At 36.5% G+C, this 130,000-nt stretch overlaps 2 protein-coding genes across 2 annotated transcripts; both read left to right on the plus strand.

The window, feature by feature from the left end:
- Positions 1 to 12,939: 12,939 nt before the first annotated feature.
- On the plus strand, positions 12,940 to 98,092 carry LOC148956746 (uncharacterized). The gene is made up of 5 exons (XM_089091880.1): positions 12,940 to 13,049; positions 16,645 to 16,782; positions 57,471 to 57,572; positions 64,190 to 64,410; positions 98,012 to 98,092. The coding sequence occupies exons 3-5, from the start codon at positions 57,524 to 57,526 to the stop codon at positions 98,090 to 98,092; spliced, it is 351 nt and encodes a 116-aa protein (XP_088948006.1). The 5' UTR covers positions 12,940 to 13,049; positions 16,645 to 16,782; positions 57,471 to 57,523.
- Positions 21,795 to 27,499, plus strand: LOC148956747 (uncharacterized). The gene is made up of 2 exons (XM_089091872.1): positions 21,795 to 22,115; positions 27,407 to 27,499. Exons 1-2 carry the CDS (start codon positions 21,795 to 21,797, stop codon positions 27,497 to 27,499), a joined length of 414 nt encoding a protein of 137 aa, XP_088947998.1.
- Positions 98,093 to 130,000: the final 31,908 nt, after the last annotated feature.

The following is a 130,000-nucleotide window of genomic DNA, read 5'->3' on the forward strand; positions in this document are numbered from 1 at the left end:
TTTTCATTAAAATTCTTTCCCTTGTAGGCGATGTTTCCCCCCTCTTTAAAAAATAGGGTAAATTTTCTCAGGCTCGTAGCCTTTGATGAGTAGACTAAACTTAATAAAATTTATATAATTAGAATCAGCATTATAAACACATTCTTTTGATACATTTATTGACATCAAAATTTCGTTTTTAAAAGTTTCGATTACTATTGAGCCGTATCGCTTGTTTTTGTTATTGTTTTTTTATTACGTATATGTTATTACGTATATGAGGGGGTTCTCCCCCTATTCAATACCACGCTCTTTACGTTAATAGTAAAAAAAAATTTTTATTCACAAACCCCTGAATCACAAAGGCCGTTTAATTAGAATAGATAGCTGTTTTGATAGCGCGAAAAAAAACTGTAGCGTAAAGAGCGAGGTATTGACTTGGGGGAGAACCCCCTCACATACGTTATAATTTCTGTTTGTTTTAAGTTCTAATGTTGCTTCTTACTTTCAGTTGAAAAAACTTGTTTTTTTTATTTAATTTCTGATCGTTTTATAAATAATGCTTGGAAATCCGGCACCCCCTTCATAGAAATGTCCCTTACCTCAAAGAAACATCCTCCACGGAAAGATTCTCCAGAGTAACCCCCTCCTCTAGCCCCCCTCCTTCCAGAAAAAAAATACTTCCTGAAAATATCTGTATACTTCCAAATAACCAATAAATAATGCTGGCAAGTCCGGCACCCCCTTCATAGCAATTTCCCTTCCCCCATGAAAACTTCCTTCATGGAAAGATCCTCCAGCATAACCCCCGACCCCCCCCTCCGATACCAGAAAAAAACCTCCTGAAAACTTCTGTATACTTCCCAATAACCAATACTATATGTTAACATTGGGTAAAGTTCATAACTTTTAGCCCTCCCCCTGGGGACATCGGGGGAGTAAGTCATCTTAAAAGACATATTTATCATATTTTCGACCATGCTGAACAAAATGGCTATCTCAAAATTTTGATTGGGTGATTTTGGGGAAAAAAATGAGCGTGGGAGGGGGCCTAATTGCCCTCCATTTTTTTGGTTACTTAAAAAGGCCACTAGAAATTTTAATTTCCGTTCCATTGAGCCCTCCCACGATATTCTAAGGACCACTGAGTCGATACGATCACCCTTGGGGGAAAAAAACAAACAAACAAAAAAATAAATAAACAGGCATCCATCATCTTTCTTCTGGCAAAAAATGCAAAGTTCCACATTTTTGCCGATAGGAACTTGAAACTTCTACAGTAGGGTTCTCTGATACGCTGAATATGATGGTGTGATTTTCATTAAGGTTATATAACTTTTAGGGGGTCTTTCCCCCATTTTTTGAAAATCAGCCAAATTTTCTCAGGCGCGTAACTTTTGATAGGTAGCACTAAACTTGATGAAAATTATATATTTGAAATCAACATTGAAATGTGATTCTTTTGATGTTTCTATTGGTATCAAAAACCCGTTTTCTAGAGTTTTGGTTACCATTGAGTCGGGTTGCTCCTTACTTACAGTTTGTTACCACGAACTGTTTGATAGGAGTGGCAACAAATTCAAAGTCATGCAGAAAATCAAATCATCATTTTCAAATGATATTTACAGGCTGAAATTTAAATGAATTATCTAATAAAAAATTTACCCCTGGAAGACGGGTTAGATGAAAAAAAAAATTCATCTAAAAGTTACATAAAACTAGATTCACCATGTCCTTAACATAAATCTAAAGTTTAATTGTTATAGAAAGCCATGTTTTGTAGGCAACCTCCAACATACACAAACCAAGGAGCTTAGGGTGTTTCTTTGCTTGAGCTCAGTTAGTAGGCTATTAGACTCCTTTTGACCAGAATAGTATGGCCTCGAAAATATAGCCGTTAGTAGCAAAAGTCTTACATGTAATTTCGTTGAACATTTCGTGTTATAAATTTTGATGCTGATGGGTAGAGTTTTGCTATACAGCGTATTTAAACTATTTTGGAGAGAGTGAATAGACCTAAAATAAGAAAAGAAAAATATTTATATAGACCTTCTAGTCTAAAACCTTCAAATTCATTAAATGTCTTCATGATAAAATCTACACGGCTTTACTATTTGTTATTAATATAATAACTGTAAAGCGATATGAATAGCTTTAAAGGTGCCTGTAGTTTACCGTTTGCTGCTTATATTTTGAGACTATTATGCTTAGATATAAAAAAAACTATAATTAAATTTCAAAAAAGCAAATTTTGTGTCTTGCGAATAAACCCACTGAGGTTAAAAGCACAACCCTTCCCCTCAATCGAACAAAGATCTATCAGCCCTCCTTCATAATAGCCGTCGTACAATTACGTATAAGTGTATATAATATTATCAAGCCTGAAATGATTAAGCTGGATAAGAATTTAAAGTTTATTACGTTCAAAATTTATTTTAAAATAAGTTTTAAAATGAATTTAAAATTCTAATAAATTAAAAAATAAATCTAAAATTCTAAGAAATTAAAAATAAATTTAATAAATTAAAAAAATAAATTAAAAATATATATATATATATATAAAATATATATTTAAATTTAAAAAATAAATTAAAAAATATAAATTAAAAAAAATAAATTTATAAGAAATAAATAAATAAATTCAAAAAATAAATCAAAAAAACTTAAATTATTTTAAAATAAATAACTATAAAAAAGTTATAATTACGTTCAAAATTTATTTCGTATCAGCTTCGTTTTCCTTCCGGAACAACAATACCATCGCTAGGCATCACTGTATCTGAAGTTGGAAAGCTCATTATATAACTTGTCGTAAATTTCAAATTGACGGGCTATCTCAGAAATTACAATCAATAGCCTTTTCTACCTCTTGTGGTTGAAATTGTCGTTTTGTGCTTCAAAATGCTATAAAATATCATTCTGCACTTGGAAGGGGGCTAGGGGACTGAAGCACCCTCCAGAGGCATCGTGTCGAAACAAATTATACTAATCTAAGAGAACATTATCACCAGAGCCAACGCTAAAGCCTTGCCTATATTAAAGCCCATAAGGCTTTAATGTTTTAATCTTTTTCCAGAGGAACTTCATGCGGAAGGGGTGGTCGTATAAATTTTGGAGGGGGTTCTTTCAATTGGAAATCGGAAGCTCTAGTCGCCTTATTAAGAGTCAAGAGTGATCGGAGGGCAACTATCCCCCCCACCTTTTCCCCCAAATAATATCTTAAAAAGTTTTTAAGATATTGATTTTGTTCAAAGTAGTCCAAAGATCAAATAACAATAACTCTAGGGTTGACAAATTTCCCAGACCTCGGTGGTAGGTGCTGTAAGTTATGCCCAGGGGCATATAAGGTTTTTATGGGGAGTTTTTAAAATAGCTCAAAGATCAGATAAGCATGATCAAATCCCCCCCCCCCGCTAAAAAGAAATTTTTTTACAAAATGTTATTTTAAAAGCTAAGGGAGATGATCCCTGGTCCTCCATCAATGGCCCGATCCCCCCACCTAAAAAAACAACAACAAACGACTCAATAACGATATTTTGTTCTAAGACTTATGAGAGCTGACCCCTGGCCCTCCTTGGACAGACTCCCCCCTCCACCCTGAAAAAATATTAATGATATTTTATTTGAAAATTATAGGAAAAAATATTAGCGATATTTCGTTCCAAACTTATGGAAGCTGACCTCTGGCCCACCATGGCCCAACCCCTGCCTCCCCCAAGAAAACAATATCAACGAGATTTCATTCAAAACCTGTAGGAGCTGACCCCTGGCCCTCCATAGGCTGACTCCCCCCAAATAAAAGAATTATTAACGATGTTTTATTCCAAAACACCTGGGAGGTGACCCCTGGCCTTCCATGGCCCGAACCCTCCCCTGAAAAAATTATTGACGATATCTTATTAAAAAATTTATAGGGGCCGACCCCTGGACTTCTATGCCGCCTCCCTCAAAAAATAATTGACGATATTTTATTCCAAAACTTTTGGAAGCTCCAAAACCCTGGTATTCCGTGGCCTTACTCTCCCCCCGAAAAATAAATCGGGATGATATTTTATTCCAAAACTTATGGTAGCTGATCCCTGGCCCTCCATGGCCCAACCGTCCCCCCATCAGAAAAATATTAACGATATTTTATTCTAAAACTTATGGGACCTCATCCCTGGCCCTCCATCGTCCAATCCTGCCCCCCCCTCCCCTAAAAAATATTAACGATACTTTATTCCAAAACTTATGGGAGCTGACCTGTGGCCCTCCATGGCCCCATAACCGAAATAAACAACAATAATTAGCGATATTTTACTCTAAAAGTTATGGGAGCTCATCTCTGTCCCTCCATTGTCAAATCCTTCCCCCAAAAAAGTTATTAACGATATTTTATTCCAAAATATGTGTCAGCTGACCACTGGCCCTATGAAGCCCGATCCCCCGCCTAGAAAAAAGTATTAACGGTATTTTATTCCGAAAACTATAAAAACTGACCTCTGGTTCTCCACGGCCCAACCAATGGCTCACCTTTGGAATACTGGTAGAATATACCACAATTCACTCTTTTTTCGCTATTAAATAAAAAAAAACTAGTTTTTTTTAACTGAAAGTAAGGAACGACGTTTAAACTTAAAACGAACAGAAATTATTGCGTATATGAAAGGGGCTGTCCCCGCCTCAACGCCTCGCGCTTTACGCTAAAGTTTTTTATTGTTTAAAAAAATAAGAGTTGTGAGAAAGTCAAACTTTAACGTAAAGAGCGAGGCGTTGAGGAGAGGACAGCCCCTTTCATATCCGGAATAATTTCTGTTCGTTTTAAGTTTTAACATCGTTCCTTACTTTCAGTTAAAAAAACTTTTTCTTTTATTTAATTTTCGAACGTTTTTGAATTGATACAGGTTTAGATTTTGGCTCACCGTACATGAATAATTAAAACAAAATTTGCATACTAATTTTTATTTTATTTGGTTAAATGGCTTTCTCGACACTTGTTTAATTTTATTTACGAACGTTTTTATTAGTAATAAATATACGTAACTTACGAATTAACTTACGTAACGAACTTCTATATTCATATATTTTTAATACGTATATTAAGGGGCTCGCCTACTAGTCAATGCCTCGCTCTTTAAGCTAAAGTTTGAAATTCGTTCCAATTCTGTAAAAATGACCCCTTAATCACAAAGGCCGTTAATTAGAATAAATAGCTCTTATGAAAGTACAAAAAAATCTTTGGCTTAAAGAGCGAGGTATTTACTAGGGGGTGAACCCAATCATACACGTAATATTTTCTGTTCGTTTTAAGATTTGATGTTACTCCTTATTTTCAGTTGGAAAATTCGTTTTTTTTATATTTAATTTTTGATGTTTTTTTTTAATAATGCTGGAAAATCTGGCGCCCCCTTCATAGCAATGTCCCTTCCCCCATGAAAACTTCCTTCATGGAAAGATCCTCCCACATAACCCCCAACCCACCCACCCCCTACTACCAGAAAAAATCCTCCCTGAAAACGTCTGTATACTTCCTAATAACCAATACTATATTTTAACATTGGGCAAAGTTCATAACTTTCAGCCCTCCCCCCGGGGACTTTGGGGGATTAAATCATCCTAAAGGACATATTTATCATATTTTCAACCATGTTGAACAAAATGGCTATCTCAAAATTTTGATCAGGTGACTTCGGGAAAAAAATGAGCGTGGGAGGGGGCCTAGTTGCCCTCTATTTTTTCAGGTAACTTAAAAAGGGTACTAGAACTTTAATTTCCGTTCCAATGAGCCCTCCCACGATATTCTACGACCACTGGGTAGATAAGATCACCCCTTGGGGAAAGAAAAAAAAACAACAAAAAAAACAAATAAACACGCATCCGTGATCTTTCTTCTGGCAAAAAATGCAAAATTCCACATTTTTGTAGATAGGAGCTTGAAACCTCTACAGTAGGGTTCTCTGATGCGCTGAATATGATGGTGCGATTCTTAGCAAGGTTCTATAACTTTTAGGGGGTCTTTCCCCTTTTTTCAAAAATCAGCCAAATTTTCTCAGGCGCGTAACTTTTGATGGGCAGAACTAAACTTGATGAAAGTTATATATTTGAAATCAGCATTAAAATCTGATTCTTTTGATGGTATCTATTGGTATCAAAAATATGTTTTCTAGAGTTTCGGTTCCCATTGAGCCGGGTCGCTCCTTACTTACAGTTAGTTACCACGAATTGTTTGATTTTTATTTGTAATACTTTCTCTGTGGCTGCTCAGTTACACATATGGGAGGGGGATTTTTTACGGTGGGATTGATTCGTGGGAGTTTTCTAGGGGGATTCACATGGGGAATTTTTCAAGAGGTGGGAATTTGACGAAGGTTTTTTTTACGGGATAGATTTTCCGGGGAGAGTTGTCTGTGGGCAATACGTCTAGCACGACAAGATAGTTTGGAAAATTTGGTATTGCACAGGCGCAACAACTGTTAAAAAAAAGGTCCCTATATGTGTCTTGAATAGCCTTGGAAAGAACAAATAAAATTAAAGTTAATATTTGACATATAAGAACGTTAAGTGCTAAAAGCGAGTCATTTCAATGTTTCATAATTCTCTCACACAAAGCCACGCTTAAAATTAGGTTAAAAATGCTTACTTTGCACTAAATGCTAAATCAATTTTGGCAATATATAAATAGATCCATTAATAGTAAAATCCAAGTGACCCTCACCCTTCTAAATAAATAAAATAAGTTAAAGAATCACAATTAAAGACAGATCTGTTATATTTTTCCAATCCGTTTTTCTCGGCTCATTCAATTACTGTAAATATACAATTTTGTCTGTTTTTAGCATGCACGATAGTTTGATCATGGGTGCGTTCAATAAGACTAAGAGTATTAACCTTTTATTAAATGGACGGTATGTTACTGGAATACTATCATGTAGTTTTAAATATTCAAATATCAGAATATATAAACAAAATTTATTTTGGAATAGGGAATTTTGAAAAAGTTGAAACTTTGGTAATCAAAACGAATAGAAATGAATTTAAAAATATTTACCAAAAAATAAGTTCTTCAAAGAAAAGTAAAGGCCATATTAAACTTAAGATAAGAAGAAATAAAAACCTAAAATAATTTAAACTAAAAACGACTAGAAATTACTATTACAGAATAAATGAAACCCAAAACGAACAGAAATTAAATAAATGATCACAAGAAAAAACATACAACAGGTACTAATATATATGAATAAATAAATCTTAAATTATCCTTTTATTCGTTTATCCTTTAATAGTGATTTTCGGTCGTTTGAGTTTGAACTATTGTAGATTTTATTTTTTGTCTTCTGATCTTAAGTTTATTATGGCCTTTACTTTTCATTGAGAAACTTCTTTTTCGGAAAGTTTTTTTTTTATTAATCTTTATAAAGAGTTTCTGCTTTTGACACCGTATTTGAATAACTATTGCAATTTTAAGACTTTTTTCTTTTTTTTCTCTTGACAGATCCGTTTTAAATCCGTAGAATCAGTAACCCCCAGCCCTATTCTCCAGAAATAGGAAAAATAAAAGTTTCCTTTTAAATTCATTTTGTAGTATTAATAAGTCTTGACTTAGTCACAGGTGGAATAGAAGGTAAACACTTCTTAGGAATTCATCCATTTCCCCTACCTTCTAGAAAAAATCCTCTCTCAGTACGGTTACACAAAAATCAATATGGTTCCAACTTTCAAGGTCATTTAGTTTTAAATTACATGATATTTTTCCGTCAAGTGAATACATCTTTTGTTCTTTTAAATGGTCTCAGCCAAGACATATGTGTTTTCTCTTCTCTATTAGCTTGAAAATCCTATGTTCTAGATCGCTACTTAAATATAGCTGAATCCCCCCCCCCCTCTGCAACGACAGTTCTTATGTTGTCAAAAAATAAAAATTTAAACATTGTGCAAAATCTAGCGTTTTAGTATATACTAATTTTCTCTTTTGAATTTTTTGGCAAGATAAATATAGAAGAAATCAAATTTGTTGCTTTTAATTTCGTATTTGAATAGTAGGCTACCGCAACTTTAAAAAGTTTTTTTCCCTTGATAAATCATGAGAAATCAACAAGACCCTTCTTAAGAAGTAGTAGACTTCAAGATTTTTTTTAATATTTATGTACACTATGGCATGTATGGACGGAGAAAAAATATATTAATAAGAATTAAAATTTTTATGAACTAAGGTGTAGAAATTTGTCGTACAAGTCCTTTTTATTGCCAATGTCTTTTTGAACTGATGAATCCTCATTAATTTTTTTTTTCAGTGATCTTAGTTGTGAGGGTGTTTTTATTATTATTGTTATTTTGTTTGATATTATAAAAAATAGGAGCATTCAGATGAAAGTAAGGATTGTTTTCAGTGAAGGGCAAACTTTTTTCTTATCTTTAGTGGCCCTTATCCTAAAAGCCTTTCCTTAAAAAACCCTTTGGTTCATCTACATTTAATGCATTTTATTATTGATGCTCTTTTTCACCAAGTTGAATTAAAAATTATGCAATAAGACTATTACTGCTATTACTTTTTAGTGGCCCATTAAATAATAAAAAAAAAACAAGTTTTTTCTACTCAAAGAAAGGAGCAATATTAAAACTTAAACTGAATTAAAAAAGCTTCTTATTGTTCTAATTGAACGACCCCTGTGCTTCAGAAGGCGTTTTTGAAGAATTGTTAAAAAAAGTCAAACTTTAGCGTAAAGAGCGAGGTATTGAGGAGGGAGTGGCCCCCTCGTTATAAGGTAATTTCTGTTCGTTTTAAGTTTTAATGTTACTCCTTACTTTCAGTTGCAAAAACTTGTTTTCTTAATTTAATTTCTAATCCTTTTTTAAATAATGTTGGTAAACCGGAATCGCCAACCACGGAAAATTGTCCCCCAAGGAAAGACCCCTTAGACAAATCAATACCGGTGAAAATTTACCCTGGATAATTCCCATTAACATTTCCATATGTAAAATTGAGTCGGCAAACAGAAAGCAAGACAAATAAAAACAATTTCGTATACAAATTCTAGACAATTTCCCCAAGCGTAAAGTTTCCCCTGAAAAGTATATCCTCCAGAAACTTTCTTCGCCATGAAAAAATGTTCCAGTGCAAAATACCTTTGCAGGAAACTCACCCCTCCCCCAACCAATAAATGTATGCATACTTCCCAATAACAAATACCATACGTAAACAATGGTAAAATTTTGCAGCTTAAAGACCTTTCCCATGATGCTCTGGGGGTTCATGTTATCTCCAAAGGCATAGCTATTGGATCTTTCAAATGTGCTGAGCATATCGATTTTCTCAAAATATTGACTGGGTGACTTGGAGGGAATAAAGGGTGTAAGAGGGGCTACCCTCCAATATTTTTGGTCACTTAAAAAGGGCAAAAGAACTTTCAATTTCTTTCTGAATAAGCTCTCTCTCGATATTTTAGGACCATGGTTTCGATACGATCCCCTGGCAAAAAACAAACAAATAAACACGCATCCTTGATATTTCTTCCAGGAAAAAATTACAACAAAATTCAATATTTTTGCAGTTGGGAGCTTGAAACTTCTTTAGGAGGGTTCTTTCACATGCTGAATCTGATGGTGTAATTCTCATTAAGATTACTTTACTTTTAGGGGTTTTTCCTTCTTTTTCGAAAATCAGGCAAATATCTTATTGTTCGAAAGTCTTAGGAACTGTTTGAAAGTCTTAAACTTCTTTAAAAATGCTTCGCATTCAAGTTCGACGGTCTTTATGTTTGAGAAGTTTTCCTTAAAGCATTGAACAAAGTCAATACTTAGGGTATATAATGAGAGAAAGTTGAGAAACGGGCCCCGTTTTCTAGGGCTATAATGAAAGAAAGGTTAAGATGGCTAGAGCACGTTCTACAGACGAAGAATAACTTAGTGCCGAAGATTGTCCTTTCGGTCAATCGTCTAGGGCAAAAAAGAAAGCAGGTCGTCTGTGGTTGGGGTGGGTGGGGGGGTGTCATAAAGAAAAATTTAAGGGAAATGAGAACTTTCTGGGAGGTTGTAAAGAGGGAGGCTGAATATATCGGGATGGAGGAGGAGCGGGAGTAGCTGTGGTGACCTCAGTTGGCTTCGTACTTCGGAAAGTTGTTAGTAGTAGCAGAAGCCCACTCATATACGGATCATTTCTCTTCGTTTTAAGTTTTAGTGTTACCTCTTTACAGTGACAGCCTACCCCTTTTAGTTGATTAAATGAAAAAAAAACGAGTTTGTTTTAACTGAAAGTAAGGAGCGACATTAAAACTTAAAACGAACAGAAATTATTCCGTATATGAAAGGGGCTGTCCCCTCTTCAAAGCCTTGCTCTTTACGCTAAAGTTTGACTCTGTCTCAGAACTTTATTTTTTAAAACAATAAAAACTTTGGCGGAAAGAGCAAGTCGTTGAGGAAGGGACAGCCCCTTTCATATACGGAATAATTTCTGTTCGTTTAAGTTTTAATTTCGCTCCTTACTTTCCGTTAAAAAAACTTGTTTTTTCTTTAGTTTCCGGACGTTTTTAAATTAAGGAAGCTTTAATTTTGGCTAGCCGGACATTAATAATTAAAACGAAATGCGCGTATTAATTTTCCTTTTTTTGGCTAAATGGCTTTCTCGAAATTTTGTTGTGACGTAACTTACGAATTAACTTACGTAACGAATTTCTATATTCGTATATTTTTATTACGTATATTAGGGAGTTCGCCCCCTATTCAATACCTCGCTCTTTATGCTAAAGTTCGAATTTTGTTCGAATCACAAACCCCTGAATCACAAAAGCCGGTTAATTAGAATAGATAGCTCTTTTGAAAGTACTAAAAAAACTTTAGCGTAAAGGGCGAGGTATTGACTAGGGGTGAACCCCCTCATATACGTAATAATTTCTGTTCTTTTTAAGTTTTAATGTTGATCCTTGCTTTCATTTGAAAAAAAACTTGTTTTTTTATTTAATTTCTGATCGTTTTTTAAATAATGCTGGTAAATTCGGCGCCCCTTTCATAGAAATATCCATTCCCCCACGGAAACATCCTTGATGGAAAGATCCTTCCTCGTAACCTCTACTCCCATCCCGACCCCCCACCATAAAGAATTCCTCCTGAAACGCCTTTATACTTCCCAATAACCAATACTATATGTAAACAATGGACAAAGTTTATAGCTTGCAGCCCTTCCCCCGGGAACAGTGGAGGATTAAGTTATCCTCAAAGACATATTAATTAGATTTTATACTATTCTGAACAAAATAGCTATCTAAAAATTTTGATTGGATGATTTTGGGGAAAAAGGGGCATGAGAGGAGGCCTAGTTGCCCTCTAATTTTTTTGGTCACTTAAAAGGGCACTAGAATTTTCAGTTTCCGTTCGAATGAGCCATCTCCCGATATTCTAGGACTACTGGATCAATACAAGCACCCCTGAAAAAAAAACCAAAAGAACACAAGTCCGAGATCGTTCTTCTGGCAAAAAATACAAAATTCCACATTTTTGCATATAGGAGCTTGAAACCTCTCTAGTGGTGTTCTCTGATATGCTGAATCTGATGGTGTGATTTCCATTAGAGTTCTATGTTTCCCCCTTTTTTCGAGAATAAGGCAAATTTTCTCAGGTGCTTAACTTTTGATGAGTAACTTTTGATTAGTAAGCCTAAACTTGACGGAACTTATGTATTTGAAATCAACATAAAGAATCCGATTCTTTTGATGGATCTATCGGTATCAAAATTCCGTTTTTAGAGTTTTGGTTACTATTGAGCCGAGTCGCTCCTTACTTACAGTTCGTTACCACGAACTGTTTGAAAAAGCCTGTTTTTCTATGTTTAGTTACTACGTATTTTTCAATCATGTCAGGGAATACCTTTTTCTTCCCCTTATATAAAATGGCCTATAATAAAAGCAGAAACATCCCTCTTCATGAAAACTTTTCCCCGTGGTAAATTTCCACCTACCCCAAAATATTCCCTATATTCAAATAAAAACACTATACGTAGACAATAGTCAAATTAGTAGTTTACAGCCCGTTTTCCAGGGACTATAAGGGGGTCACGTAATCCCCAATAGTACATTTATTGAACCTTTCAACTATGCTGAATCAAATAGCTATCTCAGAATTTCAATAAAATGTTTTTTGGGAAAAAGGAGTGGAGGGGACTAGTTGCCATTCACTATTTCTTGTCACTTGAAGAAGCCACAAGAACTTTCAATTTCCGATTGAATGAGACTTCCCCTGATGTTCGTTTACCATTGGTTCAATATGATCACCCCTGGAAAATAAATAAAAACGCATACTAGGTCTTTCTTCTTCAAGTGGCAAGATTAAATTTCACATTTCTAGATAAGAGCTTGAAACCTCCACAGTAGAGTTCTTTAAAATGCTTAAACTACTGGTATTGTTTTCATTAAGATTGCTTGACCCCTTTTTGGAAGAGATCTTTTTTTTTTTTAAATCAGGCTAATTTTTTCAGGTTCGTAACTTTTGATGAGTAATATTATACTTAATGAATTGTATATATATGGAGTCAGTATAAAAACAATCCTTTTTATGGATCTAATGTTACCAAAATTCCAGTTTTTACAGTTTCTATTACAATGGGGCCAAGTTGCTCATTACTTTCAGTTCGTTACCCGAACTGTTTTATATTTTACCATACTCTATTCTTTAATGGACTCTACTTTCAGAAGTGTGCTTCAAGATTTTTAGAATAGAATGGAATAGAGTTAATTCAATTAAATGGCAAAAAGCTAGCATTAAGATGATGAATGCAAATACCTGTTCAAATTATTAAAAAGCATGCACAAGAACAAGTACAGAAAAATGGCTTATAATAAAAGCTAAAAAAGGAGTAAAAATGTGAAAAAACAAGAGGCCAATAGACGGGTCATTCCTTTTAAAGTGAATAATATAATCTTTCCCAGTCCTTAAAGAAGAACCGTTCTACTTTTTGCTATAAAGAATTTTGTTCCTCATAGTCAACAGAACACGGTAAAGCTCTAGCTCTTCACAAAAAAAAACTCTTTCTATTCCTTTTTCTGCTGATCCTCATCTAAGAAAATGCTCATTTACTCTAAGCGGATACAGATGTTCACACAAAGGTAATATTCACTTGTCATAACAATTAAGTTACCAACAGAATCGATTGTTGTTACTTTGTAGAAACTATCATGTATATTGTTGTTTTATATTATTTCTAAAGCAACAGCAATAGTTATGGAAGATACAACTGTGTTCGACCATAATATCAGTTAAAGTTTTTACCTGATGCAATTCACAAACTTTGCATATCGCGTTTTTTTTTGTGTAAATCAAGGGTAAAATAAATACTGCAGCAGGAAGTGTAGATGAGGGGTAGGGCCATGAATGGAGGCCCAGGGGTCAAGTCCCATGATTATTTAAATAAAATATCGTTAATAAGTTATTTATTTTGTTTGGGGGGAGGGTTTTGGAGATGGAGGTAGGACCAAGGGTCAGCTTCTGAGATTTTTGGAATGAAATATCTTTCATAAGTGTTTTTTTGGGGGGGGGGGAGGTTGGGGTTGGGCCATAAAGCGAGGGCCAGGGGTTAGTTACCATGATTTTTGGAGTAGAACATGGTTAATATTTTATCGGGAGTGGGAGGGGTCGGGCCATGGAGACCGGGGGTCAGTTTCCATGATTTTTAGTATACAAATTTTAATGTTTTTTTTTTTGGGGGGGGGGGGGTCGGGCCAGGTAAGGAGGACTAGGGGCCAAAACGATTTCTGGAGTAAAATACCGTTAATAATTGTTTGTGGTTTTTTTGTGGTTGTGTTAATTTAAAAAAATTCACTAGGGACCAAAACCCCGATTTCTTGAGTAAAATACCGTTAATAATTGTTTGTGGTTTTTGTGTGGTTGTGTTAATTTAAAAAAATTCATCCAATATGATGAACTATATCGCTCCTTTATGGAAGTAATTCTTGGTCTGATCTGATCTGTTATCGATCTGATCTGGTCTGTTCTCGGTCAGGTCTGATCAGTTCCTTGTGTGATAAGACATTGTCCAACAGGAAAAAGTATTTGACTTTTTCTTAATTGGAATAGTAAGAGACGACCTGGCTACAACCTATGATTAATCTTTAACATGCAGTATCGTTGATAAGCTGTTTTTCTTAGGGGGGAGGGGGTCAGGCCATGAAGGGAAGACCAGGAGCTAACTTCCATAGTTTATCATTGGTAAGTGTATTCAAGAGGGAGAGGGATCGGGCCATGGAGGGCCAGGGTTCAGCTCCCATATTTTTTTGAATAATTTTTTTTTTGGGGGAGGGGGCGGGGGGAGGGGAATCAGGCCATGGAGGGAAAGAGGTAATTTTCCATAATTTTGGAATAAAAAACCGCCAATAAATTTTTTCTTTGGGGGGGGGAGGGTACGGCCATGGAGGGCAGGCCAGGGTTCAGCTTCCATGATTTTTGGAATAAATATCGTTGAAAAGATGTTCTGGGAGGGGGTTCTGGACATAGAGATAGGACCAGGGGGTCAGCTCTCATGATCGCTGGAATAATGAATCAATAATATTATTTGCAGGGGGGGGGGGCTGGGCCATGGAAGGAGGGCCAGGGGGTCGGCTCCAATATTTTTCGAATAAAATGTCACTAATAAGTTTATTTATTTATGATTTGGGGTGGGGGAGGGATGGGCTATGGAGGGATGACTAAGGGTCGGCTCCCTTGATTCATCATTGATAAGTATTTTGGAAGGGGAACGAGGATATGGCTATGGAGGGATAGGGGGTAGCTTCCATAAGTTTTGGAATAAAATGTCACTAATAAGTTTTGAGCTGGGGTGGGAGTCGATCTTATCTGATCTTTGAACTATTTTAAAAACCATTGCATAAAAAACTTATATGCCACCAGGGCAAAACTTAAAACACTTGCATCTGGGCTCTTGGGGGTTCCGCTGCCCCTGAAGTTTTGTTATCTGATTTTTGAACTTATTTTAACAAAATGGCTATCTAAAAACCTAGATCAGAGGGATTTGGGGTAGGAAGGGGGCTAGTTGCCAACCAGTCTCTTTGACTCTTAAAAAGGGAACAAGAAATTTCATTTTGTAATTGATTGAGTTTATAAGCCCACCCTTTCCATAAAAACTTTATTTGCCCCCGGGCCATAATGTAAAACACTTACCCCCGGGTTATGGGGGGTTGTATAAATCCCAGAGTTTTGTTATATGATCTTTAGTCTATTTTGAACACAATGACCATCTCAATTTTTTTCAGATGCATTTTGGGGAAAAATGTATGAGGAGGAAGGGCTATTTGCCATCCGATCGCTTTTGACTCTTAAAAAGGGATTTAGAACTTTCATTTTCTTATCATTTGAGTCCGCTGCAAAGCTTACACTACCACCTCTTCCATAAAATCCTTATATGCCCCTGGGGCATAAGTTACAACCCTTTCTCCGGGCTCTGGGGAGTTATTATAACCCTGAAGTTTTTGTTATCTGGTCGTTTGACTATTTTGAACTAAATGGCTATCTCAAAATTTGGATCGGAGGCATTTAGGGAAAAGAGAGTTGGATGGGGGTGGGGAAGATGCCCTCCAATCACTTTTGACTCTTAGAATTGAACTAGAACTGTCAATTTCCAATCAAATGAGCCCCTTCTGAAGTATATGTGACCACCCCTTCCATAATAATCGCATACGCCCCCGGGACTAACTTACATCACCTGCCCCCGGGCTCTGAGAGTTTGTATCAACCCTAGAGTTTTTGTTATCTGACATTTGAACTATTTTTGATAAAATGGTTATCTCATAATTTTTATCGGATGCGTTTGGGCAAATAGGGCGTGGGGGGGGGCTAGCTGGCCTCATATATCTTTTGACTCTTTAACATTGAACTGCAACTGTCAATTTCCAATCAAATGAGCCCCTTCTGATGTTTAAACGAGTATTCCTTCCATAAGAACCAAACATGCCCCCAGAACATAACTTATAGTGCCTGCCCCCTGGGTCTGCGGGGGGGGGTCGCGTGGACCTCGAAGATTTGTTATCTGATCTTGAACTTATTTTAAGAAACGGGCTATCTCAAATTTTTATCAGATGCGTTTGAGAAAAAGCGGCTTGAGGGGGGGGGGGAGCTACTTGCCCTTTGATCACTTTAGACTTTTAAAAAGTGCCCTAGAACTTCGAATTTTCAATCGACCAACCTTTCCATAAAAAGTGCCCCTGGGAAAAAAATAAATAATAAAACTTTGGAGCCTTATGGCCTTTACTATAGGCAACGCTATAGCGTTGCCTCTGATAAGTTCAGTTTTCAATAGAACGCAAATGGTGCAATGGTCTTTGAATGTTGACGGATGGGGGAGAGAGGATAGCCAAAATCCTTTTTGTAGTAATGTTTTCTCATTTTAAATTTGACTAAATATATATTTTAATTTCTATTCGTTTGAGGCTCTATTTATTCATCTAAATCAGTATTTGTTATCTTTACATTTGAAATGATTATTCATCTAATTTCTTTTCGTGTTGAGTTTCATTTATTTTAGTATTAATTTCTGGTTGTTTTAAGTTTGAATTATATAGACTTTATTTCCACTCATCTTAAGTTTAATATGGCTTATTACTAATACATATTTTTGAAGAATATAAAAAAGAAACGGTATATAATCCTGGTCGAGTTTTTCTTCTCGTTAAATATTTGTTGATTTAAAGATAAATCTCCTTTAATTTATAGTTTCTATTGCCGGAAAATCTGCTTGTGCTCAGTAGATTTCTTTCCTGTCCAAAGGAAACAAGACGAGATACCCCTTCTTATTTGCAGTGCTTCATTCTAACCTGTGCTTTCTATATCTATGGATACAGAAAACTAAAGGTAGGTACATTTTTTTCAAGAAGAAGCACAAGTATTAGTATCATTAAATTTTATATATTCCCATTATAGTTTACTCCTATTAGAATAGTGAATGAAAACTAATGACGTGTTATAATTCAAAATCTGGAACTTCGAGAATGTTAATTCAAACCAGGCTCATTTTGGACTAAGGCTTATATTTTCGTTTAGTAGCTGTGTTCGAGTAACGGCACATTTGTTACAATCTCTGTGTCTTAAGGATTCTGTTACTTCATTGTGTTACTTATTTTTTCTTGAGTAATTTTTTATTTTATTTTATTTTTTTTTTTTTCATTGAGGGTAGTAGTGAGGGAACAGTGACTGTAAAGTTTTTTTATCAGGTTGCGATGGGAGATTGAAGTTTCAAATTAAGTTTAATGTTGTTGAGCCAAGCTATTTTGTTTGGTTATTTTTGCCCATGTTTTTTATGTTGGTTGAAAGAGGCCTTAATGTTAGGGTTTGTTTCGAAGCGGCTTTTTGCCTAAACAAGTTGGCTTTCGGTTGCTGGTGTATTTTTTTGTTCAATAAAAATAAAATTATTATTAAGATAAAAACAGTGTAGCTAATTTTAATCATTTTCTGGGAAATTTTTAACCCGTCATATTGGATACTCTTGGAAAAAATGTACAAAAGGAATTATATAGGGTGGCAGGGAGTAAGCTGTTTCCTGTAAAATGGCAAATTAATTGAGAAATCTTTGGCATCCCTAAATATTTTTACTAAATAAAGTTTCATAAAACTTGGACTATTTTCTGATGATCAATGGCTCGCAGGAACGGATCTCAATTTTATAGAAATTTTTCCATAAAATCTTTAAAATAAACCTTACACACTAACTGCGTTGACATCTTGGTGTCGACAAATTAAACTTGCCCGTTCTTTAAATCATCTTTATAATTATTTTTGTAGGGTTATCGCGATTGTTTTAAATGTTGATTTTATTTTCACTGAGTTTCGACTAATTTGGGCTGAATTCCTTATTGTTTTTGATTTTGTAGTTAAAAGAAATACACATGGCCAAGGGTGTCAGCACACATTTAAGTAAACAAAAAAATAACTGTTGAGAAATTTAGAGATACCATTTTTGACATTAATTTATAAAGACAACAGTAAGCATGATTTGATTGGTAAAGCTTAAACCATATACAGGAAAAGCAGTGAAAAAACAGCAATATTCAGTACTGTCGATAAAATTTTTGTAATGTATGATGGGGTAAAACCCCTCTCCCCTAACCAAGGGTGCCTAGCTGGTCACCAACATAAAAAACCATACGAAGATGAAAAGGGTATAGTTACCTATTTTTTATCATTTTTGACTTTTAAAAAATTGATTTTATTCATTTATTTTTCGTTTGCTACTTTTTTTGTGTTAAGGTTACGCATTTTGTTTTCTTATGTGAAACACGAGCAAAAATCATCACACACATCCAAAAACTCATTATGATGAATTTCAACCTTCTCGAGTCAATACAGAAAACTTGACAACGGGAAAATAAATATACATATTTTGGCATAGCTAGAAAGCTACAAAACTATAATACTTGGTTAGAGTAACCAAGTATAGCGAAATTAAGAGACCTAAAAATGAAAAATCTTTGAAATCTTTACATTAAAGATTTTAAAAAGTTAAAACATGAGAATCTGTGAATCCGTTGGAAAAAAAATTGAAAAACGAAACCCAAAATATACCTCGATTCAATACAGGTAACTCTTCCTTAAAGTTGTGATCTATTTAGATTTTTTTTGTGGCCAAAAATGTCAGGATGACATTTTTAGGAAAAAGAACTGTGTAGCCGATTTTGAGGCCTGAATCAAACCATCTTACTTCTCGATTTTGAGGCCTGAATCAAACCATCTTACTTCTCGATTTTGAGGCCTACATCAAACCATCTTACTTCTCGATTTGGAGGCCTGAATCAAACCATCTTACTTCTCGATTTCGAGGCCTGCATCAAACCATCTTACTTCTCAATTTTGAGGCCTGCATCAAACCATCTTACTCCTCGATTTTGAGGCCTGAATCAAACCATCTTACTTCTCGATTTTAAGGCCTGCATCAAACCATCTTACTTCTCGATTTTGAGGCCTGCATCAAACTACTTCTAAGGAGAAAAACTCATTGTTTTTCTTAGTGAGCTTCACCATTTCATTTTTTGTTGAGGAAATCTGCACGTTTTCATTTTTCGTTCACGTAATTCCTTGTTCTTCAAAATTTTGTCCCGATTTTTAAATTTTTGTTCACATGTTTTCATCTTTTTCCAATTTCTTACCAAAGTTTTTGACTTTTTTTATTTTTGTTTACGTGATTTTGTCTTTTTTAAATTTTGCCCCAAAGTCTTAGCAGATTTTAATTTTTTTTTCGCACGATTTCTCAGTATTAGGTTTCTTTAATGGCACGTTTGTTAATTTTTGGTTCTATGGTTTTTTTGACTAGCTTATGGTATATACGGAGTAAAAAATTTATGTATAATATCACGTGGCAAGATTGTATATATTTGATTCTCTAATCTTTATTAGCATAATCTACGAAATTCTTGCGTGAATTCAATTCCTCTTTCCTGTTAATACATCAAAGAATCATCATGTTTATAGGAATTGTATCATTCTCGGGCTCTATATGATTCTCCCTATTGTTTCTCCTCCAACCGCAGATACCGTTATAATCCGATATATTTTTTGTGATAATGGTTGTCGCATATCTTGTAGCCAAGGTCTCGTTTGTGCTTCGTTTTCCTGCATCAATACCACCAACTTTTTCCCATGCCTTTAAATTTAGCTGTTCAGATTCATTCAAACTAACATATAATTTTGAATGACGACATCGATACCAGAAAAAATTTCTCAGCTCCCCAGTCGACATATTTTTGGTTCAGTTGCGTTGTCATATAATTCAGTAACAACCAGCAATTTTCCTGTTCAGAGTCATTTTTCATGTTATTTAAATTTGCACGTGGCATAGATACTATGTTTTAATTCCTCCTTCCTCTTTATCAATCATAGATTAATACTTTCTAAAATAACATATTTCTTCGTTCCATTGCAATTTTGCTTGGTCTAACAACCCAAGTGCGCTAAACTAACACATTCCTTCATACTATTGTAAATTTGACTTGCTTCTAACTGAAGATTTCGTTGTGCAACGTTTTTCTTTGCAATTCAATGTGATTTTTACTGTTCCTTGTTCCATGCCATTTCTTAGCTTGTGTTAATACGGCCATTCCGGGAGGGGGAGAAAGTGATCTAACTTATTGTCTTTAAATGTATATAAATGTCACGTTACTCGTGTGATTCTTATTTCTAAAATTAAGGCTCTCGATGATTATTTTCAAATGTGGGACCCATTTACATAATTTTTTCAGGCCAAAAAATCTCAGGCTGCCGATTTTCGAGAAAAAAACACGGAGGCGTTTTCTAGAACAAATTTACACATTGGAAAAATAAAAAAATAATACGTGAGACCTTAACGACAAACAAAAAAATACATGAACAAAAAAGATTCACATCACATGTTCAAATTTATGTATTTGAACAATACATAAATATTTAATGCATACATCCATAATAGGGAAAAGTTTTCAATTCTACTTTCTGCTCTACTTTAGCTGGTCAGAAGAAAAAAAACTGAAAAATAGTGAATTTGTCTCAAAAAGATTAACTCTGACCCACCCGAGCAAACATGATGTTTCGTTTTTAATCATAAATAAATTGTTTCTCGCTGAACTAATTCAGCTGTGGAATTTTATTCTTAAAAACATTCGAAAAACCTCAAAATGTACCCCAAGAGCCCAAATAGTTGTCTAGCTTCTCGTAAAGCATCTTGAGGTACGTTCGTTTTTGAAAACAAACAATGTCAGTTTTTCTTAAGAATTACCTACATAAAATATTAAATAACTGAAAACTTGATAACCTTGTCATGATTTTAATAAATTGTTCTTATAAACCAATTTCTAAGGGTTTTACTTATATTGTTAAAGGTATAAGCTCCTGGATAATGAAGTTAAGTTTGTTGCCTGAAGTTGTGAACGCCGACATGTCTGTCCATCCCTTTACAAAAGTAAATTGATTGTTGTTATTCTCGTTTGGAGAAATGATGTCAAGGGGAAAGCTCCCCCGTTCTGAGACTTTTCTTAATCATGACTAATGTATCTCATAAGCAGGCAAAGGGAACTTTTAGGCTATTTGGTTTTCACGTTTGCTATAGAAGTTTTGTCTGCTCTTTACAGATATTATTTTAAAAAGTTTTTTTTAATTAAGAATAGAGCGACATTAGTACCTAAAACAAAATAGAAATTACATTGCTTATTACAGAAACAGGACTGCCTGCCTCCTCAATTCGTGCTTTTTACACTAAATTTCTATATTGTCTTACTATGAGCATTTACTAGTGCGACAAATGTAATTAATAGGTAATGAAAGGCATCATATCTGATGGCCATGTAAAATATTTGAACCTAGACTTTTATTTTTTAAAGCAAGCAAGCATTTGATGCGCTGCTGCACCTGAGCTGTTTAACTGCATCATCGACCGCATGTTGAACAAGACACATCGTATCCACTCTATTGGCATAAGTTATGTGAGGATGACGTTGTTTGATGTTGATTTTGCCGACGATGTAGCCGACCTTAGCAAAAATCTCGACCAACTTAAGTCTGCACTCGAGACGTTCTCCTCCACTGCCTCCGGAGTTGGGCTGCGAATTAACTGGAAAAAATCGACGATCATGCCCATAAAAAAAACCGTATCGGCATCACCCTTAACTGTTGTGATCAACTGGCAAGCTGTTGACGTGGTAAGGCAATTATCTCGGATCAATTATATCACCAAATGGCACACTTGACACCGAAATCTCAGCCAGATCTGCAAAGGCAAACTCTATTTTCGGACGGCTCCTGAGAGCATTCTTCCATAAACCGTAAATTAGTCGCCTTACAAAAGCCCATATCACAACGCCACAGTCTCAAGCATCATACTGTATTCTTCTGAGACATGGCCGATGACCCAGGCACAGCTAAGAAAGGTCGATACCATTCAAGCCAGACACCTGCGTCGAGCTGAAGGCTTCAAATGGTATGACAAGATCCGGAATACGGAGATCCTGAGGACCTTCAAGTTAGTGAACCTCTCCACCCAAGTAAAAGCTCATCGTCGAAGCTGGTACGGCCACTTACTGCGCCTCCCGCCAACTACCCCTGCAAGGATCATATCGGACTTCAATCCCTCGATTGTCTGGAAACGTCCTAAAGGGCAGCCGCGCACCAGATGGGCTGATGTTATAAATCAACGCCTCTTCAAACACAAAATCGACCCAAATGAGGTCCCATCCTTTGCCCTGGACAGGGCTACTTGGAGAAGACTGACAGCACTGTCAACCAGTTCCCTCTACGCTGGCGACCCTGCTGAGCAAGAGCGTTAAGTCAAGTAAGTCAAAGAAAAACAAGCATAAATAGCTCTTTTGTTCTTAGGACATTCTGGTAGAAGAATTTTATCCCATTCTGATTGCTCTTGTGTTTGAGTATTTAGAGGTCCCATTATGATACTTCTTAAGACCTTAAAGATCAAAATACAAACTTTACCTTAAAGAGCAGAAGGTTGAGGAGTCTGACGATCTTTATATCTGAAATAACTTTGATTTATTTTAAGCATTAACGCGCACTTTTTACTTTCATTTGAAAAAAAAAGTTTTTTATTTAATTTTTGTTCGTTTTTAATACTGTCCCTAGTATTATCCTTACTACTCTTAGAGTTTTACCCTTTATCCTGTTGTTTAACTTTTGAAGAGCGATTATTCAAGAAGAAGAGCTAATTTAGCCTACATCAGTGGACATTTGCAAAACAGCTGGGAATAAAATGGGAATTTTCTCCCCACCCAACCCCCTTACCGTCTCATATTAGATTAGCAAATAAACTGCAAAATTTCGTAACAATAGAAATACACAATACTTTTCTAATTTAAAATTTTTTTTATTAAAACCTTGCCCGCCAGCCTTCTTGCCCTAGCATAAATTAAGATTTTACGTTTGGTTTTATAATCCTAAAGAGCAAATTTTGTCCGTAACGTCGGCAGTGCAAAGTAGACTCGAGTTCACGTAATTGCAAAGTCAACATGGTCAACAACAAAGTCAACAACAACGAAATAGTATTTCTGTATGAGCAAGTAAAAAAAAAAAATGAAGCAAACTTTTAAACTTTACATAGAAAGCCTTTCACGCTTGATCAGAGGTCAATTCTCTATTCAACGTTTTCAATTTTTGAACAGTTTGCATATGTCTATAATGATCATTTTAGACTATGACTGTTATTTTTTATGGATTTTTATCTTAGCCAATTGTGAAAGGACTTGTTTAAGAGTGAAGGCCTGTGCTTAGTGTAGTATAAAAGCATAGAAAATCATGTACATAAGCGTGAAAGCCATTTCATCTCGACCTAGATCGTAAAAAGGCTGAAAATTTGAGCCGCAGAAGAGAATGAAGAGTAGGTGCACGTAATTTGGCCTTCTTGTTCCATCGACGAAAGTACCACCATGAAGTAGTTATTTAAAATTATTAATTAAATTTGTTTTTTAATGACATTGTTTTTGAACATCGAAAAGCTGTCGTATTGAATTTCGGTATAATTGATCACATCTAAAGGACAGAGTTCAATGTCATAGGGACCACTTCCAGTTATAAGGTTTCTTGTACAGAGTAGATTAAAGGAGAATATCGGTTGAAATCTGAGCTGCCAGTATCTTGTAGTAATATCATACATTATTTTTTACTTTTTCTATTTACTCAAGTTTACCTTGTAATTTTGTTTGAAATTGCTAATGATATGCACAGCAATAGTTCTCAGAACCAATTATTCGGCAAGGTGGCGTACCATGTAATTTATGCATGAGATTTAGGGGGAGGGCTTCGTCTCAAATTTATGACAAGTCCACGTCTGACCTGATCTAACAATTTTGTTTGTAGACTACTGTATGAAATCGAAGTAAGAGTTGGGATTCCCAAACTTTATGGAAGGATAAATATTTTCAAAAAATTAGGAATCTTTGGAGATATTTCAATGCATCATGTGTCATTAAGAGAAAAAGGAAAGGTCAAAAAATTCAACTAAAAGGAAAATTTAGTAAACAATTTTTGTTGCTACAATCCTTTTGTAGGTAGTGTTATTTGCTTATTGAGTAGATCTGCATTTCATAATCATTAATGTAACTTCTCTATTTTTTTCAAATGGTATGACATTTCAAATGCCTTTAAATCTTTATAGATACCACAAAGTAAACGCCGAAATCAAAACCAGACCACACTTAGTAAAAATGACTAAACAGTCCAGATTAGTCGTTAATTTAAAGGAAAGAAACAAAAGAAGGACATACCGTGAAAGTCGAATGGGGACATTTAGCTTTGATAATTTTGATGATTTTTTGACGATTCACCTAGGGTTTTTTTCTTGGAGCACTGGTCACTCTGCTGATAACTGTTGCTCAAGAGCAACAAAACATTTGGTTGAGAAATTCCTCACAGAATTGGCTCACAGAAATTCTCATAGTGGAGAGCAAGGCTTTTCTTAGAAACGTGACTTGTGTCCATTTAGACTGCTGATTAATATTGCACATGAAATTTCCCCTTACCTGCGCACAGATAGCCACCTACTTTGTAAAGGAGGCCCGAGACGGTCAGTCATTTTGATCAAAAGTCTCTTCGTCAATCGATTGGCATTTGCTTCAATCAACCCTATATCGACCTTTCAATCTTGACCAAATCTAATTTCAGGTTTAATTTTAACTCATGGCCAGATTTTTAGTTTCAGTTCAGATCCGGGTAATGAAGAGTCTACCATGTGTGAAATGCAGTCTAATACTGGTTTGGCTTTTTTTGCATAAACTTTGGTTGCGCTCAAGCAGTGTTGCAACCCTGGCCTGGAAAAGTGTACTAAATCTGAGAGGAAAAATTTACGAAATCGCATCTGTTTTTACTAAATGCTCCAAAAAAAATTTGCACCTTCAAGCCTCGATTTTTACTATAGGAGGATAATCAATAGGATTTTCAAATATTTTTTATTTTTTTCTCTTTTCCGTTTTTCTCTGTCTTTTTCTGTTTTCTTTCGTTTTCCTTCAAGTAAACCTACTGCTGTCGCTTGTCACTCGGTTTTTTTTCTTTTAATAAAACTAAAGATGTCGTTGCATAGGCTGACAAAATCGATTCGTTGGAGTTACGGGAAGCGGAATATTTCTTTTTCCTAAAAAGTGTGGAGCTACTTATGACTGGTTGAAGGTAGGAGTGGGCATGCGCAGTACAGAAGCGATATTTTTATGTCTCTTTTTTATGACTCCTTCATAAATCTGTTACTAGACTATTTCGTTCCATGAGGGTCGGTCACGACAGTCGGAAAAAGAGAAAACAACAACCTGCTGTGAAGTTTCACCGGTCAGTAAACTACTGTCCTGATTGTTTAAGTCACTTCTCGCAGACTTGACCGAGTCGGACAACAGTTGTCCGTTTGTGTTTGCAAGAAGTGAATTCAAAAGGGCGACAGTTTTCTCATCACTCCTACAGTATCTTACTGGGATAAAAACATTCTACTGAAAACGGATTACGAGTGACACCCCGCCTAGTGAGCCTTGTTGTCTGTACTTGACGGCTTTTTCTTGCCATCTCCTTACGGGATGCTGTCTTGGCACCGAAGAAGCACTCAAGAACCTCGAATGCATCGATCATTCTGTTGCTTTGTTCAGCTCCGTATAGTAAAAACACAGTAATTTACTGTCTGAATAGATTGCAGTTTACTGCTATTGGTAGTTTTTGGTGCCTTTTGTCTTTGGTGCCATTGGCAGTTTTGTCTGAAGACAAAACTTCGGATGATTCTAGTATTGTTTTGAGCCGAACACTTCTTTTTGATGATGAACTTCCACATAAAACAATTTTTTTTTCTACCTAGATATTGCCATCCTTACAGGAACTTTATTTATTAAAAGGATTATCTTCTCAAGATCAATTGTTAGAACTAATCACAAATTAACCTTAACAAACATGTGAAAATCTTCGAATACAGGACAAAAAAAAAATAAATAAAAGGAAGTAAGACAACCATTTTTGGTAGTTTCCATGAAGACGACAAAAATTCAAACCTCCCCAAATGGTATGACAAAGGCGCATCCAGACACGCAATACAAAATAGGGGTATTGCAGAAAATGTGGGAACTATTTTCTGGTAACCAAACCACCCTCGAATAGAAAAGTGGTCGACACTTTTACATCCAGTTGTATGCCTAGACGAACCTTCATCCACATTCGGTATTTCAACAAGGTTGTTAGCTTTTTAAGTGCTCCAATAAACGATCAGAGGAAAAAAACAATTTGAAGTTTTCCTCAGTGTCCACAAAATCTATAGCCTTCTTCTGAACAGTTAAGAAGGTTCTCTTGGTCTCCACCTTGAGACTGTTGACATTAACTGCGGCGAAATGGACCAAGTCACTACTCCCCCATTTTTGTTTTCTCTGCAGATCATTTGTTCCGGGTGCATCATCGCAGCAACAGTTTCCGTCTTTAGCCTATTCCACTTCTTTGGCTTCATGTTTGACAAAACTGAGAACTGCCGTTCTGACTCAGCAGACTAATTGGAAAGACAGCACAGCTGCAACATAAATTCGCAAAGATCATCAAACATCGGTTCCCTCCTACCATCTTTCATCGAACGCAAATTTTTCAAGAACATATAAGGTTCAATTATGTCATTAATCTTTTTTTCACAAAGACTTTCCTAGACTCTAATTCCGACCACTGCACATCAAAGATGTCTTTTTTTCCTCTATGTCCCTGTCAGCATTCCCCAACAAATATGGAAATCGAACCATGAATGGTACGAGTGTTATGACTGAATCACTCAGAGCAACGGCAGGATTGATACGCTCGAGATTCTTGAGAGTCCCATCGTCACTGGCAAACCTCTTGACGATCTGCCTGCAGAGCTCTAGATAATATGACCTGCAGTTTCTTCGCAATTCTCCAAGCTTCAGCAGAAAATTCGCATGATTGCTAGAATTTTTGGTGTTAACTTCCGACTGTAAAAATGAAACCCGGTGTTTGGCCCGAGGTTCAATTCGCTCAGAGGAAGAAATACACTCTGGAGTGTCTGATCCTCCAGGGATAGTTTCAAAACTTTCTTTTGTGTAGCCCTTTTTATCACACTGGGCTTCACAAAGCACTTCAATAGCGAGGTAAATCTAGCTCTGGTGCTACTCAGAATATTGTGAACGCCGATTGCTCTGCTCTGAAACTCCAGATTGAGCACATTGATCCTATTCAGCGTGAAAGACAGAAAATACAGATATACTTAGCAGAAAGGATCCTTCTTGAAACGATAAATCGGCCTTGTCTTCTCCCGACTAGCCCTATCGCTGTCAGGGTTGTTAGATTGATTACCCAGGAACAGAACCAAGGCACTCCACTGTTCTAAAGTTCTGCCAACCGCTGCTTCAAGAGACAACCATTGTGTTGCACTGATGGACAGAAGCCTATATTTGGCAATTCGTAATCTCTTGAAACTGTTCATACTCCTTGACCTGTTTTGGACTAACACCAATATAGTTGATTAGGTTTCTAATAAAGTCTTTCACACTTTCAGGTAAAAGTTTGCGCTTCCAGTTTTCAAAGCTTCACGCAATATACTGAAGGCGATGAAGAGGTGGGCAGTACAGGAACTGAAGCCATAGAATAAAAAATATCAATTCAGACAGAGAAAAATGTTCAAAGTTTATTCAACAGAGTAAAACTTGACACAAAAATAATTTAACATATTTTTTTCTTATTTCTTGTAAATTTACTAAAAAAACTACTAAACTTAAAAAAAATTTCAAAAATTACTAAATTTGACCTCGATTACCAGCATTGCTAACTCGGGTTAGTTTTTACTGAATTTAGTTAAATTTTACTAAGTATGGCAACCATGCGCTCAAGCCAAAGCAAGAAAATAAGAAACGTCGTTGGTTTACGGCTATGCGTATTATTAATATTATTTAGCTATTCGTATTTTAAGTCGTGTCCGCAGCCGTGTTTCAGTCAGTGAAATCTATGAAAAATTGCAGTCGTACCAGCGTTTGGTTGATTCTTTTCCAGTAATGTAAAATTAATGTATCAGATTATGAATAGCAATCTAGGACCTTGCTTTAATATTATGTTTCAGCTAGGAAACCAGGTCCATAACAATGCAACTAGAAAAGCTCAGAATGTCCGAACACTTTTTGCTCCGTCGATGCGATCCATCTTTTCTTTTAAACATGTTGGACCTAAATGTTGGTAATATGTGCCCAAAGGTATTAAACATATTAAGAAATTATCTGAGTTTGTGTTTCAAGTTAAAGGACTTTGCTTTAGTATGTATAGGCATAGGTGTTACCCTTCAGTTATATAATATAGATGACCAAAATGTAAAGGAGTGTTTTATATGTGTATTTAAATGGTTAAATAATATTAATCAAAGTTAGAAAAAGTTAACCAAATTTAAAAATAATAAAATAATATTATAATGAGAATTTTCCCTGACACAGACCTCATCGAGGTCTCTAGGAACAAAGTTGTTAATTGATATAGTATTTGTTTTTTTTCTCTTGTTGTTAATCTATTTATGTGTTTTTGCTGTTATAATAAATCTCTCTCTCTCCCTCTCTCTCTCTCTCTCTCTCTCTCTCTCTCTCTCTCTCTCTCTCTATCTCTCTCACTCAATCTCTTTCTTTATATCTTTATTATTACCATTATCCGGTTGTATTACTATCTGTTGTTGCTAACAATAAGGAAAAACTAACGGCGCACTGTTAATTTTTTACCGTTTCATGGTCAATTTCAACAGAAAAAGCTCTCAATGTACTAATGTTCCCACTAAGCCAGTCATGGCCGTTTATGGTCGAATGATATATGCTGTAAAATCTTTAAATTTCCCTTATTTTGTGTATCTACGTGAAATCCCGCTTAGAGAAATCAATTTATGAACATTTCTTGTGAGGTTTTCGTCAAATGGTTCGTTCTACAACAAAAAGAAAAAAACTGTCATCTCGAACTTAAGAGGCTATCCAAGGGTACTTAATCAACAAGTAGAAAAGACTGTCATTAGGAAATCCATCCAAAGCTCTTGGGTTCAATCAAATAAAGACTTCAGAAGCAAAACTAGGAACATACACTTATACGTGCTTGATCAGATAGCTATTCCAAACAATAAAAGACTTTGCTGCTGAGCCAATGGAAAATTAAAATATTTCAAATATATTTTGTCGCGCTAATGATGTTTGGAGAACATATGAGTGTTTATTGTGTCTATTAAGATAAAAAAAATTGTTATCGGCTATAAATATTATTGATCATCAAACTGGATTTGATGAGCTTATAGGAAGGGTATTAAAGGAAATAAGTCCTTTATGGGAGGGAGCAAAGAGTAAACTTGGCGCAAAGTGGGGCTGAGTAGGATGTACTAGCTCCAGATTTCTTGGTGCTGAGCTGAGTTGCTGGCAGTAGTAGTTATGGTTGGGTGGTTTGTGTAAAACTAGAAGAAACACTTTATGCTCCATAGCATAGCCTTAATTTTTTTTACATATTAAATATATAAAAAAGATTTTTTGGCTTAAGTAAGGAGTGAAATTCAAACTTAGTGTATAGAAATTATTAATGGCAAAAGAAAGGCTATAGTCTCTTAACATATTCTTTTATTTAGTCATAGATTTCATGCTGCATTGAAATCATTGAAAACATACAAATCAACGCTCAAATCGTAAGGCTTGAACGTCCGATCTTAAAACGTCATATTCATAACATTCCAAGTCATCAAATCGTCAGAACACGTTAATGCTTTACCTACTCTTATATCTTCTATCTGTAAGCTGAAAAATATTATAAAGAATTATATCTTCACTTTACTGAAAAAATATAAAGGTTTTTACTTTTATAACTTTAATAAATCAAATAATATTAAGATTTTGATTACTAAATATCAGTATATGTAAATTGAACTGACAATGCACTTTCATTTGTATTTTTTCAGTAAAGTGCAAATTTTGTTCTGGGCTTGGGAAGGCATAGGGGTTTTGCACCCAACTTATGTTAATTTCTGCTCGTTTTGAGTTTGACTCGGTTAATTATTGTAATTTCTGTTCGTTTTGGGTTTCATTTATTTATCGATGCTGATTTGTGGTACGTTCACGCATGGTAGATTATTTGATTTTATTTTTGCTCATTTTTGTTTAATGGAGTTCTTTACTTTTTTTGAAAAACTTATTTTGTGAAAAAGTTTTTTAAGTTAATTTCTGTTCGTTTTATATTGACGTAGTCTTTTCAGGGAAAAAAAAATGATACTTTAAATCTTTTCTTTTTTTAAAACTTTATAGTTTAGTCTGCTATTTATATGCTGGAGAAAAATTTTCAGCAATTTTTAACAAAATACACCCTTTTAAAAATCTGGACACAAATAGTACTGTTTAATCTAGTTTCATACCTTCTCTAGTTGACCTGAAATGGAAAACTTGATACCATTCGCAAAAAATCTGTTTACTTTCTTTGATAGCTTAAATACACTTAGGCTATTTTGATTTGGTTAAATTTTAAGAACAGAAATGGGAGGGTTGGCGTGGGAGGATGGGCGTGGGAGGGTGGGAGTGGAAGGGGGATCAGTTGCCCTTAAATTACTTTCGACTATTAAAAAGGGCATTAGCCCTCTATTTTCAATCAAATGTGCCCTTTTCGAAGTTCCTTCGTCAATTGTTTTAATACGAAGTGCCCTGGTCTAAACAACAACAACAACAACGAAAAATATATTATACCCACTTTGATCTTTACTATAAAAATGTCAAGCCTTCCAATCACTTTCGAATAATAAAAAGGGCACTAGGCCTTTCGATTTCCAATCGAATGAGCCCTTTTGGAAACGACAACGCTTTCTATAAATAACTTATATGCCCCCAGGGCATAAATTATATCCCTTACCCTAAAGTCTGTTAGGGTGGTTGTTATTCTCAAAGACCTAATTTCAAGAACTTTTAACTAAGTTAAACAACATGACCATCTGAAAATTTTGATTAGACGTGTTTAGGGAAATGGTGGGCGTGAGAGGGGTTGTAGTCGCTCTCCAATCACTTTCAACTATTAAAAATGGCCCGAGCCCTTTCAATTTCCAATCAAATGAGCCCTTTTGAAGTTTCTACGACAAAACTTTCAATAAAAATCTTATAAGTACCCCAGGGCATAACTTACAACCCTTGCCCTGAGTGCTCGGAGGGTTTCATTCTCAAAGACCTAATTTCCAGAACTTTCTACTACGTTGAATAAAATGACTATCTGAAAATTTTGATCGGATGTGTTTGGAGGAACGGTGGGCGTGAGAGGGGCTTAGTTACCCTCCAATCACTTTCGAATATTACAAGGGGCACTAGCCTTCTCAATTTCAAATTGAATGAGCCCCTTTTGAACTTTTACGACAACTATATCTATAAAAACCTTATATGCCCCCATGGCAAAACTTAAAACCTTTGCCCTTGGGGCTCTGGGGGGTTAATCTCCCTAAATACATAATTTCCAGAACTTTCAACTACGTTGAACGTAATGACTATCTCTAAACTTTGAATGAATGTTTTTGGGGAAATGGTGGCCGTAAAACGGGGGTTAAAAACTCTCCACTCACCGTCGACTATTGAAAAGGGCAATTTCAATTTCCAATCAAATGGGCCCTTTTGAAATTTCTATAACAACTGTCTATACAAACTTTATATGCCCCCAGGGCATAGCTTACCACCCTTGCACTGAGGGCTTCGAGGGGCTATAATCCTAAAAGACCTAATTTCAAGAACTTTCAACTACGTTGAAGAAAATAGATATCTCAAAATTTTGATTGGATTTGTTTGGGAATAGTGGGCATGAGAGGGGCTTTAGTCGCTCTCCAATCACTTTCAACTATTAAAAATGGCACTAGCCCTTTCAATTTCCAATTGAATGAGCCCTTTTGAAGTATCTACACTTTAAATAAAAACCTTATACGCCACCAGTGAACAACTTACAACCCTTTCCCTGAAACCTGTAGGGGGTAGAGGGGTTGTCCTCCTTAGATACCTAATTTCCAAAACTTTCAACTACGTTGAATATAATGGCTACCTAAAATATTGATTGGATGTGTTTGTAGAAAAGATGGGCGTGAGAGGGGGTTAGTTGCCTTCAAATCACTTTTGACTATTAAAAGGGCACTAGCCCTTTAAATTTCCAATCGAATGAGCCCTTTTTCAACTTTTTACGACAAAACTTTCTATAAAAACCTTATATGATCCCCGGGCATAGTTTAAAAACGTTGCCCTGAAGACTGTGGGGGGAGTGTCATGCTCAAACGTATAATTTCCTGAACTTTGAACTGCGTGGAACAAAATGGCTATCTCAAAATCGGTATTGGATGTGTTTGAAGAAATGGTGGGCGTGGAAGGGGTGTTAGTTGCTTTCCAATCACTTTTGACTATTAAAAAGGGCGCTAGCTATTTCAATTTCCAATCGAATGACCCCTTTTGAAGTTTCTACGACAACGCGCTATATAAAAACCTTATATGACCCCTGGGCACAATTTACAACCCTTGCCCTAAGGGCTGTGGGGGGTTGTCATCCTCAAAGACCTGATTTCCAGAACTTAAAACTACATTGGTTAGAATGGCTATCTCAAAGTTTTGATTAGATGTGTTTGGGGAACCGGTGGGTGTGAAAGGTGGGTTAGCTGCCCTCGAATCACTTTCGAATATTAAAGATGACCTGTTGAATTTCTAATCGACTGAGCCATTTTTGAATTTCCTGCTACAACACTTTCAATAAAAAACCTTATGTACTCCCGGGGCATAATTCACAACCCTAGCCGTAAGGGCTCTGGGGGACTGTCCTCAAAAACATAATTTCTATCTGGAAATCAAATACGCCGAAAATCTCAAAATTTTGATTGGATGTGTTTCGAGAAATGGACAAGCCATCCTAATTTCTAATTGAATGAGCGCTTTTCGAAGTTTCTACGACAACTTCCTCGATACGAAGTGCCCTGCTCTAAAGGAAAAAAAAAAATAATACATTGTGCCAACATCGTTCTTATATGCCCCCAGGGCATAACTTAAAAACCTTGCCCTGAGGGTTGTGGGGGAATGTCCTCCTCTTTCATTAGTCCCCGTTTCTTGTCTCGTTCTCGAGTATCCCTGTTCTTTAATCAGGCAGTGCGATCGTGCTGCCTATGATTTATACAACAACTTTCTATATAAACCTTATATGCCCCCTGGGCATAACTTACAACCCTTGCACTGAGGGCTCTGGAGGGGGTTATCATCTTAAAAGACCTAATTTCCAGAACGTTCAACTACGTTGAACAAAATGGATACCTACAAATTTTGATTGGATGTGTTTTGGAAAATGGTGGGCGTGAGAGGGGCGTTAGTCGCTATCCAATCAACTTCAGCTATTAAAAAAGGCACTAGCCCTTTCAATTTCCAATTGAATGAGCCCTATTGAAGTTTCTACGACAACACTTTCAACAAAAACTGTATATGCCCCCAGGGCATGACATACAACCCTTGTCCTTGAGGGCTTTGGGGGAGGGGTTGTCATCCTTGAAGACCAAATTTCCAAGACTTTTAACTACGTTGAATAAAATGGCTATCTAAAAATATTGATTGGCTGTCTTTGGGGAACAGGTGGGGGTGAGAGGGGGGTTAGTTGCCCTCAAATCAATTTCGACTATTAAAAAGGGTACTAGCCCTTTGAATTTCAAATCGAATGAGCCCTTTTTCAAGTTTCTACGATAAAGATTTCAATAAAAACCTATATACCCCAGGGCATAAATTATAATCCTTACCCTGAGGGTTGTGGGGGAGTGTCCTCCTTAAAAATATATTTTCTATCTGGAAAGCAACTACGCTGAACAAAATTGCTATCTCAAAATTTTTATTGGATGTGTTTTGGGGAATGATGGGCGGGGGGCGGGGTGGCTAGTTGCCCTCCAATCACTTTCGACTATTGAAAAAGGCACTAGCCCTTTGAATTTCTAATCGAATGAGCTTTTTGTGAGGTTTCTACGACAACGCCTTCTTTAAAAACCTTATATACCCCAAGGCATAACTTAAAACCCTTGCCCTGAGGGCTGTTTGGGAGTATCCTCCTCAAAAACATATTTTCTCTCTGGAAATCAACTACGCTGAACAAAATGGCGATCTCAAAATTTTTATTGGATGTGTTTTGGGGAATGATGGTTGGGGGGGCTAGTTGCCCTCCAAAGGGCACTAGTCCTTTGAATTTCCAATCGAATGAGCTTTTTGTGAAGTTTCTACGACAACGCCTTCTTTAAAAAACCTTATATACCCCAAGGAATAACTTAAAATCCTTGCCCTGAGGGCTGTGGGGGAGTGTCCTCCTCAAAAACATATTTTCTCTCTGGAAATCATTTACGCTGAATAAAATGGATATCTCAAAATTTTGATTGGATGTGTTTGGGGATATTATGGGCGTGGGGGGGATGTTGCCCTCCAATCACTTTCGACTATTAAAAAGGGTACAAGCCCTTCGAATTTCCAATCGAAGGAGCACGTTTTGAAGTTTCTACGACAACGCCTTCTATAAAAACCTTATATGCCACAGGGCATAACTAAAAACCCTTGCCCTGAGGGCTGTGGGGGAGTGCCCTCCTCAAAAACATATTTTCTATCTGGAAATCCGCTACGCTGAGCAAAATGGCTGTCTCAAAATTTTTATTGGATGTGTTCGGGGGAATGATGGGCGGGGGGGGGGGGGCTAGTTGCCCTCCAATCACTTTCGACTATTAAAAACGGCCCTAGAACTTTCAATTTCCATTCGAATGAGACCCTTTTGAAGTTTGTACGAAGACCCCTTCCATATGAAGTGCCCTGCTCTAAAGGAAAAAAAAAATAATAAATAGTACATTGTGCCAACATCGTTCTTATATGCCCTTAGGGCGTAACTTAAAACCCTTGCCCCGAGGGTTCTGGAGGAGTGCCCTCCTCAAAAACATATTTTCTATATGAAAATCAACTACGCTGAACAAAATAGCTATCTCAAAATTTTGATTGGACCTTTTTGGGGGAATGATGGACGTGGGGGGGGGGCTAGTTGCCCTCCAATCACTTTCGACTATTAAAAAGGGCACTAGCCACTGCAATTTTCAATTGAATGAGCCCTTTTTGAAGTTTCTACGACATCTCCTTCGATACAAAGTGCCCAGGTATGGAGAAAAATAAACACATGGTGCCCACATAGTTCTTTACTTAGGCAGCGCTAGCGCGCTGCCTATGAAAGGTTTTTCTACTGAAAGTAAGGAGCAAAATTAGAACTTAAAATGAACAGAATTTATTATGTATATGAAGGGGATTGCCCCTCCTCAATACCTCGCTCTTTGCACTAATGTCGCTTTAGTTAAACAATCCTTGTGTTTCAGGAGTGGTTCTTAAGGAATTGGGACAAAATTCAAACTTTAGCGCAAAGAGCGAGGTTTTGAGGAGGGGTAATCGGCCATTCCCTTTCATAGACAGAATAGTTTCTGTTCGTTTTGAGTTTTAATTTTGCTCCAATGAAAAAATTAATTAAGTCAATAAATAAGTTAAGATATAAATTCTTTTAGGTTTATAAATAATAAATTTATAAGATTTGATCGGACAAAATCCATGTCCGTGGAATGGATAACTGTGAAACATCAACTTAAAATTGAACTTTGAATCAAATAGCTAATTTTCATCGCGGTTCTATTGAAAAAAAACAACAAAAAAAACAAGGTGTCAGCGTAAGAGCTCAAATCATGCATCTTTTTTTAGATCCATATATAATGAATTTTTTTTTCTTTGGGGTGTATGGAATTTTTTTTTATTTTCGTCCTGTTTCAATAGCGTAAACGCCGATTTACTATTTATTCTAATTGAGTTGCCTTACTTCTTTTACCCTTAATTCCTTATGATTCATTTCTTCTTGTGTTTGATTCACTTTTTCTTTTGTAATATATGAGAAAAAAAAACGATAGTGCATGTACAGTCTGTGGCAATACTGTAAGCTTTCAGGTTCATCCTATTTCCCAAATCTAGCACCATTTTGTCTTTGTGGACATAATTTATTTTAAAGTATGTAGATTTAAAAAAAAAGTAATAAAGCAATATTTCAAGAACGGCTTACGTTATTAAGTTAGACCCTTAAGGGTAAGTTGTCGCGAAAATGAACTATTCAGAAGGCACTATGTGCATACTATTATTACAACCAGTATAATTAATATGACTAATAACGCTAAGGTTATTAAGGTGAAATTTAAGGGAACGTTTAGGAGGAGGTTAAATTAAATAAAAAAGAACTATATATATCCAAACTATATACATTCAAAAAGGCCTAAGAGCAACATCATATACAGCGCCACTCTATAATAGCTAGCATTAACATTGCAACTTTTAAAGGAGCTAATTCAACTGGAAATTAAAAGTTTTAGTGCCTTTTTAAGAGTCAAAAGAGATTGGAGGGCAAGGAGCCCCCTTCCATGCCCATTCATTTCCCAAGCAAATCCAATAGAAATTAATGACACCAATTTTGTTCAGCATAGTAGACCGATTCAGTAACTATGTCTACAGGAATATTGGGTATATAAACCCTCCGCTGCTCGAGCACTACTGGGAGTATTAAGTTGAAACATTTTGGGCTACTACTATTGCTAATTCTGCTCTTATAGTTTAAATAAATCAAAAGAGTGTATGTGTATTCAGGATGTCAAAAAGCATAGATAGAACTTTTATGGGAATGGTGCTAAGTTTAATTTTTTAGGTCAACTTAAGGAGATATAGAACTAAATTAAACAATACTATTAACGTCAGAATTAAAAATTGTTGAAAATTTCTCGAATATACAAATAGCAAGCCAAACTTATTACGGTGTTCAGGAATAAATATCAGTATACGTATATTAAACGGAAATTTCACATCCATTCGGTTTTTTTTTTTTTTTTTTTCAGCAAATTGTAAATTATGTATTGGCGTTGAGAAGATATGGGAGTTGTCCACCCTATTCATGTTAATTTTTACGCGTTTTGAATTTAACTCGGTTATTTATTGTAATTTCTGTTCGTTTTGGGTTTCATTTATTCGTTGATGGTGATTTGTGGTAGTTGTACGCTTGGTGGATTATTTGACTTGATTTCTGCTCATTTTTTGTTTAGTAGAGCTCTTTACTTTACTTTGATAAACGTGTTTTGTTGAAAAATTTCTCTAAATTAATAGCTCTATAAATCTAAACAAAACCACAATCCTTTGCAGAGCTCATTGCCTGAAATGGGTTTTGGCGCTCGTACATATGCCAAATATACCATATGACTTTATGCTCATATGTTCTATTATTTCTAATTTTATATTGCATGCTTTCAAAACATTTTACATACAATCCAAAATATCCAATATTTCCTTATAGGGACTGCATCTTCAGGGAAGCAGTTTTCCCAGAGAATAATAAATAACTGCACATGGCAAAACAAAATCTGTACTGTTTCCTGCTTTGACGTTAATTGTCGAGTAAATAACATTTGCATTCCCTTCAAAAGACTTCATTATTTCTTTAATGTCTGCAATAGCAGCTAAAGACCCCCATTTTCTGTATTATATGCGGCAATAAATTCATGTACGACTGCGGCTACTAGCCACATACACTCCCTAACCAATTAAGATTTTATTCTGCGATATTCCGCTCAAAATATTTTTGGAGAGGAACGCAGTGTAAATGTAAGTTTTGGGGGAAAATGGATAGCTTTAGCGTCATATCTTCAAACTACTTTTTTGAGCAAAGAGATGGAGAAGGTTGATTACGGTAGTCATTGGGGAGTAGTCTTCTAGTATCAAGACTTTAAATCTTGACAACTTAAAATTTTAAATCGGTTCTAGTGCCAAAAAGGATGGGGCAACTTATAAAAATTTTTTTTAAGTTATTTAGTTTGATGACATTTGATTATTCCGTTTTCTTCATCTAATCTTACTTAAATATGTTGAAAGAATGATATTCTAGTGATGTTCAAATTCGATGAACAAATCAAACGCAGTATTGAGAATTCATCGTTGAAGACCAGAATATAATGGGATGAAATACAAAAGCTTCTCCATTATAGATCAATATGCTTTCTCATGAGCAGAATATATCCATGGGGGAATTTAAGACTCAAGGTTCCCCAAATCTAAAATTTTTTAGAATATTTTTTAATTTCCTAAAGCATTTATTTAATTTGTCAGTTTGTTGAAGATTTTACGAATTCCAACAAAAAACAAATTTTTATATACGCTCCTGATCGGTCCATAATCTATACCAAATTCTTTTTGTTACATCCATGCGTCTAATTAGTGCAAAGAATAGCAACAGAAACTTAGAGAGATAGAAATACAAACTCAATATGTAATGTACGGGGACTAAAAAAATACTGTGTGCTAAAGAAAAAAAAATTAGCTATTAATGACTTATCAGCTGAGTCTGATATCATATTTTCCCCATAGCCTCTCTCCTTAGATGGTATGTTCAATGTCCAGTAATTATGAACATATTTGATAGAAAGGTGTAAGAAGCCATTCTAAGTTCTATTTCAGCTTTATTTTGATACAAGGGTCGAACGTCTTATGCGTCAAGTTGGCAATGTAAATAAAAAATAAGGCAAACGTTTCTATAGAAGATATAATTAGAATTACATAAAAATTAGAAAATACTTACTTAGTGTTGCTTATCAATAAAAGGGGAGGGGGCGGTATGTAAGGATTTTGTTGTTTTTTAATGACGACACAAAGAGATCTATTCTCCAAAATTTAGGAGAGACAAGAGAGCCCTGTCCCCTCCTTATTCGTGTCCTTGTTTTGAATAATTTGTAATGAACTTTCAGTACCTTAGGATGTAAATACTTATAATACTAAGAACTGGAACAAGCTCATCTGAAGGTTAGTTTGAAACCTTCTGTAATTAGTTAAATAACTAAACGCCTGATTCAAATGAACCTACTCGTGACATCTGACTACATTGATAGAAATCTGAAAAACTAGTAATTTACTGAAAACGTAAAACCGATGCAACAAAACAGGATTAAGAACAGAAGAGTCCTTAACCAGCCTGTCGAAAGTAAAAGACTAATTCGTTGGCTTTCTGTAGTGTTTCAGCTGTAGGAAAATCAACAAAAAGTAGTATGTAAGTGAGCTTCTCTATAAACCTCAAGTGAGCTTAGTTTTAAATGTACTATCTCTCTATGATGTTGCGGTGCTCCACTAGTAGTAAAAAAAAGTGGGACATAACAGTGCTTGCTATGTAAAAAAAGTGATTTTCTTTTTTGCTCAAGGTAAGGGGGCTGTAATTCGCTTGTCTAACATTTTCGACCGTGTTGTCTCCGGTGCTGCGTTTTTCATTTTGACCCGCTGCCATTGTCAACGGGCTCCCGGCTGTTTTTTGAAATTCCTGTAATTTTTTCCAAAAATAAACTTTTACTATAAGGATTAATCAATATAAAATAAAAGTTTTCATTCCTGAATCAATATCCTATGAAAACTTTTTCTTATTAGGATATGCCTCCTAAAGACCAGAAGGTAATTTGCACTTTACTGAAAAAAAAAGAATGTTGATTGACTGTTTGATATAGGCTAACATATTGGTATTTATTTCTTAAAGTCTTAATATATTTCCATTTATTAAAGTTAATAAAATAAAAAATTTAAAGTATATTTTGTTTTCAGTAAAGTGCAACATATGCTCTGGTCTTGAGAAGACGTGGGGGATGTCAACCTAGGCACTAAGACTTCTAATTTCCAATCAAATGAGCATCATCCAAAGTTTATACGATCACCAATTCAATAAAAACCTTATATGCTCCGGGCCATAACTCACAACCTTGCCCCTCAGCTCTGGGGTGGGGGGGGGCTTGTTTCAACCCTGGAGGCATTGCTATATGTTCTTTGAACTATTTTGAACAAAATGGCTATCTCAATTAGAAGCCTTTGGGAAAAAGAGTGTGTAGGGGAGGGGGGGTCTAGTTGCCATTCTACCGCTTTTGACTCTTTCGAGGAAGCTAAAACTTTCAATTTTCAATCAAATGAGCCCCCACTAAAGTTTATACGACCACCTTTTCCAAATAAACCTTATATACCAACGGAACATAACTTAGAACCCTTGCCCCCAGGCTCTGGGGGGTTGTATGTATCTCGAAGGCCTTACTGCATGATCTTCGGACTATTTTGAACAAAATAGCCTTCTCAAAATTTTTTTCGACAGCATTTGAGGGCAGTTGAACGTTGGGGGGAAGGGGGGGGGTATATCTGCCCTCCATTACCTTTTGATTTTTAAAAAGCCACAAAAACTTCTGATTTTACATCGAAAGAACCCCTTCCGAATTTCATATTACCACCCCTTGCAAGAAAACCGGGTAACTAGTATAATTTAGAGACCTTGCTTTGAGGGATATGGGGGGTGGGGCCCCAACACATATTTGCTGGACCTTCCAAATACGCTGAATAAAATGACTATCTCAAAATTTTGAATGGATTTGTTTGGGGTAACAATGGGCGTGAGAGGGCAGCTGGTTGCCCTCCTGTAACTTTTGACTCTTAAAAATAGCACTAGAACTTCCAATTTCCAATCAAATTAGCCCCACCTGAAGGTTGTACAACCACCCATTTCATAGGAGCCAAATATGCCTCTGGGGTATAGCTTGCAACCCTTAATCCTGGGCCCTGGAGAGAGGGGGAGTTTCAACCCTGGAGGCATTGATATATTTTCTTTGGACTATTTTGAACAAAATGGCTATCTCACAATTTCGATTAGTTGCACTTGGGAAAAATAGGGTATTGGGGGGGGGGGCTATTTGCCACCCTATCATATTTTAATCTTAAAAGGGACCTAAAATTTTCAATTTCTAATCAAATGAGCCTCCATTAAAGTTTATACGACCAACTCTTCAAAATAAACCTTATATACCCACGGGGCATAACTTAAAGCCCTTGCCCCCAGGTTCTGGGGGGGCTGTGTCTACCCCGAGGGCCGTGCTATATGGTATTTGGAATGTTTTGAACAAAATTGCTTTCTCAAAATTTCTATCGGGCGCATTTGGGGAAAAGAGGACGTGGGTGGGGAGCTAGCTGCCATACGATCACCTTTGATTCTTAAAAAGGCCACTAGAAACTCTGATTTCAGTCGAATGGAGCCCCTTCCGGAGTTTATGCACCCACCTTTTCCATGAAATTCTTGCATCTTGATAATGGCTAACTAGTATAATTTAAAGCCCTTCCTCTGAAGGCTGTGGGGGGTTTTTATCCTCAAATACATAATTATTGAACCTTTCAACTAGTCCCCGAAGCCGCGCCACGCCGAAATGACGGCGGCAAATGTGTGATTCAGTATCAGCGGCGGTGCGCTGACAGGCGCGCCGAAATTTTTTTGGCGGCGCACCGCCGATTTTAGACTGGCGGCGTGCCACGGCGCGCCGATTTTTCTGATTAAAAATAATAATAAAAATTCCACTTCACCAAACACGTCCAACATCGATTTTAGTAAGAATTTTTAAATGGTTGGCTAAAAACATACAAGAACAATATGACAAAAAAGGAATTTGTTGGGCTGTGCGGAAAGTGTTCATGTTCACCGTCAATCAGACCCAGTAGAATTCTCATTTTTAGCCACTAGACCCAGGGAAACCTATGTTGTGTTTATGTTTAACATCGCATTGTTCCTATAAAATCCCGTGTTTAGTCATTTTCTTCTTGTTAATGATTTGGGAAAAAAAAAACAAATAACAACATCGAAAAAACACTGTATACAAATCAGATACCATGGTTTAACAACACCAACAATTTTAAATCAGCGGTTACATCACTTCAGTAACAATTGATGTAACAAAAGTGAGTTTGTTCACTCTGCCTCGAGCCATTGATCTTTTTGAAGTCACTATTAGTCTTGTCGTGCTAAAAAGCCGTTTAGCTGGGGCACGTGTGGCCGGTAGAGCCAGAACTTGACGAGCGTAAACTGCCACTCGCGGGATCTGATACTAGTATGGGACCTTGGGGTCCCACAGAATGCCGCAAATGGGCTTCTTCTTTGTATCTGCTGAAATAAGTTGTTTTATAAGGGAGAAAAAACCTGCTCCTTCACCATAGGGCTCCTGCGCCCTACACTACAGGAGGAACTAAACTGCACCTTTACCCTCTTTTCTTATCAACACGGAATAACCCTCCGAAATTCTTTTCTGAAAGAAGTGGTCAAGTTATAACGTTTCAAGTCAAAGTTTAAGGCTACTTCAACTTCAATGTGCTCTGCTAACTGTGCAAAAAAAAATGTAATTCATTTCTATAGATATATTCCTATACTAGCTCTAGATAATCTACCAAGCGGGAAACTACCGCAAATCAGCATCGATAAATAAATGAAACCCAAAACGAACAAAAATAACAATAAATAACTGAGTAAAACTCAAAACGAGCAGAAATTAACATAAGTTGGGCTCAAAACCCCTATGCCATCCCAAGGCCAGAACATGATTTGCTACTTTACTGAAAAAATATAAATCTTTTTACAACTTTAAAAAATCAAATAATATTAACATTTCGATTACTAAAGATCAGTATATGTATATTAAACTGGCAATGGACATTCATTTGTACTTTTTTCATTAAAGTACACATTATGTTTTGATGTTGTGAAGGCATAGGGGATTTGCGCCGATCTCACCTCAGTTTCTGGTGTTTTAGCTTTCTAATTTGCTAATTATTGTAACTTCGACTCAATCTGGGTTTTATTTATTTACCAATGTTTATTTGTTGTAGTTTCCTGCTTGGCCGATTGTTTTACTTAATTTTGGCCCATTTTTTGTTTAATGGAATACTTTACTTTTCTTTGAAAAAACTTATTTTTTGGAAACAGTTTTTTTTTAATTAATTTCTGTTCGTTTTATATTGACATAGTCTTTTCAGGGAAAAAGAAAATCATACTTTAAATCTTTTCGTTTTTTTAAGAATTTATAGTTTGGCCTGCTATTTGTATGCTGGAAAACAATTTTCAGCAAAATTTAACAACATAGACCCTTATAAAAATCTGGACACAAATAGTAATGTTTAATTTAGTTTCATACCTCCTCTAGTTGACCTGAAATAGAAAACTTGATAACATTCGCAAAAAAATTTGTTTACTTTCTTTGATAACTTGGATACACTTACGCTATTTTGATTGGGTCAAATTTTAAGAGCAGAAGAAGCCCTGAAAGTTTGAACATAATACCCTCAGTCGTTCTTGGGATACTGCTAAGATGCCTTGTTGGGAATTAGCATAAACACAGTGCATTTTGATTTAATCTTAAGGCAACATTTACTTTTTAAAAATAAAGGCAAATGGGGGGGGGGGGGGGGGAGGGGGATTGGTTTCCCTCTTGTCACTTTTGACTGTTAAAAAGGGCATCAGCCCTTTCTATTTTCAATCGAATGAGCCCTTTTTGAAGTTCCTACAACAACTCCTTCGATACGAAGTGCCCTGGTCTAAACAACAGCAACAACAAAGAAATGATACATTATACCCACATCGATCTCTACTATAAAAATGTCAAGCCTTCCAATCACTTTCGATTATTAAAAAGGGCACTAGGCTTTTTGATTTCCAAACTAATGATCCCTTTTTGAGTTTCTACGACAACACTTCCTATAAACACCTTATATGCCCCTAGGGCATAAATTACAACCCATACCGTAAGGGCTGTGAGGGTGGTTGTCATCCTCTAAGACATAATTTGCAGAACTTTCAACTACTTTAAACAAAATGCCTATCTCAAAATTTTGATTGTATGTGTTTCGGGAAATGGTGGGCGTGGAAGGGTTGTTAGTTGCCTTCCAATCACTTTCACTATTAAAAAGGGCACACGCCACTCCAATGTCTAATTGAATGAGCCCTTTTCGAAGTTTCTTCGACAACTTCTTCCATACGAAGTGCCCTGGTCTAAAGGAAAAAAAATAATACATTGTGCCAACATAGTTCTTATATACCCCCAGGGCATAACTACAAAACCCTTTCCCTAAGGGTTGTGGGGGAGTAACCTCCTCAAAAAACATATTTTCTCTCTGGAAATCAGTTACTCTGAACAAAATGGCTATCTTAAAATTTTGATTGGATGTGTTTGGGGAAACGGTGGGCGTGGAAGGGGTGGTAGCTGCCTTCCAATCACTTTCGACTATTAGAAAGGGCACTAGTTATTCCAATTTCCAATCGAATGAGCCCTTTTTGAAGTTTCTACGACAACTCCTTCGATACGAATTGCCCTGGTATGGAAAAAAAAAATTAAATAAATAATACATTGTGCCAACATTGTTCTTTACTTAGACAGCCCGATTGCGCTGCCTATGACAACATCCTGAATTGCCTAATGCTCTTTTACCTACCTCTTTTCATCCGAAAAATCAAAAAGAAAAATGAACAGAATTTTAAAGTGGAAGGTAGAATTTTTGTTTCAAGAAAAATTTCTTCTTCTCCTTCCTATGAACCGATATACATGGCGAGCCCAAGATGACAGTATTTATTTTTAAGAAACAGATTAGCCGGGATGATGGTTGAAGCCCGGAGGTCGATAGCGATAACCAAAAAAGAGAGAAAAAAACAAAAAAAACGGCGGCAGAGTAGTGTCGACGCCGCCGCTAGAAGCAGCGGCGGCGGCAGCGCGCGGATGCAAGCTCTGTGGCGCGCTACCGGTTTTGTTTCGGCGGTGTGCCGCCGATTTTTTCTCGGCGGCGCACCGCCGACTTTTCTGCGCGGCTTCGGGGTCTAATTTCAACTATATTCAACAAAATGACTATCTAAAAATGTTGATTGGATTTGTTTCAAGACATGCTGGGCGTGAGGGGCAGGATGCCCTCTAAAAACTTGTGGCTCTTGAAAGCGCACTGGAACTTTCAATTTCCAATCGACTGAGCTCCTTTCGAAGTTTTTATAACAACTATTTATTTACATATTGCCTTTATCAGAAAAAAATAATAAATAATATATTTTGCCCATATCGCTTTTTAACTAAGGTAGTGCAATTGCGCTTCCTGTTGTAAAAGTGTTCACCGTCGTTAAGTTCATGACATAAAATTCCTGCCGATCCTTCATTTGATTAATTAAAAAAAAAAATTCCATAAAACAAGTTTTTAAAGAACAGTAAAGCACTCCATTAAACCAAAAATCAGCAAAAATCAAATAAATTAATCTACCAAGCGTGAAACTACCACAAATCAGCATCGATAAATAAACGAAACCCAAAACGAGGATAAATTACAATAAATAACCGAGTCAAACTCAAAACGAGCAGAAATTAACATGAGTAGCACACAAAACTCCTATGCCTTCCCAAGGCCATAACATAATTTGCACTTTACTAAAAAAAATATATATATTTTCACTTTTATAACTTTAATTACTCAAATAATATTAACATTTTGATTACTAAATATCAGTATATGTATATTAAACTGACAATGCCCATTCATTTGTATTTTCTTTTCAGTAAAGGGCAAAATATGTTCTGGCCTTGGGAAGGCTTAGGGGTTTTGAGCCCTACCCATGTTAATTTCTGCTCGTTTTGAGTTTGACTCGATTATTTATTGTAATTTCTGTTCGTTTTGGGTTTCATTTATTTATCGATACTGATTTCTGGTACTTTCACGCTTGGTAGATTATTTGATTTGATTTTTGCTTATTTTTGGTTTAATGGAATTCTTTACTTTTCTTTGAAACACTTGTTTTGTGGAAAAAGTTTTTTTAATTAATTTCTGTTCATTTTATATTGACATAGAAAATAGAAAATATTACTTCAAATCTTTTCGTTTTTGTTACAGACTTTATGCTTGGCCAGCTATTTGTCTGCTGGAGAAAAACTTTCAGCAATTTTTAATAGCATTAACCCTTTCAAAAAAATGGAAACAAACAATACCTGCTCTAGTTGACCTGAAATAGAAAACTTGATACCATTCGCAAAAAAATCTCTTTACTTTATTTGATAGCCTGGATACACTTACGCTATTTTGGTTTGGTTAAATTTTAAGAGCAAAAGCAGCCCCAAAAGTTTTAACATGATACCCTCATTCGTTCTTGGGATACCGCTGAGATGCCTTATTGGGAATTAGCACAAACACAGTGCATTTTTATTTAATCTTAAGGCAACATCTAGTTTTCAAACATATTGGGCAAATGGGAGGGTGGGCGTGGGAGAGGGACTAGTTGCCCCCAAATCTCTTTTGACTATTAAAAAGGGCGTCGGCCCTTTTATTTTTAATCGAATGAGCTCTTTTTGAAGTTTCTTCGACAACTCCTTCGATACGAAGTGCCCTGGTCTAAACACAAAAAAAAATTAATAAAAAATTGTAACCATTTCAATTTCCAATCAAATGAGCCCTTTTGAAGTTTCTACGACAACACTTCCAATAAAAACCTTATATGCCCCAGGGCATAACTTACAACCCTTGCCCTGAGGGCTGGGGGGGGGGGGTGTTATCCTCAAAGATATAATTTCCAGAACTTTCGCCTACGTCGAAAAAAATAACTGTCTCAAAATTTTGATTGCATGTGTTTAGGGCAATGGTGGGCGTGAGAGGGGGGTTAGTTGCCCTCCAATCAATTCTGACTATTAAAAAGGGCACTAGCCCTTTCAATTTGCAATCGAATGAATCCTTTTTGAAATTTCTACGACAACGCTTTCTATAATAACCTTATATGCCCCAGGGCATAACTTACAACCCTTGCCCTGAGGGCTGTGAAGGGGGTATCATCATCAAAGACATAATCTCCGGCCTTTTCAACTACATTGAACAAAATGGTCATCTCAAAATTTTGATTGGATGTGTTTGGGGAAATGGTGGGCGTGGCGTAAAAGAACCTTAGTTGCCCTCCAATCACTTTCGACGATTAAAAAGGGCACTAGCCGTTTCAATTTCCAATTGAATGATTCCTTTTTGAAGTTCCTACGACAACGCTTTCTATATAAAAAACCTTATTTGCCCCCAGGCCATAAACTTACAACCCTTGCCCTTAGGGCCGTGAAGGGAGTGTGTTTCTCAAAAACATAATGTCCGGACTTTTTAACTACGTCGAACAAAATGGATATCTCAAAATTTTGATTTGATATGTTTGGGAAAATGGTGGGTGTGAGAGGGGTGTTAGTTATCCTCCAATCACTTTCGACTACTAAAAAGGCACAAGCCCTTCTAATTTCCAATCGAATGAGCCCTTTTTGAAGTTTCTACAACATCACTATCTATAAGAACCTTTTGTGTCCAGACGGCATAACTTACAACCCTTGCCCTGAGGGTTCTGAGGGGTTATCATCCTCAAACACCTAATTTCTAAAACTTTTAATTACGTTGAACAAAATGGCTATCTGAAAATTTAGATTCGATGTGTTTGGGAAAAAGTTGGGCGTGAGAGGGGGTTTATACAACCCTTACCCTGAGGGCTATGGGGATAGTTTCATCTTCAAAGATATTATATCCGGCCGGTTAAACTACTTTGAACAAATTGGCTATTTCCAAATTCGGATTGGATACGACTGGATAAATGGTGGGCGTGGAAAGGGTGTTCATTTCTTTCCAATCACTTTCGACTATTAAAAAAGGCACAAGCCATTTCAATTTCCAATCAAATGAGCCCTTTTTGAGGTTTCTACGACAACACTTTCTTTAAAAACCTTATATATATATATCCAGGGCATAACTTACAACCCTTGCCCTGAGGGCTGTGGGGGGGGAGGGGTTATCATCCTTAAAGACCTAATTTCCAGAACTTTCGACTACGTTGAACAAAATGGGCATTTAAAAATTTTGATTGGATGTGTTTGGGGAAAAGGTGGGCGTGAGAGGGGGGTTAGTTGCCCTCCAATCACTTTCGACTATGAATAACGGCACTAAACCTTTGAATTTCCAATCAAATGAGCCTTGTTTGAAGTTTCTACGACAACGCTTTCTATAAAAACCTTATATGCCCCCAGGGCATAACTTACAACCCTTGCCCCGAGGGCTCTGGGGGAATGTCCTCCTCAAAAACATAATTTCCATCTAGAAATCAACTACGCCGAACAGAACGGCTAGCTCAGAATTTTGATTGGGTGTGTTTGGGGAAATGCTGGGCGTTAGTTTCCTTCCAGTCACTTTTGACTATTAAAAAGGGCACAAGCCACTCTAATTTCCAATCGATTGAGCCCTTTTCGAAGTTTCTACGATGATTCCTTCGATACGAAGTGCCCTGGTCTAAAGAAAAAATAAATAAATAAATAATATATTGGGCCAACATCGTTCTTTACTTAGGCAGCGCGATTGCGCTGCCTATAATTCATCCGTTTTAATTTATAACGGGAGTAGAAATTTTGGCATTTTAACATTGGTCTTTGGCACAAATACTTTCTTCAAATTTTCAAATTAAGCTCATCAATCTATAAAACATTTTCAAACATGTGCTATACAACAATTTTTAAAGGTTTCTGGTTTTGTATAAACTTTCTATAGTAGCGTACGATTCCAAACAATGTACTAAGGTTCGACATACGTATGGAAAGAAGCAGGGAAGTAACTGAATAATTTTACATCACGTTCATACGGCCAAAGCTCTCGCTGTACCACTAGGCGTCCAGAGTATTGGATCGTCCAAAGTATTGGACCAGCTTGGCATTTATCAATACTTGCTCTAAGCACGGCTTCTCCATCCTGGCGTTTATCGCTCTTCCTTGTTGCTTTGGTCCTCCCAAGACTTGTGCCAAACTGTAAAATTATCAAAGAATGCATTGACAAATCTTATAAGCTGAAGTCGACACAGATCTAAAATTCTCCCAAAGCAAAATTAAGCCCAAGGCTCATGTTCGAAAGTTCCGGGTGTCCAGTGGACACGGTAACTACAATATTTCTCCGGGTTTCAACCTCCATTGGTAAATAATAATACCCGATTACCAAGGGCACAGTTTTCATTTACGCTTCAAATTGTCCTTACATGATTATTGTACATTCTCTCAGTCAGACATTTGGAATTCCATTGAAAGTATTAACTTACCGTAACTTGGACAAATGGTATCTGCTGTGTACTCATCATTTTCACCTTCTTTGTAACTGTTGCTATAGGTGAGTTCTGCTCATGAGTAGATGGCACCAGGATAAATATTATGTCTCTTTTTTCAGCTGTTACTGGACTAAATATTTTACAGCTTACCATACCCAATAGGGATTTCGTTCTATTCGCCTTGATTCTTCAGTGTACAGATTATGGATTTTAATATGGGTTTGACAAGGCTGGTCAAACGTGACGTCAGTATACTGTGGAAATCTTTCTCTGACGTCTTTATGTGTCTGTCTCTATTTATAGTACTATTTTGCTCCAGATGTGGTTTGGTGGGTAGCATTTTATCCTTGACATTCTTTCAGTTATTTAATCTGTGATTTTCTGGTTTCATGATGCCAATATTTTGGACAATATACAAGTACACTCGCAAAATTAATGACAAATAATATCCTTTGGACTTCTGTAGAATGGTCATATGTATGATCCATGGCTTTTGGCTCTTGTCGTTTTCCTCTGTCTTAATATTGTAGCTTGTTATTTGTTATTTTCAAAGCACATTAATAGGTCCCTGCAAAGAATATATATATATATATATATATATATATATATATATATATATATATATATATATATATATATATATATATATATATATATATATATATATATATATATATATATATATATATATATATATATATATATATATATATATATATATATATATATATATATATATATATATATATATATATATATATATATATATATATATATATATATATATATATAATAGGTTACATGTCTCCATTCTTCCTCTCGTCTTGACAATATATTTAACAGCCATATTTGGCAATTCATTCTCCTTTTTCCATTTATATCTTTTCTAATTTCCATTGGTCGTTGAGGATTGTGACTACACAACAGCCCAAACAGTGCAAACCTTGTAGCTTTTTGAGCAGTCTATCTGCAGCTAAATAAGAGATAAGGCAAGAAAAGATCTGCAATCATGGCTCTTCGAGTACACAGTTTTTTTTTACATTGGAATAGAAAGTATTAGACCAGCCTATGGGTGTTGGCCTTTTGCCAAGATTGGCTATGTTCCCAGCATAGCGTACACTTGATTTAGGGCCAGCACGGTGAAGTTGGTTACTCTATCGGTCAAAAGCCCTTCTTGGATGTCCACTCTTACAAACGACTCAATAAGTTCCTTTGCTGTCCTTTATGCATGAATTTCGTTGAAATCGCAAATGCAAAGCAAAAACCACAATCTACTGTTACAAGAATCCACCAATGTTGGAATTAGTTTTCCACTCAAGTCATTTAATTCAAATACTAGAATGTCTTACACGTGGCAAGACCCCTAATAATTTGAAGCTTAGGGCTTAATTTTGCACCCATATCGAGGGGATGGGTAGATATAACTGAATTGACGTTTTAACCTAAGAAAAACATCTTTCCATATCTCTGAAACTGGAACTTAAGTAGGGTTCGTGCTAGAGGTCCTCAGGAGTCAAACTTGCTTTAGGTTTGACCAAGCTGTAAGCTCAGAGTTTCTGTTTCCCTACACGTTTAGGGAACAACACTTATGTTTTGTTTTGGGGCTCTGTCAATCTTAAATTTGGATGGCTTTAAATTAGAATTTGACTTCTTGTTTTTTAAATTAATAAGCCTAATTATTTATTAATAAGCCTAATTAATAAGCCTAAATTTAAATTAAATAAGCCTATGGAACAACTTAATTTTTGACTGTAAAGTACAAAAGGCTCGTGAGAACTAACTTGAAATACTTGCATCACTAAAATGCTAAAAGAAGGAACTGTGATAGGTTTGGACGATTCTCTAAAAAAAATACTTATCAGGGATCCGGCATGTTCCCCTGAAAACTCCTTCATGAAAGTTCCACTGTGGGGAATTCCCCCTCGAAAATTTTCCCCAAATGTAAAATTAAGCAACCAAAGGGGAGTTAAGAAAAATAAAAAGAATGAGTAAACAAAGTGATCCCGGAATATTTTGTTTATATTCCAAAATACTCGTGGAATACATGGTGTAGAATCAAACTCTTTGTGGTAACGAACTGCAAGTGAGAAGTGAATTGGGCCAATTATAACCAAAAACTGTAAGAAAAAGGGATTTTGAAAACAATTGACGCATCAAAGGATTTGGCTTTTTAGGCTGATTCCTAATTAGTGAAGTTCATTAAGTATAATGCTACGCATCAAACAATACGAGCCTGAGAAAATTCTTATTATTTAAAAAAATGAAGAAAACACCCCACCTAAAAAAGTAATTGATCCCAATAAAAACCATACCATTAGATTCAGTATATTAGGATACCCCATTAGGAGATTTCTAGCTCTTATCTACAAAAATGTGGAATTTTACCATTTTTTCCTGAAGAAAAGTTACGGATGCGTCCTTATTTGTTTTTTGTTTTGTTTCCCAGCGATGATCGTGTCAATGCAATGCTCGTAGAAGATCGGGAAATGGCTCATTTGAACGGAAATTGAAAGTTCATGAGCTATTTCAAAGTGACTCATAACATTATGCCTCGAACAGTGGCGTTTTCTGCCATTTTGTGATATCAAACTACGATTTTGCCCCATGGGGGACCAAGTTGCTATCGACTAAAAACTGTGAGATAATCAATCGATTTAAAAGTAGCAAAAAAACATATTTTGAGCTTTCCAATGGTAGAGGAAGTACCTACTACTGTACGTTCCCCTCCTTCCCTGGAAAATTACGTAGTCCACAAAATAAAAGGTACTTCTGACGGGAAAACTTTCTGATGTACGCCTAGGGGACGATGCCCGACACTTTCTTGTAAATACGTCTTGAACACTTTTCAGAAGCTTTCTTTGCTTAAACTAATGTTTTGGGGCTCTGTCAATCTTAAATTTGGATGGCTTTAAATTAGAATTTGACTTCTTGTTTTTTAAATTAAATTAGAAAGGAATATCCCTTAAACGTATTTGAGAAGGAAAAATCTTGTGTGCCTAGTGAACGCCTAGTGTGCGAAAAAGGGAAAAATGTGCGCCTAGTGAACGTGTTTATGATCGTAAGGGTTGGACTGGCATAGTGTGCTATAGTTGTTGGGGGGAGGGGTTATCACACGTGCTGGGAGGGGGAAAGGCCCTCTTCCGATATATTCTGCGTTTCAGATAACAAATTTTCAGGGGGGTAATTTTAATAGAAGTATCACTCAAATCATACGGTAAAAATTACCAGCCAGACAGTAAAATCTGCCCCTCTCCCAAACTTTTTGGCTAGTGACACCTCAGGTTGGTACCAGCCCAAGTTCATGGGAAGTAATTACTCCTACTTCTTATTTTCAGACTGTTATCTTTGTATACTTCCATCATAAAACAGCTTTTCTGTGGTTGCCACTAATTTTATATTTTCAGATAATTTTCTTTGACCTTTATTTTAACCTGCTATGATAACTCAAACAAAAAGGACAACTTAATAAAATTAAAATAGTGAACCAGTTAAAATAAATAAAAATGTAAAAATTAGTAGTATGAAAAATTTTAGGTCTTACCTCTTGTTCACACTATAGAATATACTATAGAATGTAGTTTTTATCGTAGTTTCTCTTTGGTCGCTAAATTTTTTGTTTTGGGGTAAGTTATCGCGGGGGGGGGGGGCAGGGAGTGAGTTTTCCACTAGGGAGGGGGGCGTTTATCCACTGGGGATTTTCCACGGCAGGAATTTTCTGTAAGGAGAAATTCCCTAGGGGGGAATTTTTAAGAGTTGAGGGGGGATTTTCCAGTGGCTAATTTCCCGAGGAAAAGTTTTCGACGGGATGGGGGGACATTTCCCAGGGGATATTTTCTAGGTAAGCGGATTCTCATGGGGGGGGGGTGAAATAGTGAATTCTCATGGAGGGTTAAAAACAGAAGTTTTTTAAGATGTGAATTGTTGGTACAGTGCTGTCAATAACAGTCTAAACTGATAAAAAAACTAACACCCCTTTTTGCTCATGACAAGGTGTCTAACGAGGTCTATAGCAATTCTAAAGAAAGGGACTTCTATGATAATTAATAAAGAAAATACTTTTTCGGAACCGGTATTCTCATGTGACAATAGGCAGTCCTCGGTATGGACATATGATTTTGCACTGATTTCTGGACTCAAATTATTTTAAGCCATGGCACACTGACTTTGCTGCTAAGAAGTGACACGGAGTTCCAGAAATGGAAGCTTTTATTTCTGAGTAAAACCTAGGATATCTCGGTTTATTTTTATGACGCTGCATTTCTTTCTTTCAATCAGATTTTGTACTAGTTTGTACGACTTGTTTTCCTTTTTGCCTTTTAGGACGTGAGGCCTTTGGGAACTTCCCAAGAGTTTTCCAAAGGACAGTTGAATAATTCCCAATTTTCTCCCTGATTGTGCCATAAGCCATAGGAATTTGGAGAAGGGCTTCTTTAGTATAAGGGGAAAAAATTATAATACAACCTCAAAATTTGACAGAGAATTTATGGCCTTTTGCTATATTACAGATAGGAAACAGTGTGAAACTTAATAGTGTATCTAAATAATTTAAGGAGAATCGCTCTTTTATGTGCCTAAGTAGGGAGTGATAGTAAGACTTAAAAGGAATATATATTACTTTTATTAACTAAAGAGAAAGGTCATCGTACTCGCATTGTTCCCCCTCCTGTTTTTATACAAAAGCTGTGCAGTATTTTTGATGCTACAAATTTTTGTGGTTTCAAAGTTGAAGTTCGCTCATTACATACATCAACTAACCATTTAAGCTGAAAATGCCACAAAATGAAAATTTTTGAAAAGACTGTACTTAGCCAAAGAAGCCGGAGGAGGGGGCTGAATTCCAAAGCACTTCCTTCAAAATGTTAAATATGAAGGATTCACTTATTAAAGTTATAAGACCAGATCATCATTTTCTTTTTTTTTGGAACGAATATCACAAGCAAAGACTGTCATTTTTTTTCTTAAAAAACAGAAAAAAACTAAAACTGATGTAAATCAAATTCATCAATCAAATACATAATTCTTGCACAAAAGCAATAAGAAAAAAAAACATTCGAAATACATACAAAATCGAAAGAAGAACTCCAAAAGTTATGCCTAAAAATACAACATAAAAAGAAAAGGCTGGCTAAATACAAATAATTATGTTTCTGGGAATGACATAACCCCCCAAAGTCCGTAGTGCAATGACCGTAAACTATTGAAGCTGCCCTTAGTTTACATGTAAAACTTGTTATTTTGAAAAAAAGGCATGTATCATCCTGGGTCTTTGAAAGGCATAGGCTATAAATGTGAAGCTTTAAGGGAACGTTGAATAGGTATCGAACAAAATACAAGTGAACTATTTGCAGGGTACTTGTCAAATGATCGTTTCAACAATGTCTAAGGAACAGCTGAGGGTATTAAGATGAAACTTTCAGGGCATATTGAGAGAAATGTTGATTGAAAGAGAAAGAGTGATTGGATTGTGAGTGATTGGAAAAAGAAAGAGTGAAGAGTGATTGAAAGAGAAAGAGGGGGTAGTGGCCAAATTCCTGTTTATAGTAATTTTTGTTTGTTTTAACTTTGACTTGAATATACAATTTAAACTTTACTCGTTTCAAGTTTTATTAATTTATATACATCAGTATCTGTTGCTACTGTGTTTGATATGATTATTCATTTTAAATTGAATATTCTGTCCTGTTCCTTCTGTTCTTGTTCACTTTAAATTGAATTTCAAATTCTGTTCCTTTTGTGTGTTTGTTGGTTTTTTTTTGTAACAATTACTGCTCATTTGTAGTTTGAATTGTTATAGGACCTTATTTCTACTGACCTTAAGTTTAATACGGTTCTTTACTTTTCTTTGAAAAGTTTCCTTTTTGTAAAGTTTTATTTTAATTAATTACAATAAAGGCAGAAAAATTAACATTTATATACAGAGAATGCGAGTATGATTAGACTTTATCACCTTACAAACCCCTGAAGGTGACTTTGAACCACCTTTATATGGCCAGATGTACTTTTTAGACCTCGATAAAGCTGTTGAAGGATCAGGATTCTAACTCATAAGGATGCACAGCTTCATAGATAGAGAAAAATGGAGCAAGTTCAAAGGTCACGTGAAGGAAACCACAAAAAACATCCTCGGAGTTGTAAAACCAAACGCCAAAAAAGGGCCGCTGCATATAAATCGCTACGCCAAGAATGCCATAAGTCTGCTAGAGCCGACAGAAAGGCAACATGGCCAAATATGGCTGATGATATTGAAAAAACAGCCTCACGAAATGATAGCAAGGGAACTTTACCAGATTCCTGGAGAAAATACCGAGAAGAAAAAGCAATCTACCATCCCTCTGCTTAAATCCCTCTACTGCTCACAAGTAGGGAAAAACGTATTAAAAGGTGACGGGCACACTTCCAAGAATTGCTCAGACCGGGAATTACTAGCAGCGGAAACCATTACCCCGTAGCCTCAACCTTCAGAAAACCATTCTTATGAAAACGTGTCTACGGACCCACCTACTAGAGAGGAAGTAGTCCAGGCAATCCAAATGCTAAAAACCACAAAAGTCCGGGAATAGATGGCATCTCTGCTGAGCTGCTGAAAGCTCTGCCTGAGTTAGCCGCAGATAAGCTCCATGAACTTGTTACGGAAGTAAGGAACAATGAATACATTCCTGATGAATAGAAGACATTGATAATTGTCCCTATCTTCATAAAAGAAGACCGAATGGAATGTAAAAACTTCTAAGGTATATTCCTCATCCCCATTGCTTCAAAGATGCTCGCAATTATACTTCTAAATAGTTTCGAGACACTAGAAACTCCCAAACGCGACCCGACCAAGCAGGATTTAGACCAGGCATGGGCTGCTGTGATCACATCTTTAGCTTACGACAGCTCCTAGAATACCGCTTTAAAGACTAGCGGGAGACAATCCAAATATTCATTGATTTCGTCACAGCCATTGACTCAGTCCATCGGGACGTCATATGGGTCGCAATGAGAGAGGTTGGAGTCCCTGAGAAAATCATCGGACTGTTGGAGGTATACTGCACTGGAAGATAGTGAGCTATCGGATCTGGTCCTGATTGAGGAGGGTGTACGTCAAGGATGCGTTCTGTTACCGACCATATTCAACTTCGTCATTGATTGGATTCTCGGGGCCCTCAACAAGTATAAAGGTGTGGAAGTAAGCCTATCCTTCTCAGTGACGGATCTTGATTACGTTGATGATTTTCACATACTTGCTGAGTCTTTTACAGATACCCGTAAAGTAGCAAGTAGAGCACTCTTGACTGGCCTCCAAATAAGTCTACCGAAGACGAAAACGATGCGGACAGCTGGGATGGATGGCACCCCTGTGACCCTAAATGGTTTGTCACCTTGAGGATGTTTAGTCATTCAAATACCTTGGCTCAATGATAAATACAATTGGGGAATCATCAGAGGAGATCCGGAATCGCATATCCTCAGCATGGAACATCTTACTGTAGCTGAAGAACTCACTTTGGAAGCGTAGCAAAATCTCTCCACGCACAAAAACCCGAGTTAACTAAGCCATGGTACTCTCTGTTCTTTTCTATGGGTGTAAAAGTTTGTCACTGAAACCAGCGGAAGCGTCAAACTCTGATGTTGTCAAAATGAGGCGTCTGAGGTAGTTTGGCCACACCATGCAGAGATCAGAAGAACATATTACCAAAAAATGCCTCAAATGTCTTCCATTACCATCATGAAAGAAGAAAGCATTGGGACAAAAAAAAATATTGCTTACGATAGTCAAGGCTGACCTAGAGCATACTGTTTTTTTTTTTGAAAATTTGGACGACGCTGGGATAGTCACTGGCTTGAAATTATGGAGCTTGCCACCCTCAAGCGAAATCTCTGCACAGAAACATGTCGTCGTCTGCTGGGTGCCACGATGAGCCTGGATGCGGCTTGAACCTGTAACAAGTACAAATGCAAGTAAGTACCTCTAAATTATGGGATCTCCCGTAACCCAACAGATCTCTTGGAAGAAACATTGTAAGACACAAATAACTATGCCATGCATAACATGAAAATGTGAGAAGTGAAGGATGATGTAAACCAGCCTTCCAGTTCACTGGGACAACAGCCTAAGTTAGAAGACTAGTGACAATGATAATCAATATATAAAACCTGCCGCGCAGCTGTGCCGGAGACCGACATTATGTGTAAAATATTATATACATTATATGTATTATTGTAATTATAATAATGACACGTTTGTGAAGAGCCACTATCTGTTTTCACCAAACTTGCTTCAGAATTTTCCTGTGGTGGTGGTAAAATTTGCAAATGATTCTTTTGCCCTTAAGAATGTAAGCCGACAGCAAGAACAAAATGATTTTATGGCATTGATGCAATTATTTTTTCAGCAGTAACAACACCATTTTTGATAACTTTGGTTATTCCTCAGAAGAATAATGCTTATTCTGGCAAATTACCTAAGTCGCGTAACAGCATAAGCCGTTAGTGTTCGTAAGCGCCCACCTGCTCTACGGTCGTGTGGTTTCACTTTGAGATAAAAGCCATTTACGGAAAATGTCAAGCAATATTTGTGCCAAACCTTAATTTTAAATTATTAAATCATAAGAATATAAAGGCAATTCTATTTTCTTTTCTGTTGTAATCTAGTATTTAGTTTCTAACCTTTCTTTCAGATTGAATTCAGTCTCTTATTTAAGCAGCGCCGATAAGTAAGAAGGAAAGAGAAATGGCTCCAGACCTAGTATTATTTGCCAATTTACTTTTTCTAAGCTTTGGTGAGTTTGTTTTGTGTTCTCTCTTTAAGAAGTGTGCGAAGTCTTGCTTTATAATTAAAAGGCTGTTTGTAGTAAAGTAAAGTAGAGAGCCAAGAAGGTAGAAATAATCTGTATCAAAATTGTCGCTAGAAATAATCTCTAATTTAAAGAGTTTTTTCAAGAAGTATATATTTCGCAATGTGTGGACATGTTAGACTCTAATCACAATCAGTGTTATTGAAGGAGTTTAATCAATACGAATAGAATGCCCAACATTTCCTATCTCCTAAAACTGCTGCTTTCCACCCACCACCTTTGCATGAATACACATCCATCTGTCGAATCATTAACGTACTTAGATTGTTTGAGGAATGGTTATAAATGAGGAATTTTGATAATCAAAATAGATAAGGTAGCAATTTGACTGTCCTAAATAAAAACGAAATTCAGTGAAATTTTCACAAAAGGTGCTTAATTTTTAACAATATCAAACAGTTCGTGGTAACGAACTGTAAGTAAGGAGCGACCCGGCCCAATAGTAACCGAAACTCTAAAAAACGGAACTTTCATACCAATAGACGCATCAAAGAATCAGATTTTTATGTTGATTTCAAATATATAAGTTTCATCAAGTTTAGTTCTACCCATCAGAAGTTAAGCGCTTGAGAAAATTTGCCTGATTTTCGAAAAAAAAGGGCAAATACCCTCTTAAAGTCATAGAACCTTAATGAAAATCACACCATCATATTCAGTGTATCAGAGAACCAGACTATAGAGGTTTCAAGCTCCTATCTCCAAAAATGAGGAATTTCATATTTTTTGCCAGAAGAAAGATCACGGATGCGTGTTTATTTGTTTTTTTTTTGTTTTTTTTTCCCAGGGGTGATCGTATCGACCCAGTAGTCCTAGAATATCGTGGGAGGGCTCTGTCAAACTGAAATTAAAAGATATAGTGCCATTTTTTAAGTGACCAAAAATAGACTAGGCAACTAGGCCCCCTCCCACGTTCTTTTTTTCCAAAGTCACTCGATCAAAATTTTGATATAGCCATTTTGTTCAACATAGTCGAAAATATGATACGTTTGTCTTTTAGGGTGACTCAATCCCCCAAAGTCCCCGGGGAGAGGGCTGAAAGTTATGAACTTCACCCAATGTTTAACATATAGTATTTGTTATTGGGAAGTATACAGACGTTTTCAGGGGGGATTTTTTCTGGTAGTGGGAGGGGGTCGGGGGCTATGTGGGAGGATCAAGCCATGGAGGAAGTTTTCTTTGGGGAAGCTGTGAAGGGGGTGCCGGATTTCCCAGCATTATTTAAAAAACGATCAGAAATTAAATATAAAAAAAAACAAGTTTTTCAACTGAAAGTAAGGAGCCACACCAAAACTTAAAACGAGCAGAAATTATTAAGTATATGATTGGGTTCGCCCTCCAGTCAATACCTTGCTCTTTAAGCCAAAGATTTTTTAGTAATTTCATAAGAGCTATTTATTCTAATTAACGGCCTTTGTGATTAAGGCGTCATTTTTAAAGAATCGGAACAAAATTCAAACTTTAGAGTAAAGAGCGAGGTATTGACTAGGGAGCGAACCCTCTAATATACGTATTAAAAATATATGAATATAGAAGTTCGTTACGTAAGTTAATTCGTAAGTTACGTTTATTTATACTAATAAAAACGTTCGTAAGCAAAATTAAATAACTTTCGAGAAAGCCATTTAACCAAATAAAATTAAATTAATATGCAAATTCTGTTTTAATTATTCATGTACGATGAACCAAAATCAAAGCCTGCATTAATTCAAAAACGTTCAGAAATTAAATAAAAACAACAAGTTTTTTTTAACTGAAAGTAAGGAGCAACATTAAAACTTGAAACAAACAGAAATTATTCCGTATATGAAAGGGGCTTTCCCTCCTCAACGCCTCGCTCTTTACGCCAAAGTTAGACTCTTTCTCGCAATGCTGTTTTTTAAACAATAAAAAACTTTAGCGTACAGAGCGAGGCGTTGAGGAGGGGACAGCCCCTTTCATATACAGAATAATTTCTGTTCGTTTTAAGTTTTAATGTTGTTCCTTACTTTCAGTTAGAAAAACTTGTGTTTTTTAATTTAATTTGCATTTAAGCATTCTCTGGTCTTTTGATTACTCATATTGGCATGCTAATATAGCGAATATAGTTAACAAAAGATTTTGAATTCCAACCAAAAGGTGGTAGGATAATAAGTGGTAGGTAGGAACGTATTTGGGATAAACATGGTTGGTGGTGCGGAGGGGAGGGGAGGGCTAATTGTCATCAGATTACTTTTGACTCTCAAAAAGTAAACTAAAACTTTCGATTTCTAGTCATTTGAGTCCCCTTCGAAGTTTACCTTTCCAACAAAAAACTTTATATGCCCTTGAAAAAAGCTACAACCCTTCCCCCGAGCTGTGAGAACGGAGGAGGGAGGTATGTTGACACCGAAGTTGTTATTGTCTGATCGTTGGACTATTTCAAACAAAATGGCTACCTCGAAATTTCAATTGAATACATTTGGAGAAAAAGTATGTCTGTGATGGAGGAGGGGGGGGGGTATATTCCCTCCTATCACTTTTAACTCTTCAAGAAGTAACTAGCACTTTCAATTTCCAATAAAGTGAGCCACTTTTGATGTTTATACGACCACCCCTTGCACAAGAACCTTATATGCCTCCGATGCATAACTTACAACACTTGTCTCCGGGCTCTGGGGGGTTGTTTCAACCTGAAGTATTTTTTTATTTTATCTTTAAACTGTTTGGAAAAAATGGCTATCTCAAAATTCTGATCAGATGCATTTGGGGATAAAGGGCCTTGGGGGGGGAGGAGGGCTAGTTGCCCTCCAAAATCTTGTCTATTAAAAAGTGAACTAGAACTTTCAATTTCTAATCAAAAGAGCCTTCTGTGAGGTTGATACAAACATCTCTTCTATAAGAACCATATATGTCCCCAGGCTATATGTGGTTAGGTTGCTTTTAACTCTTAAAAAGAAAGCTAGAGCTTTGAATTTCTTTTCATTTGAGTCCCCTCCAAAGTTTATACGACCACCTCTTCAATAAAATCCTTATATGTCACGGGGTACAGCTTACAACCCTAAGTTTCCCTGGGCTCTGGGGGGGGGAGGTATGTTGACCTTGAAGGTCTTTTTTATTTCATCGTTGGACTATTTAATAAAAAAGGGCTATCTCAAATTGATCAGATACCTTTAAAGAAAATAGAGTTGGGGGAGTAGATACCCTTCGCTCACTTTTTACTCTTAAAAAGGTAACTAGAACTTTCAATTTCCAATCAAATGAGCTACATCTGAAGTGTATACGATCACCTCTTGCAAAAAAACCCTACGGGCCCCCGGGGCATAACTTAAAAACTTGCCACTGGGCTTTGGGGGGCTGTTTCGATCCCGGAATTTTTTTTATCTTATCTTCGAAATATTTTCCATAAAATGGCTATCTCAAATTTTTTAGCAAATGAGTTTGGGGAAAACGGAGAGGGGGGCTAGTTGACCTCCAATCTCTTTTGACTCTTAAAAAGTGAGCTAAAATTTTTAATTTCCGATCAAGTAAACACCTTCCAAAGTTTATACGAGTAGCCCTTCAATAAAAACCATATATGCCCCCAGAGCATTACTTGCAATGACTGTCCCTGGGCCCTGGGATTTTTGACAACACAGGAGGTTTTGTTATCTGATCTTTGAACTATTTTAAAAATTTTCATTGAACATATTTGGGTAAAAAGGTGTGGGGGGTTATTTTCCCTCTGATGACTTTTGATTCTTACATACGGCTCTATAAATTCCGATTTCCAATCGAATGAGCCACCTCCGAAGTATATATGACCATCCCTACCCCATGAAGTGCCTCTGCGAAAAATAAAATGAATCGTTGGAGCCTTATGGCCTTAGGGTTAATGGGAGTAGGCTAGTTGCCATCGGATCACTTTTGACTCTTAAAAAGGGAACTAGATGTTTCAATTTATAATCATTTTAGTACCCTCCGAAGTTTACGCGACTGTCTCTTCCATAAAACCTTATATGCCCCCTGAGCATTGCAGGCAGTTGCAGGGTGGGGTATGTTGACCCCGAAGTTTTTTTCATCTGATCGTTGGACTATTGCAGACAAAATAGCAATCTCAAAATTTTGATAGGATATATTTTGGGAAAAAGGGGGTGGTGGAGGGAGGGGGAGGGGTATATGCCCGCTGATCACTTTTGATTACTCTTAAAAAGGTAACTAGATTTTTCAATTTCAAATAAAATGGGCCACCTCTGTTTTGTATCCAACCACCCCTTACATAAAACCTTATCTGCCCCCGGGGCATAAATTACAACACTTCCTCCGGGGTCTGGGGGGTTGTGGCGACCCCTGATTTCTTGTTATTGGATCTTTAAACATTTTGAACAAAATGGCTTTCTCAAAATTTTGATCGGATGCATTTAGGGAAAAAAAGCCTTGGGGGGGGGGGGCTAGTTGCCCTCGGACAAGGATGACTTCGAGACACCTTTTGACTCTTAAGAAGGGGCACTAAAAATTCCGATTTACAATCGAATGAGCTCCCTTCGAAGTTTATAGAATCATCTCTTCTATAAAAACCTTATATGCTCCCGGGGAATAATTTACAACATTTGGCCCCAGATTCTGGGAGGCTGTATTATCCCATGAGTTCTCGTTACATGATCTTTGGTTTATTTTGAAGAAAATGTTAAAATAAAAATTATCAGACATATTTGGGGAAAAGAGGGTTGGAGGGGGGTGGTAGTTGTCATTGGATCGCTTTTGGTTCTTAAAAGGGAATTAGAAATTTAAATTTCTTATCATTTGAGCCCCTTCCAAGTTTTCTACGACCACATTTTCCACAAAAACCTTATATGTCCCAGGGCATAAGCTACAACCCTTCCCCCGGGCTCCCCTTTGACCCTAAAGTTTTTGTTATTTGATCGTTGGACTATTTCAAACACACTGGCAATCTCAAAATTGCGATCGGATGCATTTGGAGAAAAGACGGCGTGTGTGTGTGTGGATGTCCTCCGATTCTTTTTTGCTCATAAAAAGGTAGCTATAATTTTCAATTTCCAATCAAATAAGCCATCTCTGAATTTTCTACGACCATCCCTAACATAAGAACCTTATAAACCTCCAGTGGGCTCTGGGGATCTGTGTTGACCCCGGGAGTTTTGTTATTTGATGTTTGAACTATTTTCAACAGAATGGCTATCTTAAAATTTTTATTGGATGGGTTTTGGGAAAGAGGGGTGGGGAGGGGGCTATTTGCCCTTCGATCTCTTTTGACTCTTAAGATGAAAACTAGAAATTTCAGTTTCCAATGACGTGAGCCCTCTCTGAAATTTATACGAGCATTCCTTCTATAAGAACCATATATGCCCCCAGGGCAAACCTTACAACGCCTGCCTTCGGGCCCAAGGGGTTTTTCAACTTTGGAGTTTCATCTATTTGATCTTTTAAGTATTTTTAACAATATGGCTATCTCAAAATTTCATCGGATGTATTTGGGGAAAAAGGGCAAGAGGGTGGGGGCAGTTACCCTCCGATCAATTTTGACTCTTAAAAAGGCCCCTCCGAGGCTTATAGGACCACTCCTTCCATATCAAGTGCACCTGGAATAATAATAATAATAATAATAATAATAAAGCATTGGAGCCGTATGACCTTTATTATAGGCAACGCTATAGCGCTGTAGCAAATTTTCATAGTGCCACCACCGCATCTGCATAATCTACATCAACCATTTGGACTACCAGCCCATTTTGGCGGCTAACATCATGTTTCACCTTGTCAACACAGTCAAACTTTCTTGACCAAATCACGCTGATTTGTAAGATTGTGTATATTAATGTTGCCATAAATATTTAAAAGCACCACAGTATCAGAAGGAGATTGTTGAGCTAGCACCAATGGCCTAATAATCGGACCTGGACTCAGCACAAACGCTTCCTGTTCTTCATCCAGGAAATTTAGGATTCGGACCCATTCTTAAGCCGTGAAGCCACCGTTGTAGGGAGACCTGCTGAGTAAATCAGAATGTCAGATAAATCAACTATCTCAAATAGTGGCAAACCTTCATTCCACTCTTTGAGTCCGTATAGCAGCTCAAAAATGTTGGACAAGACGGTGACGCAGAATGCGATCCTTTTTTCTGTACGTTAACTGTTATTGCATATTTGCAGGTACCAATTTCCTTAACCTTGGCGATGGACCACTGCAAAATGTTCAGCGTTGGACAGACATGAATAGAACTAACCACATGTGTAGTTTATTCTCCAAATAATTTACGCGATGTGCAGCCAATAATCACAGCCAATATAACATGCCAAAATTGTCAGAAAGCACAAAGGTTAAACAGTAGAACAAGTCCATCTGGGAACAAGGAAAGTGTAAGGCTGTCCTCTTTTTATTTCATCCCAGTCCTCTCTTTATATTGCAGCTACTACTCCAGCAATTATAAAAATTTGAAAAAGTCTACTCAATGGTGCAATCACAAATATTTTTTTGTTGCCATATACTGCGTTACTTATGTTTCATAACTTAGATTTTTAATCCTTAATAAATTACGTTACTGCAAAACGAGTTTTTTAATTCTTGTTTTTTTCCTTTCTTTCTTTCAGCTTCACGCTCACATTCCATGAGGCTTATAGACATAGTGGTTCCATCAGCTGTTTTACTGGGTCAAGATGTCATGCTTGAATGCCGATATGACCTAGAAAATGATGGTCTTTATTCTTTAAAATGGTATAAGGGAAATGAAGAAATATTCCGCTATATTCCAGAGGAGGAAATTCCTAGTGACAGGATGAAGTCATTCAATCTTCCTGGAGTCAACATTTTGGTAAATCGTTTTGGTATTTTATCATGGACTTGGCATCAAATTCCATGACCCCATGAAGTATTTCAGAAACTACAACCCACAAGTTGAATTTACTGATAAGCACGAAGCAGAAATAACCTAAACCTAAACTGCTAACCTAAACTAAACTGACTAACCTAAACTGCTTTTTAAGGAATCTCAGCATCCATATAATTTCTGTCTTGATTACATAGCTCTACAGTATTTTTATAGTCTAAGGGTCACTTTTTGTCTCTTTCATACATGTCCAATCAAACCTGGAAAAAAAAAGAAAAAAAAAAAAAAAAAAAAAGGAATCCACTGACTATTTTTGGTAGATACACTGATGTTTGAAATAGAGGTTAATCTCAGCCCTTCCCCATAGAGTTTAAATCGGTTTTTCTATCTCAGCCCCTCCCCAGGGAATTTGATTCAAGAAAATAATTCTCCGCGTAAAAGAAAAAAATATAAATTGAACCTATCAAGGTGAAACTTAAAGCGAATGGACATCACTAAGAATTAATTTAAAAAAACTTTCCGTAAAGGAAGTTTTTCAAAGAAACTACTAAAACTACAATTACCACTACTAGTTTACTACTGCTGCTTCTAGTAAAACAACTATTAGGGTTAAGGGACATTAATGCATTTCAGGGAATATTGAATAAATAGTTAACTAAATGAAACAAACTTGAAAACACAATCAAATCAAACAATAAAAAAAACAACTATAAGCATGCATGTTGTCAAAGGGCGTATCAAGAATATCTTAGAAACAGCTTTTAGTACGAGTATTAAGTTGAAACGTACAGGACATACACAGGTGGATGTTGAGGGAAAAACTAATTAAAATGGCACTATGTGCCTACTACTTCTACTGATACTCTGTTATTTCACTATGAATAAGGTTAATTAGATGAAATGTATATGGTAATGTTGAAGTAGGATGTTCAATTAAATGAAGACACTATGTTAATGCAGGTTGTCAAAAGAAAATATCAGCAATATCTTCAGAATAGCTTAGAACAGTGGTTCTCAAACTCTGGTACGTGCACCCCTTGGGGGTGCGCAACACTTTTTAGGGGGTATGTGACCGGGCAAGAAAAAAAGAGCCCCTTAACTGTAGGACTGACACTTTTATTTATATTTTAGCTATAGTTTGCTTAGTGCCGGTAACTGAGAAGGGGCACCTAAAACGTTTTGTGGGTTAAAAGGGGTACAGTGTCTAAATAAGTTTGAGAGCCACAGGCTTAGAATATTAAGTTGACTCTTTAAGAGTATGTTGAAGGGGATTTTGAGCTAACAAAAAGGCTTAGAGTAGAGACTTGAAACGTATAGGGGGTTATGAGGGGGATGTTTAAGTAACCAAAATGAACATTGTGCATACTACTGTTACTGCTACTACTGCTACTACTACTTCTATTACTACTACTACTACTTTTACTAAAACTACAACTACTAATACTGCTACTTCTACTGCTACATAGGGGTACCTAAAATGTTTTGTGGGTAGAAAGGGGTACAGTGCCTAAATAAGTTTGAGAACTTCCGGCTTAGAGTATTAAGTTGACTCTTTAAAAGCATATTGAGAGGGATGTTGAACTAACCAAAAGGCTTAGAGTAGTGAGTTTAAACTTATAAGGGGTTTTAAGGGGGATGTTGAAGTAACCGAAACGCACTATGTGCATACTATTGCTACTACTACTACTGTTACTACTACTACTACTAATTTTACTACAACTAAGACTACTACTACTATTACTACTGTTACTGCTACTACAACTACAAAAAATTTTACACCAACTACTCAGGCTAAGGGAATCAAGGTGAAATGTTCAGGGAATGTTTGAGGAGATGTTGAAATAAATCAAAACAAACTAATTGCATGCAGGTTGTGCAAAGGGCTTTCAGCGACATCAAGTACTATCAATAGTGAGCTAACAAAAGGTACTACGTGCAAACTGTGTCTACTACTACTATTACTGCTGAATGCTCTAAATAAAAACTCTCTAATAATCCACCTTTTGTCCCAAAAGTGTATCCTGGTCCTGCTGTGATAAATCTCAGCTCCACGCCCCTTACAACAGAGCCAAATCAGGTTCTGTCGAAAGGATTGAAATTTTCGATAGCCCCTTCGAAAAAACCCTTATAGGGTAATTATCGCGAACACAGAGGGGGTATTTCATGATTCTTGTGCGGAGATTGGATGGATTGCTGAGGTTAGAGCACAATTTGTTGAAACCTTGTTGGATTCGCCTTCTGTTACTAATCTAAATTTAAGAAAATTTATTAAAAATGAACACTTGGTCTTACACGCACTACATAAAGATCATTCCTGGATTATTACGAAAGTCGATAAAGGCAATACTGTTGTTGTATTAGATTCAGATGATCATAGGCAGCGCGCCAGCGCTGCCTAAGTAAAGAACGATGTGGGCACAATGTGTTGTTTTTTGGTTCTTTATACCCGGGCACTTCGTATCGAAGGAGTTGTCGCAGAAACTTCGAAAAGGGCTCATTCGATTGGAAATTGGAGTGGCTAGTGCCCTTTTTAATAGTCAAACATGATTGGAGGGCAACTAAACCCCCCACCCCCCCACGCCCATCATTCCCCCAAACACATCTAAGCAAAATTTTGAGATAGCCATTTTGTTCAGCGTAGTTGATTTCCAGATATAAATATGTTTTTGAGGAGGACATTCCCCCAAAACCCTCAGGGTAAGGGTTTTAAGTTAAGCCCTGAGGGCATATAAGGTTTTTACAGAAGGCGTTGTCGTAGAAACTTGAAAACAGGCTAATTTGATTGGAAATTCGAAGGGCTAATACCCTTTTCAATAGTCGAAAGTGATTGGAGGGCAGCTAGCCCCCCCCACGCCCCTCATTCCCCCCAACACATCCAATCACAATTTTGAGATAGCCATTTTGTTCGGCGTAGTTGATTTAAGGATAGAAAATATGTTTTCGAGGAGGACACTCTCCCACAACCCTCAGGGCAAGGGTTTTAAGTTATGCCCTGGGGGCATAAAAGGTTTTTTATAGAAGGCGTTGTCGTAGAAACTTCAAAACAGGCTCATTTGATTGGAAATTCAAAGGGCTAGTGCCCTTTTTCATAGTCGAAAGTGATTGGAGGGCAAATAGCCCCCCCCCTCCCCCAATCCCATTATTCCCTCAAACACATCCAGTCAAAATTTTGAGATAGCCATTTTGTTCAGTGCAGTTGTTTTCCACATAGAAAATATGTTTTTGAGGAGGACACTCCCTCAGAACCCTCAGGGCAAGGGTTTTAAGTTATGGCCTTGGGATATATAAGGTTTTTATAAAAGATTTTGCCGTAGAAACTTCAAAACAAGCTCATTCGATTGGAAATTCAAAGGGCTAGTACCCTTTTTCATAGTCGAAAGTGATTGGAGGGCAACTAGCCCCCCCTCGCCCATCATTCCCTCAAACACATCCAGTCACAGTTTTGAGATAGCCATTTTGCTCAGCGTACTTGATTTCCAGATAGAAAATATGTTTTTTAGGAGGACACTCCCCCACAACCATCAGGGCAAGGGATTTAAGTTATGCCCTGGGGGTATATAAGGTTCTTATAGAACGCGTTGACGTAGAAACTTCAAAACAGGCTCATTCAATTGGAAATTCAAAGGGCTAGTACCCTTTTTAATAGTCGAAAGTAATTGGAGAGCAACTAGCCCCCCACGCCCTTCATTCCCCCAAACACATCCGATAAAAATTTTTAGATAGCCATTTTGTTCAGCGTAGTTGATTTCCAGTTAGAAAATTTGTTTTTGAGGAGAACACTCCCCCACATCCCTCAGGGCAAGGGTTTTAAGTTATGCCCTGGGGGTATATGAGGTTTTTAAAGAAGGCGTTGCCGTAGAAACTGACAACCCCTCCCCCCACAGCCCTCAGGCAAGGGCTGTAAGTTATGCCCTGGGGGCATATAAAGTTTTTATTGAATTCAATTGGAAATTGAAAGGGCTTGTGCCTTTTCTAATAGTTGAAAGTGATTGGATAGCGACTAACGCCCCATCATACCATCAGGCAAGGGATTTAAGTTATGCCCTGGGGGCATATCAAATTTTTATTGAAAGCTTTGTCGTAGAAACTTCAAAAGGGCTCATTCGATTGGAAATTCAAAGGGTTAGTACCCTTTTTAATAGTCAAAAGTTATTGGAGGGCAACTAGCCCCCCCACGCCCTTCATTCCCCCAAAAACATCCAATAAAAATTTTGAGATAGCCATTTTGTTCAGCATAGTTGATTTCCAGATAGAAAATATGTTTTTGAGGAGGACACTCCCCCACATCCCTCAGGGCAAGGGTTTTAAGTTATGCCCTAGGGGCATATAAGGTTTTTAAAGAAGGTGTTGTCGTAGAAATTTTACAAAAGCTCATTCGACTGGAAATTCAAAGGGCTAGTGCCCTTTTTATTAATCGAAAGTGATTGGAGGGCAGCTAGCCGCCCCCCCCCCCCACACCTATCAATCCCCCAAACACATCAAATAAAAATTTTGAGATAGCTATTTTGTCCAGGGTAGTTAATTTCCAGACAGAAAACACATTTTTGAGGAGGACACTCCCCCAAAACCCTCAGGGCGAAGATTATAGGTTATGCCCTGGGGTCAGACAAGGTTTTTATTGCAATATTTTTCGCAGAAGGATAAAAAAAGGCTTATGCGATTTGAAATTGAAAGGGCTAGTGCCCTTTTTTATAGTTGAAAGTGATTTGAGGGCAACTAACCTCCCTCTCATCCCCACCTTTTCCCAAAACACATCCAATAAATATTGGAGGGCCGTTTTGTTCAAAGTAATTAAAAGTTTCCGAAATTAGATCTTTAAGGATGCCAACCGCCCCCCCTGAGCCCTCAAGGCAGGATTTGTAACTTATACCCTTGGGCATATAAAGTTTGTAAAGAAAACGTTGTCGTATAAACTTCAAAAGTGCTCATTCAATTGGAAATTGAAAGGGCTAGTGCCTTTTTTAATAGTGGAAAGTGATTGCATAGCGACTAACGCCCGTCTCACGCCCACCATTTTTCCAAACACATCGAATTAAAATTTGGAGATATCCATTTTGTTCAACGTAGTTGAAAGTTCTGGAAATTTTTCTTTTAGGATGATAACCCCCTCAGAGCCCTCAGTGCAAGGGTTGTAAGTTTTGCCCTGGGGGCATATAATGTTTTTATTGAAAGCGTTTTCGTAGAAATTTCAAAAGGGCTCGTTCGATTGGAAATTCAAAGGGCTAGTACCCTTTTGAACAGTCGAAAGTGATTGGAGGGCAACTAACCCCCCTTCCACGCCCAACATTCCCCCAAACACATCCAATCAAAATTTTGAGATGGCCATTTTGTTCAGCGTAGTTGATTTCCAGATAGAAAATATGTTTTTGAGGAGGACACTCCCCCACAACCCTCAGGGCAAGGGTTTTAAGTTATGCCCTGGGGGCATATAAGGTTTTTTATAGAAGGTGTTGTCGTAGAAACTTCGAAAAGGGCTCATTCAATTAGAAATTGGAGTGGCTAGTGCTGTTTTTAATAGTCGAAAGTGAATGGAGGGCAACTAGCCCCCCCCCACGCCTATCATTCCCCCAAACGCATCCAATCAAAATTTTGATATAGCCATTTTGTTCAGCGTAGTTGTTTTACAGATAGAAAATATGTTTTGAGGAGGACACTCCCTCACAGACCTCAGGGCAAGGCTTTTAAGTTATGCCCTGGGGGCATATAAGATTCTTATAAAAGGTGTTGTCGTAGAAACTTCAAAGCAGGCTCATTCGATTGGAAATTCAAAGGGCTAGTACCCTTTTTAATAGTCGAAAGTGATTGGAGGGCAACTAGCCCCCCCCTATGCCCATCATTCCCCCAAACACATCCAATCGAAATTTTGAGACAGCCATTTTGCTCAGTGTACTTGATTTCCAGATAGAAAATATGTTTTTGAGAAGGTCACTCTCCCATAACCATCAGGGCAAGGGATTTAAGTTATGCCCTGGGGGCATATGTGGTTTTTATAGAAGGCTTTGACGTAGAAACTTCAAAACAGGCTCATTTGATTGGAAATTCAAAGGGCTAGTACCCTTTTTAATAGTCGAAAGTGATTGGAGTGCAACTAGCCCCCCACGCCCTAAATTCCCCCAAACACGTCCGATAAAAATTTTGAGATAGCCATTTTGTTCAGCGTTGTTGATTTCCAGATAGAAAGTGTGTTTTAGAGGAGGACACTCTCCCACATCCCTCAGGGCAAGGGTTTTAAGTTATGCCCTGGGGGTATATAAGGTTTTTAAAGAAGGCGTTATCGTAGAAACTTTAATAAAAGCTCTTCCGATTGGAAACTCAAAGGGCTAGTGCCCTTTTTAATAGTCAAAAGTGATTGGAGGGCAACTAGCCCCTCCCCCCCCCACCCATCATTCCCCCAAACACATCCAATAAAAATTTTGAGATATCCATTTTGTGCAGGGTAGTTGATTTTCAGATAGAAAACATATTTTTGAGGAAGACACTCTCCCACAACCGTCAGGGCAAGGATTATAAGTTATGCCCTGGGGGCATTTAAGGTTTTTACTGAAATCTTTGTCGAAGAAACTTGAAAAAAGGCTCATTCGATTTGAAATTCAAAGGACTAGTGCCCTTTTTAATAGTCGAAAGTGATTTGAGGGCAACTAACCCCCTCTCACGCCCACCTTTTCCCCAAACACATCCAATCAAAATTTTTAGATAGTCATTTTATTCAACTTAGTTGAAAACTTTGGAAATTAGGTCTTTAAGGATGACAACCCCTCCATCCACAGCCCTCAGGGCAAGGGTTGTAAGTTATGCCCTGGGGGCATATAAAGTTTTTATTGAAAGCGTTGTTGTAGAAACTTCAAAAGGGCTCATTCAATTGGAAATTGAAAGGGCTTGTGCCTTTTTTGATAGCTGAAAGTGATGGATAGAGACTAACGCCCCTCTCACGCCCACCATTTTCCCAAACACATCGAATTAAAATTTTGGGATATCTATTTGTTCAACGTAGTTTAAAGTTCTGGAAATTTTGTCTTTTAGGATGATAACCCCCTCAGAGCCCTCAGTGCAATGGTTGTAAGTAATGCCCTGGGGCATATAAAGTTTTCATTGAAAGCGTTCTCGTAGAAACTTCAAAAGGGCTCATTCGATTGGAAATTCAAAGGGTTAGTACCCTTTTTAATAGTCGAAATTGATTGGAGGGCGACTACCCCCCCCCACGCCCATCATTCCCCCAAACACATCCAATAAAAATTTTGAGATAGCCATTTTGTTCAGCGTAGTTGATTTCCAGTTAGAAAATATGTTTTTGAGGAGGACACTCCCCCACAACCCTTAGGGCAACGGTTTTAAGTTATGCCCTGGGGTCATATAAGATTTTTATAGAAAGCGCTGTCGTAGAAACTTCGAAAAGGGCTCATTCGGTTAGAAATTGGATTGGCTAGTGCCCTTTTTAATAGCCGAAAGTGATTGGAGGTTAACTAGCCCCCACCCCCACGCCCATCATTGCCCCAAAAACATCCAATCAAAATTTTGAGATAGCTGTTTTGTTCAGCGTAGTTGATTTCCAGATAGAAAATATGTTTTTGAGGAGGACACTCCCTCATAACCCTCAGGGTAAGGGTTTTAAGTTATGCCCTGAGGGCATATAACGTTTTTATAGAAGGCGTTGTCTTTCTCACATCCCTCGGGGTAAGGGTTTTAAGTTATGCCCTGGGGGTATATAAGGTTTTTAAAGAAGCCGTTGTCGTAGAAACTTCAATAAAAGCTCTTTCGACTGCATATTCAAAGGACTAGTGCCCTTTTTAATAGTCGAAAGGGATTGGAGGGCAACTAGCCTCCCCCAAACCCATCATTCCCCCAAACACATCCAATAAAAATGTTGTGATAGCCATTTTGTTCAGGGTAGTTGATTTCAATCACATCCAATCAAAATTTTGAGATAGCTATTTTGTTCAGCGTAGTTGATTTCCAGATAGAAAATATGTTTTTGAGGAGGACACTCCCCCACAGCTTTCAGGGCAAGGGTTTTAAGCTATGCCTTGGGGGCATATAAGGTTTTTAAAGAAGGCGTTGTCGTAGAAACTTCAAAAAAAGCTCATTCGATTGGAAATTCAAAGGGCTAGTCCCCTTTTTAATAGGCGAAAGTGATTGGAGGGCAACTATTCCCCCCCTCACACCCATCATTCCCCCAAACATATCCAATAAAAATTTTGAGATAGCCAGTTTGTTCATGGTAGTTGAAATTATGTCTTTGAGGATTACACCCCCCCCCCCACAGTCCTCACGGCAAGGGTTGTAAATTATGCCCATGGGGCATATAAGGTTTTTGTATAACGCTTTGTCCTAGAAACTTCAAAAAGGGTTTATTCGATTGGAAATTGAAATGGCTAGTGCCCTTTTTAATAGTCTAAAGTGAATGGAAAGCAACTAACACCCCTTCCACGCCCACCATTTCCCCAAACACATCCAATAAAGACTTTTAGACAGTCATTATGATCCATGCAGTTCAAAGTTCAGGAAATTATAGCTTTGAGCAGGACACTTCTCCTACTGTCTTCAGGGCAAGGGTGATAAGTTATGCCCTGGGGTTATATAAGGTTTTTATTGAAATCTTTGTCTTAGAAACTTGAAAATGGGCTCAATCGATTAGAAATTCAAAGGAGTAGTGCTCTTTTTAATAGTCGAAAGTGATTTGAAGTGATTATATGCCCTGGGGGCATATAAGGTTTTTTATTGAAGGCGTTGTCGTAGAAACTTCAAAAAAGGCTAATTCGATTGGAAAATCAAAGGGCTAGTGCCCTTTTTATTCGTCAAAAGGGGCTGGAGGGCAACTAGCCCCCCTTTTACGCCCATCATTCCCCCAAACACATCCCATCAAAATTTTGAGATAGCCATTTTGTTCAGCGTAGTTGATTTCCAGATAGAAAATATGTTTTTGAGGAGGACACTCCCCCACAGCCCTCAGGGCAAGGGTTTTAAGTTATGCCCAGGGGGCATAAAATGTTTTTATAGAAGGCGTTGCCGTAGAAACTTCATAAAAAACTCATTCCCTTGGAAATTCAAATGGCTAGAGCCCTTTTTTAATAGTCGAAAGTGATTAGTAATATTTTTTGTTGTTGTTGTTGTTTAGACCAGGGCACTTCGTATCGATGGAGTTGTCGTGGGTACGCAAAACCCCTATGCCTTCCCAAGGCCTGAATAAAATTTGCACTTTACTGATAAAAATATAAATGTTTTTACTTTTATAACTTTAATAAATCAAATAATTTTAACATTTTGATTACTAAATATCAGTATATATATGTTAAACTGACAATGCACATTCATTTGTATTTCTTCAGTAAAGTGTAAATTTTATTCAGGCCTTGGGAAGGCATAAGGGTTTTGCGCCCAACTTATGTTAATTTCTGCTCGTTTTGAGTTTGACTCGGTTATTTATTTTAATTTCTGTTCATTTTGGCTTTCATTTATTTGTCGATGCTGATTTGTGGTAGTTTCGAGCTTGGTACATTATTTGATTTTATTTTTGCTCATTTTTTATTTAATGGAGTTTTTCAAAGAAAAGTAAAGAACTCTTTATAGTCTATATCAGAAAAATCTACTCTTTCGACACTTCTTTCACTTACAGCCCTTTGTAACAGAACTTCTTTTTACTTCCATTATAGAGGCGTTTTTTATAAACAAAAAGATGGGCTTTCTATGGGTACCCCCCTTTCTCTAATACAGGCTGATATCTTCATGGAAGAATATGAAGAAAGGGATATTTTGCAAAGTTTTTGTAAACCTGAATTTTGGGATCGTTTTAAAGATGATATTTTTTATTTGTGAGAGCGTGGTGACGAGTCTCTGGGTTCTTTTCTTCACTTGCTCAACTCCTTGGATCTAAAACTTAAATTTACTCAGGAATCAGAGGTAAAGAGGAGTTTTCCTTTCTTAGATGTTCTGGTGCACCGAAATGATACATGTTTCGAGTTTGGTGTCTATAGAAAACCCACACATAATGACCGTTACTTAAATTATTCCTCTAATGATTCTCCTGCTCGTGAAAAGAGGAGTTGTCACTTCTCTAGTTGATAGAGCATTGAAAGTTTGTTCAACATGCTTCTTGGATTTAGAGCTCAATCATCTTAGAGATATTTTATTTGGGAATTGTTATCCAATTAGTTTAATAAATTCTGTAATTGCAAAACGCATTAAAAGATTATCAGATAGTTACACAGAAAACACAACTCAAAGGGAAAATTCAGTTATCTTGGTCTCCCATACGTTAAAGGGGTTTCAGACCACATTTCAAAAATCTAAGAAATAAATAACATTTACACTTATTATAGACCCAGAAAAACTATCAGGTCCAAAATTTATCAAGGTAAAGATTCTATCCCGATAGGTGAAAACTCCGGTGTCCACAGAATTCCTTGTTCGTGTGGTCTTTGGTATATCGGAAGAACTGATCAGCAACTCACGGACAGATTAACTCAGCACTTTAGTTCAATTAATAATATACTTAAAAAGCGGAAAAAACTCGAAAATTTTGACTCTGCCCTTGCAGAGCACATTTTTGAAAAACCAGACCATACTATTTTGTTTAATCAAGCTAGCCTAATTTTGCGTGACAAAGGTATTGTCCAGCACTACAGAGAAGCTGTTGAAATTTATACTTACCAACATTTACGTCTAGCTTTAAGCACAGAGTCCGGTGATTTAAGAATAAACGAGTCATATTTCGGTTTTCTCAAAAGAGAAGCCTAAACTTTAGTAATCCCTGAAGTAAACCTTGTACCACTTTCCCCAACATCTCATCAAACATTTGAACAACCTCTTAAGTCTCCATGGGGTTCTGCAAGAAATGCAACAATTAAAATCTAAAATTAGATGGCACAGTTCTTCAACTTATTTAATTGTTGGTTCGTTTGGTTTTTGTGTGAATGAATTGTTTTCTTTTCTTTTATTTCTCAGTTGTTCGCTAGTATCCGTCGGTGGCAGTTCATAATTTTTTTAGATTTTGTGCAAATCGCGGATATTGGCGAATAACTCGCTTTTATGGTTGTTAGGTATTTAGTTTTAATTCTTATATTTTTTTTTTTTATTGAATTTTACTCATCTTTTATAGTTTTTGGTTATTTCATTAGTTTTTTGGTTCTTTTCACATTGACTTTCCTCGTTTGTTTTTGTTGTTTTTTTTCTTCGGCGCTTTTCTTTGATACGTTATTTCGTTTCGCGCCAAATGAGAGAAGTGAGTAGGAACCCATTATTGAATACTGAACTAACAGGATTACAGCCAATCAGAGGGCTAGAATCCCTAAACTAACAAGATCACACCTCTTTCTAGACCAACCATGGGAGTCGGAAATATTAACGGGAAGTGACGCAACAGATATAAGGAAGGATTTTTGGTATAGTTGTTATTAGTGTGAGAATAGAATTCAAGGAGTGAGAACAGTCTGACTTTATCTACTCATTAAGATACATTTGAAATAATGAGGGGAATGTTTAAACTATTAGAAGTTGATAGTGGAGTTGGTAGCACCAGCAATGATACAAGAGCACTAAACATTGCGGTAGAAATCACGAGAGGATCACGGCTTTGTCTTGAATGGGATGAAGTATATGCAAGATATGCGTTATCACTGAGTAAATTTAAAATGGAGGACTAATTATGCTTCGCCGCAAAAGTTAATATAGCACATGTGAATAGACTTCAAAGTGCTTTAAATGCAATAATGAAGCATACAGAGGACAATAAGTTATATGAGTAATTGTATATGTGTAATATATATTATTGTTGTATGATCACACACAATAAAATTGTTTCGAATTCGGAGATGTTCCAATTCTTTTTGTTAAATTTTTTAGGTTATCGAATATTCTTGAAGTAGAACGAATCGTGGTTAGTGAGACAAATCAGTGAGAGTGTTAGGATTAAAAAATGAATAAATTTAAGAAAGAGAGAATTAGGTTGAATCTTATGATTATTGAAAAACATTTGATTTTGGATGACAATTTTCTCGAGTCATCCCTTCAACGGAAGATATTCTCACAGGGAACAATTGACAATATAATGAAAACTAGCTCTCCCCAATTGGACTATTGTATGAAGCTTTTACGGCGTGACTCAAATGCTTTTAATCAATTTATTGATAGAATAGTTGAAACAAAGCAGAATAATATCGTGGATATACTTTTGAAAACATTGCCATGGATTCTATGTAGATGGCTCTCCCTTCAAAAGAGGTCGTCACACAGTTACTCCTCTCCCATCTCCCCTGAATTTAACGAACGTGGATCAGTTTCTTTTTAGCTGTGAGAGAGTTGATATCGGAAACCATGTCTACATGTCCACTATGTATGTACACTCTTGGCAGTTGGTCATCATGTGAGAATTGTACAATTATTGATAATACAATGAAAAGTGCAAATTATGCAATTCCTGTAAATTACATAGAGGATATGCAGTACAAATTAAAGGCTGTAGTTCAGGTCTTGAAGAGATTTGTGAATCTCAACCTAGAGAGCAACTATGCTCCAATTGCCACTATGACAAATGTGATCAGTTGGAGAATACTTTTCCCAGTATTATTGGAAAGAACCCTAAACGAGATTTCAGTTTATTTCTACGAGATTGGTGGCGTCGTGGTTTTAAATTATTTTGGGAGGAAGAATCAGGTCTACGATTCAACTGTTGGGGTAACAAGACAATTTGGTTTCTACGTCATCGTTGTGACGACACTGCCTATTATGACCATAAACCTAGTAATTTTTATTTGGCAGTTACCGAATGTGATTCACCATTTGAAAACACTGTATGTGATGTTGCTACAAATAGACAGATTGAAACACGTGAATTTCACAATATGAATTCAAATAGTATCATTGACTATACAAAGACATACGACAAGAGTGAAGTTACATTGTACTGTAGAAAATGTAACCCTGACCTTGCAGTCAATCAAGATCAATATACAGTGAATTCAAATGATCCACCAGCATTAGTGGTTCTCGACGGTTGTCTATACACCGAAGAAGATTAAATCTAAAGTGAAGAATAAAGAAATTGTTGTATGTATACATCTTTTCCTTATTAATAAACGAATTCACATACATTTTTAGAACATTTTGTTTGTAGGGCACTAAAATCAATATTAAACAGGCTTGAAAGTATATTTTCCACTAGGAAGTCATTCAATCGAGGAAAGTCAACGTAATGCTAAGAAACCATTTGTAGGTATAACCGCGACATCTGAACACGAAATATAGTTGTGCATTGAAGTTGCATGTCTTAGTCGTCAGATCCTGTACTCTCTTCCGATTTGAATAATAGTTTTCCCACTGCTTTCAATATATTTGCTGATATGTGGAGTGTAGAATGTATAAAGTAGGCCAAGAGGATAAAAAAAAATTCAATCGTCTTCATTGCTTGAAAGATGCTCAACCAATGGCCGGTATTCACAGTTGACGGACTGCTATTAACAATGATTAGGGTACTGTTTGCACTTTAATTTTTTCCAAGGAATGTAAAAAGCGCTAGTGCAATCGGATCGTGGAATAGCTGCCTACATAAATTTGAGATGTTTGGGCTTTCATCTCTTGTCTGCAAAGTGAATGGAATCCCACTCTACAATCTATCTTTTGATAAATCCTATAGGACACTGTATGAGTTGACAATGCAAACTCTAGATCATGATTCACAATTATTTGAAAATGGTGTAACCGAAGAAATGTTCGCTAAAACATATGGTATCATTGTACTAGACCTTTCTGGCACCCAGGATATGAGTATATGAGTAGTACGAACAGGGATTGTGCTCTTAGAGTGTACATTTGCCGACCCATTACCTGAGAATATCACACTAATTCCGTTAAATCAATTTGAAACCTATTAGGATATCACTCTTAAAGGTACTGCTCTACCAGACCTTAGACCAAGAAAACAAGTCATATCGTCAATGTATTTAATATTGGCCCCTACATGTCTAAATAGAAATTCTTTTGTCTGCCCTCGGACTTCCTTAGAAAAATTCAAAGTACCAACAATACGCTAATCATTGTTAATAGCAGTTCGTCGACTGTGAATACCGGCCATTGGTTGTGCATCATTCAAACAATGAAGACGGTCGAATTTTTTGATCCTCTCGGCCTACCCTATACATTCTACACTCCACACATCAGCAACTATATTGAGAGCAGTGGAAAAACTATTATTCAAAATCGGAAGAGAGCACAGGATCTGAGGACTAAAAGTTGCGGTTTCCATGCGCTACTATATTTCGTGTTCAGATGTCGTGGCTATACTTACAAGCAGTTTCTCAACATTTATGTAGACAATCCACGTCTGAACGACTTTATGGTGGAAAATATCCTCTCAGACCTGTTTAATATTGATTTTAGTTCCCTACGAGTAAATTGCTTAAAAAATGTATGTGAATTTGTTTAATAATAAAGAAAAAACGTTTATATATAACAATGTCCTTATTCTTCACTTTAGATTTCTTCTTCGGTGTATAGACAACTGTCGAGAACCACTATTACTAGTAGATCATTTGAATTCACTGTATATTGATCTTGATTGGCTTCAAAGTCAGGCTCACATTTTCTACAGTACAATGTAACTTCACTCTTGTCGTATCTCTTTGTATGGTCAATAATACTATTTGCATTCATATTGTGAAATTCACGTGTTTCAATCTGTCTATTTGTAGCAATATCACATACTGTGTTTTCAAATGGTGAGTCACATTCGGTAACTACCAAATAACAATCACTAGGTTTATAGTCATAATAGGCAGTGTCGTCAGAACGATGACGTAGAAACCAAATTGTCTTGTTACCCCAACAGTTGAATTGTACACCTGATTCTTCCTCCCAAAATAATTTAAAACCACGACGATACCAATCTCGTAGAAATAAACTTAAATCACGTGTAGGGTTCTTTCCAATCATACCTGGATAAGCATTCTCCCACTGATCAAATTTGTCATAGTGGCAATTGGAGCATAGTTGCCCTCTAGGTTGAGAGTAACAAATTTCCTCAAGACAAGAACTACAGTTATTTATCTGTTCAGCATAGCCACTGTGTTACTTCCAGGGATTGCATAATTTTCGCTTTTCAGTGTACTCATCAATGATTGTACAATTCTCACATGATGACCAACTGCTAAGTGTATAAATACAAAGTGGACATGTATAGAACATTTTTTTGGTTTCCAATGTTAACTCTCTCACAGCTAAAAAGAAACTGATCCAAGTTCGATAACTTCAGGGGGGTTGGAGAGGAGTAATTCTGTAAAGTTACATACCCTGTTTCTAAGGGGGAGTCCTCTAACAAAAATCTACGGCAATGTTTTCAAAAGTATATCCACGATATTATTCTGCTTTTGTTTCAATTAATATATCAATAAATTGAGTAAAAGCATCTTAGTCACGTCGTAAAAGCTTCATACAATAGTCCAATGGGAGAGAGCCAGTTTTCATTATATTGTCAAGTGTTCGCTGAGAAAATATCATCCGTTCAAGTGATAAGTCGAAAAAATCGTCATCCAAAATCACATGTTTTTCCATAATTACAAGAATCAACCTAATTCTCTCTTTCTCAAATTTATTCATTTTTTAATCCTAACACTCTCACTGCTGACTCTAGACTAACAACGATTCGTTCTACTTCAAGAATATTTGTTAACCCAAAAACCAAAATCTAACATAAAGAAAGGGAAAATTTTAGATTTCAAAACAATTTTATTGAGCGTGATCATACAACGATAATATATATTACACATATACAATTACCAATATAACTTGTTGTCCTCTATATGCTTCATTATTCCATTTAAAGCAATTTGAAGTCGATTCACATTTGCTATATCAACTTTTGCGGCGAAGCATAATTGGTCCTCTATTTTAAATTTGCTCAAAGATAACACATATCTTGCATATACTTCATCCCATTCAAGACAAAGCCGTGATACTCTCGTGATTTCTACCGCAATGTTTGGTGCCCTTGTATCATTGCTGCTGCTACCAACTTCACTATCAACTTCTATTAGCGTAAACATTCCACTCATTATTGCAAATATATCTTAATGAATAAATAAAGTCAAAACTGAAACAAAAGCCAGAAAACCCTGTCTCCTGCCCCATCTATGATTCAGATCATAACACAAATTATTTAAGTCTATTTTTAGACCTAAGCCACATATTCGATGATTTTTTTGGAAATGTTAATTAAAATCAAAATATCTATCAAAATGAAAATAAAGAATTAAATCTAACAATTCGTGGTAACAAACTGTAAGTAAAAAGGATCTTTCTATGGAGGAATTGCTCATGGGCGAAGGGAATTTTCCAAAGAGTGGGAGCCGGTTTTCCCAGTTTTATTTAAAAAGCGATCAGAAATTAAATAAAAAAAACAACAAGTTTTTCAACCGAAAGTAGAAAGCAACATTAAAAATTAAGAAGAACACAAGTTACTACGCATATGGGGGGGGGGTCGCCCCCTCTTCAATACCTCACTCTTTACGTTAAAGCTTTTTTAATACTTTTAAAAGATCTATTTATTCTAATTAAACGGCCTTTGTGATTCAGGAGTCATTCTTAAAAACTGAGACAAAATTCAAACTTTAGCGTAAAGAAAGAGGTATTGAAGAGGAAGCGACCCCCCTCATCTACATAATAACTTCTGTTCGTTTTAAGTTTTAATGTCACTCCTTAGTTTCAATTGAAAAAACTCATTTGTTTTAAATTAGCGTTTGAGACCGACTTTTCCTGAATTATTCAGAAGACAGTAGAAATGACTTAATATTTTTATACTGAGCAGCTACGTCGAAAATGACTTCCTACCTCAAAACAACTCACTGCAAAACCAAGCCGTCTGAGTCCAACACATCTAGGCGCACTCCTCCTCAATTTCAATCTATTTTAAGTCTCCCTCTTAATAACCTCCCAAGAAGCCCTTATTTCCCTAAATTCTTTCCTTACGAAATCCTCACACCTCATTTGGGAACGACCTGCTTTTTGTCCGGCCCTAAATGGTTGGCTGACAAGGAAGGTCTTTGGCAATCTCTCATGTTTTATCTGCAGAATGTTTCCAAGCAACCTGAACCTTTCTCTTATTGCAGCCATGGGCACCCAAAAACTCGATTTTAGGAGGGTGGATTTACCTGGTCTAATCAGTACTTCCAATGTTGTACATTATAAATCTCAAAAAAAAGCATAAGAACATAGGGCACTGTCATTCGGCCAGGAGGGCTGGAGTGCCCCCTTCCCCCCCTATAAGGGCACCCATGATTACAGATGTAAAAAGTGGATTTATCCTTATTTTTCGAACTTAGAACTTATTGTTTGAGAATCGGTCAGTCAGTTGGGTTTAATTTTACGGAGCATCCATGCTTTAGAACTAACTTGACCATTGTCATGACTGCAGCTTCCAATAATCTAATTTTGGTTTGCCGGCGTATCTTCTTGTTCTTCCAAACTTTTTTCAGCTGTAAGAAAGGGCTATTATACTTTTAGCATCTTTACTACACCCACCGTAATAACTAAGAATTCTAGCTAGATAAGTGATGCTGTCTGCTTTTTCGATATTCTTGTTGTCAAAGTTACCTGTTAACGTTTACTTATTCCTAGACTCTGTGACTTAATCTTCTTAAAATTAATTTTCAAACTGATTCCGGTACCTTAAACTCGCAAAACCTCTAAAAATTTATTTGTTTTGCCAATATATCCATCTCCGATGTACAGGAGAGTTACAGGAGATATACGTACAGGAGATATAAGTACAGGAGAGTTTTATTTCCCCAATTGATTTCGTTTTCGATTTCGTTTTCTCCCATTGACTTTGCTCTGCTCCTTAGGCCGACGTCCAGAAAAATGATACATATAGATAGGGATAGAACAAAACTCTGTTTAACTCGTTATTATATACGAAACCAGCTACTAACCCCAATTCCTACCTTAACCGCAACAGCGTTATTCTCGTACATAGCTCTAATAATTTAATGTATTTATCTGGTATACGATACTAGGATAAAAACCTTTGCTAAAGCTCTTTTATCAGCTGAATCAAACTCTTGGTCATAACAGATAAATCAGAGGACTAAAAGGCGTTTGATAACTTTTTTTTCTGTTCCTGTGGGTACAACAGTCTTCATAAATCCATTTCTGCCTTATGATCATGGCTCTGCCAGATGGATGACTATACAAACCACAGCACGTAAAACGTTGAAGTTTTTAGTGGACAAAACACTATCTATTTCTCTAGATTATATGATCATTGGTTACCTTTATATAAGGGATTCGATTTAGATTGCCTTCTTTCTTAGATTGCCAAATGTTAATTACTATGTGTATTCTTTGTATACTCTTCCCCTTTCTCTATTTTTAATTCCCCTCCCTCTCCCCTGTCTCAACGCCTTTGTATTCCCATATCTCTTTCTTCCGTTGTGGTAGCAATTAAGAAACCTAAATCAAGTAATGTTGACAATTATGTCAGCATTATTTTTTCCTCCTTGGATAAAAAAATCGGGCTGTTATTAAAAATTTCTTGTTCCTGATGCAACTAAAAAATTGAAAGTACTGCACAGAAAGCTTTCAGATACCGCTTGTCTCTTTATTTCTCAGCATCCTCATAGCCTTATCCGACTATTTTCAATTGTAAATTATTTTTCTTTTTTACTTGTTTTTTCCTTTTTTTCTTATTATTAATAATAATATACTCTAGTTTTAATGACCATATCGTAATTTTTTTAATGGCCGTGTTAGCAGTATTCCTGGCATATGTGATCTTTTATAGTACATTAAATTCTGACTTAAATGATGCTACTTTAATCCTTAGTCTGTTTAACCGTATTATCCACCGTTTTTTGTATATGGTTTAATTTCTTGTGTTTCTATGTCTTGAATTTATTTTTGTTTAATTTATTTACTCTGCTCTTTAAACTTTTTACGGTTTCATGAATGCAGTGTATTTTCTTCTTTTTTTATACTCCACAATAGTTATCTGTGTATATGATGTGGGTTAAAAAAATTTATCATTATTAATATTATAACGCAAGCTCTTCAATCGATTTAACACACACTATCAAGGCTGTATTATCAGCAAAAGCTGTAATATAGTCGTCTGGAAGATAAAAGTGCACCGTATCACCGTATACAGAATAAAGCAAGGGACCCAAAACTGACCATTGTGGTACTCTGTATTTTAGTCGATTATAAGAAGAAGCCACAGCATTGGGGATTACACGCAGGGATCTTCCAAGCAGATAGTTTTTACGCCATTATAATGAATGACCACGAATTCCCAGATACTTAAGTCGATCAAACAAAATATTAAAATCTACTGTGTCGAATGCCTTCTTTACATCAATGAATAATGTATTGGCAAGTACTCTTTATCGAGCGCAACGCAAATATATTTTCCTAAATGCTGCAAGGCATGAATCATGAGTGTCTTTTTTAAAAACCAAATTGGGTTTCATTTAGTAATTCAAATGAAACTCAGAGAGGAGAGAAACCAAACAAAATGAAAAATAAAATCAAAAAGGGTGAAAAAACGAGGGTGAAAAATCCAAAACCCCTTTTTGTTTTTATTTTTAATTTTGTTTGTTTTCTCTCCTCTCTGAGTTTCATTTGTCATGTATAGCCAGTGTGGTCTAAGAATGTATTTAGTAATTCAATAACCTAGAGCAAATCATGTAGCCGTGTGTGAATTACTTTTTCTAATATTTGTGATAAAAAGAGGTAAATTTGACTTCAGTCTCTTCACAATTTTACTCACTAAAAATTTACTCACAATTGTACACAAAATTAAAATCTGTTTCAAGAGATTCACCTCTCTCGTCACCAGCATTACTACACTGCATTTTTGGATGCCTGTCATAAACATTAGCTTGCACCTGGGGACCAAAATTCGAGAAAATATCACAAAATTTACTTACAATTGTGCTCTTATCATCACTGTTGCAACCAATTAAGCACGGTACTTCATTACTCTTATTTCCTTTGTCACTAACAACATCATTTATTGTCCTCTATATTTCTTTCATGTCTAAACTTTTCTGCCTTTGAAATAAATTTTATCACCAAATTTATCCTAGAATATGAATTTCTAAAACTCCAATAAGTTCAGCTCAAAGCATCAGAATTTTAACGTTGAAACATTTTGAGTTTTAATTTTGATATTCTTTAAATCATTGGGGTTTTTGGCCTCAGGAAGAGCACTGGTTTCTGGAACCAGTGCAGGATAGGGACTAAACATTTTCTCGTGGCTACACGAAGCACTCAAGTCTCGTAAGAACCGGACAGTAAGAAGTTCTTGGGACCTCCAGCAGAATGGAGACTTTGTGCAATCCTTGACCCATCTTGGTCATGAAGTGGTTTGTCAGAATTAGCGATACTCTTCTATCAACAGGAGTTGAAATCCTGCAAAGACAATCTCAAGCCTATTGCCTATGGCTTATTATATATTCGTACCTACAAAGATCTTTTTCAGCTCAAAAAAGCCCACCAAAACAGACCAAACCTGGAAGAATTATCCATTAATCAGAATCCAATGTAAATAATGCTTCGTTTACTATGCTACTATTTCCTCGACGGGAACCACTCTTCAAGGTCACCTTGCAGCGCTGTTAGCAGTGACGGCTTTCCTTAGCAAAACTAGTAAAAGTTTTAGCCTGAGGCCACTATGAGGCGACGCAAGCAGGAATGGCATGTCGGGGATAGGGACAGAGTAAGGAACTTATAACGAAGCGGAAACCCCGAACTGTCTCACAGTAATGGAACAGTTCTAACCTTCTATGAATGGTTTAACCTCATCAGGGCATTCATCAGGGTTGCGAAAGCATCGAAAGCTACGAAATAATTTATTAGTAATTCATGGTTGAATATCATTTTTTTGTCTTATTAAATTCAGTCATCCTTCTGCGAATTGTTGTTGTTTTTGTGAGATTTCTATTAGAAGAAGACAACAAACATTGAAGTATTAATTATACATAATGAGCAAACCTGTCCAAATGATATTAAGATATTCTCAAACACAACATTTTGTTTAAAATAGTTTGTCGGCCTACATAAAACAGTTTGTTGGCCTACATTTCACTTAGAATGATCGACAATCACCACCTACCCTCTGCTTGGATCAAATGTATGTCTCAACTGTGACAGATACCACTTCTCAACTTAAGTCAAAATTGTGTCAAAATTAATTTCTTGCAATTGAAACAAAAAAATCAAGTATATACTCCTTTTCACCCTGAAGGTTGTGTAATATTATGTTAACTTTAATTGCGTCTTGGTACCGTCGGGAGAAGGAACACGTCTACTTGGCTAGTGGGTCTTCTAGTTGTGCTAATCAAGGTGGTTAGGTTATTTTAACCAGCTCTCTAATTGCAAGTGGACAGTCGTCTAGCCCAAAAAATTATTTTATCAGTCAAGTTTGCATTGATATTTCACAATTCCTGGAATTTCATTTAAGTTCTCTACGGGACATCAACCTACAATAAGCTATGGTCTAGATTTTATATATGCTGGTAAATTTAAATTATACCATAGTTTACTTTCAAACGTTCCTTTATGAGAAGAGTCATAATTGATACGGCTTTGCATTCTAACTAGCATTTTGACTCCAGTGGCTTATTTACAATTTTCAATGCTGTATTTACCTCGTTTGTATTCCCTTGGATTTTATCAACATAAGGATCGAGATTTACCATGAATACTTTACAAAGGTTTATTCTATTTACTAGCTTAAAATTCCTCTGCTTCATGAGCTGAAAAGGTAGTGACTGCAGAGAATTTCCTAATTGAATTTCATGGTCAGTTCCCTCTGAAAAATTTTCATGGTCGATAAGGTTCACAATCAGCGTTGGATTTTTCTTCAAATTAGGGTGAACAAAATGAGGGTTCTTTATGAGGGAAATTTAAATTTGACTAGACTATTTGCAATAGAAGCATATTTCAGGAGTTCAAGTTTCCAGATACTAAATTAGAACATGTCCATATAATTATATTATATACTGTCATGTCTGATTTGCGTCGAATTAAGAGTAATAACTAATTTATCTTATTGAAGCAAGTCAACCTACCCTTCATTTAACCTGTTGGGCAGATTGAAATTTTTTTTGGATTGACCTAGGTTTATTGACACATTTAGAATTGATAAATAGGATAAAAATAGTCAGGGAATGTAAAGCAGCTTTTTGTGGGGACAACAGGACCATGAAAATATTGCTCAGTTTTTATTGGAAAAGTGAACCTATTCCCAAGGTTTACTCATTGTGTCTTCTCAGACAGGGATCTTTCATGGTCTGCCCAATTGAAATGAGTTAAATCATGTCATAGGTGTAATCTATGGGATTCTCAAGGGCCACTACCATCCCTAAAATGGTTCCTGGGGATTAAGCCCCTAAATAAAAGCAACAACGGTATCTACAGGGATACCAACATGTTGCATGTCTTTTAACAGGAATCCTGCAGAGACTTCAAATCAGAGGCAACGCTGTAGCGTTGCCTATAGTAAAGGCCATACGGCTCCAATGTTTTATTATTTTTTTTCCCAGAGGCACTTCATACGGAAGGGGTCGTCGTAGAAACTTCAAAGGGGGCTCATTCGATTGGAAATCGAGAGTTCTAGTGCCGTTTTAATAGTCGAAAATAATTGGAGGGCAACTAGCCCCCCCACGCCCATCATTCCCCCAAACACATCCAATCAAAATTTTGAGAGGACCATTTTGTTAAGCGTAGTTGATTTCCAGATAGAAAATATGTTTTTGAGGAGGACACTCCCCCAAAACTTTCAGGGCAAGGATTTTAAGTTATGCCCTGAGGGCATATTAGGTTTTTATAGAAGGTGTTGTCGTAGAAACTTCAAAAAAGGCTCATTCGATTGGAAATTCAAAGGGATAGTGCCCTTTTTAATAGTCGGAAGTGATTGGAGGCCAACTAGCCCCCCCACGCCCATCATTCCCCCAAACACATCCAATCAAAATTTTGAGATAGCCATGTTATTCAAGGTAGTTGATTTCTAGATAGAAAATATGTTTTGAGGAGGACAATCCCCCACAACCCTCAGGGCAAAGGTTTTAAGTTATGCCCTAGGGGCATATAAGGTTTTTATAGAAGGCGTTGTAGTAGAAACTTCAAAAAAGGCTTATTCGATTAGAAATTCAAAGCGCTACTGCCCTTTTTAATAGTCAAAAGTGATTGGAGGGCAACTAGCTCCCCCGACGCCCATCATTCCCCCAAACACATCCAATCAAAATTTTGAGACAGCCATTTTATTAAACGTAATTTTAAGTTCTGGAAATTAGATCCTTCAGGATGACAACTCTCCCACAGCCCTCAGGGCAAATGTTGTAAGTTTTGCCCTAGGGGCATATAAGGTTTTGTATCGACAACATTGTCGTATAAACTTCAGAGATGGCTCATTTGATTGGAAATTGAAAGTTCTAGTTCACTTTTTAAGCGTCAAAAGATATTGGAGGGTCACCAGCTCCCCCCCCTAAACCCTATTTTATCAAATGCATCCAATAAAAATTTTAAGATAGCTATTTTGTTAAAAATAGTTCAAACATTATATAAATAAAAATTCCGGTGTTGACACAACCCACCAGGACTCGGGGACTCTCAGTTGAGGCTTTGGTTAGGAGAAATGTATGGGTCTTCCGGAAGGAATTCCCATATAAGCTCTAATGCTGGCTCATTTGCTTTGGTATTGAAACTCCTAGTTAACTTTTCTCGATTCAAATGAGATTGGTAGCTATTTAGCTCCCACTCTCCACGCCCTTTGTTCCTCATGTCTAACTAATAAGTACTTTGCCATAGGTTCTTTTTTAAAAGCTATCTCAAAGATAAGAACTTTGAGAACAAAGATAAGAACTTTGAGAACTTTGATATAACAAAGACCATATAACGAAAAGTCAGGGGTCAACAAAGCCCCCCAGGACCCGAAGGCAGGGGTTGTAAGTTATGACCTTGGGGGATATATGGTTCTTATTGAAGTGAGACTCGTAAAAAATCTAGAGAGGGCTGAGTTGAGTGTAAATTGACATTTTTAGCTAAGTTTTTTAGAGTTAAAAGTGTTCAAAGGATAATTAGCCCCCCATGCCTCTTATTCCTACAAACCTCCTATAAAAATTTTCGTAGGGGCTGTGAGTTGAAAATTTCTTAAAAGTAAGATAACAAAAGCTCAGGTGTCGTCACAACCCCCCAGGGCCCGGGGGCAGGCGTTGTAAGTTATGCCCTTGGACATATATTGTTCGTATGAAAGGGATGCTCGTATAAACTTCAGACCGGGCTCATTTGATTGGATATTGAAATCCAGCCCTTTTTAAGAGTCAAAAGTGATCGGAGGGCAACTTGCCCCCCAAGCCCTGTTCCCCCAAATACACCTGATAAAAAATTTGAGGTAGCCATTTTGTTAAAAATAGTTTAAAGATCACATAACAAAACTCCTTGACGTAGGGCCATTTCGTTAAAAATAGTTCTAAGGTCAGATAAGAAAAACTCCTGTGTCGACACAACCCCCCCAAGGCCGGGGCAGGCGTTGTTAAGTATTGCTCTGGAGGCATATATGGTTCTTATAAAAGGTATACTCGTATAAACTTCAGAGATGGTTCATTTGAATGGAAATTAAAAGTTGTAGTTCATTTTCTCAGAGTGAAAAAGATCGGAGGGTAACTGGCCCCTCCCGCTCTCCATGCCTTTGGGCGTATCGGATGGATAAACCCATCCGGTAAAAATTTCAGGTGACCATTTGGTTAAAAATAATTCAACCATCCGATAGTGAAACTCCAGGGTCGACACAACCTCCCAGGGCCCAGGCACAGGCGTTGTAAGTTATACTCTGGAGATTTATATGGTTTTTATAGAACGGATACTCATATAAACTTCAGAGAGGGCTCATTTGATTGAAACTAGAAAGTTCTAATTTACTTTTAAAGAGTCAAAATAGACCGAAGCTTAAGCTAGTCCCCCACGCCCTTTTTCCCCATACCCATCCGATAAAAATTTTAAAATAGCAATTTTTTTTAAAATAGTTCAAACATCAGATAATAAAAACTCCGAGGTTGACACAAACCCATTTTTTCACTTTGATATTGTTACTTTGATATCAGTTTTGATACTTTGAGGAATATCTGATTTTTTTAAAGTTTGATTTTGAAATAAGGAATTTTTAAAAACTTGAAATTTTTTTCAATCCAAAACGAACAAAAATTAATTAAAAAAAACTTTTCGAAAAAATAAGTTTTTCAAAGAAAAGTAAAGGCCATTTAAAACTTAAGCTCAGCAGATACAAATACCTTTTAAAATTCAAACTAAAAACGACCATAAATTACTATTTAAGAATAAATGAAACCCAAAACAAACAGAAATTAAATAAACAATCATAGCAAAAACATACAACAAGTAATGATATAAATGAATAAATAGATCTTCAAGCGAGTAGTGCTAGAAATATGAAAATCAAGCTTAAGACGAACAAAAATATTTTGCTATTGAAGTACAAATGAAACTGAAAACGAACAGAAATTAAATAAGCAATCAATGCAAACAAATATACAATCGAAATTAATGTAAATTAATAAACAAATCTTAAAACGAGTAAAACTTAAATTGAATATACGAATCAAGCTTGAAACAAACAAAAATCACCACAAACAAGAGTTTGGGTATGACCTCCATCTCTCACTATAAAAGTCTAAAACCTACTGTGTCATTGGCACTTTATTGAAAAATGAATGAGTCGTGAAAATTCTCGGAAAGTATAAACAACATCAAATAGAACATTTGATACATAAGTATATAGATTGTTGAAACATCCATTAGTTCAACGATCTATTTCACTGTAATTGTATTTTTATTTTCAATGCTGTAAGAACTGAAAAAGAAAGTATTTGTAATATAATCCGTTTTCAGTTAAGCGCCAATGACGCAGTAGGCTTTTGGTTTTTATTTACAGTTAGGAAAGGAGGCAGTATCCAATCACTTTTTCGTAGTGAAACTATATTCGTCTTTAACAACTTTAAAAAGAGCTAATAAATTCAACTGAATATTTGATGTATAATGATAATAATTGCTGAAAGTACATCAGTTAAAAATGTTACTATAATTTAAATTTTTATTTTCAGAGATAAGTACAAAAGAAAATATTTGTCACAAAATTGGTTTCAAACAGTTCGTGGTAACGAACTGTAAGTAAGGAGCGACCCGGCTCAATGGTAACCGAAACTCTAGAAAACGGGTTTCTTATACCAAAAGATATATCAAAAGAATCAGGATGTAATACTGATTTCAAATGTAGAATTCTCATCAAGTTTGGTACTACCAGTCAATATTTACGTGCGTGAGAATATTTGGCTTATTTTCAGAAGTAGGAGGAAAGACCCCCTAAAAGTTATAGAACCTTAATGAAAATAACACCATCATATTCAGCGTATCAGAGAACCCTACTGTAGAGGTCTCAAGCTCCTAACTGAAAAAATTTGGAATTTTACATTTTTGCAAGAAGAAAGGTAACGGGTGCGTGTTTATTTGTTTTTTTGTTTGTTTTTTTTTCCCCAGGGGTGATTGTATCGACCCAATTCTTCCAGAGTATCGTGGGAGGGCTTAGTGGAACGGACATTAAAATTTCTAGTGCTCTTTTTAAGTGACAAAAAAATGTAGGACAACTAGGCCCCCTCCCACGCTTATTTTTTCCCAAAGTCACCCGATCAACATTTTGAGATAGCCATTTTGTTCAGCATGGTCGAAAATATGATAAATATGTCTTTTAGGATGACTTAATCCCCCGAAGTCCCCAGGGGGAGGGCTAAAAGTTATGAACTTTACCCAATGTTGACATATAGTATTGGTTATTGGGAAGTATACAGAAGTTTTCAGGAGGTTTTTTTTCTGGTTGTGGGAGGGAAGGGTGGGTCGGGGGTTATGTTGGAGGATCTGTTCATGAAGAAAGTTTTCATGGTAAGGGACATTTCTATGAAGGGGGCGCCGGATTTCCAAGCATTATTTAAAAAACAAGCAGAAATTAAATAAAAAAAAAAGTTTTTTAAACTGAAAGCAAGGAGCGACATTAAAACATAAAATGAACAGAAATTATTCCGTATATGAAAGGGGCTGTCCCCTCCTCAACGCCTCACTCTTTACGCTAAAGTTTGACTCTGTCTCACAACTTAATTCTTTTAAACAATAAAAAACTTTAGCGTAAAGAGCGAGGCGTTGAGGAGGGGACAGCCCCTTTCATATACGGAATAATTTCTGTTCGTGTTAAGTTCTAATGTCGCTCCTTACTTTCAGTTTGAAGAACTTGTTTTTTTTTATTTAATTCAGTAAAGCGCCAATGACGCAGTAGGTTTTAAACTTTTACAGTAAGAGAAGGATGTCATACCCAAACTCTTGTTTGTGGTGATTTTTATTTGTCTCAAGCTTAATTTGCATATTCAATTTAAGTTTCACTCGTTTTAAGATTTATTTATTAATTTACATTAATATCTAAAGTATAGTTATTCGCATTAACTGTTTGTTTGCTTTCTGTTACTTTTAAGTTTCATTTAAACTTCAATTGGAAAATATTTGTTTCGTTCTCAGCTTGATTTTCATATCCAATTGAAGCATTACTTGCTTTTAGATTTATTAATTCATTTATATCATAAATTGTTGCATGCTTTTTTGCTATGATTGTTTATTTAATTTCTGTTCGTTTTGGATTTCATTTATTCTTTAATAGTAATTTCTGGTCGTTTTGAGTTTGAATTTTAAAAGGTATTTGTATCTGCTGAGCTAAGTTTAAAATGGCCTTTACTTTTCTTTGAAAAACTTATTTTTTCGAAAAGTTTTTTTTTAGTTAATGGTAAGAAAAGTTAGGTCCTCCCTATATGCAAGAATAGTGTATGCTCAAGGCGCCTAATTTAGGCAAAACGGTAATAAAATGATATAAATCCTATCCCAGCTCAAAAACGAGATACATCCTGACTTGAAATATCAACGAACTGAGAACAAGCTACACATATCCACCCCCTTACTAAGAACTTCTTAGAAGCAAGGTATGCAGGTCAGACCTTGCTTAAATCAGAAAAGTATCAGTTTTGTGGTAATGTACCCTTCCATATCAGCATTTTAGTATTGACTGAAAGAAGAAGAGTTACAATCATCAACAGAGAAGATAAACAAGACATAGATATAAGAACAAATTTGCTGAAAAAGATAAATAGACAACAATTGAAAATGACATATTATTTGTGACCAAAATGGTAAAACAAGATGCTTTTCCGAACAAAATTGTGCCGAAAGAGATTACATGGTACCATCTGAAAAGTTAATTTAAAAATGTCACTTACGCCGATTCGTGACTCTTGCACATAACATGGGGTAGAGGTGTCCCATAACATGGGATTTTCCAGTTATTTAGCAATACGTTCCTCGTCTCTGTTATTCTAATTTTAACGAGGTTTAATTGGGGTTACCGCCGTTCAGGTCCTCAGAGAACTATTTCATATTTCCAAAATGTCTTTTGTAGTAAAATGTAAGGGAAAATCTGTATCATTTTGTCAAATGCTCCCTTTTCAAGACCAAAACAAAAGAAAAATGACTTTTCAAAGTTTAATAAAGTATGTTTGTCTTACTAACTAAAACTTGCATCAAGTAATATCCACAATTTTTATTTATAAGGAATGCAAGAAACTGTAACAGCTAAGATATATGTTTACAAACATTAATGTTTATGTTAACATCGCATGTGTTTCTCTACTAGTTAATATTTCTATTCTCTACATTTTATGTTCAATATAACCATGTTTTTGTCACTATTGATTTTTCCTTACTGTCTTGTTCACATTTTTATTCATATTCATATTATATCACATGTGTTTCTCTATTAGGTCATATTCCTAGTCACTTCATTTTACGTTAACTATAATCATGTTTTTGTCAATATTCCTTTTTCCTTACTGTCTTGTTCACATTTTTATTCATATTCATATTATATCACATGTGTTTCTCTATTAGGTCATATTCCTAGTCACTTCATTTTACGTTAACTATAATCATGTTTTTGTCAATATTCCTTTTTCCTTACTGTCTTATTCATATTTTTATTCATATTCATATTATATTCCCCATTGTTTCATGTAATCATATCTTCAATTTTTGCTTCCTGGCAATTGCTTTATTCGTTTAGTATGATTCTCGCATACTGTTTTATTTTGCATTGCTGGGAATTTTTAACTATTGAAAAAAGTATAAAGAATCTTGACTTTTATTATGCTCAATAATTGTAAGAAATTACAAACACAAATATAGTCAATGAATTTCTGTGAAAGTACTATCGTCGTTAATTCGGACTCAAAATAAAGCATGGGTGATAGTTTCTTTCTCATATTAAATAAAAAAAACAAGTTTTTTTTAACTGAAAGTAAGGAACGACGTTAAAACTTAAAACGAACAGAAATTATTCCGTATATGAAAGGGGCTCCTCAACGCCTCGCTCTTTACGCTAATGTTTTTCATTGTTAAAAAAAAAAAGAAATGTGAGAAAGTCAAACTTTAGCGTAAAGAGTGAGGCGTTGAGGAGGGGACAGCCCCTTTCATATACGGAATAATTTCTCTTTGTTTTAAGTTTTAACGTCGTTCCTTACTTTCAGTTAAAAAAAACTAGTTTTTTTATTTAATTTTTGAACGTTTTGGAAATAATGCAGGTTTTGATTTTGGCTCACCGTACATGAATAATCAAAACAAAATTTGCATATTAATTTTACTTTTATTTGGCTAAATGGATTTCTCGAAACTTGTTTAATTTTATTTACGAACGTTTTTATTAGTAGTAAATATACGTAACTTACGAATTAACTTACGTAACGAACTTCTATATTCATATATTTTCAATAAGTATATCAGGGGGTTCGCTCCCTAGTCAATACCTCGCTCTTTACGCTACAGTTCGAATTTTGTTCCAATTCTTTGAAAATGAACCCTTAATCACAAAGGCCGTTATTTAGAATAAATAGCTCTTATGAAAGTACTAAAAAATCTTTGGCTTAAAGAGCGAGGTATTGACTAGGGAATGAACCCAATCATACACGTAATATTTTCTGTTCGGTTTAAGTTTTGATGTTACTCCTTATTTTCAGTTGGAAAACTTGTTTTTTTTTGTATTTAATTTCTGATCTTTTTTTTAAATAATGCTGGGAAATCCGGCGCCCTCCTCATAGCAATGTCCCTCCCCCCATGAAAACTTCCTTCATGGAAAGATCTTCCCATATAACACCCGACCCACCCACCCCGCTACTACCAGAAAAAATCACCCCTGAAAACGTCTGTATACTTCCTAATAACCAATACTATATGTTAATATTGGGTAAAGTTCATAGCTTTCAGCCCTCCCCCTGGGGACTTCGAGGGATTAAGTCATCCTAAAGGACATAGTTATCATATTTTCAACCATGCTGAACAAAATGCCTATCTGAAAATTTTGATCAGGTGACTTTGGGAAAAAAATGAGCGTAGGAGGGGGCCCTGTTGCCCTTCATTTTTTGGTTACTTAAAAAGGGCACTAGAACTTTTAATTTCCGTTCCAATGAGTCCTCCCACGATATTCTAGGACCACTGGGTTAATACAATCACCCCTGAGGAAAAAAACAAAAAAAATAAAACAAACAAATAAACACGCATCCATGATCTTTCTTCTGGCAAAAAATGCAAAATTCCCCATTTTTGTTAATAAGAGCTTGAAACCTTTACAGTAGGGTTCTCTGATGAACTGAATCTGATGGTGTGATTTTCATTAAGGTTCTATAACTTTTAAGGGATGTTTTCCCCTTTTTTCGAAAATCAGGCAAATTTTCTCAGGCGCGTAACTTTTGATGTGTGGGACTAAACTTGATGAAAGTTATATATTTGAATTCAAAATTGAAATCTAATTCTTTTGATGGTTCTATTGGTATCAAAAACCCGTTTTCTAGAGATTTTGGTTACCATTGAGCCGGGTCGCTCCTTTCTTACAGTTCGTTACCACGAACTGTTTGATTGGCGAACATGGTCCCCGCATTTCATGGTCATTTTAAAATCCTTAAATAGCTGCCAGTATTTAGCTATTACCAAACACATAGTACGTGATTTTACTCTGGGGATGGTGGAAGTTCTTTTACTGCCTAATGTATATCTTGGAGCAGATCTTGTTCTATCACTCGTGGCAGACTTCATCCATACCACGCGAAAAATCACAGCCTTCAAAATTTTATATTAAACATTGCACATGACGGCTGGTTTTAAAATTAGGGGACCCACCAAGTTTAGGGGACTTCTACAAAAAAAATAAATTAAGTGGGTTTAAGAGCAAACATACTTTCTTCTCACTTATACCCCTTATTAATGGTGAGCACTAGTTTCTCTTGCGAAGATGTTTAAAATCCACAGATTTGTCTCTCTGCGCTTTAGACTAATTTGAGGAACAGAATGAACGTAAAGTCTTTTGATTCGGTTCAATAATTCTATATGTAATATTGGAATTAGCAGTAGTATTTGCAGTCATAGTCGCAATTGCCACAATAGTAGCAGTACTAACAGTAGTGGTCATTGTTGCAAGTATTATAACTTGCAGTCACAAGTTGTCACATACGTAGTCGCAAACAGTCGCAATTACAGTTGTAAGTAGTCGCAGTCATGCAGTCACAAATCCATCTCTGTCACAGACAGAGAAGGATTTGTGAAAGTGCAATCACACTTTCTAGGCTGTAACGAGTAAAAGGTTGATATGGCTATGAAACGTTCTGCAGATGCAGGATGACAGATTGCCAAATAACCACCATGTCAGCTAGTCTTCTAGGGCCAAACAAAAATTAGTTTGGCCCCGACTGAGGTGGGAGGAAGTCAATAGGTAAGATTTAATGGAAACTGGAACTTCCTTGGAGGATGTAAAGAGAGAGGTTTTGAATACATTGGGATGGAGGAGTAGTGTGTGTAGCTGCGTTGGCCTCAGGCAGCTAGGTGCTGCAGTGAATTGTTAGTGGTAGTAGTTTAGTTTCGGCTTTTGAACAACTGGATATTTCAAGAGAGGATTTTCAGCCGCATGTTGATGGTTTCTGTGAAACTGTTTGGGTGGTTCTAATTATTCACAACTAGATAAAAGAATTTATTTTTTTTAAAAGCTCAACTGAAATCAAGTAGTAAAGGGAGGTCCTGCTATTTAAGTGTTGTATAATCTTCAAAACTCTGTATGGAAGGATGATCCTTCCAGGTAAATATATTTTTTGACTTAATGCTTTGTTATGGTAGCCTATGCTGCAAATGATGTTTATACCTATATAGTAACAGCTCGACAATATTTTTCTTCTTTCTCGACAAATCGACAATATTTTTCTTCTTTGCAAATGCTTCGTAGCTATGTCTTGCTAGACGACATTTCAGAACCCTTCTCTTTTTTTAAGTTAACACTTCCTGAATCTGCATCTAGTAGAGATACCATGCGAGTGAATATTTCGTATTACTTCTTTGAAAAGAACCTACGGTATAATGTTTTAAAACCATGTCAAGCTTGGGATGAAGGTGAATTTGACTTTGCATTGGATAGGTGTATGTGTGTGTGTGTGTGTGGAAACTGGTAAAGGTAGCTTACATTCCCCTTTTCAATTTCAAAATAGCTAAGGATTATTGTTTTAGTCTAAATTATTATCTGTAAATGATCAAAATATTTTATGGCGTCAAAGCCTCATACTCTGATGCTCCCTGTCTCTAGAATTTCCATTACCAAGCCAGGAGACTACAACCTGAGGATGAACCAACTAACTCTGGATAATATTCCCTTCAAAATTAGGTTAAGTAAAATATCTCTCGTAGTATCAAAAAGAACTTCCATTTAGTTCACAAGTCATAGCAGAAAATAGACTCAGTGTTTCCGCTTCCTATTTTTTTTAAATCCCTAAAGGGCTGGTGAAAATTCCTAGACAACCCAACTTTCAATACCCAAATTCCTAAGATCCCCCATCCCCTACTTTCTAACTTTTTTTCCAAATGCAACCCCTCATCCCATATCCTGATTCGCAAAAGAAAAAACCACTTAGTGCATTTTTTCTAGATTTAGCTGAATATATATTCTTTTCGTTTTTTGGCCTAGTGAAGAAAATTAAAGCTTGAGTTTATATTAATACAACCTACTAGGTCCCTGTGGTGACAATTCACTAAATTATAGGAAGGAGGGCAAGGGCATTTTTCTTCTTCTTTTTTCTGGAGAGTAACAGACCTTTGCAACCTTTGTCAACAAGGAGAAAAATCCGGAGGAAGTATATCGCGGAGGTTGAGATTTTTCAAGATACCCTTTCCCAACTTGAGACTAAGTTGTTGCCTTGTTTTTTCAAGGGTGACAAGTTTAAATACTTGGAGGAGCGATATCTAGGGTACTTTAGGAGATTTACACACCACAATCAGGGCACGGTACTGAGCTCACTCTAATGTCTCTGACTGGTCATGAGTAAAGGAGAAATGCCATACTTGATGACAATATTCTAAGATAGGTCTAATGAAAGAAAGATAGAACCTCAGAAGATGCTCAACAAGAACACCTTAAAAAGATAGCAACTTCATAGCTGAAATACCCATATTTCAATGTTTAACTCTGCTTCCTACTTCTTAGTCCCACTTCATATCTAACGAAATATGGACGCCTAGCAGCTTAATTATGGTCACCATCTGCTGTGGTTGTAGAGGAGGATGATAGGTTGGTTCGGTCCTTAAGAAATAAATTGGAATTACACCGGATTTGTCCATATTCCCTACCATGTCGTTACTGGCAGCCTTCTTCGATGATACCATACGCGTTGCTTGAGGAGTCCTTGTGGTAAATTTCAGTTAATGATGGATCATCGAAGTACTTCCATATTTCTGGATAAGACTCTGCCAGCTCTTTGAACGTGACAAGAAGTCTTTCTCTCACATATTCACCTTCATAGAATTAGTCATAATAGTGCTAGTATCATAGTAGTAGTGGTGGTAGTAGGAGACGCAGAAGTAGTGCTGTATTAGTTGTAGAAGTAATAGTAGTAGTATCAGTGTTAATAACAGTGTTAGCATGTACATGTTGCCTTTTGGTCAGTTGAACAACCCCCTTATGATACCCCGGAAATTTCAGCTTAATACGGTAAGCCGTTCCAAAAATATAGCTAATGTGCCTTTTGACCCCCTTCTATTCTTAATACTCTTAGCCTTACAATTAATTGTAATTGAAGCAGTAATTGGAGTAATTTAGTGACATTAGTAGTCGCAACATTAAAAGTAGCGTTGGTATTAGCGTTAGTAGTAGCATGAACATAATACCTTTTTCTCAATTAATCTTCCTCTTTAAGCATTTTCTGAAAGTTCCAAATTACTACCCAAATACAGACTTGCGATTCGCTCATTTGACAATATACATGCACATTGTGTGTTTTGGTTTATTTCAACCTCCCTCTTAATATTCTGTCAAATTTTCACCTTCATACGCACAGCCTTGACTGTAGTAGTATCGTAGTAGGGGTGGTAGTAGTAGGAGCAGTAGTAGCAGTAATAGTGTTGAATTAATAGTAGTAATAACAGTAGGAGCAGCAGTATTAACATCAGTAGTAGCAGGTCCATGTTGGTTTTCGATCAGTTGCACATTCCACTCATGATGCCACAGAAGTTTCATCTTGATACGGTAAGCCACAGATCCTTGGTAGTACTCGCTACAGAAGCAGTAGTTTTACTGGTAGTAGTTGCAACAGTAATAGTTGTGGTAGCTGTAGCAGTAGTAGTAGTAGTAGAGTGCAAATATTACCTTTTTGGTCAAATGATCATCTCTCATATCATTTCCTGTAAGTTCCAAATTAATATACTCATTCATTCCTAAGTTACGCCCTTTTGACAACCCGTATGGACATAACGTGCTTTGAGTTAGTTCCACACTCCCATCAACATTCTCTGAAAGGCTCACCTGAATGCCCTTCGTCTTTTTGGAAAGTAAAGGTCAAACATGCCCACCTTTTTCGATAACAAATAACGTATGTGAACAATGAACAAATTGCCTAGCTTACTGCCCTTGTCCTGAGGACTGTGGGGGGATGACATATTCAAAGGCATAATTACTGGACTTTTCAATAACGCTGAATAAAATAAATGTCTTAAAGTTTCGATTGGATGTGTTTTGGGAAATGATTGACGTAGGGGGGGGCTGATTACCCTCCAATCACTTTTGACTCTTAAAAAGGGCACTAGAACTTTCAATTTCCAGAGCCCCGTCCAAAGTTTATACGACCACCCATTCCACAAAAACCATATATGACCTTTGGGCAAACTTACAAACCTTGCCCCTGGGCTCTGGCGGTTGTGTCAACCCTAGATACATCGCTGTGTGCTCTTTGGAATATTTTGAACACAATGGTTATCTCACAATTTCAATCAGATGCATTTGAAGAAAAGAGGGCAGCGGTTGGGGGATCCTAAAATAAACTGTAATGCAATAATTTTGTTAACTTTAAGTTTCAAATTTGTTCGCTTTAAGTTTCAAATCATATTCATTCAAAAACAAAGAAAAACCAATACACATTCATATTTGAGAAATTAAACCCACTTTTTGGTACATCATTTTATTACTTTGTCCCACCTTTCTTATATTTCAGCAAACAAACAGCATGTCAAGACTGTAACAGCAAAAATCAAACTAGGACCTTGTCAAACAGTTCGTGGCAACGAACTGTAAGTAACGAACCCTCCGGCTCAATAGTAACCGAAACTTAAAAAAAAAGAATTTCAAAACCAATAGACGTATCAAAAGAATTGGATGTTTATACTTATTGCATATATATAAGTTTCAACTAGTTTTGTGCGACTTGTCAAAAGTAACGAACGGAAGAAAATTTGCCTGATTTCTGAAAAAAGGAGGAAACACTCCCTAAAAGTCATAAAATCTTAATGAATATCTCACCATCATATTCAGCATATCATAGAACCCTACTGTAGAGGCTTCAAGCGCCTGTCTGAGAAAATGTGGAATTTTGTAGTTTTTGCCAGAAGAAAGATGAGTATTTATTTTTTTTTCCACGGGTGAGCGTATAGACACAGTGATCCTAGAATATCGTGAGAGGGCTCATTCGAAAGGAAATTAAAAATTTGAGTGCCCTTTTTTAAGTGACTTCAAAAATTGGCGGGGGGGACAAATAGGCCCCCTCACACGCCCCTTGTTTTCTCAAAATTTTGAGATAGCCATTTTGTTTAAGATAGTTAAAAGGCTGAACATCCATAACTTTAAGGATATCACAAACCTCCCACAGCCCCTGGGGAAAGGTTTCTAAGTTACATAAATTGCCCATTGTTTTCAGTTCAATTTAATATAATTCAATTGATTTTAAAAAAAAACATAACATCAATAAAAATAAAAATCCTAGACGAGAACTTGCTAATGACCATGACAAAAAAAAAAAATAGTGACACTGAAAAAAAAAACATGGGTAATTAAAGCAAATTGGTTAAGAGTTGAAAGATTAAATTATATTGTCAAGTTTTATTACATTATTGTACAGCGTGCGAAAACTTGTGGCTAGCTCAACATTGGAGGGTATTTTGTTCCATTGAATAATAGATTTGTAAATGGGAGTTTGCTGGGCAGCACTAGAAACACATTTAGGGATTATAAAGGCTCTATAATAGGTTAGCAGTTGAAGAGGAAGATTGTTGTGGAAAGCTAAGCAAGCAAGCGATAAGTTTAGTTTTTGTATGATTTGATGTACTGGAGCTATTAAATAAAAAAAACAAGTTTTTTTTAACTGAAAGTAAGGAACGAAGTTAAAACTTAAAACGAACAGATATTATTCCGTATATGAAAAGGGCTGTCCCCTCCTCAACGCCTCGCTCTTTACGTTAAAGTTTTTTACTGTTTTAAAAAACAGAGTTGTTAGAAAAAGTCAAACTTTAGCGTAAAGAGCGAGGCGTTAGGAGGGGACAGCCCCTTTCATATACGGAATAATTTTTGCTCGTTTTAAGTTTTAACGTCGTTCCTTACTTTCAGTTAAAAAAACTTGTTTTTTTTATTTAATTTGTGAATGTTTTTTAATTAATGCAGTTTTTGATTTTGGAACCCAATCATATACGTAATATTTTCTGTTCGTTCGAAGTTTTGATGTTGCTCCTTACTTTCAGTTGAAAAACTTGTTTTTTTTAAATCTAATTTCTGATCTTTTTATTTAATAATGATGAGAAATCTGGCACCTCCTTCATAGCAATGTCTCTTCCCCCATGAAAACTTCCTTCATGGATAGAAGTAGAGGAAGGGGTACCAGCGCAGACGGGACTCCTTATATGGGCATAGAATACGGACGGGACTCCATATATGGGCATAGCCTCCCTAGGGAGAATGATTGCGTAATGGGGTCAATGACCTCTTTTTCCAAGGTCGATTTATTTGATGTTTCTATGTGTAATAGCTCCGGGGCGAAGGTTGCACATGTGCATTGAATTCTAACGGGAACAATGTTATTGATCTAGGGCTCGAGGGGGAAGTGAATTTCCGAGAACTTGATTGCGTAATCGATCGCGAATGTCATGGTGTCCAGAAATAGTATTTGTTGTTGTTGCTCTCAGCGAATGTTATGATCCAGAAATAGTATTTGTTGTTGTTTTGGTCATGTACATGCTCGAGGCGAATGTCATGGTGTCCAGAAATAGTATTTGTTGTTGTTGCTCTCGAGCCAAATGTTACGACTTTCCCAGAAACAGTTAGATCATGTGTTTCCTTCTCAGCCAATCAGCGAGTCGGATACATCCCCCTTCTCAACCAATCAGAGGCTTTGTTACATATTAGCGGTGGTGGGAATATAAGGAACGGGTTTTTTGCTATAGTTTTATTAGTCTGTGAATAGAATTCAAAGGAGTGAGAAGAACAGTTTTGACTATACTCATTTGGATATATATTTGTGTTGATGGCGATGAGTGGAATGTTTACACTATTAGAAGTTGATAGTGGAGTTGATGATAATAATACAAGAACACCAAACATTGCGGTGGAAATTACGACGGGATCTCGACTTTTTCTGGACTTTTAAGCGGCATATGGAAGACCAATAGGATACTTGAGCAAACTTAAAATAGAAAATCATTATTGCTTTACCGCACAAGTTAGTATAGCACGTGTGAAACGACTTCAATGTGCTTTAAGCGCATTACTGAAACATATTGAAGACAATAAACTGTATCGTTGATTGTACATGCTCTGTATTATTAATGTTATAATTATTCAATAAAATTGTTTCGAAATCGAAAATGTTCCCTTTCTTTTCTGGTTAAGGCTAACGAATCAGGGACAGTCTAGAGTCAGCAGTCAGAGTGAAAGGACTGAAAAATGAATAAATTTGAGAAAGAGAGAATTAGGTCAGTGTTTATGGAAAAACATTTGATTTTGGATGATGATTTTCTCGAGTTATCTCTTCAACGCAGGATAGTCTCTCGTCGGGGAACACTTGACGATATAATGAGGAGTGATTCTCCCCCATTGGACTATTGTATGAAACTTTTAAAATGTGATTCAAATGCTTATAGTCAATTTATTGATATATTAATTGAAACAAAGCAGAATCATATTGTGGATATACTTTTGAAAATATTGCCAATGGATTCAATGTAGATGGCTCCCCCATCATTCGAAAGAGGTAACGACACATAGCTACTCCTCTCTCCCACCATGTCCATCTCGGTGAATTTCTCGAACGAAGATGATCAGTTTCGATTTAGCTGTGAGTGAGTTGACATCGGAAACCAAAAAATGTTCTATATATGTCCATTGTGCATGTACACTCTTGGCAGTTGGAATCAATGTGAGACTTGTACAATTATTGATGACTATAGTGAAAAGTGTAAATTATGTAATCCTTGTAAATTACATAGAGGCTATGCAGTACAAATTAAAGGATGTAATTCATGTCTTGAGGAGGTGTGTGACTCACATCCTAGAGGGCACCTGTGCTCCAATTGTCACTATGATAAATGGGATCAGTGGGAGAATACTTACCCTGTTATGATTGGAAAGAATCCTAAACGTTATTTCAGTTTATTTCTACAAGATTGGTATCGTCACGGATTTAAATTATTCTGGGAAGCGGAATATGGTCTACGATTCAACGGTTGGAGTAACAAGACAATTTGGTTTATACGTCATCGCTGTGATGACACTGCCTACTATGACTATAAACCAAGTGATTTTTATTTGGCTGTGATCGAATGTGATTCACCACTTGAAAACACTGTATGTGATATTGCTTCAAATCGACAGATTGAAACTCGTGAATTTCATAATATGAATGCAAATAGTATCATTGACTTTACAAAGAGATATGACAAGAGTGAAGTTACATTGTACTGTAGAAAATGTGACCCTGACTTTGCAGTCAATCAAGATCAATATACAGTGAATTCAAATGATTTATCGGCATTAGTGGTTCACGATAGTTGCCTATACATCGAAGATGAAGAAATCTAAAAGTGAAGATTTAAAGACATTGTTGTATATATATATATACATTTTATTAATAAACAAATTCACAAACATTTTTTAAGCACTTTACTCTTAGGGCACTGAAATCAATACTATATAGGTCTGAGAGGATATTTTCCACTAGAAAGTCGTTCAGACGTGGATTGTCAACATAAATGTGGAGAAACTTCTTGTAAGTATATCCACGACATCGGAACACAAAATATAGTAGTGCATGGAAGCCACAGCTTTTAGTCGTTAGATCCTGCACCCTCTTCCGATTTTGAATAATAGTTTTCCCACTGCTCTCAATATAGTTGCTGATGTGGGGTGTGTAAAATGTACAGGGTAGACCAAGAGGATCAAAAATTCAATCGTCTTCATTGTTTGATAGATGCATAGCCAATGACCCGTCAGCACAGTCGACGGACTGCTATTAACAATAATCAAGGTATTGTTGACTCGTTGAATTTTTCCAAGATAGTCCGAGGGCAGACAATAGGATTTGTACTGGGACATGTAGGGGTCCATATTAAATACATTGATTATTTGACTGGTGTTCATGGCGCCAAGTCTAGTAGAGCACTACCTTCGGGAGTGATTTCCTAATAGGTTTCATATTGGTTTAGTGAGATTAGGGCAATACTCTCAGCCAATGGGTCGGTAAATGTACACTCTAAACGCACACTCCCCGTACGTACTATACTCATATCCTGTGTACCAGACAAATCCAGTACAACGATACCATGTGTTTTAGCAAACATATCTTCGGTTATACCATTTTCAAATAGTTGAGAGTCATGATCTAGGGTTTGCATGGTCAACTCGTACAATGTTCTATAGGATTTATCAAAAGATAGATTGTAGAGTGGGATGCCGTTTACTTTGCACACAAGAGATGAAAGTCCAAACATCTCGAATTTATGTGGGCATTCAGTCCATGATCCTATTGCACTGGCACTTTTTACAAAGGCCAGCGCCAATTTCGACGGAATTTCGCGATTGATAAAGGATGAGTCGGTGAAAGAGCGTGACCCCACTGCACTATGACGCTGATTGGTGATTGTAAGAGGAACAAGTTGTTTAATATTATTGCCATTGGCTCTCAGTTTTTCCACGGCCAAAGCAACTGAACTCATGACCTGTTGTTTGCGTACATGTAGTATTGCCGAGGTGAGGGAGAGACTTACATTGGGATTGGTAGCAATTTCTTTTCTCAAAATGAAATTGGATGGTGCAAGCGTTAGTTTTATATCCACTTTAACATTGGGCGGCAGCCATTGGGGTATATTAAATATTTCATGATATATTTTTCCGACTAGATGTAATTCACTAGTTGTAGCATTTTTAAGTGCATCTTTACTATCAGTATTAGTAATATATTAATATCCATTGGAGGTGCCTCTCAAGTCCTTGTATGACTTGGGTGTCATCAACATGAAGTGCATAGAGATCTCATAGTTGTGGAGATGGGTACGAGTGCTCACCAAAGTACCGTTTATGTTGATAATATTTTGAAAAAATAGATTGTTTAGTAGACAATTTTCTGAGGAGACCATCTTGCTTCGGATTATATGTGTAGTATTGGTGTTCCAGAATGTCATGTGTAAATCCATTGATTTTGTCTATAAATCCATAAAGTAGTCTTCATTAGACTCTACTTGAAATATGAGCTTGTAGGAGGAGGGTTGCATCGGATATAATTGTTCATAATATTCATGTTTAACACTCACATCAGCAGTTTTGGCATTGAATAGATTCAATGAGGTGGTGATTGAAGGTTGGGAATCCTTATGTGGTAGGTAGGACATTTTAGGAGATGAAATCTATTTTCGATCTGATAATTCTATTCTTCCTGGGGCTTCTGTTTACAGCACGTATCGACCTTTTCCTTCTTTTCTTTGACAAAAGGGATGATGTCTTTCGTTTCCGACCTGAGTTGAGACTGATGAGGGATGCCATGTTTCTTGACCTTTTTAAGCCTTTTCCACTCTGTTTTAATTTCTCGCCAAGGGTTCGCGCACTAGACCTAAGATTTTCCATAGCACTTTTTTTAAAATACTTGCAAGAGACCCAATCGTATAGTGTAGGGGATGCAAAATCTGTCGCAGCAGGTACAAGATATTTTCTAGCCAGCGGTAGTGAAAAGCGAAAGAGCTTAGCAAACCAACTGCCAAGACCGTAGCCAGACATTGACGAGCGACCTTTGTAGTAGTCCATTCCATTGCCCTGTTGTCTTGGGCCAAGAGTATTAACATAGCTGTCAATATCAGGACAAGTGAATACCACTTTTTTATTAGACATCTTGCTGTTGAATGATGGGTCGAAAATGGCATGTAATCACAGCCAAACCTTTTGAAATTGCTATTGGATCACCCAATTCGGTTCTTAGTGTTAACTGACAGAGTTCGAAATAGGAAGTGTTTACGGGAATATACTGAAGATGCTTTATATTGTAGTGATGAATATGTTCTTGATTGTTTTTTCGTTCAAGAACTCGTAGGAGGGGAACATTTGAATTACCAACTCGAGATGTTTCCACAAATGAAGCGTAGAGAAATATACAAGTGTCCGTGGAGAAGGCAGGCGGGTAGTCAGCGAAAATGAAATTAGTGTTTCCGGCACTTTTACCATTGATTATATTGAGCTTAAAGCCAAGACACTCCTTTAGATTATCATTGAGAATAACCTTTTCACAGGCAATGGGTGAATTAATATAGATCTTGGCCTCCCCCTTTGAATAGTTGAAATGAAAAGCACCTTTTTTACGAGCGGAAATTCTTTTATTGATAGTACGACATAAATCATTCATACAGGTAAGTTCCTCGTATGGTAGTTCAATATATGGATAATCCAACCAATTGATTTTTTGAATTTGTTCTTGATCCCCTGGGGGTGGCGGTCAAACGTACGGTCTAATTTTTATATCACATTTACGATCTCTTCTCAGGATGTCAAAAGAATTTTTTAGAATGTAGTCAAAAAGAGCTACTTCATAGTTTTCGTCAAATTTGACGGTGGGGCAGAGTTCTGCCCAGAATTTACTTGTTCTATCCAATTTATTGTAGAGAGGATCGGAAACATTGGACAAGACAGTCATGTAGAAGTAATTGGGCTTTGCCAATATCTTCAGCACTGACCCAAGAATCAAAATCTGAGTTGTATCCTAGCCAGAGAACAAGCAACTGTTTCTTACCATGGCGTGTACGACTCTTTAATATCTTTTCAATTTGATAAATTTCACTAGTGTTTCTAACTTTTTGCAGTTCATATTCATAAAAACCGCCGAGAATCTCATCATCCTTGGTGTCTCGCAGTCGATAAGTTATGGGTATGGTGTCTAGGATTTTGGACACTTTAAAAAGTTCAGTGCTCCATAAATAATTCCCCTTTTCAAAAATATTGGTGGTTCTATTAATTCGAACAGCATCACCAACATTGAATTTCTTCTTCTTTTTTTTTTCTTTTTCACCCTTGGAGTATTGCTTTAGAAAAGCATCAAATGTATTTTCACTGTAGTGAACATCCGTTGGTGTAGACTTGGACAGAGATCGATGGGGTCGTTGATTATAAATCAACATGATTTTATCTAAATCATGAATAAAAGCAGGTATATTTTTAAAAGTGCAATATCCTGAAATTAATAGACGAATCGTTCTTATTAGTCGTTCAGCTAATGCAGCCTTTATCGGACTGTGACTATGATATTGTATTGTATCAAATGTCAAAAAAAAGTTTAGAACCCGTTAAAGACGAAAGTCCCTACCGTTATCCGATTAATTTACATTTACGAATCATGCTCTATAATACATTCAACGCTCCTTGGACCTTCAATACATTTCATCGCCTATAATTTACTAAAGTTTTTGTAACGACTGTATACACTGAGTGCCACGCGACTAGAGGGGGGTGTGAGAGTGTGTTACCTCCGTAGCTTGTCCCGAGTTAAAAGACATGAGGTTAGTATAATCAGAGGGGAAAAGGCGTGCGTTGTACGATAGCGTGAGATGCAACTCCTGTGATCTCAGTGCAGAGTGACCATCGGCTCACCCTCTAGAGACCCTATCACTTTTTTCAATGTGGTGGTGCTTGTCACATCTATAGAAAGTGTTTTGGGGGACCTTAAACTGCCCGCTTCACCAATATTTTCATAGACACCTTTCAAAACTTCATCCATTTTGAGCGTAAACACGTAGTGTAATGTCCACTCCCCTTTTGCACACTGGCGGGCGAATCAATTCGTCTTCGCTTTTGACTAGCAGCCACAGGTGTTGTAAAATCATTGCTGCTGCTGATAGTATCTTCAAATATTGAATCTTCTTCTTTTTTAAATGATGTTGTTGGAGGAGGACTATATTCTCTTAGTTTCTTTAGAATTTGCTTATTGCCAATAAGACTTTTGGGAAAGTTTATTGCACACAGAAAGGTGTATAGATTATTGTCAAAGGATAAAAGTCCTTTACGATTCATTACCATATCACAAATTAAATCAACTAGATTATAACTTTTTCCCTGAATTATAATTCGTTTCCCTGTGCCCTCGACTTTAACTTGATCACCACCACTTTCTAACATGAGATAAATTATGACTCTTTTACTCTGTTCACGATTGGAGAGTGGTAAGTGACTCCCAATCTTCGTTACGATTAAATTCAAGTCCTTTTCCATTGATGCTGCAGTGCTGCTGCAGAATCTTGAAGAGATGTTTCCTGTGTGGGGGGATCGATGACGGTGGGTCTCTCACGATAAGCTCTATGTTTGTCCACACGTCGCATTGCATCCTGAAGTACAATCAGTTTTTGTCATCAGCAAAATTCTCATCGTTAATGAATTTGCCTAGATTATCCTCAAAATCCTCGACGGGTAAGAGAATAAGTTCAAATGGTGTCACTTTATAGATTTTTAAAATTTAAATAAAAAAGTTTACAATTCATGCACTTATTGGTAGTAAAAGTGTGAAAAAGCTACCGCCCGCCTGAAGGAGCCGTTTTCTTTTAAATTTTTTTACCTTGTTTTTACAATCCCATGCGCGTACAGTGGAACGATGTTGCTTTGTCTGTTGTCTAACAACATCTGGCAGTTGAACATTTCCCTCAGTTAAATTTAAACAAAGTTCAAATATTAGATTAATGAAATCATTGTCAACACCGTGTTTGAGTATAGCCTTCCTAAGCAACGGTTTTGAAGTGCTTAAAACGGAAAACAGATGCCGTTGTTCATGTAGTTTCTTCAGTGTCATAATGTCAACTAATAGTATTTTCTACTGTTCACTGGAAGATATACTGTAATTTCATTGTTGAAAATGTCGGTGATTACACGTAGATCCTCGGGCGTGCTCCGATTAAGATCCAACAAAATGTAACCGTAGGGATTGCTAGTCGCCTGAGTGTACGCTGACAACAGAAATTTAGGGGCGCCGGGGTATATCTGCTTATTGAGAGTTATGAGCGAGCTAGAATCACGAACGACTCGATAGATAATATAGACAGTGCAATTCAAAGCAAGTGTTCGCATACATTTGCTCTGATGAAACAGATTGTGTAGAACTAGGGTAACGGAAATGTGTTCATGGTGGGAGCGAACGGTGAACAGTTGTAGCATTTCCTGTGAGAACTGTTCAATGGATTCAGCCAAATCATCAATAATCAGCCACGAGTTCGATTCAATACTATTGAAAACATCAAGTCCTCTTATGAATTGTATTGGTATGGTTGTGGCAATAGCTTTTATTTTATCATAGGACTCCTGACAAATACTATAGCAATAGTAGATTTTTTTCGGTTTTTCCAAAAACATTTTATCACAATTTTGAATTATTCTAGCTAAAAGTGTTGTTTTCCCCGACATTGAGGGGCCACACAGAAACGATCTGAAGGGTGTTTTAAATTGATACATGCTGTTGGGGACAACAGTCGGACTATAACTAACTGTAAATCATATGTGCTCAATGAATAAGTAGCAATAATTTTCTCCCCATAGATCTATCTATTCAAGAACAACAACAACAATATTTCATGGCAGCATTTATTTTGACACTGCACGAAAACAAATATTTGCAGTCAACATGCACAACGATAAAAATAATAACACTTGTTCAACAAGAACAGTTGACAAAATTTCTCCGGTGGTCAAAATGAAAACTATTTGTTCAACATGAACTGCAACGATAACACATTATAATAAAACACTTTTTGTCCATCAGCAGCACTTTTCTGTACAACACTTTTCTGTACAACACTTTATGTACAATAAAAAACACTTTTTGTACAACACTTTTCTATACAACACTTTTTGTACAACAGAAAATACACACACTTGGAACATGAACTAGCACAGTTGAACATTATGAATTTAAAGGTGTGGGTCCCCCCCCCTCCCCCGGGGGCCGCGGGGCCGAAGGCCGGCCGGCTGCGGGCGGGACCCCCCCCCCCCGGGGCGGCCACGGGAAGTCCCCGCCCCCCGGGGGGTGCGATGGAAAAACAATAGTTGTCGTCACTGCTACTGTAGGTTAGTTGAGGTTGGGTTAGATGAGGTTGAGTGGTGGATAGTCAGATTAGGTTACTGTATCCAGACCAAGTTGATTGCGATAGTCAATGCATTCAACTCGGTATGAAATACGGTAGTGGCCGTGGGGTAGGACTGTCACACCATTCTCGAGCACATAGACTTTGTCAGATATACATGACATTGCATTCTTCTCCACTCTCACAGTATAATTTCTATACTGTAGAGAGTGAATTGCAAGCACTTGCGCTCTCGGCACTAGGCTACTTTTTACACAGTCTCTGTACACGCTCATGTTAAAATTGCTCTTTACAAAATGTGTAGGCACCCCTTTACATGCCTTCTTTTCATCCCCACTATGTGTTTCCACACAATGGACTGTGGGACCTGGGATCACCCCCCTGGATATCAAATCACTCGCCGTCTCTGATTTTAACATTAATAATTGGCTGGGGTCTTGATGTTTCACCAGCCCAGGGTAGAGAGATGGATTCCAGTTGGTGAAATCCATCCGCGAGCTGATGTGTTCCCCATTTTATAAATCACCCAATAAATCCCAGTCAGTCCCATTTACCTTTAACAGCAAATAATCTGTATTACCATAGTAAACTTGAACCTCCCCCTCCTGTGGCCAGTGCACCTTGCACACATTGTAAAAGAACGACAACATGAGCTTTTTTGAAATTTCCAGTACTGAACTGCCACCTGCTATATTCTTGTTCAGTACTACATTTCGCTTTCGCCTGTGTAGAAGAACCATGCCGGTCTCTATGCTCGTGAATGATGTAAAATTGGGATCGGCAATAATTCGTGCACACTCTAGAGGGTCAGTCACGAAGTCACAGCGAGATCTGTCACTTACGCTTTCACACATTTTGCCAAACACTGAATTTAGGATGAGCTTATACATTTCCTTCTCCACCTTTGAATTTGCCTTAGAGCGTTTATCGACAAAGGTGTCGATAAACGTTTTCAAGTAGGGTCGCTGATTGAACTGCAGGACCCTGTGTATTTTGGTGATTTTGAAACCATTGCTCACCATCCAGTGCAAAAGCACATGGTGAACAACGATATTCTCGTTAGGGTCCAAATCAGCAATCAGTTTCTGTTTGGAGGGAGTCCAGTGCATCCCCATATCCACAACCAATGAACGATTGTAGGGGCTCAGAGAGTCCCTGCTCACCGGTTGATTGATACAAGGAAAGACAAAATATTTGACTGAGTCGTGAAGCGCCAGCGGAATGTGACCATCAACCTCAAAGAACCATCCTTGTGGCCCATTGTCCTCGACGGTGGTAATGTCGGGGAACTCACAAGGATTCTCAAGCCATTGATAGTTCCCACACGGCAAAGAGTAGTGTGACATTGCCGAGGGGTACAATGAGTTCATGTCCAAGAACACTTCATTTTACTTTGCACCGGTGCTTTGTCCGCTCGGATCGGTTGATCAGACGCGGTCCCCATGAAAAACATACCCACCCCTCATTGAACGCTCTACAAAAAGGTGTTGATCTATGTCGGTGATTAGACAGATGTCCTCCCTTCTAATTTTTAAAACTAAATCCATTCCTGAATGGTATGTGTAATATTAGTAGCCTATATCTAACCCGAACTCCGAAGAGATCTTGTCTGTGTTCTTACAGACTATATATAACAGAGTTAGAGCGTTACAGGCCAAGTACATTCTACAATAATTCCACCCATTTTTACAATCCCCCTTGGACCACACCTTCTTGGCAAACTCATACTCCTTGGCTGTGCATTCACTGTTGGTCAGTGAATTGTAAAAGCTTCAATTGGAGGTAGTTTCTCCTCACTTAAGCGAGAGCCAGAACAGTAATAATCGTACGCATATATACCTTTGCATGTCAACAGGTCATACATTTCACTGTCTGGATAGTGCTGTTTAAGCAAGAGAAAGCTATAAAAATTGTCGCTTTTTTTGCGCTTGAATGAATTGAATTAATGCCGTGAGGAAAAAACTAATAGAATCTAAAAACCGGGTTTTATTCCAGCACGTATGCTCATTATCCACTGCCTGCCATTTCAGCTTGAGAAGCAATAACTTCTCAGCTGATTTGGGAATAATGTTGTAGGTAAATGAACTATTTCCCCATGGACCATCTACTCCCCCTCCCTCCCTGTGCATACGTGCCAATGCCGGTAAAATAAATTTTAAGTCATAATTGGAATTATGAATAAAAACAGGGATAAAAAACTGTTGGCTAACATTTAAATCACACGATTGATGCACACCTCCCCTCAAAGTCCTCCCCCCCGATGATCGTTCGTGCCCTACATGGTCCTGATCTCTGACTTTCCCCTTCCCCCACTTGTCCCTGTAGCCCCCTCCTCTGTAAACTCCCCCATCAATACCCAACATAAGTTTTGATTTTTAATCGCGAGCCGATCCTCTGCAGACAACACCAGTGGCTAATGCGTATTTATCAATAGAGAAATAGCGCCATTAGCCGTGCCAATCAGTTTAGTCAATGCCTTGACCATGCACTCCCCCTCATCCAATGTGTCAACTATTTCTCACAACTACAGGGTGTTAGAACTATCTATGTGCGCATGGGCACATGACACTGCAGTGGTCTGGTTTTCTTTGACTCGGTTGGGATATTGGGGGTCATTCACCTCCACCAGCATAGCTTCACAATCTAACGAGATTTTGTTGCACTGGAGAGGGGTATTTTGGAAATTTTTGAAACGTAGAATGGCCCTATCCCCTGAAACCGTTTCCACTGTCTGGTAGCCATGCCGTCTACTATGCTTCATATGATCCCGTAGTTTATATCACTACAGAATTGTGACAGGCATATTGGACAGTAGGAACGTACCCCTAGATCCCTACCACCCCCCAGAACTCTACTAATATCAGTGATAGGGTTAAAATGACCGATTGTGTTCGGTTGACTAGGTGGTGTGTATAACAACCAAACCCAGTGTTTAACCAAATCAGCTGAGGGGCCCCTTACGGGGAAGACCACCCCCTTCTTTTTAGAGCGAACCCCATCTTCAAATTCTGTTTCATACTGTACCACAGTAACGCCGATATTTAAATGGGCATTAGCCCTTTCAAACATGTCAATAGATCGAAGCGTCACTGGGTATTTCCCTTCTAGACAAGAAAAATCTACAATGGGAAAACTGGACCCTTCCTTCCCATGTACAGCCCAATTGTCTAAATTCTTCTTGCTAGCCTCCCGAGCTAGAGGCTCGAATGCTGATATGAGGAAAGCATATCTGAAACACATTTGACCTGTTTCAAAACAAATCCGCTGGACACCTTGACAACCCTCTAGATCTGGATTATAATTTAAAACTGTGCCCGTGTCCCTATGCCCCCCTCTTAAAATAAAATCTTTCTTAAATTTACAAATATTAACACTTAAATTTTCAACAAAAAGAACTAGAGAGCCACTACTGTTTTCATTAAAGTTCTCGAGATGCGTTATAATTTGATCCACCCAATCCATGAAAGCACCCTCAAAATTTTCTAAATTTCAATAAACCAAACGCATCTCGGAATGTACAAAATGATAATAAACTTCACTTTTTCCCTCATTTAAATAGAACACTTTTAAAACAATGGAAACCTTAATTGAATCCCTACCTCCCCACAACTGAATCTGATTCTCCAGAAGTGCACGAATTTTTTCTACATAGTTGTGTACAATTTCTATAGGATCAAAAACAAAATTACCAGACAAAAGCGAATTAAATGGGTCACCAAACACTGCAGGGAAAACAACTATATGATTCAAAATTGTATTGGACAGCTGAAAGTCTGGGAGAGTTTTACCCTCCTCCCCTTCGGGTCTATTACCCCCTCCCCCCCGCGGGTCCACAATAACTGGCGACTGCTCCACTTCAGGGGTTCGAAGTGGAGTCGTTAGGGTATCGGAGGTTGGAGGGTTCCCGGTTAATTACCGGGTAAAATCATCTAAAATTTTCAATGTGTTTGGACTCAAGTCCCCCTGTTCAACTGTGCTATTATATAAATTAGTTAAAAAATAATCTAGAAACTCATCAATATTATCTGGAATTTGATGTAAATCATCCCATAGTGAATTGTTGGGGAGCTCCACGTGTGCCTCCTCTCCTTCTCCAACTGACGAGCAGGGGGGAGATGGGGAGTATGGAACCAGGACAACCTATAAATGAAAAATAGTTTATTTTCAATGTGTTTAAATCACCCATACTGCTTTTAAAATTTGGATTATTATTGCTTAATAGCATTTGACTAATACAACTGAAGATAATCTAAGATATGACAAGGAAGGCAACAATTTGTTCGTTTATTTTCAAAGTGTTAAAAATTTTTTTTTTCGTGGCACTGTACCAAAGCGCATCCCCTGTGGTACTCCCCTGACCCGTGACACATTTAGGAGCCACAACACTATCCTGTGGGGCTTCTCGGGCCCCGCCTCGCATCCCGCGATGCGTCTCGGGCCCGTGGCGCATCCCTGTGGCACTTCCCTGACCCGTGGCGCTTTTCGGAGCCACAGCGCATCCCTGTGGCGCTTCCCTGACCCGCGGCACTTTTCGGAGCCACAGCGCACCCCTGTGGCGCTTCTTGGACCCGCAGCGCTTCCCACAACGCTTCCCCGGCCCACCGGCTCCACGGGTCCCGGGCATTTACATAATGTCTCAAACAAGTTGAAATATTTCTAATTCCGTTCTACAGGTTCGGCGAACACATGAGTTGTAAATTATGGAGGTTAGATGAACGAGTTTGAACTTCAAAATGTTGAGAATTGTTAAGTCACTTTCCCCATACACTTCTTATGCATTAAACCGCTATGTTTTGACATAAAGCACCCCGCGCGAGGTTATAAATAATTTTGGCATCTCCTTTCCCTGTTTTACATTAGGTGTTTTTAGTCAATCACGGTTTCAATGGCCTTTGCGTAATTCTGTGTTTTCTGAAATAGCGGAGAACAAATTGTCTGCAAAATTAATATTTTAGGACATTGGAGTTCTTTTATTCTATGTAAGAGCGAAACATGGCACAATAGAAATATTCAGTGTAAATTAAAACGACAATATGTGACAGATGGGATAATATCTCTCAAAATTATGTGAAAAAGAGCATTCACGGAGTTTCAAAGGTACCTAAAAATATATGTGATAGCAATAGAGAAAATAGTAAAGATTAGAAAAAATAGCATTTTGAGTTTCAAAGGCAGTGATTATTAATAGAAATTACCTAAAAATATTAGCTTATTAAATATCGAAGCGATAACAAAGATTAAAAAAGAGTGGTTTCATTGCATAAAAAATTACATTTAGATATCTCCGAGGGAGGGAGCAGAGATATGTTTATATTGGGATTGAAAAAGAAAAAACATTGGAAGAAATAGAAAGGTAGGAAAAAATGCTCACATTTGCATAATCCCTCTGAGCTTGGGTGCCGGATGGTCCAGGTAACGTGTGTTGGAGGGTGGACGGGGTGGCGTCGCTATTTTCTTGCGCGACTGGGCCGGGTCCAGGTAACGTGTGTTGGAGGGTGGACGGGGTGGCGTCGCTATGTTCTTGTGCGACTGGGCCGGCTATTTCACGATCTTGCATAGCTTCGGCAGGGTTCACCATATTATAAGAAGCCGTCCACTCTCTCTTTAACTTAAACCCAGGCTGCATTGGGGCTGGCACTGATGGGGCTGTCTTGTCATCTCTGGCTTTCTTAGCGGGCGGCGGTGCCATACATTCTTCATAGTTGGCCTTAAAAAGAAGGGAAAAAGTTAGTATTGAAATAATTTGCCCCTTTTTTACAGAAAGAAAGTTATTAACTATAATTTTGTCTAGAAAAGGCGTTTATCACTGCGAAAGCACAACGTAAAAAAATTTCGTGAAATATACTAATTGCATCCTTTTTTGAATCTGAGAATTACGACTCACTGAGCCGTTCAAAAGCCGGCCTAGTTTATATATTTATCACACCCCCAGAAAAAAACAGCCCACGGAAAATAACCCCCACGGAAAATATCCCTGAGAAAAGACATGGAAAAGTACCCCATCCCCACAGCGAAAGATATCGCATCCTTTTGATCTGAGAATTACAGCTCACTGAACCGTTCAAAAGCCGGCCTAGTTTGTATATTTATCACACCCCCAGAAAAAAACAGCCCACGGAAAATAACCCCCACGGAAAATATCCCTGAGAAAAGACCTGGAAAAATATCCCCCCCCCACCGAAAGATATCGCATCCTTTTGAATCTGAGAATTACAGTTCACTGAGCCATTCAAAAGCCGGGCTAGTTTGTATATTTATCACACACCCAGAAAAAACAGCCCACGGAAAATAACCCCCACGGAAAATATCCCTGAGAAAAGACATGGGAAAATACCCCCTCCGTCCACCGAAAGATATGGTAAAAATGCTATTCAATTTACGCATAATAAAGCAATGTATCTTTTTCTTAAACTCACCCCCCTTACTTTTCACGCGAAGAAACAGTTTGTTTTCACCTTACAATGATGGCGATAGAATTGAGGCATGGCCCCCTCCCCCTTTCGCCAATGTCCAAAATATATTGTTAGATCTTAATTTGAAAATAAAGAGATTTCACTGGTTCTCCAAAAAGAGATTGTATATGCCTGCGCTTAATAAATTGCAATTGTCTGCATGAGACCGTTTTAATTTGACAGGAGAAAAACATCCCATTTTGATCTAAGAAACCTTTACAGGAAGTGCTTTAAAAGGGTGACTGCTAATTTTAACCACGCACTGGAGTCTTGTGTCAAATCAGAACGGCATTTACATTAAAAATTGACAGAAGTCAGTAGTCACTAAATCACAATAGAGAAAAGTCAAACTTTAACGAAAAGAAAATTATTTCTTTTTGCGAGAATTTTGGGTGTAAAACACAGGGGGAGGGGGTTAGGTTTTGAGGTTAAAAGAATATATTTTATGTTTTCCATGGATTTTACTGATGTTTATAGGGTTTGGGGGGGTATTTGGGGTAAAGGAATATATTTACATTTTAGCTGAATATATTGGAGGATGTCCAAGGAAAATTCGTTTGTAAATAAAAAATGTACTTCCATGGTAAATTGAAGTTGCCAAGGCTATAAGTTCATCAAATTTATCCATTGTTGTTTACACAGTGTCAAAATACTTTCTGATAATTCAATCATATTGCATGTCCGTTATATACGAAATCTCAAGGGTGAATTGTTATGTAACGGGGAAAATCATATGTAAGCAACCCTCTGATTGGCTGAGAAGGAGGATGTATCCGACTCGCTGATTGGCTGAGAAGGAAACACGCGATCTAACTGTTTCCGGGAAAGTCATAACATTTGGCTCGAGAGCAACAACAACAAATACTATTTCTGGACACCATGACATTCGCCTCGAGCATGTACATGTCCAAAACAACAACAAATACTATTTCTGGATCATAACATTCGCTGAGAGCGTGCACTTACAACAACAACAAATACTATTTCTGGAGACCATGACATTCGCGATCGATTACGCAATCAAGTTCTCGGAAATTCACTTCCCCCTCGAGTCCTAGATCAATAACATTGTTCCCGCTAGAATTCAATGCACATGTGCAACCTTCGTCCCGGAGCTATTACACATAGAAACATCAAATAAATCGACCTTGGAAAAAGAGGTCATTGACCCCATTACGCAATCATTCTCCCTAGGGAGGCTATGCCCATATATGGAGTCCCGTCCGTATTCTATGCCCATATAAGGAGTCCCGTCTGCGCTGGTACCCCCTCCTCTACTGATAGATCCTCCCATATAGCCCCCGACCCACCCCAATCCCCACCTACCAGAAGAAATCCCCCTTGAAAACGTCTGTATACTTCCCAATAACCAATACTATATGACGTAGATAATTTCGGAGACCACACTGCCTTTCCATGACGGTATATAAATAATATCTGGTATTTTTGTGAATTTCTATCATCACTGTCTATTAAAAGGATTTTATCCCTATTTGAACTTTTATTTATCAATACTATATGTTAACGTTGGGTAAAGTTCATATCTTTCAGCCCTCCCCCCGGCAACTTTGGGGAATTAAGTCATCCTAAAAGACATAGTTATCATATTTTCGACCATGCTGAACAAAATGTCTATCTCAAAATTTTGATCGGGTGACTTTGAGAAAAAAATGAGTGTAGGAGGGGGCCTAGTTGCCCTCCATTTTTTGTCACTTAAAAAGAACACTAGCACTTTTAATTTCTGTTCCAATGAGCCCTCCCACGATATTCGTGGACCACTGGGTTGACACAATCACCACTGGGAAAAAAATAAAAAAATAAACTTGCATCCGTGATCTTTCTTCTTGCAAAAAAAAATACAAAATTCCACATTTTTGTAGACAGGTGCTTGAAACTTCTACAGTAGGGTTTTCTTGAACGCTGAATATGATTGTGTGATTTTCATTAAGGTTCTATAATTTTTAGGGGGTCTTTCCTCCTTTTAAATAAAATCAGCCAAATTTTCGCTTAACTTTTGATGTGTAGGATTAAACTTGATGAAACTTATATATTTGAAATCAGCATTAAAATCTAATTCTTTTGATGTATCTATTGGTATCAAAATCCTGTTTTTTAGAGTTTCGGTTACCACTGGGCCGGGTCGCTCCTTACTTACAAGTTCGTTACCACGAACTGTTTGATAACAAAATCTGAGTACAAATCACGGGTTGGATATAGACGGGGAAGCTGAGGAACTGCTTTAATGGCACGGTTTTGGGCATATTTTAGTTTTTTAGTGAAGGAGCTATTTGTATTTCCCCAAACTGATCCGGAATAAGAAAAGTAAGGAAAAATAAAGGAATGATAGTGGGTAACTAGGATGTCAGGAGGAGAAAAATAATTCACACGGTTAATCATAGCTACTTGTTTCAAAATTATTTCTGTGATGTAAGAAATATGATTAGAGAATGACAAGCATGGGTCAATAAATACACCAAGAAACTCAGAAACCTCCACTTGCGGGGGGATGTCGGAGGAGTATTTGAGACCAAGAGCAGGTTGGATTACGTGATTGTTGTAGGGGGTTCTAAATAATACTACTTGACGTTTTTTGGCATTAATGGTCATGTTATTCATAAAGAACCACGCCTGGACTCTGTTTAGAAGGACTTGGGCTGAGGTTATTGCCGATGGTAAATTGGTGCCAGTGATGAAGAAGTTGCTGTTATCTGCAAGAAGTACAGGATACACTGAAGAGCCCAGATCCATAACAAGATCATTGGTATATAGTAAAAATAAATAGGGCCTAGAATGGAGCCTTGCAGGACACCCCTTCGAGCAGGTAACGGCTGAGAAGATACTCCACTTATGTTCACACTATATACCAGGTCCAGATAGATAAGAGCCGAACCAAGAGTGGGGAGCTCCACGAATACAGTAATTATTTAATTTACTTATTAAAATACTATGATCGACCTTGTCAAAGGCCATAGAGAAATCCAAAAAAAAGTCCAATACAGTTTTTTTTAAGGTTGAGTTGTGACCGTTTGAACTGTGTGGCGTCAATTAGAGCATGAGAAGTTGAAAATTTCAGCTGAAAGCCATATTGATGAGGAGAAATCAAGGAAACGGAGTGCTGACTACCGAACAGAAAGGGAGACAAACGTCTGAAGGTAATTCTCTCGAGCACTTTCGATATAACAGGAAGAATTGAGATTAGAAGATGGGAGGGCGGGAGGCAGCTGCCCCCCTAGTCCTTAACATTTACATTAGATTGGGCTGAAAAATCAGAGGGTTTGTAAAAAGCAGTTGATAAAACTCCGTCAAAATATCGACTGCCGACCCTCCTAGACAATATGCTGCCTAATGCTGCCTACGCCCATGGATAATTACCTATCTCAGTAGAATCACCATTTTTTAGAAACTGGAATAACAATGGCTGACTTTAGTAAATCAGGGAAAACTCCGTGGGTTAAAAATAGGCTGGCAATGTGCTTGATGGGCTCGCAAACAAAAGGAGATATAGTCTCCAGGAGCTACTTAATCCAAGACAGTCAGGTGTTAAACTAGTAGGGAGAGAACCGATGATTTCAAGTACTTCATTGCTATCAGTAGGGCAGAGAAACATGGATCTAGTATTGAAGCAAGGGAATACAGCCTGAAAGGAGGAGCGGGAATCAGTATGAAGAATATTAGAAAAATAATTATTAAATGCATCACGTGCATGTAAAGGGTCAATTAATCTGCCGTCCGTGTCTTTAAGGTGAATAGGTATAGACTTGGATTTTCTATTTTTTTTTTTTTTTTTTTTTTTTTAGTGATTAATGGTGAACCAAATCTTTTTCAGTTTTCCTTTGTAATTGAGAATTTTTGTATAATAATAATTTTTATTATAATAATTAATAATTTTTATAATAATAAAATAATAGTTTTTATAATTTCATAGGTCAATATCATTCCTGGTCTTACAGGCTAACTTATATAATTTATTTTTACGATACGAGGAGTCAATGAGGCTATGTGACATCCAGGGGCATATAGCGATACTTTTTCGGTTAGGTTAACGAATAGAAAAAGTTGAATGGATAATCTCACTTAGTCGTTGCGCAAAACTATTTATGACAGAATTTACCTCTTGACAATTTAAAACATCGGATCGGACCAGTCAGTGGTACCTAGGCAATCGGTAAAATGGGTCATATTCGCAGAGCTATAATTAATAGTAGGTATTGGGATATTTATTCTTGAGCGTTGAGTTATTGCTTGCATAGGTAGTGACAACTAAATAGGAAATTGGTCTGACAGATCCGAAAATATTGTACTGACGACAGGTGATTTCCCAGGAAAGTAGATGCAAATGTGTTGTCAATTAATGCTGAAGTTGATCTAGCAGGATCAACCCTACGGGGGGAAAAATTGTGGGTAGAAGACCATTCGCGGTCACCGATTTAAAAAAGTGTCAAATTCAATATTTTTACCAACATTGAGTAGATTAAAATTCAAGTCTCCAAGAGCTAATGCCCTTTTATGGGGTAGATTAATAAAATTAGAGAAATCATCAAACAGATTACAAAAACATGAGGTCAGAAATGGAGGAGGTTTATGAAACAAGGAGAGTATATGGGAATTTTGGCCGATAACTATGTTAACAATATTGAATAAATACATCTGAGATTTATTTGTGTAGAGAAAATAGATTCGCACTCTGATAGCGTGATAAAATTCATATTCGAACGAATATAAAGAGAGATACCCCTGGAACACTTAGTCAATCTCCTGGGTATATGGATTATTTGATAACCAGGGAGTAAAAAATCACTAGATTTGAGCCACTTATCTCGGATGCTTCTGATGTCGAAACAAAGAACATTAAGGAAATTATTATTGACTAGTTTTGGTTTGGGATCGTAGGAAATGTTGAGTTGGAATGGCTGTCCATGCCTTCTTTGAAGGATAAGAGTTGGAACGTAGCTGTTGGCCAGATTTCCTCTCCTAGAAGCGTAGTAATGGCCTTTTTTAAGGGTATTTTTTAGTTCAACTGGTTCACTGCTAACATCGATAAGATGAGAAACTACGAGGTATGTGGCTAACTTTTGCCATTCTTGATTATAAAGATTAATAGCTTGTGGATGTGATAAAACCGGATGTTGAGATGAAGAGGAATTCTGAATAAAAATCGTATAATCCAGTTAACAAGAACCAAGGTCACTATTATCACTTAGGAAAGTCCAGGGACATACACGGTCAGAGTAAATGTTCAAGGGGGGGGGAGTTTCCAGGGGGTAAATTTTACAGGGGAAATTTTACACCTGGGGAATTTGACAAAATTCCTATACGAAATTCTTCGTATGTCTTGTTTTCTCATTGCCGACTCAATTTTACGCGTTGAGATGTTAAGGGTAATTGTCCGGGGTAAATTTTCACCAGGATTGAGTTGTCTAGAGAATAAATCCTTGGGGAGGAGGGATTTTTCCGTGGAGGAGTAGCCAGATTTCCTGGCATTATTTAAAAAACGATCAGAAATTAAATAAGAAAAACAAGTTTTTTCAACTGAAAGTAAGGAGTAGCATTAAAACTTTAAACGAACAGAAATTATTTCGTATATGATGGGGGTTACTCCTCCAAAACACCTAGCTATTTACGCTAAAGTTTATTTTCTGTCCCAATTCTTTAAGAACGACTCCTGAAACACTATATTCGTTTAATAAGAACAACAAGAAGCTTTTTTAAAAGTACTGAAAAGCTTTAACGTAAAGAGCGAGGTGTTTGGAGGACTAACCCCTCTCATAAACGTAATAATTTCTGTTCGTTATAAGTTTTAATGTTGCTCCTTACTTTCAGTTGAAAAACGAATTTATTTAATAAATTACAGGAGACCACAGTAGTCAAGCCTATCTTTGTAGTTCTGAAACAAGCAAAAAGTCTTTCATGAGATTTAGACATAGAAGTTTATTTATCAACATAAAATATCACCAAGACGTTGGATGTTGGACACCATTTTAATTAAATCTACAACCAAAGTTGACTTTTCACATTGGGAGCCTACTTTATTTTAATACAAATAGTAAATGGAATCATATTGATGGAAAAAATAAGAAAAAACAAAACACGACTATATTTAAGAAACTAAGCCCATTTGTTAATGCCTGATTATATTCTTTTGTCATCTTTCTCTTTTATCTTAGAAAATATATCTAAAGTATTTCTATAACAGATTGAAGTTATTTTGTCATATTTACTGTCAATTATTGCCAAGTTTGACAATATTTTTATAGATTTATTTTATAGAAGCTCTAAAATAAGCTAAGCATGTCAGAGGTGTAACTTTTAATCTGGGTAGCATAATATAAGATATTGGAGCTATTTTGCAAAATAACAATCTTTGCATAAAAAATATTGTGATTGTAAACAAACATGAATTTTACACAGCTTTTGGGACCCAATTTTCTGGCAACTAAATAATTTATTTGCATAAAAACATTCCTATATTTAGGACTATCAAAAAGACACCATTTGCAAAACTCTTTCGAATAAGAATAATGGCCAAATACCGATAATTTTATAACCCTTAAATTAAACCATGTAACTGTTATGGTTGTTACCGTTGTGACTGTCGTGGCAAAGTGTAACCGATGTCACAGAAACAACGTTGAAAGACAGCATCGAAGAGATGCCTCGAACTGTTCCTTTGAGGTCTATATCCTCATTTTTACGCAGATAACATGATAGAAAAGTCATTTCTTTTTTCGCCATAGTTACTTATTAATCGTAATTTGGCCTACCCATCACTTATCTACTTATCTATGGAGAATTCGCGAATTAGGGCATTTTTATAATGATCGTTCAAAGATAAGCCCTCGTTCAAGTGAATGTCATTATCTTCCTTCAAGAAAGAAAGTATTGAATCCTCTTCAAAAGTCTTTGCTTTCTTCTCTCCAGAATTACCTTTCTTCTCTATATCAATCGCTAAACATGAAAGCAAACAGCGGCTTGTTATAAACATGAAGTGAAATCTTCTTTTCGGTACCACTTAATTGGCTATGCTTGTTTGAATTTCGGATCACTAGTCCGGGGCTAGAATAAATAGGACCTTGATTTCCTCTCAAGTCTAAGTTACCTAAGTTCCAGGCCGATAACATGCTTAACAACCAAGTTGAGATTTGATTCGTTTTCCTCTGGCGTTTGCCTCTTATTTAATTACAAATAGGGCACTCTTGTTTGAAATTAGAAAATTAAGTCAAGAATATTAGATTCAGCTCTTAATATAACCTGGGATGTATAAAGGAATTTGATTTAGATAGAAATGTCTCATTATAATTTATGTACATGAAAAGCCAACGAGGCGATTAAAATCATGCATCTGTTGATCAAAATATAATACTATAATGCTCGCGATTTTGTTTTGACAAACGTCGAATGAAAATTATTTAGTGTGACAGACCAGTATTTAGTATGACCGATCAGTAAAGTATGCATGCATAACAGTTAAAACAGAATTATAAAACATGAACTGAATAAGTTCTTAGGCTCATGAGTCTTTGGGGGAATAGTAAAATGTAATATTATGTATGTGTATTTCATGATGAATAGATCTTGTCTTATCTTAGGATACCAACGTTTTAATGAAGGCGTCTATATAACTAATTATGACAAATTTCTTATCGTTGGTAATTTTAAATATTTTCTAACCGAGATTCAGCTTTTCCGGCTTTAGACTTTAATTGATTCCTAGCATGCATTCTAGGTCTAAAACTCCTACTTTCAGAACCGTACCTTCTGATCGGGATCATTAAAAACACACTTTGATTTATTTCTAAAGTTATCCATTTATAATAAAGCAGCAGCTATACAAGCAACTATACAGAGTTGTATTTTATACATATTTGTATATATTTAGGACATACTTTGTACATAGATGTACATAGATTAGTAAAATTGGCATATGTCTTATACGCTGAGCATTGCGGCATAATAAATACCTTTAAAGATCGAAATCAAGCTCGGATTTGACGAGATTTTTTCGCCCGTTTGTTTATTTGAAATTTTTGCAAGACTTTTGAGCATTATTTCGCACAAATATTAATAGGTAATGGATTTTTCGAATCGGTACTGGAAGCAAAAGAGAGAGCTTTGGATATTCTATTGAGAGAAAACTTTCTAATCCGTGTTCTTAAGTTTCCTGAGGGAAATGATTCAAACTATCTATTGTGTGGAATAAAATAAATGAGACTGAAACTGACAAAGTTAATACTGCTCCCCTAGGGCGTTTCACCCTATTACTCAATTCCTCTATGTCTTCATGGTTGTCTGCCTTCCCAACTGCACCCTAGCAGAAACTTGTTTTTATGGCTTATTGATTGAAAAGACGAGGCTATATCTAGCTCTTGACAATGACTCAAAAGACAAAACCAGTAATTTTCTAGGCCCAGAGACTAGAGATGATTTTTACGCTTATTATAAGCTGATATTAGCAAACTGTTTTAATGCATATAATAGTAGCCTTCGGATTTTTTTTGATTTTTAGTAATATTAAACAAACACGAAAGGAACAAATTCAACCTCTAAAAGCTAAGGAGTTTCTGTGCTCAGAACAAGTTTCAAAAATACGATTAATTTTATTGAAATAAAACTTTCTAGTCCAGGTTCTCAAGCTTCCTATGGGAAGTAATTACAACTATATATAAGAAATATTTCAGTAAAAACCTTATCAATCCCTTAACCACTTAAGGACACACAGGACAAACACTGTATCAAACAGACTAGGTTGATACACAGCAAAGATCAGGACGCTGTTGGATGGAACGTTAACACAAAAAATTATTTCTCTAGCAAATATAAACACTACAAATATTTTACAAAAACTAAAAAAAATTTTGATACAGCATTATTTTAAATCCATTTAAACTGAGTTTTTTTTTTTACAACAGTTTAAATTGATTGAAATTGCACCAGTCCCATTTGATGGTAAGAAGACTATACAATCGCCAAGTATATGAGATAAAATATAAACTATAAAAAACATATATAAGTTACAGAAAGTGTGTAAATCTATAAGTTGCAAATAAATGGTGGCAGTTCTTTTTTTTTTATTATGTTTAAGAGGTAATTACTTGGCAAAAAAAAAAAAAAAAAAAAAAAAAAAAAAAAAAAAACCAAAATATAACATTTAATTATGCTACCCTTTTAAAAAAAGTGATAAATTCGCCAAATAATCATCAATATCAGGTAAAACCTGGACCAGGGTTAAGGTCCGCCGGGGGTGAATTTTTGATGATTTCTCCACCAGCACTAGATCCAACCTGGATTCATATAATGTTTTACAGGTAATTACTTGGCAAGAAAAAAAGACTGTCATATTAATACAGCAATTGAGACAAATGTGCACTTGAACAAGGTTTTGACCTTACCCATCTATCCAACTACCTAGGACCAAACAGTATACCTAAACCGTCAACCAAATAGAAATGTTCAAGTCCATGCAAAGTCGTCATCAATAAATGTAAGTCGTTGTAAATTTACAAGCAAAAGCACCTTAAATTTAGCAAACTATTTCCAAGTAGAACCTTCCATTTAGGGCTCATCAGAAGAAATACCACCTGCCTTAACGGGTTTCGAGGTTTTACTTTCTTTACCTGGCACGGTGGAGCCTCTACCATAAGATCTATATGGTAACCCTATGTCAGGTACAACCTGTGAAATACATGCATACTAGTCAAGCTATTAAAAATTACATACAAAAAGTGTTTCAATGTTTCCTTAATAAAATCCCAGAGGTCACTGACAGAGACCATTCTGGAACAAATGAAGACATGTCCAGATGTATCTTTTATTAGTATCTGGAACCACTTACCAATTTAAACATCCTCAAGCTTGTTTGAAAACCACTACAAACTCAAACTTCCAAAAAAGAAAAGCGCAAGAGAAATTATATTAAAATATCATTCAGTATTTCTTTATAATTTTTTGTATATTTACCTAAGATTCCATGATCCATAAAACTAAATTTTTTGAATAGTCAACTAATTTTTCTTGCAGAAAAAATTCTTAAGATCAGTTTTTCGCTCAGCTTTTTAAATCTATTTTTAAAATATGTGTAATTACTGCATATTTTTGCATACCTAAATACTTGGGAATAATAAGCCGAATAAGTAATATTTGAATGTATATTACTTTCAAGGAATGGAAAATTAATTACTTCAAAATTAAAATCATCCCGTTTTATTATATAATTTAAAAACTAATTTATTATTATTTGAAATATTAATATTTAAATCTAAGAAATGGTCGGAGTGTCCCATCCCATAGCTGGGCTCAAGAATTAACTCTTGTGAATAAATATTTTTTGAAATCTCAATAAACTCTGCATAATTTATTATTAAGAGATCGTCCAGATATCTTTTATTATTTGAAAGGTTATATTTTACATTGCTTGGGCTATTTTTATTTATCATATATTCGTATTCTAATTGACTTAAAAACAGGTCTGCTATGAATGGACTCGCATTCCCACCCATAGGAATACCTACAGTTTGTTTATATAAATTCCCATTAAATCTTATAAATGTATTAAATAGAACAAATTCCAATAAATCGCATACCATATCCAAGCTATAATATCTTGAATTAATAGTACTTCTAAAGAAATTCGTCCATCGGGCTTTTTTTATTAAAAGTATCCATTTTCAAAAATCCTATATTAGAAAAAATAAAATATTTCTTTATCACCATTTTCAATTTTTCTAATACTAAATTTAGTGACAAATTTGTATACAGAGTAGTAAAATCAAATGAATCGACTCTTTTAGCTGAAATAATCGGCAAATAATTTATCACTTGTAACGAGTTATTAACTTTCCAATATGGGTTAAAGTTAGAAATTTTTTTAATTCCTGAGCAATATACTTTCAATTTATTCCTATTTTCTCCAAAAATTAAAGATAGATCAGTAGCCGCAATTCCGGTTGGACACCTTGCTGCCCCAGCAATAAAACGTGGTTTTGGTGGATTTTTATGAAATTTTATCGTCCAATATAAGAAAGGAAACTGTTTATCATTATCATTTATTTTAATATTGAATTTTTTCAAAATTCTTTCTTCTATATTTTCAATTAAACTATTTCCCTCCATATTGGCCTTTTCGTATGTATTTGTTGTTTGTAACTCTTTTGATAAAATATCACAATAGAGATTCTGACAAATTATGGCAAAATTATTGCTAGCTTTATCAACTGGTACAATTATAAATTCATTCTGTATATTAGCAATTGCTTGTTTCAAATTGGCATTATAAAATATTGAATTTTTCACAGAATCTGTTGGATTAATTCTATACATGCTATTTCTTACACTAGTCAAAATCAAATTTATCCAATTCTGAAATCTATCTTTAGTAATTTTCTCCTTCTTTCACCAATTATCAATAAATAAGTTTAAATCATTCTTTAATCCCCTAAGAATATCTGCTGGCCTTATGCGGTAAGAAAGACGGAATTTAGCACCCATTTTCATTATATTTTGAAGATCACGATGCTTTATAATGGACAAATCCCCCGTTACAATATGCTCATAAGTTTGATCCACATACGGTAAAAATTACTCAAAATTACAAACCAATTTTCAATTATTCTCCCTGCCCAGTTTTTTAAGTATTGAATTATAGTTAAAAATCATTTGACCAATTATTTTTGAAAATTTATATGTTAAAATTGGACTACCATTATACACCAAATTACATGGAAGGGCATTCCTTACTCTCCGCTGGTTTAAGATTCTTGGCAAATTAATATCTTCTATTTGTTTAGAACAAAAATTAATAGACAAATATAATCTATTATCCTTATTTACAATTTTATCAGATTTATTATATTTTGAAATAAATTTTGATTTAGCTAAAATGCAAACTGCATCATAAATTAATTTATTTTTTGAGTTACATGTTGTACTATTTTTTTGCAATCCAGAATACTTTTATCAAATTATTCCTTGTTAACTAATTTAAAGATTTTATTAAACTAGCTATTCTATTAGTCTCAAATATGTGACCTAAATCGATTAAAATTGCATTTAAATCTAAATATTTCTTATTTTTATTTTTCATACGTCCTCTTGATCAGTTTTTACGTTTAGTGGGGCAATTAAAATAAGGGTGCTCAGTTAACCCATTAATACATTTAGCAACTACATTCGACATGTCTCCGTATTTCGCAACTCGATCATTTAGCCCAAAAGGATACGCGGTACCCAGAGCATTGATCCAATACTCTTCTTGTCTGCGTAATTTATTATTTTTTTCTTCTTTAGTAAAGTTTTCTAGGTCCAGATTTTTTAAAATTGTAATAGTTAGATTAGATATTGAGCAAGTACCATTATTACAATGTTGAACTAGATAATTATTCGTTTTTTCTTTGGTAATTTTAGTTTTATGTCCCGAAAATCTCTTATATATGTTGTTAATTGTTTCCCCCACATATTGTAATTGACAATTTTTACATTCTAGTAAATAGATAATATTATTTGTTTTACAATTTACCTGTCCAGTTAATAAACTTTGAAACTTTTTATTATATAAAGTGTTTTTAACATAATTTCGAGGGTTGAAGTTATCTTGACAAATAAAACAACGACCATTACACTTACTAATATTCGGCAGACCCCTTTGAATATTATCCTTACAAATATTATTCAATATAAAATAAAAAATAAAATAAACCCAAAACGACAAACAATAGAAAAATCCAAAACATCTCCAAAAGCCAACCAAAAAGTCCACAAGTAATATGGTTACTCTAAATAATCATACAAAAAAAAAAAAAAAAAAAAGTTTATTTTTTGAGTTACATGTTGTACTATTTTTTGCAATCCAGAATACTTTTATTAAATTATTCCTTGATAACTTATTTAAATGAAAAAACATTTTTCAGAAAACAATCCAAAACTGATGAGTAAAGAAGATGAATCTTATATGACTTGTGAAATAATTCTGCCTACCAAAAACTGCGGTCTTGTGATATCAAACAGTTCGCGGTAACGAACTGTAAGTAAGAAGTGACCCGGCTCAATAGTAACCAAAACTCCAAAAAACAGAATTTTAATGCCAATAGATATGTCAAATAAATCAAATTTTTATTCTGATTTCAAATATATAAGTTTCATCAAGTTTAGTCATACCCATTAAAAGTTATGTGCCTGAGAAA

The sequence above is a fragment of the Artemia sp. Qi Xiang Cuo genome, chromosome 1, assembly GCF_049724085.1.
Source record: "Artemia sp. Qi Xiang Cuo chromosome 1, ASM4972408v1, whole genome shotgun sequence".
NCBI classification, from domain to species: Eukaryota; Metazoa; Arthropoda; class Branchiopoda; order Anostraca; family Artemiidae; genus Artemia; species Artemia sp. Qi Xiang Cuo.

What these genes read in the sequence shown, in the direction of transcription:
- LOC148956747 (XM_089091872.1), top strand. Translation starts at nt 21,795, where the DNA reads ATGACCCAGGCACAGCTAAGAAAGGTCGATACCATTCAAGCCAGACAC. An exon ending in ACAAAATCGACCCAAATGAG is followed by an intron (nt 22,116 to 27,406) that starts GTCCCATCCTTT and finishes TCACACTTTCAG; the next exon opens with GTAAAAGTTTGCGCTTCCAG.
- LOC148956746 (XM_089091880.1), top strand. Translation starts at nt 57,524, where the DNA reads ATGGCTCCAGACCTAGTATTATTTGCCAATTTACTTTTTCTAAGCTTT. An exon ending in TTTACTTTTTCTAAGCTTTG is followed by an intron (nt 57,573 to 64,189) that starts GTGAGTTTGTTT and finishes TCTTTCTTTCAG; the next exon opens with CTTCACGCTCACATTCCATG. An exon ending in TTCCTGGAGTCAACATTTTG is followed by an intron (nt 64,411 to 98,011) that starts GTAAATCGTTTT and finishes CCTACTTCTTAG; the next exon opens with TCCCACTTCATATCTAACGA.